Source organism: Haliotis cracherodii, unplaced genomic scaffold, assembly GCF_022045235.1.
Source record: "Haliotis cracherodii isolate W230 unplaced genomic scaffold, xgHalCrac1.p SCAF_10, whole genome shotgun sequence".
Classification (NCBI taxonomy): domain Eukaryota; kingdom Metazoa; phylum Mollusca; class Gastropoda; order Lepetellida; family Haliotidae; genus Haliotis; species Haliotis cracherodii.
The window spans coordinates 29,625,127-29,759,344 of NW_027266265.1; the positions used below are offsets into that span (position 1 = coordinate 29,625,127).

Here is a 134,218-nt window from a genome sequence, read left to right on the forward strand (position 1 = left end):
GGAGAATCAGCGAGTGACAGGAAAAGCAACGATCACACGATCGGTGCAAGTATACCCATAATCAGGCAGATCACACATTGTACCCACCTGATCCTCATAGGTCTGCTCTTAAAACAATGGGTAACGGAGGCCTATAGTCTACCCAGGAATCACGAAGGGCTTACAGACATTTCTGAACGAAAAATACTGTCCAGGAACCAGGAACACGGGTATGATGCTGATAAACCTAGAAACATAACCAGGGCGAACCGGGATTCGAACCCACGATTATATGTTCTTGGAGTACCCAAGGGACGCAACTCGGCACAGCGAATTGTGACGACTTAGACGGCGCCCTCAATGCATCAACGAGTGGATATTTTGCATTATAATGACCCTTGAAGTTACTCCACTTGGGGCCCAGTAAAAACTAAGTATACCCACTCCTCTGTTGCTATGGGCATAAAGATATAAATATCAAGTGGATCCTGTCGTGTCAGCATTTTATGTGGCAGAATCTGGTCGATTATGAAATACTACTTTCTAGTCCCAACTGTGTCACGACTACAGTCAAGGGAAATATGACAAGCCTATAAGAAGTGGGGGATGCATGCAGGCACACGCACCACAGCAGTAGCCCATTAACCTTGGAAGGCCGGTGTGTTACACACTAATTGTGCATATATACGGCGAGTTCTGGATTACCTTCTTTACAATTCAGATACGCCTCCACGTGTACAAGTAGTGTATGCTTCTAGCATACATATAGCTCATGATCTACCTATTTCACATGATGTCCCCTGCCAACACACAGCTTCTGGTCTACAAATAGCCATCTGGCATACACGCAGCTCCTGGTCAACACATTGCCATCTGGCCTACACGCATCTCCTGGTCAACACATTGCCATCTGTCCTACACGCATCTCCTGATCTACACATTGCTATATGGCCAGCTAACTATGTTAACTCTACTTTGAAGTGATGACATATGACAACAACGAGAAGCCATAATTGATTCCCCTACATTGGTACACAGATGTTTATTTAGAGAGAAATGGTATATATGTATCTCATCACCTCCTGACCAACTTGGCATTCACATCCCTAGCTCTTCTTATCAACATAGAGCACACGTCCCAAATGGAGCTTCTAACCAACGTGGAGCTCAGATCCACAAGGAGATCCTAACAAACGTTTAGCTCATATCCCACATGGAGATCCTAACCAACGTGGAGCTCATATCCACATGGAGCTCCTAACGTGGAGCTCATATCCACATGGAGCTCCTAACCAACATTGAGCTCATATCCCCATGAAGCTCCTAACCAACGTAGAGCTCATATCCACATGGAGCTCCTAACCAGCATTGAGCTCATATCTACATGGAGCTCCTAACCAACGTACAGCTTATATCCCACATGAAGCTCCTAACAACGAAGAGCTCATATCCACATGGAGCTCCTAACCAACATTGAGCTCATATCCACATGGAGCTCCTAACCAACGTGGAGCTCATATCCAGAAAAGAGCTCCTAACCAACGTTGAGCTCATATCCACATGGAGTTCCTAACCAACGTTCAGCTCATATCCACATGGAGCTCTTAACTAACGTAGAGCTCATATCCATATGGAGCTCCTAATCAACGTGGAGCTCATATCCACATGGAGCTCCTAACCAACGAAGAGCTCATATCCACAGGGAACTCCTAGCCAAAGAAGAGCTCATATCCACATGGAGCTCCTAACCAAAGAAGAGCTCATATCCACATGGAGCTCCTAACCTACGAAGAGCTCATATCCACATGGAACTCCTAACCAACGTGGAGCTCATATCCACATGGAGCTCCTAACTAACGTAGAGCTCATATGTACATGAAGCTCCTAACCAACGAAGAGCTCATATCCACATGGAGTTCCTAACCAACGAAGAGCTCATATCCACATGGAGCTCCTAACCAACGAAGAGCTCATATCCACATGGAGCTCCGAACCTACGTGAAGCTCATATCCACATGGATATCCTAACCAACGAAGAGCTCATATCCACATGGGGCTCCTAACCAACGAAGAGCTCATATCCCACATGGAGCTCCTAACCAACAAAGAGCTCATATCCAACATTGAGCTCCTAACCAATGAAGGGCTCATATCCACATGGAGCTCCTAACCAATGAAGAGCTCATATCCACATGGAACTCCTAACCAAAGAAGAGCTCATATCCAAATAGAGGTCCTAACCAACGTAGAGCTCATATCCCACATGGAGCTCCTAACCAACGAAGAGCTCATATCCACATAGAGCTCCTAACCAACAAAGAGCTCATATCCACATAGAGCTCCTAACCAACGAAGAGCTCATATCTACATGGAGTTCCGAACCAATGAAGAGCTCATATCCACATGGAGTTCCTAACCAACGAAGAGCTCATATCCACATAGAGCTCCTAACCAACGAAGAGCTCATATCAACATGGAGCTCCTAACCAACGAAGAGCTCATATCCACATAGAGCTCCTAACCCACGAAGAGCTCATATCCACATGGAGTTCCTAACCAACGTAGAGCTCATATCCACATAGAGATCCTCAACAACGTAGAGCTCATATCCACATAGAGATCCTAACCAACGAAGAGCTCATATCAACATGGAGCTCCTAACCAACGTGGAGCTCATATCCACATGGATATCCTAACCAACGAAGTGCTCATATCCACATGGAACTCCTAACCAACGTAGAGCTCATATCCACATTGAACTCCTAACTTATTTCACACACGTAACTCCTTATAATCACACAGCTCCCATCTAACAAGGAATACATCAATAAAACGGAGTTCATATCCGCCATTGGGCTCATTACCTAAACGGAGATTCTACATTGTGAGATTGTATGAAAAGGGACAGAAATGTTTTAATTCAAGGAATTCGGATATGTTCATCGTCTCAGTGGATATAGGCACACAGCTGCAGCCGGGACACAAGTAGAAGTCAGTAGTTGTTTCAGGGGTTGGATATATACTGTGGAGAAATGGAGGCCCGCCGTTTTAGTCTCATAGTAGCTTGTGAAGATAGTTGCAGACAGTGAATCCTTATACCCTGTCAATGTCACAAGAGGAGCATAGGGAAGGATTATATACGGATATGAACCTTAACCATTAACACTAACATGCACAAATGCTCTTGAGGTAACTGTTTAGCAGTCATCGGAAGTGCCAACTCTGGGCTTACATCGATGACGTCACTATTTCATGATGTCACATAATGGTCTGATTTTATTTCTTTTGATAGTCCTATATTTTGCTGTAAAAGTTATTGACTATGCCTTGTACACGGCAACACGTTGTAATACAATTTTTTATTCACTGAGACTATGAAGTATGGTAGTATGCTTCTTTGGCACCATTCGGTATATTTTCGACTTTTGGTTACAGCAGTACAGATAGGTGAATGTGTGTCTGGGTTTTTATTCTCTTTTTTATTCTATTAGTTTCTGTGTTTGTTGTTTAACGCCGCAATATTCAAGCTGTACCACGGCGGATTGTACACAATTGGGTCTGGATCAGACAATCCAAAGACTGATATCATGAGCATCGAACTGGGATGCATGCATCAACCTAGTCAGCGAGTCTGACCACCAGATCCCGTTAGTCGCTTCCTACGACAAGCATAGTCGTCTTTTAAAGCAAAGCATGGGTTGCTGAAGACCTATTCTACCCCGGATCTTCACGGGTTGAAAGGAGCTAATGGGCAGAACTTCTGCATATTAAACATACAACTTAATATATATTTCGATACTACGGGAATCCTCCCGCCTATTATCATTGTACATATATACAGAACGAAGGAGTAGATATACGTTACTGGTGGCATTGATCGAAAGCTACTCAGCTCGGCATTCATTGACAAAAGTGATGTACAGATACGATGCTTGAGCAAACTTCCAGTTAAAATATTTGAAGCAGACATAAAATCACGTCCCGTCGGCTTATTTTCTGTAAACAATCGTATGGTGCTTCGACTTGTTGCAGTCAGCAATATACCAGCTGAATCACAATGACATTGCAAGAATTAGGCCAGGAATCTTACAAAATTGTCAATAAAACTTCACCTAAGTATATTCAAAATTTGTATAATGCTGCCGACCTACTCGCTCGGGCAGGACCTTAAGTTGAGATTCCCAGGGTAACAACATCTGAGTTCGAGGTGAATTCATTTGCTGAAGAGGTCACCCAGATCTGGTATTCCCTGCCGAATGATTTTCGAAAAGCCGATTCATGAGATTTCTGCCGGCTTCGGAACTGGTCAGTCCTCATAAGCAAAAGCTCTGTATGAAAATATGATATATGATTCTCCACCGTGATGTCCTTTTATTATCCTTCTAACTATTTTACTGTAAATATGTTTTAACTTCCCATCATTTCAGATTTTATATGTTTTGTCTCTTGACCTCATTCGTCGGAATAATAGCTTTAAAGTGCTAATGTTATAATGTTGCCTGTTTAACCGCCGTTAAATATAATAACGTAAACAAGAGCCGAATGAGGAACGCCGTCAGGTAGGATACTATGTAAATAGTAATGTGTCTGAAACCCTAACCTAATTTAGTGACGTACCATTACATATTCTGTATTTGTGTGACAATGAAGATTTTCTCTATCACTAACTCAAGAGACAAACACTTTTTGTCTCTGAAAGGAGCCAAGGTCTTTTAATGGAACCAAAAATAACTACACGTCTAGTGAATTTATTTCCTTAGAATTTCATATTAATATCCCCACGTTTTCCTTAGGACATTATTGTGATTATTTCGTCGGGCCGCTTTTCTCACGCGTCCAGTTCGAGGTGTGGTTTCAATGGATCCTCGCTGTTGATGACATCGAATATATGTGTAGACAGTGCATCTATGACTCTTGAATAAATGCGGCCTCTTAAAGATTTCTAAAAGTATCTTTTTGAAGATTTGGCCAATGTATCTGATTTTCTGTTCGTCCGGAAATGGTCTCAAACATGAAGCAGACGATAAATTACTTCACGTGACAATCACGTGACATCTACACCGCCACGTTACTAAATATGGTGCAAATAAACGACCATTTTTGTAACTATTTTATTGATAGAATAGGAGAGGGATGTGTAGGAATCACAGAAACGTCCGACTTCAAGCCACTGGTCGAAAGCATAAGCTTCTTGAAATAGCACTACAATGATGAAGCGACATGCCATAGGCTCTGTGAATTCGTGTCACTTGCTAACGTGATACACAAGGCTGAGTGTTTTATGATATCTGGTCTGACTGTTGGCATACATTATACAATAATCTGCTGCAGGTACTTGTTGTGAGATTAGCGAGTGTAGGTGAGAAAAATACCCAACCATTGTTAATTATCACTAATTTTTATTGCTTACAAAGATCAATCGATGTCTGTCTTTATAACGGCACGGATTGGGGCTGTGTGTGGATTCCCCGCTCCTAAAATTGAAACGGAAAATATCTTACGATGTTAAAATTATATAATTCACTTTAAATCAAGGTTACTTGACACGCCCCCACTAGACATAATGTAATCTCTACCAGTATTGAGAATGATATATACAACAGAGGCCTCCCAGCAACTAATAAAACGATCGCGTATATATTTTCTGTACCCGGCTGGTAGAACATGTAACGGTGTCCGCAGTCGGAATATAATGCCACACAATCAGCTGGACAATATACATGTATTTGAATCCATCGACTCCAACTCAATACTTGTGGGCGTGACAGCAAACACTGAGCGACGACGAGAACATTTACTCCTAATCAGCCACACAACAGCTGGGTTTTCCGAAGTGGCAACCATGTTTTACATACATCATCAGAATCCATTAAAAGCATCAGCTCTCAGTATGGTGGTCCCTTGGAGACGCGACATGGGGTAATGGATACTTCATTCTACCATTCACCACGGGACATACCAGCGGCTTCTTGAGAACCTTATGTAATACATGTTCCCAAATGAATATTCATCTCATTAAGTTCATCAAATGATTATTATCACTTCACGTAAAGGGGGGGGGGGGGGGGGGGGGGGGGGGCAATTTTCCTGTTTCTCACTTCACGTAAAGAGCGGCCAATTTTCTTGTTTCGCGTTCCAGCATAACCCAAATTTGACCAAAAAATCTTGTTCGTTTGAAAATATGCTTTACGTCCGATCATATGTTGTCCCTGTTTTGCAAACTTTCTATTTTTTATTTGGTATTGCTTAAAACAAGAAATTAAATACTATCAAGGGACCATTCCGCGAATCTATCTATCGTACAATTTCTGTCTTAACGGAAACGAGGAAAATTCCTGATCAACAACGTAAAGTCAATAGAATGTGTATGATAAAATGTTTATGATCCACACTTTATTTTATAAACTGAAGTGAACAACTGCTGTCTTTCACACTGATACAATACATACAAACACAGTCGCTATTCCTGAGTGCGGAGTTAAACAACAAACAAACAACCACAGTCCCACGAAAAGTAAATGCAACAACAATTATCTTTATTTCGTCAAAAGTAGTATTTGCATAATGTAAATGTAGCAGGACTGGGTCCGATGCCCACAGACCACAGACACTACGGTGTTCTTCAATGGCCAATATTTATTTGCAGAAATGTGAATGTGATTTTAAAGAAAAACCACCCTGAAACAATCAGGTATACAATAGAGCACATATAAAACAATACACATATCATAAACACAGATATATACATATAATTCATATGCATACTAGTATTATTGGTGAGATGCAGTACATAGTATTGTTGTTAATGCACTGGGTAAAATATATTTATGTACATGTTAATTAGAAACGAATTCTGTCTTGATATATGATCAAATACTTACTCTAGATAATGACCTGTAAACGATATGTAAACGACAACATGTAAACGACATGTAAACCTACCAGGTGTGTGGGCCTGGGTTGATATCACACCTGGGGACGATGCCGCGCTATGTTTCTGCACAGTAGTGCAAAACTTGTCTGCAGAGGAAATAATAATATATACAGTACATGCAGACGTGCCAATAAGAACAAATACTTTCTATCACACTATACATGTAGCTAAACATGAAAGAGTAATATTATAAAATGACTCATGCATTCATTCATTTATGCTTACTTTCATTCATTCATATATGTTTACCTACATTCATACCATGCATGCTTGCTTAGCCTTACCTCTTATATCACAAGTAACCTCTATCATTTCTAAAACTACTAATCTTACTTTTTAGTTTAATGCTTGTACATGTTTTAATGATTGTAGGATCCTTATTTGGTTGTTAAACTGAAATGATAATCTACATTCCGTGTATTCCTGTCTAAACACACATATATCCAAATACAAACAATATCTACAATATTGCAAATACAATTCAATGAATAAAATCCTCAATTCAATAATACAATATACTAACCTTGGAATTTGATCTAAGGTTCCCCAAAAACGATCCTTGTGAAAAAACACGTGAATATATATATATATATTTATCCGTGGAGAGGCATATGTGGAGTGACCACAGTCCTTAGGTGTCCAGCATACAGCATGGCTGAGTACCCAAGCTGGCCATATAGACAAAAGGCTTGAGTAGGGAGAAGGCTGGGGCTATTGTATTAGTTCACAGGGTGTGACATTCACAAACAAACCATGCAGTAAGCATGCTTGGTAAGAGTGATGTGACTGATGGTTAAGTGTTTAAAGTAGGCTGAGCAATAATAAAAGAATGACTACAACTGCATTTAATTATGTACATGAATTATACTTAAAAGGTAAAATACAAGAAATAGTCAAAATATGTAACTGCCACATAAACAATACAGTAGAGCGGGGAAATATATTTATTAACTCTCTTATCTTGAACCAAATGGCTATTATTTGAATGCTCACATATTGTTTGCTTATATAACCTGCATGTACGTTTACATATGGATATCTGTCGCCAAGGCACGGAACTCATAAAAATTTCATTCATACAGATACTCCGAAAATTTCGAGTTGCGAGTATTTCTTTTTATCATCCAAAACTGGCTCCCACCTGAGATATCGCTTGGGTGAGATCAAGCGATATTTACAATGTAGATATCGCTGCAATGAAATTGCATCACAATGCTTTGCAGACCATTGTGACGTCCTTTTCATATCAAATATATTAACACTAAAACTGCTTTTAACTTTTATCGACGAGTTGTGCCATATTTTATGTAAAAAGACACGTGGGTGAAATTCTACTTATAATCCAAAATCATTCTTCCAACTTTTTTCAGTTTGTAAACAGTAATAAGCAGTGTCTTCAGTGTGAAGAGTACAGCCATCCAGCTTCAGTGGCAGAGAGATTAGTGATGTCATTTGACTGTGACGTCATGGTCACCGATGACGTTACAACAATCCAGTGATTAATATCATGAGCATCGATCCACGCAATTGGGATCGATGACAAGAATCAACCAGGTCAGCGAGCCTGACCACCAAATCCCGTTAGTCGCCTTTTACGAAAAGGTGACTATGCTTGTCGCAAGAGGCGACTAACGGGATCGGGTGGTCAGGCTCGCTGACCTGGTTGATTCTTGTCATCGATCCCAATTGCGTGGATCGATGCTCATGATATTAATCACTGGATTGTCTGGTCCAGACTCAATTATTTACAGACCGCCGTCATATAGCTGGAATATTGTTGAGTGCGGCGTTAAACAACAAACCAACCAAACCAACCAACTAAGAATTGTCATTCAATTTCATTATAGATGCGGAAACTTGTTTTGGGTGATACAGTCATGTGCATATATTTATTACTCATCGCGGTTCATAAAAATCATATGTGCCCTAGGGTCATACCACTAGAAACGACGACAAAGCTAAAGATTGTTGACGTCATCGTTCCGCTGCTGTTGCGACGTGCTGACCTTATAGGTCAACACTAAAATTCGTCTCTGTATGCAGACATTTTCTTCAGTAATAAATAGAACATTATATTACAATTATATGTTCATGTCATACTATGTTAACGACTCTCGTATTTCACTCGCTCGGGAAATACCGGAATTTAGACACTCGTGTGGTAAACACAGTATGACATGAACACTCATATAATATCCTCTATACACTATTTCTATTTCCTCTGTAGCATTTCTCACAGTGAAGAGTCTAGAAAATAAATTAAATCACAGAAATGATCTAAAATCGTTTTATATACAACAATAAACACTAGGTTTACTAAATATACTTATAACTGACAGTTAATTTATCCATATGATTGTCTAAGGGTGAATTCGAATCAACTTGACATCAGTTATGAATGTAATATAACCTTCGGTGGTTTAGATATAAGTCTAAATACATATCCAATACAATGATGATAACATTCTATTTGGGTGTGATTCAATATCGATCAATAGTTCAATCACGTAAGTAGAAAATGATTCACACCCAATGATAATCCCAAATATTATATCCCCAGCGATAGGGTTGTCGGGTCGTCGGCTCCACTGTGATCGTTTAATCAATAAGTAAAATTGTGACACGCGCTTTTATGAAAGTTTGCTAAAAAAACTCAATAGATTTTGTGTATCGCCGGTCCCCTTCCGTCTACCAGCCACAAGCTGTTTATTCACTGAGTCGTCGATGCGTGTAACCCCGCTAGCCGCAAGTCTATCGCTCGCTGGATATAACAGTAGATCTGTCGGTCAACTCGCTTAGCGTTCATAGCAACCAATCACAGCCAAGCCCTAGGTGAGCGCGTTAGTTCCTATGATTGTTCGGCGATATGAGCAACATGGCCGAATAGTGACTTGACACACAAAACGACAGTCGTTATTTGATGCTGTTGATGGATGCGACGTCGTTGATGTAGTGACAGTCAGATGAGGTAGGTGTCATCACAGTTTAAGCGTTGAGAGGTATTGAAGGTCAAAGTACCACACCAGCCCGGGGCTTTGTTAACAGCGGTTGTTTATTACCATCGAACCCCTGAGCAATTAGTAAATTCCCTGAGAAACTCTCTAGACAGTTTGTCTAAGACACTGCTTGTATGGGTTGCAACGTATATTCGTTTTGCTCGATTTGTACACTGAGGACATGTTGTGATTTAAATACTTGTATATTTTTAAGCCATTTGTAAACTTAATTTAATAAAATACCTTTATAAGATATGGGATACAAGTCGAGTTGTCATATATTGTGAGAAATTGTTATTATATATATGATCAGCAATACATCTTAGGAGGGACCGTTTGCATGGATGAATGAGCTGTTATGATAATTATTTTAACTTTTGATTTGTTATATCATGACAGTTCAAATTTAATGTATTTCTTGCAACGTGACAGTACTAGTCAATATTTGATTTCTCATAAATGTCTGAGAAGTTATTGATGATAATATTCTATATATCATACTGATTATATATGTTATGATTATTGAATCAAATGAATCTTTAGGTACGTTTGTTATCAGATACACAAGTGATAAAATTTCAATGAGTATAATTCATTGAAGAGACACAAATTAGGGCTGGGGACTCGGGTCAGGTGGGTACTGAGTATGACCCGGGTACCCACAGGACTACCCGGACCCGTGGTAAGTCACATGATATATTGTTTAAAGACAAAAATTATCCTGAACTCTATGTTTAAACTACAAGTCACTAATGTTCGCAGTTCTTTCTGACTACTACGCCCATTCCTTCAGACTTTTATATGTTTCAATAAAAATAAAACTTCAGTCAACTTCAGTGTATACACCAGATCGTTTTATTTGTGTATCTAAACACATTTTGCCAGGGCCATGGTCAAACTTTTCTCAATTGGACAGTCCGTACCTACCTCTTGAGACCTACAGCGGGTATCCGGGTAGGGTGGGGTAGTAGGGGGTGGGTACCCGGGTAGTAATTTTGGACTCGTCCCAGCCCAAACACAAATAGTGACATTTTTTAAAACATTAATGCAATAGTGTAGTGAAAAAAATAGCATAAATGGATAAATGACAATATTCACTTGATAAAGGGGAAAGAAGTAATGTCATAACAAAGCATATAAGAAGTTGTTATCCATAAAAAGTGTCATGTATTCACGTTCTTTCAACATCTAACTGCCAATCAAAGACCTATGTTTGTAGCATTGAAATAGTATGGTAAAGATTTCATTTGCTATGATCCATTTTGCACCACTCTGAAATTGATAACACACAGCCATTTTATTGATGTAACTAAGATTTCATAAAGGAAAATATTATGTTTGTGTCATTTATATTTATTCATTTCTCAATGAATTGCCTTGTAATCAACAATATTGATGTGAATATGATTATGAATATGGTGCTGATGTAGTACCAACACTCAACATAACAGACCTCACACTAGGGAACTATCACTGATACAGTGGAAATCAATACAAGTAATCATATTGATCTCCCAATAATCAAGATCATAAACTCACACTGATTGAAGAAACCGGTTTGCTATTGGGATTCATTGATTTTATCAAATACAATGTGTACAATGTGGGATTCTGAAAAAATAATTATGCTTTAGATTATTTATAAAAAAAGAAAAATTGTCTGCCATAGAAGAATTAATTGTTTTAAGATGCTTTGGTAAAGTATTTGGGCTCATAGTTTTAGTTTAAAAAGTATCTAGTTTTGCAGCCGTAGCTGAACAAATATCCAGTCCCGATAAAAAACTCCCTGCGTTTGTCAGGGGTAGAGGGAATCTGGAGTAAGGGATGGGGTGTGGGGTGTGTGTGTGTATGGGGGGGGTATGTCTATGAGGGACTCGGGGGGAGGGGGTATTTGGGTCTCAGGGTGGGGCGGGGGTATTTGGGTCTGAGGGAATTTGAGTGGAAGGAATGAGGGATTTAGGGGTGAGATGGGGGGCAGGGGGGTACATTGGCCATGGACAGATGGAATGAAGGAGTTAGGGCTGAGGGGGTGGGGGTGAGGGGGTCGGGGATGGGATCATGGGCCATGAACAGATGGAATTAGGTAGTTGGGGGTGAGGTAGTTTGAGGGTGGAGGGAATTCGGGGTGGAATGGGGGTACGTAGGCCATTGCCGGTTGGAATCAAGGTATCAACTTCATGCTTTGCTGAGAGAATGGATCTTGAAAAAGTGGGCAGTTATCAATTATACTGTAACAAATGTTATATTTGGCATAACACTTTCTGAGTAAAGTACAGATTCTCGTACTTTTTGGGGGGTTGAGTCCCGTTCAGGATTCGAACCCACACTGCCAGGGTGAGGCACCTAACCGCCAGCACACAAAGTTAGCAATATAATCCACTCAGCCAACGAGGCTTCCATAAAAATGAAAATCCGACATCTGGTAGTCTAGATCATGTACTTTGTGTACCCCTCTGACAAGTATAAATTGGCACGGCTCCCATGGCCGAAAGCTATGAACATACAATGCCATTTAGAAAGTGGTCAAGTGTAACAAATGTTGGCACTCTGGAAGTGTGGGTTCGAATCCCAGAATACTGGGAAACAGCCACGTGGAGGATAATAAAACCATTTGGAGAGACAGCCAAGACATTACAATCGGGTGGTATAAAACACACGTGAATAAATAATTCCACCCATATACATGATGGCTGGTCAAATAAGCAACTATGCTGGGTTTTAGCATTATCATCCTAATCCATGAACTGAAATGTCAAATATTTGCGCTTCATGACATCTTTTGACGCCGTGTCAGAATCAGGAATGCTATAAAGCCATCAAATATTGACTTAATCAAATGTCATACCGACACAACAAATTCTGTTTGTTAAGCAGTGAAATTGGAAGTAAACAGAGTAGGCACAATGGAAAATAATCAATGGACCATTTTGTAATTTGAATCAGAAAATAGACAGACTTAGTATTGTATTTTGATTAACTTGTATGTTGGATAATATATAGCCCCTTCAGTCTCAATTAGACAGACAATTAGTTTCTTTTATGTCTTAATTATATGCATAATTTATTAGAATAATACTTTCAGGTAGATCTGCTATCTGGATTCCAGATAGGAATAGAGGCCCCCAGTATCATATCCTTTTTGCAACAGGCAACTAACCGGATCGGGTGGTCAGGCTCGCTGACTTGGTTGATTGCATGTCTTTGTATCCCAATTGCGTGCATCAATGCTCATGATGTCAATCATTGGATTGTATGATCCAGATTTGATATTTACATACTGCCGTCACATTGCTTGTATATTGCTAAGTGCTGCAATCTCATTAAAATCAGATCTTAGTTCTCACTACCGCTAAACAAAGATCCGAGGACATCCCATAACAGGTCACGTCAGACCGACCTTGCGCAAACTTTGACTGACCAATGGAATGACCAGTCAGAAGGCAGCTTTCTCCTGCTTTACGGCACTAATTTCAAATTGGCGACTACGCATTGAAATATATTTTACAAATTCTCGATTACAAATTTGAAACCTGAACAAAAGAACATTCTGGAATGGCTAATAGATGGTCTAGATTGTATGGATTCAGTTGTTAAACCCGTAACTATTGTTCAGAATACCCCATGTTAAAATGTTTGAGGCTGCATGATTAGAAATCACATTCTGACTTTCACTTTCATAATCTGGTGAGCAACGCTCCGATTGGTCAGATGAAAGGTCGTTCTTATGTGACCCCTAATGGGATGTCTTCAGATCTTTGCTTAGCGATAGCAAGAACTAAGGTCTGATTTGAATGAGATTGCTGAGTGCTGTGTCAAACAACAAACAAACAACAAACATACAACTAATGTAGCAAAGTAAGCCATAATTTGGTCGAAAAAGGCTCAGCAATGGCAAGAAAATGTTAATTTGAATGCACTTATTTGCATAAGTTGCTGGGGACGTATGTTTTGACCCGAAATCGGCACAAGAGAGAAAGGGAGACAGGATCAAACAAAGTGATTTTCTTTGTCAGTAAGTGATGGGGACAAAAAAATGATGTGATGCAGGATGTTTAGTTGTGATGCAGATAGGGCATCTTCCAGAGAAAGGTGATTATCTGATTTTAAAAGTCCAGTTTCCACACTTGGCAAACTAGGCTGGAATTATGGAGTTATATTTTGGCTGGACTAACGGGTCTGTTCATTGTGCAATCAAAATTCCATAATGAAATCTACATCCAGTTCATAAACAACATGGCAACTGATGTGATAAATTTGTTCAAATGCAGGATTTGCAGAGCATGTGTAACATCAACTAGGGGGTGACAGATATTTTCCAAATCTTTTCACGTTTTTAATTAAGGGGCTCAAATGATTTGATGTACTTTACCAGGTAAAACCTTTTTCCAATAAAGATCTTTATTATCAATGAGATCTTCTTAACTGGTCGCGAACCCAGGTCTTCGGCGTGATGAGCGATCATTTTAATCACTTGGCTACCCTGCTGCCTCGTTTGGTCTTAAAGAAAAGTGTCAGTGTTCATTGTAATAACCCCAATGTTAATAATTAAAGATTGGGGGTCTCTCTATAAAATACTCAAGCAGACATCCTCCAGGACACAGGGATTTCCCTTAAACTTCAAGCACAGTAGGATCAGGAAAAGCATTCAGTGATGTGGGAGAAGTGATCTCTGCGGTATGGGTATGATGACACACAAGGACAGCCAGATGAGAGCAGAAAGTAGCTCTGTTTGAATACTGCAATGTAATGTAGTGCTGTGAGCATGCATCAGTGTAATGATTCGGTGCATTACAGCTGTTTATCATCATCATCATCATCATCATCATCATCATCATCACTAGCCCAATGTGCAAAGTACTGCCACTCCTTATCAACTTGTTGACAATTTTGTTCATCTCAAAACTGAACCAATTTTGTGAAGATAGTTATCAGGTATGTGCATCATCCCTGTTTAATGCACTAGCCTTCTGGTTGATGGGGTACAGCTTGACCAGCATTTATTAGGTGGGACAGTGTCAAACATCAGGACACATTATTTCATGGGAGTTTGCCCGAAATGACTTATTTGCAATGAAATAATCAAGTCTATAAATCACAGGTGTGTCACTGGGCCCAGTGTTAATTCCACCTGCCCAGTCTCAAGTGCTTCAGATCTGCTGTTTGCTTAAGTGGTTTATATCTAGTATTATCTACTAAACGTTCATGTCTAACCTGAACTTACTCCTCAGAAATTACGCAGCAGTCGTGTGCTGTAATGTACTGCTGTGTAGTGCAGACTCTGAAAGGTGGAGTTTTTTACCCAGGATAAATAGGTTGAGATTATGTTTGTTCTTTAGAGTTTCGGTTGATTGATGAAGTAGTTGTGTCTGTAGAGATTTATTGTGCTTTTAGCAATTTACTTGGGGAGGGGAAAAGAGGAGGGGTCATTAGAAACAATGAATTAAGAGGGGAGACACAGACAAACGGGGAAGGGAGACTAGGATTATGGGGGAGACAAAGACTAAGGAGGGGAGACACGGACAAACGGGGAAGGGAGACTAGGATTATGGGGGGAGGCAAAGACTAAGAAGGGGAGACACAGATTGGGGAGGGGAGATCTATCCATGTTATGTGGATAAGTTAGTGTTCTGTGAAGATCAGTTACAACAGTCTTCATATTATACAACAACGCTGTCAAAAAGCACTTAGTAAACATTATGCAAGAAATATACACACAAATACTATGAATATGTCAAAGATCTGACACCTACTTATGTACCAACAATATCTCACCGCATAAGAACAATCAACAAACTGGACAATATTTCAGACCACGAATGGGTGTTTACATAATGTTTTACTACATGACTGACATTTTACGTTCACACTGGCTCATTAAGCATTGCTTGGAGGGAGGTTCCACTGGTACTTGACAAACAATGCCAGGTTTTAGTGCTTATTCTATTGTCAGGCCAAACTGACTGTGTCTTGGCTCATGCTGGAAGGGATTACTGAAAGCTCCTTCACAATAGAGATATTAACATCATACATGAGTTTGCAGGTGGTCAGGGCTGGTGCACAGGCAGATATAGCTTGCCCTTGTATGTACCCAGGTCCCCGTGGGGACTCGGAATAGAGTGGGTCCCCAGACCCCACTGATTATAACTACAACCTGTAGGGATTCCGGGTTAGAATAGGACCCTGCTGGTCGTAAGAGGTGACTTATTGAATTTGGTGGTCAAGCTCGGTGACTTGGTTCATTGTATGTCAACTACGACTACATGGGTTGTTTGTTGCTTATAATGTCAATCACAGGTTCATCAGGGCCCACTTGCACAAAGCGATCTTAGCGCTAAGATGATTGTAACTCCCATACTTTAACATAGGCTTACAATAGTCATAGCGCTAAGATTGCTTTGTGCAAGTGGGCCCTGGTCTAGTTTTGATTGTTTACAGGCTGACGTCATATACCTGAAATATTGCCGAACTAGTGGGTTATTACGAGTTATGTCCCTTCTTTGTCCCTTCAACTGACCAATCAGATTCCACCTCTCATATCACTTGCATTTGCTTTAAACAAAATGGAGGCGCCCAGTCAAGACAGTCTGATAGATAATGTAGATCTATTTTGTAATAAAACTGCACTAACGTGGGTATCTCGATTAAAAACCTGAACATTTTCTGAAAATATCTATTGACGAAAAGTTGACGGAACACATGCTTTGTAAATCCTGCAATCGACACTGCATGGCAGTTTACGAAACGGATGTCAATTTCATGATGCAGTTTTGATTGGACTTGGACTTATTATTCCAGCCAAAAAAGAACTCCATAATGCCAGTCTTGTTCGGCAAGGGTGGAAACTGGACTTTATAGTCAGGTAACTCCCTTGCCTCATGAAGATGTCCTGCTGAATGCTCAACATTTGGTTCCTGTATGCGGCATTATTCAGTGTCAGCACACCAAATCTCGTACTACACTGGGCAAAACTATCATCATATCCTATATCAAGACATAACAGAAATGTCCCTGTCAAATGTTGAGTGGTATATTATCAGCAATAATATTTTTAAGGCCACTTGCTGAATAGGAATTTTGATATTGTGCGTCTATTCATTTACTTTAATTGACTTCCCTGGATTGTATGCATGAATAGATTGTCAGATATACCTGTAGCAATACAAATAAATGTGGTGTTTTGATTCACAGATAAATCAATAATTATCCATTAGTCAAAACAATGTGGTTTCATTCACCTAACTGACTGTAGGCTGACCCTATGATTTGATAAATAGAACTATCCCTATAAGTTCTTTGTGAGGGTAAAAGATAAGTTTATATTAAAATTTACAAAATAGAATAAGCCTTTACTGAGAATCCTATTGTTTTCATCAAAATCATGTACGGTAACTTAAAACAAGTACTGGGTAATAAATGCTTAGTACCACCCCAAAAATTAAAATTTAGAAAACTGAAAAAGGGATTTTTATTACAAAACCATAATGTTTTCTTAACTGTTCTTGGGACCAATGACTCTGTTGTTGTTTCAGATAGATGGTATCGAAGGGTCTGTGAATCTTCATCACTATGAACGAGTATGACGAGAAGGGATGGGCACACATCCACCAGGCTGCGTACCGGGGCTACGTCAAGTCCATCGAACGCTTCGTGGAGGCCAACCCAGACCAGCTGGAGCTGGAGACAAATGACGACCTTCACTCCACCCCCTTCCTCCTGGCTGTCAGTAGTGGCAACGTTGACACAGTGAATAGCTTGTTGTCTTTAAATGCCAAGATAAATGTCATCAACACACAGAACCACGGGGCCATAGAGCTTTGCTGTATGAAACAGTTTGTTTCTCTGCTGGAGTACTTCATCAAACGAAATGATGAAAAGCTACCGGTGTGGAAGCATCTTCTTAAGATGGTGGGGTCGGATAACGAAGAGGAGGCAGAAAATTCGGGAAAATGTTTGAGGACGTTGACAGATCGTAGTGAAGCTGAAGGTATCAATGCTAACTGGGAACATGTTTATAATAATGGCGGAATTCCAGTGATTGTCAAAGTGGTCAAGAGTACACTCAATGATGATGCAAAGATTCCAGCTCTTCAAGCCCTGCTCAATGTCCTTGAGAAGTCAGAGGTCCAAGAACAGATGGTAAGCTCAGGCGGAATTCCTGCATATATAAAAATATTAAAATCCCAGAACCACTTCGCTGTTAAGCTGGCAGCGGAGACATTACAAGAATTGGCAAAGAATAAGGAATATGCTGATATACAAATGCAGAACCAGGTTGCCCAGGCTCTCCTAAAGGTGGCTCAGTCAGTGTCGGATTACGAGGTACTGATACCTGTTGTCCATTGCTTTAGAGTGTTGTCCGAAGTCAGCAGCACCCATCGATCAGCAATAGGAGGTGTAACTGGTGTGATTTCCACTCTAGTTGGCCTTTATGAAAAATACAGTGAACAGCAGTTATTGCTTGCCTTGACATTGGCTGTGGGTCTGATTGCGGAGGACACAAGGGCCAATCAGAACATGTTTGTGGATGAAGGTGTGACTCCTCACTTGAGGGATGTCATCATGGGGCAGATGAAGCACCGAGAGCTTCAGTTGACAGCTGTTGAAGCGGTTCACCTCCTAGCACAGGATAACCCTCACACTCAGAAGGAAATCCTTTCCAAAGGAATTGATAGAATCCTGTTCAAACTCTTGTCCAAAAGCAGGGCGGATGTGCTACTGGAGAAAACTGCGATGGCACTGTGGGCTTTGGCGGGGACAAACTTGGATGAACAGCGTGAGATGGCGACAGGGATGGGTGTGCAAATGTTGATAGAGTTCCTTAATTCTCTGTCTGAGAAACTTCACCTTATAGCTTCAGAAGGTTTGGGTGTTCTGGCACAGGGCCCCCTGAACATGCAGACTGAGATAGCTAATAAAAATGGTATTCATCCTTTAGTGAGACTGTTGAAGTCGGATAAGGATTACATTGGTCTGAGTGTGATCCGGACACTTAGGTATCTGTCTGTAGGCGTGGGGAATGTGCCACACAATCGGAACCAGAAGACAATATCCCAGTCTCAGGGCATCAGATACCTGGTGGCTCTCATGGTTCATTCGGCCAGTGAGATTCTGCGAGTGGAATCAGCTGTTACCCTGGGATATGTGGCCATAGGTGAGTACTGTGTTTGAATCTGAGTTGAGTTGAGTTACAGGGATTGTTGCTCATACTGTCAACCACTTGTTCAAGTGAATTAATGTTTTGAGTTTCACGCTTCTTTGAAACGTTATTCAGTTAAATTACAGCGTGTCAGCATTATGTGGGTGGAAAGCCCTATTAATACATCCGTACATGTTATCCACTTTGATGAAACCCTTGACCATGTGTACAATCTCATTAAAATCAGATCTTAGTTCTCGCTATCGCTAAACAAAGATCTGAGGACATCCCATTACGGGTCACCTCAGAATGACCTTTCATCCAACCAATCAAAGCATCGCTTACCAGATCATGAAAGTGACAGTCGGAATGTGTTTTCTGATCATGCAACCTCGAAAACACGGGGTAATCCGAACAACAATTACGGCCCGTGCGACTGATTCCGTCAAAATTATCGTCTATCTCTCGCTTCCGAGGGATAAACATTTGAACGGAGTAGGCTTGTTTATTTTAGATTTTGTTTTAATCAAAACACAATGATGGTTATAAACATATTTTCCACCTGCTTGCCCATAGTAACCATGAAGAGTTGTGTATTCAGAATAACAATGATGTGGCACGTTTGAAGGTATGAAAACTGTGTTCTATCTAAAGAGCTTAGACCAGGATTACTAAAATGCTTTTAGCTAACCTGCATTGTTGTTAAATGGTATTTCCATACCATAATCTGATTTGAAAGCCATTCTGCCCCCTGAGACTTAAGCCTTCAGCTTAAAATGAACAGTGCCTTATTAATATTATTAAACATAATGATGTGTAATAGTTTATCAGTTGGGGGTACCTGTAGCTCAGATTTGCTTCTATAATAATAATTAATAATATCATGGAAAATGATAAATATAAAATTCTTTGGAATAGGCCTGTTTACATAACTTTGTTCTCGATATCGCTAAACAAAAAACACACTCACTCACTCACTCACTCACTCACACTCACCCACCTACCCACCCACCCACCCACTCACTCACTCACTCACTCACTCACTCACTCACTCACTCACACTCACCCACCCACCCAACCACCCACCCACTCACTCACTCACTCACTCACTCACTCACTCACTCACTCCTATGTGTCTCATTCTGTAAAGGTTGCTTGAATGCTTTAATATGTTATGTCATGTTTTCTTTGTACATACTTCACATATTGACGACAGCGGCACAGTGCCAAATCTTAAAATCAATTATGTAAGGAACCACAGCTAAGCAATTCATTTGTATGGATGAAGAATTATGATTACATGATCCAGGTTCAGCTTACACTGCACACATAATACAGCACACGCAGACCTGCGGCTTATTAACGTCATCATTGAGTATCTATCATACAATCTCCAAACACTGTGTTCGCTTCTTGTTCAATAATTGAGATTATGAACCTGATAAATGTCCCGGGTAGTAATCCCAGGTAGGTTACATGGAAGATATAGCATTGAAGTCCAGAAGGATTAGATGTAAGGTGTGCTTATTGCTGTCTGTGTACATACCGATGGAGATATGGTGCCTAGTATCGGTAACATTGACAGGATAGTGTCATTATACGTAAGGAATCCATTTGTCACTGGTTTTCTATGGGCCTGGGATCTTTGATGATACATGTATGCACTTCTGAGGGATATATTTGGACTGACATCACATAATATGGTACATGTCGGTTCATAGAAGGTTCACTCATTCGGTTTACATATGTGTTTTATTTGATCTGTTTGTTTTATTTGTTGTTTAATGCCACACTCAGCAATATTCCAGCTATATGATGGCGGTCTGTAAATAATCGAGTCTCGACCAGACAATCTAGTAATTGATATCATAGCATTGATCTAGGCAATATGGATATGTTGACATGCATCAACCAAGTCAGTGAGCCTGACCACTTGATCCCGTTAGTCGCTTCTTACAACAAGCATGGGTTGCTGAAGAGCAATTTGGACACAGGTACTGAGTTGATAGGTTTATAAATTACATGCTTCATGTTAAACTGGTGCTGTACAGAATACTGGTACCTGATTGGTTGTATGGATTGTGGGAAGTTCTTAGTGTCAGTGGGACCACTTATACGAGTGAGTGAGTTGGGTTTAATGCCACTTTTAACAGTAACAAGAGCTCCAGAAAAGCTGCGTATCTGCGTAAAATATGCATCAGAAATACAGAAATACGCAGTAAAATAAAATCCAAGCCTATCAAATACACAATGAACATTACAGATACGCTACAAAAATAAATCTTGTGCGTATCATCAAAATATTGTGAAGTAACCCTGCATATTCGATTAGCAAATCAGCAACTTATTTTGAAATTATAAACGGGCATTCTGTCAACCTTGCCAAACTCCACGATGACAGTTACATCATGATCATTTGCCATCACACTTTCTTGTGGTATTTTTGAGTCCTATAAAGCTCTCGAACCTACACAACACCAGTTTGCAGGTACTAGATGAATAGTGTTTTTAAATATTTAAATTAAATACCCACATGTGTAAAAACTAGTGGGTAATAGAAATTTGAATATCCAGATAGAATTACTGATACCCAATGATTTTAAAATGCATGGGTAAAATACCCACAACAACAAAAGCTTATCTGGAGCTCTGAGTAATCCAGTTATGTCACATCGAAATCAGCATGATGTGGGAGGAAAGCCCAAAGTGATGGAGGTCTCAGACGTTTACCACTTTGGTGAAACCCACAAGCTTGGGTATGGTGCTGACAAACCTAGAAACAACTAGGGCGAACCGGGATTCGAACCCACAAAATTATTGGTTTCTGGCGTGCAACTCTGCACAGCGAATGGTGGCACCTCAGACAACTGGGGAAACCAGCAGACTGAAGCAATCTTCATTTATTTATCTCAGTCATTTGGAGGTTAATTTGTGTGAGAAATATTGCTATTCTTTTGTTTCTTTTTAATTGCTCAGGGGAGAAAACAAACTTAGTGAAAATGTCAGTGTAACTGTAAATAGCAAATCACTGTAATAAAGTGAGTGAGTGAGTATGGTTTTATGCCGCTTTTAGCAATATTCCAGCAATATCACGGCGGGGGACACCAGAAATGGGCTTCACACATTGTACCCATGTCAGGAATCGAACCGGGTCTTCGACATGACGAGCAAACGCTTAAACCACTAGGCTACCCGACCGCCCACTTTAATAAAGTAAAAAATAGCTAAAAAGTAACAGATCTGTAAAGCCAATATTGAAATTAGTCTGCTTCAGACACTGCTACCAGGCAACAAAAGAGTGATTATTTGTCATTCCAAATTGCTGCCTCAGGGATTTATCTAGACCTGCCACAAATGACTGTAAGAATCCCCAATTTGAATAAAAAAATATACAAATTCCTCAGAATTTACAAAAATAAGAACATAAAAAAAATACAGTTTTGAACAATATTGCTAGTTTTTCCCAGTTTGCCTGCAAGGGCACTTAGTTTGGAATCCCGGATAAATCTCTGCACCTCTTCATCATAAAACATAAAATTGTACTTAACTTTCCGAACACTAATAGATATTTGTGGCCAGACGTGGCCAGACATGGCCAGACCAAGTTATTTTCAGGTTTTACAGATTGTCTGCGTGGATTCAAATACAAACTTTCTTACCCAAGAGGCAGGACATCAAATTAGGGTTTTACATTACGCAGAAATGTGCATCCAGTATGTACATATGAATAGAAAGGATGCAGGAAAAAAAAGATATTGCTTTTCGAGGAACATGTACAGTACAGTACACATACTACACCATTTCATTACCTTACGTAACCCTCATTTTTCCTGTAAGGACCCATCTTCCCGGGATATTTTAGGGATAATAAAGTTTGGCAAGGGTGGAAACTGGACTTTTATAGTCAGTTAACTCCTTTCCTTTGGAAGATGGTAAGGACCCTTGAAATTAACTATCCGGAGTCCCGAGGATCCTTAGTTTTGGAAGTCAAGGTAACACTATGCAAACAATAACAGAACAATGGGTTGATTAAAGTTGACCTGTCTGTCACAGTGAACTAGTTTTAAAACCATAATGAATCACATACATGTATTATCATTTTGAAAGTGTCTGTTGGACATAAAGACTTTTGTCTATAGACCTAAATTTTTTGAATTAAACTTCATGTTAAACATACCAATACTAATATGTAAAGCTTTCAAATAAACATCAGCATATTTTTTTCTTACCCTTTCCAAAATGTCGGATACAAAAAAAGCTTAGTTTCAACATGTGTAATGTGATTTTTCCAATAACTTGTATAATTAAATTGTTTTCATTTTGTATGTCCAATAGAAAAAAACATACATTTTTCCTGAATGATCTCTGCTGTTTTTAAGACTTCATTATGTTTTTGTATGACAAAAAAACGGAAGATATCTACAGTTATTTGTTTATATACTTCCTTGTTGTAGTAATGTGTTTTATACGATAATCTGTAAATAAAACTGTATTCATATTGTGTGTCCAATAGGAAAAAATACGTTTCTTATGAATGATCTCAGCTGATCCAGGAGACTTTGATCTATTTTTTATGAGCCAAAATGGAATATGTATACAATTGTTTATATACTTTGTATCTAGTCAAGCTGTAAATTGACCAGTGCTATAGAGATTGAGGTTAATAAACCCTTTATGCTTCAGGAATCATGGCAATGCAATAATGTTTTCACATTTTTATTAACAGCTAAGCCTAAGTGTATCCTCATAAACGGCTGTTAGTAATATAATCACGGGAGAACAAGAATTCCATATACCTATACATATCAACATGCTTTAGTTTCATGGCTGGCTGGCCCCAGTGCTTGAGGATCATTGGAAGTAATTACTCCTCATGAATAAGCAAGCAAGAGAGCTGAGCAGAAACTCCACAGTGGGAATACAATGCATTGTGGCGAGATCGCAATCTTTCCAGATCTGAAAGATTTAATGAAGGCTTGCCGTTCGAAACGACTATCTCATTCATTTAGATGGCGCAAGCTGATTTAAAGGAAATTGTATCATTGGGAAGCATATGAATTATATATAAAAATGTTGAGATACTAGCCATTGCTAAATAAGACAGGCTGAATTATGTATGGGTAGTGAAGGTAGGTGAATTGATACAGGAAGTTTATTTTAGGTTGTTTATTACAACGCTGCTATGTTTACACAAGTCACATGTGTCTTTCTCAATCAACACTTGTTGCAAATAAAAAAATGCTATTCCACTTTATGTTATCCACAGTTTTGTGGTTCATTTGATCTATTCTAAAAGATAATAAACAATATTAAACACTTGTGGGGTATTCCTTTTCCCAAACTAGAAGTAGTTTTAATATTATTTTTATATTGTTATTTATATTTATTTCTGAATTTTACTTTATTTTTTCTGAATTTCTATGTTATAGTTTTTAAAACTTTGTTGTTAAAACAATTCTACAAAATAAACAGCATATTTAAAGGGTAATTTCTCATAAAAGGTAAAAAAATTAGGCATAGACAATCAAGTCTAACTGTTTCTTCACACTCAAACAGTGAATTAAATCAGTGGAAGCCATACCATTCCGATTCAGCAAATAGGGACCGATCATTTGATATTCTGGGACGGAGGGACTGGGGGCTGGAATTTTATTGCAAAAAATATATTGTCCCTGCAAATTTTTGAAAAACATAATTATGCTTCAGACTGATGAAAAAAACAAAATATTGTCTGCCACTAAAATGCCATTGTTGCGAGGTGTAAAATTGAGGCTCATAGGTTTAGATAAAAGAATTATATATCTGGTTTTGTAGCTGTAGCTGAAAAAATATACATGTACATCTAATCTCGATACACAATCAAAGCTCCCTTTTCCTCCCCCCCCCCACACTGAATATCAAATTCCCTTAGGCTTCAAGCCATATTAGAGGTACCAGTACTGTCCAACACCAGGGTATAAAAAGTCTCCAAACTTTCAGTCAGACGACCTGACTGGCAATATTGCAAAGTTACCAGACCAGATAAAATGTTGCCGGTCAGAATTGTATGGGGTAACGAACAAAAGTAACAAAAGGGTAAACCTAAGAAAAGTACTGTTTAATGGTAGTTCTCAGAAAATAACAATAGACCGGTAGACAGTCAACTTAGTAACTTTAACCCCTGACCATCGGGTGTGCAACTTTTCAAAACTGACGGTCTGTCAGTAAAGTAGACTGTATTTTAGACAGCGCCAACGTGATAAATACTACTCAAAAGAAGTTAAAGTGAGTGAGTGAGTTTTGGTTTTACGCCGCTTTTAGCAATATTCCAGCAATATCACGGCGGGGGACACCAGGAATGGGCTTCACACATTGTACCCATGTCGGGAATCGAACCCGGGTCTTCGGCATGACGAGCGGACGCTTTAACCACTTGGCTACCCGACCGCCCCAAAGAAGTTAAAGAAAAGCTGTTAACTAGGTTAATCTGCCATGGCATGATAGACTGACTATAGTAATATGAAAGAATTGGGTGATCTTTAACAAATTATGAGTAGTATATAATCATGATAATTAATTACTTTCTCACAAATTTGTCAAGATTAAAATAGGTGGATTTCTGAACAGAAAATGGATAAAAATACACAGTAAAGATGTTAAAAAAGCAGGCATTAAAAACAAATACAGCATCAGTAACTTATTATTTTAATATTTGTTAAATTTAAGGGCAGGCTCATCTCTTAAAAAAATAATAAAGAAAAATAGTTTGTTTGGCCATATTAAAAAACAAATGTAAAACTCTCATAAATACTAACATTACAGATACCATCTTGATCAAGTCAAATGAGGCATGATATACATCAATAATGCACAGGTTTCCACGCTGCCTCCTCGTACCATGTATCAAGTGTGACATCACGATACAGACACATCGGAAGTGATGACCTGGCCTCAATAATGACACTCCTGGATTTGGTGTCAGCTCATGCTCCTGTTGGTCGATGGTCTCCTCATGCATGGTCTCCTAATGCCAAGCATACCTGGCGTTCTGCTGATCAATACTGTTACACTTCTACATGACAACCGCTTGTTAATTCCAAACCCCTGGGACTAGATCAATGCTTACAAGACGACAACAAAACACCATGCTAAAATGCAGTCAGGCAATGCCATTGTGAACAACTCACTGAAACCCAGGGCTGAGATTTTCAGTCAGAACAGCGGTGTTTTTGTAGCGATGCTTATCGCAACTTGTTGTGAGGAGGTTTTTTTCAGTTCAGTAGATATCATTTATGAGTACGCGAAGGCTACAGCTGTCTGCCTGATGGTATAGTTAGGGCATACGGGGGATTAGGTTTCTGCATGGCTATTGATTATTGATTATTGATTGCTATTTATTGTTTCATGACCTGTCAGTGCATTTATATAGGTTATTTATGTAGAGTCATATATTTATTAATTATAAGTAATACATGTAGGGTTTTATTTGCTTAGAGACTAACCACTGTCTTTTTATTTTGGGATACGCTGAAAAGATATAATGTCAATCAATGGATCATTAATATATTTCTTTTATCAGCAGTAAAAACTTGTCCAGAGAAATAAATGGCACTGCCTTTAGGTAAACTTAACAAATTCTCAGTATGTTATGTTTTTCAGTAAATCAATAAAAAGAATAAAAATAGTTGCATGTGTTAAAAAAAATATTGACAAATTTGAAATGAAATCCAAATTATCATTGACCCAAATCTCAGGCTGCTGTACTTGACCAAATTTGAAAGTGCTTAAATTATGGCTTTCATATTTTGTTTTATTTAAACATATTTGATTAAAACATTTAGATTGGTAGGCAAGAATAAGAATTATATATTTCAAAATTCTGTTTTTAACAAACTGAACATTTTATAAAGGCAGATGTTTGTTCGACAAGTTATAAAGAAAATTACTATTTAAAAATTAATTAGTTAGAATGATGCTTTCTTCATTGTTATAAATAGAATGTTTTCCATTTTTCTCATTTTTCTTGTTTTAATGATGACAAGTTGACATATAGCTGATAAAAAAGGGTGGTTTCATATGAAGAATAGCAGATATTTACATGGTCAAACTTTAAGCACTCTTTAACATGTTCATGTTTCTTTCAAGGACTCACTCTATCTACTGACTTTATTATTATTGTATAGCAAACAAATAATGCTTAAAATTATTATGAACCATGCACTGACAGATATTTCACAGTGACAGTTAAGCATGAAACAAACAATTTACACATGAATGTACTCTCTTCTTTTGTTTCAATGGATTTCAAATGTACCACTTCATGCCTTATAACTTCAACACTTTTGAAAGTTACATATGTCACATGATGGGTGTATGGGATTTACAAGTAGTCGTTTAATATCGAGAGATCGTCCGTGGCTGACATTTTTGATGATTTTGATCTGTGCCAAACTATTCATTGTGATTGGTTGATTCAGACTTTTGAGTGTGAGAAATCCTGTGCTGTTTGTGATAAGAGAGATGAAGATTGTGACATCACTTATAAAATAATGACAGTCGCGGGTGACCTCGCCTAGGTGAACACTTCCAAGCTGATTGTCGTTCATTTCCTGATGAACGTCAGTATATCATGTGATTACGTTGTCAATCGAGCGGAGACATACAGAAATACTTTATGGGAATTCCTCAATGTCTAAAAATAACATTAAAAATCATAAGGGAAAACTGAGAATAACTTCGATTCGGGCTATGAATTGTGCAGGCTTTGAAGTCAGACTGATCATGTATATGTCGGGTCACCAAAGCTATAACATAGAATGTTCGACTAACGAAAAGAAATCACTGAGCTCCACACTGTCATGCCTCGGAAATCCAATTGAGCCGCCTAAAGCAGTAATCCCCGTCATCAGCAGCCACGGCATGACTCAAACACATACGCAAAGTTCACAGAACGTTAATATCAATCCATTTTTCAGCTTCAGTCGGTTCTGGATTTCCTTCCAGCGCTAACTTTACTGGGTGCAACTTTTGTTTCAAGTGAATGACATTGCCGTAGCTGCCATTTTCTGCCATTCGTAAAACCAAAGGATGTCACTCCAAGTGGAATGTTTGGGATGGATGACGTCACAACTCTCCGCGTTCACTTTTAACAATTAAAGTTTAATGTTTAATGGATTGTTTTGTTATGATTTATGTATCTGTCAATATAAGGATTGAAGTTGTATTTGTTGACGTTTATCAGCTGATGAAGACAGTGCCTCACGTGAGCAAATTTACCATATAGCTATAGCAGAAAATTAGTGCAAAGTATAAAGCTGACAGAATAAGATATGATACACTGAAATCAAAACCAACAAACACGAAAACCAGCAGATTGTGGGCACCAGATGACATCATGTCCTGTTTCATCTGCAGGAAACCAAGCCATCTTGGATGAGATCCACCGCTACCCTGACTTCAGCTTTGTGCGTATCCTACGGATGATGTACTCCACGGAGCATCGGGTACGTCTCCTGGCTGGGGAGGCGCTGGCAGCCTTCGCCTACAACAACATCAGCCAGCAGCAGGATATCCTGGAACAGGGCGGGGTCAGGTTTGCTGCGTTCCTGCCTTTCTTGAAATCTCATGAAGAGTTCTACAGATGTAATGCTGCCTATCAGGTATGGTCATCTTAGTCAGGTCTATTTTTACAAATTCCGCCAAATGCCATCTTCCCGAGGCAAGGGAGTTAACTGACTATAAAAGTCCAGTTTCCACCTAGTCTAGAATTTCCAGGTCCGAATGCAGTGCCACCAGTGGCTGTAAGTTATGTCCATTCTGTGTCCCTCCTATTGACCAATCAGATTCCATCTCTCATATCACTTGCATTTGCTTAAAACAAGATGGCATCACCCAGTCAAGATGATCTAATCAATAATCATGGTCTATATTGTAATAAGATAGGTCTTACCCCTTGAAGTGCATCAAATTTCTTGAGTACCTTGCAAAATATCTGCCTAGTTGACGGTACACGTGTTTTACAAATCCTGCAACTGACCAAAATTTGCACATTGAAATCCATGTTGTTTACAAACCGGATGCCTAGTTCAATACGCAATTTTGATTGGACGATGCATAGACTTGGTTAGTGCAGCCAAAATGTGTTCGTGGAATTCCAGCCTAGTTCGGCAAGGGTGGAAACTGGACTTTTATAGTCCATTAACTCTCTTGCCTCGGGAAGATGCCAAATGCAAACTTATGCTGTTTTAACATAGGAATAACAAGACATGGTGCACTAAATCAACACTGATCAAAGACAACATATTGAGATTACATTACGGAGAAGCAAATGTAAAATCTGAAATGTCTTTCTTAGAGACCTGTAATTTATTGCTCAGGTGAGTGTGGGTCAGAGGTTTTCTGTACACAAATGCAGGGCTCCAGATAATTTTTCAGCATCGGGAGTTATAATTTTAATATACAAGTACTGGCAAAACTATAGAGTACCCTTAGAGTACTGACTGGAATCTTATTCATAAGGGGCGGTCGGGTAGCCTAGTGGTTAAAGCGTTGCTCGTCCTGCCGAAGACCCGGGTTCGATTCCCGCCATGGGTACAATGTGTGAAACCCATTTCTGGAGCCCCACACCATGATATTGCTGGAATATTGCTAAAAGCGGCGTAAAACCATACTCACTCATTGATAAATGTTATATCTCATTTTAGCAGAGACCATGGTCTCTGTCTCGTGTATACTGGTCAATAAACAATGAATAATACTTTTTTCGTTGTACATATATGGCTAACGTGCACCCCTCTAGGGTATTCAGCCTAGATATACTATGAATCCTTTTTGTAACCACACAGTGTTGATATGGTATTTCCGGTGTTACATGTTCACAGTAATATCTTTGCGTTGGGGAAAAAAACATAAAAATTCTTTATAGTGTGTATAATGCGTACCCCCTTCATACAGCTGTGTTTTAGGAAAATAAAGTGTGCACTATACAAGAGAAAATATAATCAGAGTATATAATATTATTCTATAAATGAATGTTAGACCATACATGTATGCTGTGATAAGTATCTGATACATTTATAAAATCATCCCCCTACGTATTGTGCATAGATTCGTCTGTACATACGCCAATACTGCCTTCATCTGGAGCCCTGCAATGTACTGACAATAATGACCCTCCTCATATGCTTGTCATATTTTTGGATGACCCTCCTCAGAAAGACAAGATTCAAAAGCACTTTGAAATATATATTTTATCATGAAATGTCAATACTGTTCATGACCCTCCCCAAATATGTGTAAGACTCTTATACCTTTTGTGACCCTACCCTGACTCCCACACCCACCCCTGTATTAAATAACTGGTCCCTTATTTGATTATTCATCCACCTACCTCCGGGACATTTTAACATAAATAATCTGTAAACCAAGAAATCTGTCTATCAATTTAAGAAAGTGATTAGAAACAAGAATGTTTTTTAAAATGGACTTTGCTTATAATATCAATGAATGGTTTGTGTGGTCCAGACTTGATTATTCACAGGCTGCCGTCATACAGCTGGAATATAAGTCTAGCTAGGGAATTTTAGACAACAAACAAGCATATTGAGTTCTAAATGTCTGTATGTCAGATCGTGATCCTGGCTCGCATCATCCCAGATGAGGAGCAGGCCAAGTCCTCAGCACTGGGCATCAAGCTGATCGTCGACCTCCTCCAGGATTCCAAGGACAACAGCATCCTGGCGCTGGCCAGTGACTGTGTCGCTAGACTGGCACACACACGAGCAGGTACATCTGTCACCATCATCAACACTGGTTTGTGAATATTCATTTCTCCGTCACCTGTAAATACATGTGTACTGTGGTGTAGGTACTGTTATAACCGACAAGTCACATGAAGGTAAGGTTAGGTGGAATAGGATTTAACATCACGTCCAAGATTATTGCACTTACAAAGCAACGTGCATGCATGTGCGTGTGCGTGTGTGTGTGTGCTTGTACTTGTCCGGACTGATGCTGATTTAGTACTAGCTCACAGACATACTTTGCCGCAGTTTAACATGATTTCTCAACTCAGACACAGTATACTGAATCCGAGCCCACCAGTCCTTGTTTTAGCCCCTAAATGCCGAGCGCCAGACAGGGTAACAACAAGTACCACCTTTTAACGTCTTTTGGTATGACTCGTAGATGTACATACATCCCCAAACCTTTGCTTGTTGTGAGAGGCAATTAAATGGATTTAATCTTCAGAATTGGTTACGTGTTCATATGTCTAACAGCGTACTGAAAGCGTGGGATGTTGCTCATGATATCAATCACTGGACAGTCTACTTGATTATTTACAGGTTGCCATAATACAGTTGGAATATTGCCTTGTGCAGGGTTAACAAACAAACATATGATAAAAGGTTCAGTACATCAACGACTTTCTTGTTCTATTCTATAAGACAGAGCTGTTTGGGGTGTACTTTTTCAATAATATTTGTATGTACTTCCTGGCCGAGCAATAGGTCTTCTAAAGACAAGAAAGAATATTTTGCATCTGGTAAGACTCTGTATCTTCTGTTCCTGTAGGTGTTCCTTCAGCCATCGTCGCTATAGAAGCTGTGCATTACATGTGCAGCCTCCTGTCATCCCCTGCTGAGCAGGTGCGTGGGTGTGCAGCCATTGCACTCGGCTATCTCACCTTCAACCACGAGGGAGGCAGGGAACTCCTTCACAGGTCAGATACACCAAACAGTACATGGAGTGGGATTCCCTAGTTCAAACAGAAACATCTTCCGAAAGCAGTAAGGGAGTTGACTGACTATAAAAGTCCAGTTTCCACCCTAGCTGGAATTATGGAGTTATATCATGGCTGGACTATGCATAGTCCAATCAAAATCTCATAACGAAATCAACATCCGGTTTGTAAACTGCCGTGCAGATTTCGGTCGATTGCAGGATTTGCAAAGCAATTAGCATGTGTACTGACAACCTAGCGTCAACAGATATTTTCCAAATCTTTTCATGTTTTTAATCAAGGTGCTCACATGATTTGACGCATTTCGTGAAGTAATATCATTATGATATATATCTGGATTATCATTTAGATCGCCTTCACTTGGCGTTTGGAAACTGCCGTGTAGATGTTTATCAATTGCAGGATTTGCACAACAAGTGTACCGTCATCTTGGCGTCAACAGATATTTTCCAAATCTTTTCATGTTTTTAATTAAGGTGCTCACATGATTGGATGCATTTTACGAAGCAAGACCCGTATCATTACGATATATATCTTGATTATCGTTTAGATTGTCTTCACTTGGTGCAACCATTTTATTTGAAGCAAATGCAAGTGGTAAGAGAGCTGGAATCTGATTGGTCAATAGGAGGTACATAAAAGGGACATAACTCATAATAGCACCTGATGGCACTACGATCGACTCATGAAATTCAAGCCTAGTTCGGGGGCACGGGGGGCCCAGTTGTCGAAGGCGCCGTGATTCGCTGTGCAGAGTCGCATCCCTTGGGCATGCCAGAAACCTATGATTGTGGGTTCCAATCCCGGTTTGTCCCGATTATGTTTCTAGGTTTGTCAGCACCATACCCCTGCTCGTGGGTTTCATCCAAGTGGTAAACGTCTGACACCTGCGTCACTTCGGGCTTTCCTCCCACATTAAGCTGACACGCTGTGATATAACTGGAATACTGTTAAATCGGCATTCAGCCCAATTCACTCACTCACACTCAAGCCTAGTTTGGCAGTCAGTTAACTCCCTTGCTTCGGGAAGATGAGAGAGAATTTATGTATAAAATTATGTTCTTAAAGATGATTTAATAACCTCTGTTGCAGACACATACATGTATGACGATATCAGTGGGTAAAATACTGTAAATGTTAAGATTACTAGCATTCATGCTACACTGAACAGGCTGAATATCACTAAATATCAGTCGTAGGTTTGTTTAGTCCAGCCTTGATTATTTACAAGCTGGTCTCATCTAATGGGACTATTATTGATTGCAACGTTAAACAACAAAAATAAATGATTACTTGACAACCTTTTGGCAGTGTGTAAGCGGTCACCAGCCCATAGGAATAAATTGTTTGATAGGCATCACTAAGAAGTTGACAGATTACAAGGTAGACACAATTTTATGGATAACAACTTCTTTAATACTGTAAAAAGCGACGTTTCGGTATAGATCCTTATACCATTGTCAAGCAAGACATTGTAGCCCATAGGACTAGTTGGTAATTTTGAGATATCTATGTGTCTGTCATGTTCCTCCAGATGCCGCAAGAACCCCTACCTGATGCAGGTACTCAAGTACTACACGAAGCGGACACGTCTGTCTCCTGACTTTGTGCAGGGTTGGAAACACTGCAGGAGAGTTGGCCTGCCAGCTATACCGTACGTACTTACTTACTTAAATCGGGAATTTAACGTGCGCTTTCCGACATATGTGTATTTCGCGCATGGGCCCTCCAGGCCATTTAGTGTTTGGTCGAAAAGGGTATGTCCGAAAAGGTGATGGAACTAAGGTGGGGCTTTTAGGGTTGTTTACCATACAAAGTGGTGTTTGCTTGTATTATTAAACATCGCATTTATATCAACTGTCAGACATTTTGGATAGCAGAAATACCAACTTAGACATACACTAAAAACAAACAACTATGTATTTCACTGTTTATTGAGAAGCACTTGTAACAAGTATATAAACAATGTCATTCAAACACATCCTGTGACTTGTCACTGCTGGGGTCAAGGCAAGAGTTCTACTCACTTATGTCATCACTCATCACACCTGCAAGTCCAGACAGATGCCATCCACGCAACACAGTGTCTTTGTTCTTTGCGACACGAGCCAGCGAGCATGTATTGTTTTAGCGGAAGTACTCTACTCAGTGCTAATAAGCGGTGCTATTTGGAGTGTGATTGGATTAATGTAAGGTTGGATAAGGGAGAGGATTCTCCTGTAAACCTGACAGAGGACATTTTCTTAAGATACAAATCTACTGATACTTGAGAGGAGAGGGGTGTCGCATTCATATTTTGGCTAGAAGCCAGCGGTCGCATTCTTTTAGAGATGCATTAATTTCACGATTTACAGTACTGAGAGGAGTTTGCATCTGAGCCTGCAAACATTTTACAGACATTCACACTGTCAATCATTGGATTATCTGGTTCAGGCAACATGACATATTACAGCCTGCAGTTATATATACGATTATATTTATAACTAAAAAAAATGTTAGAATATAGCCACTCACTCCTAAGATGAAAACTTCTTATTAAGCTAATAAAAGTTATCATAATTCAAATCATCTAATTGCATTACATTGTAGTTGCAGAGTGTAAATTTACTTTAATTTCATTTTGATTTTTGTTGAATCCACAGAGAGGGGAAAACTAGTCTGATACAGTTTCGACCACACGAGGATGAGATTCGCCCAGTGACAAACCTGAGTTTTGATGGAACAGGTAATAGCTCCAACATCCGGAGCTCCACGTCCAACTTGGTAGCAGAGGAGGGCAATGTGACAGGCAGGTCCTCACGGTCCTCCAGAACACACAGGACGGGATCAGTCCACAACAGTCACATGTCCCTGGACAGTCAGAGGACGCAGAACTCTCTCATGGTCGGAGGGGAGGAGAGATGATGGGGAAGTGGGGCATGGGGCAATTGAAGATGAAGTGGGACATTGGAAGATGAAGTGGGACATGGGAAGATGAAGTGGGACATGGGAAGATGAAGTGGGGCTGGGAAGATGAAGTGGGACATGGGAAGATGAAGTGGACATGGGAAGATAAAGTGGGGCAATGGAAGATGAAGTGGGACATGGAAAGATGAAGTTGGGCATGGGAAGATGAAGTGGGACATGGGAAGATGAAGTTGGGCATGGGAAGATGAAGTGTGACATGGGAAGATGAAGTGGGGCATGGGAAGATGAAGTGGGGTAAGAGAAAGTGAGAAGTAGGACAAGGGAGATGGGTTGGGGCAAGGGTGGGATGGGACAAAGATATAGCTGCTGACATGGTATACCTGATTCTTATGACTGACTGACTGAATGACGTCGCTATGTAAAACAAAAGTTGACAACATATTTATTCAACATAACATACTTGGATATTTTGTTATATCCACAACTATATATGGTGTGCCTATTTATTGTGCTGTGAAGTGTGCTGGACATAGATTCAAACAGAAACAGCTTCGTCACGAACCAGATGTATTTGATATATTGAAAGATTTCTCTCCATCACTACCATTGCATTTCATTTAATACTTACCATTTAAATGTAAGGAGAATGAAACTTACAAGATGAATCAACATCACTCAAATAGTCATCTTCCTGAGGCAAGGGAATTACTGACTATAAAAGTCCAGTTTTTTCCACCCTTGCCGAACTAGGCTGGAATTCCTGGGCTCGATCGTAGCGCCACCAGTGGTTATTATGAGTTATATCCCTTACAAGCCCCTCCTATGGACCAATCAGATTGCATCCCTCGTATCACTTGCATTTGTTTCAAACAAAATGGCGTGCCCAGTCAAGAAGTGCATCAAATCATGTGAGCACCTGTATATAAAATGTGAAAAGACTGGAAAATATCTGTTCATGACGAGTTGGCGGTGCACATGCTTTGCAAATCACGCAATCGACCGTAATCTGCAACACAACTCACTATCCGTATTTCGATTTTGTTGCCAAAATGTAACTCAATAATACCAGCCTAGTTTGCCAAGGGTGGAAACTGGACTTTTATAGACAGTTAACTCCCTTGCCTCAGGAAGATGTCAAATAGTCAACAAGGATCATTAAGTTGCTACTTCCACCCTCATCCTATTTATTACCTCATAATGTATTGTTAGTCATATGAATCATTTAATCACATTATTCACATAAACTAGGATTGACCATTCAACAACCAAATAATGTATGACTTGAATGTTTAGCATAAAACTAATGATAATCAAGATCTATAGTCAAAGGTTCTATATATAAACTGCCAATATTTATTTAATAGTAGTTAAACATCAATATATGTCAAGAAACTACATCCTAATGCATTTCCATATATGATTTTATGTCATCATGATAATTCAAATATTATTTTAGATCAAACAAGAACGTCAGTATTTATCAACTACCTCTGTGTGTTACCTAATCCTGTGGAAGCTCTCTGTGAACACAGTTGAGACATGAGCTGATCCGTTATTGTATCACAATTTGCAGCGTTACGGCTGTCGTAGGTCTATGTTAAGGTTATGTTATGGGAGTTATGATTGCCTTAGCGCTAAGATCACTTTGTACAACGGCACCAAGAGCTTCATACCAATCTCATTCCCAGTTGCCTAGATTGATGCTCATGATATCAATCACTGGACTGTCTGGTCAAGACTTGACAACTTAAATTGGTTCAACATGAGTAAGTTATCCTTCTGTTGTCGTTACTTACTCATGTTATCCCACTCATGTATGCAATTGTTGTTACTGTTAATCCTTTACTGTTAATCCTCCACCTACTATATATATTCTGTACAATGTCCCTCATTCAGTCTTGCTTGACACCCGTATAAGGATCTATACCAAAACGTCGTTTTTACAGTATTAAAGAAGTTGTTATCCATAAAATTGTGTCTACCTTGTAATCCATCAACTTCTAAGTAATGCCTATCAAACAATATATGTATCTCCTATCAAAAAATATTACTGTGTATTATAATGATACTCATGATTATAATATATACATAGATGAAAGCATCTTCAACGTAGATTGTGTGCAGTTTCATCTAAGCCGATGAAAGTATCATAGTTGTGGATATAAATTTAGTCTATGTAAATGTTACCATCATCTATGTAGATATTATGTTTTAGAATGTGTCACTAATGCCTTTCCATAAAAAAAACCCATCTCCACACAATATTTTCAAAAGACATTGTCTGGGAACTTTAGATTTTGATTTTTTTATCTGTATTGTTTTTTGTATCCTTGCATTATGAATCTGTCCATCCTTCATTTAAGTGCATATGACGATGATGCTTCAGTGCTGTGCTTGGTTAATGTATTGTATGTAATCTAACTGAGGATAATGGATAGATACTTGATAATCAAAACATTTGTGATATTTGTATATAACAAACTGCTGGAGTGACACTGTTATGTATATCTGCTACATTACTTGTGTATATTTGTGTGAATATATAACCAATTTTGACATGTTGAGAAATAAACTGTTACACTAAACACATAGTTATTGGTTTTGAGACACCGGAGCCCACAGGAAAAAATCTTCTTAATGCCAATCAAAGTCCTTTCGTAGGATGTACCAATATATTCTGAGGTGTCTCAATAGTTTGGATATGATAGATGTATGTACCTGTACTATTCTAGGTGTCGAACAATACACCCACTGTTGACATATGTATATGATGTACACATACACCCACTGTTGGCATATGTACGATGTACCAATATGTTTGAGGCTCATGGGCCACAACTCCCACTGTTGGCATATGTACGATGTACCCATATGTTTGAGGCTCATGGGCCACAACTCCCACTGTTGGCATATGTACGATGTACCCTTATGTTCTAGGTTAGAATAGGTCTTCAGGAACCCATGCTTGCTGTAAAAGGCAAATATGCTTGTCGTAAGACTGACTGACTGAGTATGGTTTTACGCCGCTTTTAGCAATATTCCAGCAATATCACGGCGGGGGACACCAGAAATGGGCTTCACACATTGTACCCATGTCGGGAATCGAACCCGGGTCTTCGGCGTGACGAGCGAACGCTTTAACCACTAGGCTACCCGACCGCCCCGCTTGTCGTAAGAAACAACTGACATGATTGGGTGGTCAGACTCACTGACTTGGTTGATGCATGTCATAGTATCCCAATTGCGTGGATCGATGCTCATGATGTCAATTACTGGAGAGTTATTGCTTGAATATTGCAACATAAAACCACACTCACTCGCGCAAATAGAATTTGCTAACTTTCCCACTTGGGACACAAACAAAAAAACTTGTTTCAGGTAAATATTTACTCGGCTGGCTGAGGATGAGATATACACATACCGGTACTTTCTGGTGGCAGAGCATTAACATCAGGGTGGAACTGATTTTAATTTGACTTTAATTGAAAAAATATTATGTATATCTACAATTTTACCTTATTGAAAATATTTCATAGCTCATAGAAAAATAATGAATTTCATATTTCTTAAAAAATGATCCACTCTGCATGTCAGCATTAAGATATTTGAAGAAGAGAAGCATAACTCTGACATTTTACTTCTTTAAACCACTTCACACATTGCATTTCCAATGTAGTACCATAGAAAAACAAGTTGAAACCAGTTTTGCACATGTATTCAATATTTAATATAACAACAGACAATAAAGTAATATGGATGGCCCTATCTGGAATACCAGCGGGGGTCATGACACATGTATGTACTGGTATTAACTTTGAAGTAGAGTCCAGAGTGAGTGAGTCAGTATGGTTTGACGCCGCTTTTAACAGTATTCCAGTTATATCACGGCGTGTCAGCTTAATGTGGGAGGAAAGCCCGAAGTGATGCATGTCTCAGACGTTTACCACTTGGGGTGAAACCCACGAGCACAGGTATGGTGCTGACAAACCTAGAAACATAATCGGGGCGAAATGGGATTTAAACCCACAATCATAGGTTTCTGGCTTGTGCCCAAGGGACGCAACTCTGCACAGCAAATCGCGGCACCTTAGACGTCTGGGACACCTGTGCCCCCAGGAGAGTCCAGAATTGAACTGGGGTTCAACAAATGAATCACTGATACAATCCTCCAAGTTTTATTGGTAAATTACATATAACATGTTTACTATGTACAAGACAGTCATTTTATATCAATTATATACTGTACATATCTTTCTTTTTCTCCATGATGAGGGACATATTTATAACAAAATAATATCATTTGTAATAATGTCAGATTTCATTCATGACATCAAAAACATTTTTATGACCAGCCTGGACTTTCTTCAAATTGCATTCTGCCTCTCGGTATATTGGCTTTGAAAATCTGTGAAAACATTAAATTGTTCTAGCTGAGTCATCTTCCCGAGGCAAGGGAGTTAACTGACTGTAAAAGTCCAGTTTTCACCCTTGCTGAACCAGGCTGGATCTTCTGGGCTTGATCGAAGCGCCACCAGTGGCTGTTACGAGTTATGTGCCTTTTATGTCCCTGCTACTGACCAATCAGATTTCACTTCTCATACCAATTGCACATGCTTCAAACAAAATGGTGGCGCCTACTGAAGACGATCTACTCAATAATCAAGATCTATATTGTAATAACATGGGTCTTACCCTGCAAAGTACATCAAAATCATGAAAAGATTTGGAAAATAACTGTTGATGCCAAGTTGACGGTACACATGCTTTGTAAATCCTGCAATCGACAGAAATCTATACTGCAGTTCACGAACTGGATGTCGATTTCATTACACAATTTCTATTGGACTGTACATACTCAGTAGTCCAGCCAAAGTATGACCCCATAATTCCAGCCTAGTTTGGCAAGGGTGGAAACTGGATTTTAATAGTCAGTTAACTCTGGAAAATGGGTCAAAGCAAACATTTACAAAATTAGCTCAAACCATAAACATGTCCAAATGATCATATTAATTTCCCTAGCAATGAGAAGCATGTCATAGTTACGGTGAGAAACTAACTTATTTGCACAGAAAACGCTGAGATTTCCATCCTGATATTCTCTCTCAATCTCATCATAATCAGATGCCTTACTCCGTAACAATACCTTTCTGCATGATGATCTGACAAAAACAACAAACACTACAACGATGTGAAAAAATTCCACAGAACATAGAAATGTCCTTGTTTTGGGTGTAGATGTCATATTGTGTCAAATACCCACAATACATTAATGCCACCTTCATTAGTTTGCATTAAGAACTACCCATTTATGTTCATTTTTTGAGATACAGAAATCAGGTTTGCAGCTTTGAAGGCTCCTCTACTGACTGGCTGCTTAGAAAGTGGATAGTTTGGCATGATGCAAGAGATATGGTATTGGAGCAAGATAACAACAAGACAGTTCCTGTCCGTGCCTATCTCCGTGTCGCCAGACACTGGTTGACCACCTCCAGCAAGTGAGAGTTCTCCAGGGCTGCTGCAACTCTCTCCTTGTCAGCCAGCTGCTTGTTCACTGAAATAAACAAAGTCCTTCAGCCACACTGATCAAAATCTGTCAGTAGTCCCAAGAACCAGCAGAAATAGATTGCTACTGGTCCTGTTGGGTATCTAGTGGTCCTGACCAAAAGATGGTAAGCTTATCTAGAGCTCTGTGTACAATGAAGCGAGAATCCCCAAACTTGCCAAGAAACAAGTTTCCAGTGTTTGAATTAGCTACCTGCTTGTCGAGTGTAGCTAAATGATGGACAGCTGAGTAATAATAAACTATTCAGTAAAATGAAATTGTGGATGCCATCCAATTCCTAACTGAACAATACAGGTGGATCCAGGACTTTGAAAGACTGCTCTCTAAGGGGAAAAAACCATGATAGGTTTGAAGAAAACAGGAAGGGCAACCCCCGCACCCAAATTCCTTATCCACCATCCATCCCAGTGTAGAGACCTGGTGGCAACCTGGGTGAACATACCTGCCTCCTCTGATGCATGTGTTCCCGGTGTAATGCTCACGTCAACCTGCCAATCAAGAAAAGGACAAGGTAGGATAAGGGTCCTTGTAGGCATTCTTGTTTTGACAATTTTTTTAAGTTGGGAAAACTGTGAAATATAGGTAAGACATTTATCAAACATGTTCAAATAGATGTCAGTTTGCCTTCTTCTTTCTTTAATACACTTGCAAGTTTTGGACTTCTGACATGGTCAACTGCTAACGCCCCACATTTTTTCGTTTCATGGACCCAGCATCTTGCCGGTCTTAGAAAGAAATTAAACATAAAAATATTCCTGCTAGTAATATAGACCCTCTTATACAAAATAAAATGTTATAATTTTACATAACTTCCATGTCAACTTTCAGTAATTCAAGAGCCCATTCAGTTTTAACCCCATGGCAGAATAATTGACATTTATTTTCACTTTGACCAACCTTGTGTGGAAAAGCTGGAATAAATCAGCAAAACACAAAAGTAAAAATGTGTGTCCTAAGCAAGACCATAAAAAGTGATAAAGGCCAGTTTTTTATTTCTAATTATGTGCAGGTGACTGACCCAAAATGATTTCTGTTTTCATCCACACCTCAGAGAATCAGCTTGGGTCAAAAACTTGCTCATCCACAGATAATGGAAAAACACCTCATGCAAACCTCAAGCCTTGTTGTTACATTTTACCCTTATGTATTCATTTAGTGGTGTTACATAAGTCCCAGCCATGCATTTGTTGAAATCAACAAAATCTAATTCTCATTCATATGAGGACCACCTCCGTGTCCAGAGAGCGGAAGGTTGGATGTCAATCCCCGGCTGCGTCCCACCAAAAGACATTAAAAGATGGTACTTGTTGTTACCCTGCCTGGCACTCGACATTAAGGGGCTAAAACAAAGACCAGTCGGGTCAGAGTCTGTATACTGGGTCTGAGTGGGGTATTCATGTTAAACTATGGTATCTCTGTGGGCTAGCATTATAAAATCAGCATTTGTCCGGATGAGTAAAAGTAGCCACACATACACATGCATGCACGTCGCTATATAAGTGCAATAATCTTGAACGTGACGTTAAACCCCATTTTCACCTCACATGGACCAAAAAGAGTCCCTATCATCGCAATTTAGTGGTCCCTTAAAAGAAAAAAAATACCACAACTAGTACGTAATGTATTTTGGCAAGTGTACAGTCTTGTACTGATATTGAGTATCATATCATCACATGAAAACTCAAATGCACCGGTGTACCAATGTATCATTTCAATCCTTTATGGTATCACTATCATGTTAAAATCAAATGACTGAAGTCTCTGTGACCCACCTTAAACCTTGCTGGCAGTGACCTGATGAGCTTGACCCGGATGGACAGCCCGATGAGTGTAGCCATGCTGCAGTGGGGGATGGTCGGGGTGAACTCAATCTTCACCGAGTTGTCCCGGTCACTCACCTTAGGGTCAACATGATCATTTCATAATTGTTATATGTGGTAAGTTGCATGTGATGCATGGAGCTGGTATTGGTGTAAGAAGCTAGAGTAGTCACATGACCTAACATGGCTATGTCCATGGATTCGTTGCGAGATATCATTCATTTGTTGTATGTGCGCCTGGCATTATGCTCCAATTGGCACCCGTTCCGATTGATCAATGTACACAAGACTTATTTATTCGTGAAAATATATGTCACATATAAACATTTCAAGCTGTCAGCATAAACCACGAAATTTATAATCTTTCAACTCTGTTGTTTTTCACCAAAATATTATTCTTATAAGAGCCCCCTATTTCTAATTTTGAGTGAGTGAGTGAGTATGGTTTTACGCCGCTTTTAGCAATATTCCAGCAATATCACAGCGGGGGACACCTGAAATTGGCTTCACACATTGTACCCAAGTCGGGAATCGAACCCGGGTCTTCGGCGTGAAGAGCGAACGCTTTAACCACTAGGCTACCTGACCGCCCCTCTAATTTTGAGAGCACCCTTGGCACTTATTATGTCGAATACGGTAGTAGAAATTTGCCATGTTTAAGGGCTTTGCTATATGTTTTCATTATAAGGACTAGCAGACGAAATGGAAGTTTCTACTGCTGATTTGTTGAAAACAGGTGGTTCATTAGAAGGTACCATGTTTAGGGTATATTTCCTGTCCAGACGTTTTATGAGCGAGTATTTAGACTGTCATAATTCACATTTACATATAATAGTAAACAAATCTTAATAAATGTTGTTTTGACAGTATATAAATGAGAGAAAACACTTCTCATCAGTTTTGATGAGGCGTGTTTTCTCCAATACATCTGTACTCATGATGATATTGATGATGAGTTTCACTTGGTTTTGTTCCGATTAATAGAATTTTACTTTTCAAAATTAATGGTCAAATGGTAAATTAACATCTCACTCCCTCCCAAGTCCATATTTCTATGGACCTTTATTTTAAACATGAAGAAGTCAAAATCAAGTGTTCATGGCTATATCATAACTCAACAATAGCCCACAAGATGTACATAAATTATCAAAACTTTAGAATTTGTCATAATAGTAATCAGATATCTTATTAAGAATGAGAACTGGACTTAGTTTCAACACTTGTATGCTTGGGACTTTTAGCAATACTACATAAATGTAGAGATAGCATGTGTTGAAAAGGCTAGTTTTGGAGGTCTATGGAAGTTTTTTATTCATATTTGACCAAGTCTTGGACCCTAGTGAATTTTCTTAGGAGATGCCATTAAAGACAGTGTATAAAATATGGTACAAAATTCATCTTGGGTAATGGACATGCTCATTGTTACATTTCTTCTTGAAATTTTAAAATCAGCCTTGTTTGCTTGGTTTAGCCATTCTTGTTTTCTTGAAGATGTTGAAAAAGCCAGTCAAAGAAGTATAAGAAAGAAACAAGGCTTATATAATGTCAAACCACTTGAAAATGTCTGATACCTTTTACACATCAGCACAAAGTTTTTGTAAATTTAAAACTAGACACTTCCAGCATGTCAAGATCTATGTTTGCAATCCATAATTGTCCAGACCTAAATTATGCCTTGATTACCGCATAATGGCTTACTTGAACTCTTGACTCCTCCACGACCTTCAGCTCTTCCAGGGACAGGGGATGTTCAGGGTCATTAATAATGCGGATGAGATGTGGTCCAGTTAAGGAAGTAAGGCAGTATCTCAGATTGTTCAGGGGCATTGCATACAATATGAATAAAAAAACTGTACTAAATTCTTATTCCTATAAGCATTACTACACTTAAAGGGGCACTGATCTAACGCCATTCCCCGGACTGGTTGTTGCCTTTGTTATTGTTTTTTCCCCCGTGAGTACCCGGATGATACGCAACGCAACTGAGCGTGACCAGAGACTGGGCTACCGTCTGCAAGGACAGCTAAATAAACTAGGAGGCTGGAGGCAATATTTGTTTTACGCATTTTTGCATAAACACTGATTGGTTAACTGTGATCTATAAAGATTCGACAAAGGGCGCATGTCAATTAATTTCTTCAGCCTAAACAAACAGACAAAAAGAACGGCGGAGCTCATCGGAAGTCGTCATTTGGAAATACCCCAGATGGGTTATAGTTTAATACTAAAAAAAGTATCCATGCAGTGAAAGCATTTTCTGATTACAGATTGCGTCGATAATACGATTACTACTCCCTTGTTGTCATCCACGTTTTCTCGTATAACCCTACACTTGTGTATTTGTCGTCATTCACTTGATGCTCAGTTAATGAATTATTACAGGTACAATTAGTGGTAGCACCACTTAGATTACCTGACAAAGGTTCTCATTTGGCATTTATTGTGTCTGGGGTAATTATTCAATCTAAATCCAGGTTTGAAGTGAGGTGAAATGTGCGTTATGTAATATGCACGTGGCAGCCCAGCAAGAGATGAATGATCAGTTGATTTACTTTTTTTGGTAAATCAACGGATCGTTCCTAGTCATCAAAGGATTAACAGAAAATACGTCGATTGATTAATCACTGTTATCTTGCACAGTTGATATGTCAAAAGTGAGTGTTTACATGTCTAGGTTTACTAAAACAAAGGGAATACACTCATATCATGGCGTGAAGTGCCGATGTAAAAACAACATACTTTGTTCAAAGGGTTAACTGATAATACGTTGATTGGTTGCTCATTGTTATCAAACTCAATGGATTTTTTAGGAACCGTGGACGTAATGAAACTAGTTGTCACGTGGCCTTTCTCAACCGACCCTTGAGACTTGACACCTATGTGAAACACCTGAAACAATCCAAGTGATCAGTTGAGAAACGAACACTGGTTATAATATCCCGAAACGATATATATCTTTTAGAATATTTGATAGTTACAGAGACACGTGACATCGAATAAGTTATTTTGTATAGCTGCAGACGAGTGGGATATTATTCCTTTGTGTGGATATTCACGGATACATTCCTCGAATTAGGAAGCTGCCTATTTATACACATAAATTTGGTAAGTTGTAATTATGGTATTTGCATTTTGTTTTCCTTCATTTGAACCGATTCGTTCTTGTTTCTCTACGTCTTGGTTGGGAAATTCTTCAATGCGCGATAGACCTTGTTTTCACAGGTCATTTCCTTTGTAAGCGTGTATAGATTACCGTCAATTTGTAAAATGTGATTCTCTCAGGCAATTTATAAAATGTGTAAATATTTCAGTCGTTTTGACTAAAAAATCTGTCCAGATTGATTAAGACGATAAAAAGGGCCTACAAACATCACAACAGATTATTATGTAGGATTAGAAGCCAAACAACATAGAAATGTACTTTTCAACGTAACATTTTCAGTCTCTTGGTGATGACATAAAACATCAAAATGTTTGGAATTCGATATCATAATAATACAGATGGAAATGTGTTTCAGTCACTTTGTAAAATAACTGAATATTTAGACGTTTAATAAATATGTTACACATTTAGACAGTAAAAAAATATACACACTATAAAAAAAGCAATGCTCAGGTGAAATATTTACTTTGTGTTGCAAGTCAAAATAGTGTAAACGAAAATCGCAAAATTACCAAGCAAGTGACTTATCAAAACTTCGTCACCATTACCGATGCTACCCACAAAGATACCTACATTTCCTTAATATCTCGAAAACTGTATTTCATTTTGTTGATCAATATTACCATACGCTCTTATTACTACCGGTATCCATAAAAGTGACTAATGCGCTTACGAATGGCGCAACAGAGGTCGCGAGCTAGTCTAGATTTCTGCTCTACATCCGGGTACTCACTGGGAAAAAAACAATAACAAAGGCAACAACCAGTCCCAGGGAATTGCGTTAGATCAGTGCCCCTTTAAATAAGCTGGTGCCAAATTGGTAACCAGTAAGTTGAAAATGATGATGATGCTACTGGCCCAGTTATTTGATTAGTTCCAGCCTTGGATCATACAAGAAAGAACGAATAAATATAGCTTTACGCCGCATCAGCCATTTTCCAGCTATTCGACATTCGTTAAGTTTTGTGTTTAACGCCGCACTCATGGGATACGATGACATGCAATGATGCATCAACCATGTCAGTGAACCTGACCACCCGATCCCGTTAGACCAGCTATTCGAAGATTTACAAGAAGACACATGTATCGTTGATGAATCGTAATAACAGATCCTACTAAACTTTATATTTATATAAATATTTATATAAATATTTATATATTTAGGTGCTGTCATTAATGTAGATCTACGATATGAGTGCCTCATTGATTCGTTGATTACATATCCTTTTATGTTGATCGAAAACCGAACAATTACTGTATTGGAGTCAATTATCTTCATCAGTACCATACAACAGAACATGTTTAAAGGATATCAAACACCTCTCTGGTGTCTATTTCATCTACTACATTCTCGTCTTCATTTTCGGGCAGAATATCTCTGTCCTTGGCTCTTTGATAAACGACGGGGTTCGCATTGTCAAGGTCCCCGGCCATTTTGAAATACAAAAATTAGAAATAGTAAATGAAATAGGATTGTTTTGCGTTTTGTAGAAAAGATCAATGATCTCATAATGATTGCCTTAACAGTAGACGAAGTCTTCATAAAGTGATTTGTGTACACAGGGATAATTGTATGGCTTCTAAAGAAAAGAATTTATTTCGAGTTGGAAAACAAATTAATAGTCAGACTTTCAGAGCTATTTCGTTGAAGATTTTGTCAGCAAAGGGGTGTAGTAAAAAAAACGGCCTAAAAACTCAAGTCAAGACGGCCACAAAATAGACAAAATGACCGCAAAGACATAGTCAAAACGGCCACAAAAATGTCATACCAGTCACAACTAAAAAGTCACAACGACCACAGGTATAAAGTCAGAATAGCCCTTGTGGCCCTTTAGACTGTGGGTTGTAGCCGTTTTGACATTACCGCTTGAAGCCATTCTGACATGAGGCCGTTTTGACCTGCTCCCCTCCACTAGTCTCATCTAATTTCAAGATCTCCCTACTTTACAGTATCGGAAAGGTGGCAGCGCCGAGGCGCTTTATTCCAATGTACCTTAGGATTCTCCCTAATATTGTATGGCAAGTCCCAATTCTTGTGCATAGTTGAATAGAGAAATTAATTCCCAAGCTGTCTGATATATTTAGATGGATGGTGATGGTCAGGCTCGCTGACTTGGTTGATGCATGTCATCGTATCCCGATTGCGTGGATCGATGCTCATGATGTCAATCAATGGTTTGTCTGGTCCAGACTCGATTATTTCCAGACTGCTGTCAAATAGCTTGAATATTTCTGAGTGCGGCATTAAACAATGAAGACACAAACAACAAAAAGGGGTTTTCCAAATGGGCAAAAATGTCATCAGATGGAAATCTAATGTAATGATCTGGGAAAGTCACTTTAAAATAGTCAGGCACTAATTTTTCACCCCACTGCTGTAAGGATTTCTGGTTATAATAATAATCACTGGAATCAATGGTCCAGATTTGATCATTTACAGACCATGTTACACAACAAACAAATTAGCCAACGGCTTCAGGAGTATTAATGAAGTGAACAACACTGGCAACAGTGGCCCTGTCGTGTAAGGCTCCCAAATTCGTCCTGCAGAGTTGCGTCCCTTTGGCTTTCCCCAAACCCCGGATCTGGGGTTTGAATCCCGATTGCTCCAATTATGTTTCTAGGTTTGTCAGCACTGTACCCATGTTTGTGGATTTTACCAAAGTGGTAAACATCTGAGACCTGCATCACTTTGTGCTTTCCTCCCACAATAAGCTGACATGCCTTGATCCAACAGGAATATTGTTAAAAGCGTCATTAAAGGAAACTCATTCATCAGATTGTATAACGTTTTTATTGTATACTAGATATTGATTCACCTATAGCATGTGGAGTATAATTAAACAGAATTTATTTTCCAGAAACTAGACAGTGACAGATGAAAATTATGTCTCAGAAAGTGAAGAAAAAGCACTACTACAGGCAGGGAGATGTCGTTGCCATTGAAGAAGATGCAACACATGAATTTAAAGGTCACCGCAACCTGGCAGTTGAAGAGCTACCGCCTTGGACGAAAGAGACCAAAACATCAAGAGCATCAAGAAAGGCTGTGTCAAGGTATTCTCATAGTGCCTACCTCGTTTCATAACTACATGCGGACAGAGGTTTGTCCTTTAGGCATGCTAGTATAAATGAGTGAGTACGGTTATGTATATAGTGGCTTTTTCACTTGAATACCATAAACTATGGTTATAACATACTCAAAGGGACCACTAATTATAGTTTGTTATAACAGTGGTTCGTTATAATCATTTTGACTAAAATACACAGCAAATGGTTGGGACCTAAATTGTATTTGTATCCAGGCCTTCCAATGAAAACTGACAAGACTGCAACAAGAAATTGTTTTAAGTCTACAATACACAAGGAATTGGCAACATAAAACAATAAGAACGTAACCCAAACCTAAGAAACAGCAAAATAGATCTGAGAGCATGGAAACGGCAGCACTAAAACACAAAGACCGCAGCCTTCTAAACTAGGCATGCACAGAACAAGAAGGAAGTTGACTGTTATACCATGAGGATCAACAAACAGCAAGTACATTTACATCTTACAGTGTCAATACAACAATACATATCTAAAATATTCTATATTGGCGCTGTAAGATGTAAATGTACTTGCTGTTTGTTAATCCTCGTAAACATGACAGTCAACTTCCTTCTTTTGCCTCTCTGGGCGGTCGGGTAGCCTAGTGGTTAAAGCGTTCGCTCCTCACGCTGAAGACTCTGGTTTGATTCCTGACATGGGTACAATGTGTGAAGCCCATTTCTGGTGTCCCCTGCCGTGATATTGCTGGAATATTGCTATAAGCGGCGTAAAACCATACTCACTCACTCACTTTTGCCTCTCAGTTAATATTGGTTTCACAGAAAAGGCACAAAATTGTTCAGTTTTGTCTTTAACTTTCTACCTTGTGATGCTATCATCCACTGTGTTTTATTTGAATAGATGAATCTAAATTCTATTATATTAATATACTCTTTGTTGTTTGATCTTTTCCAAAATACTCTAACAGTAGCCTGAATTGATATCAGATGATTATGTAATTCCTGGCGATGTTAATGTTCATAAAATTTTGTTGAAAATTCTCACATCAATAACCATCTTAAATACATTATGCTTGTTATATTTTAGGAATATCTTTTGGGTGAAAAGTTGATTGCATAAATAAAAAAATACTTTCTATACATGCATTGATGCCTGTAACGTGTTAATTTTCAATTACATTCAGGCTTGTTAACTAAAAAGATTTATATAATCATGCAAAATTAATTAAATACTTTTCACAATACTTGATCACGATATGTTTAAGAGCCTGTTTACATTGGTAAGAGCCTGTTGCATCTGTGTAAGAGCCTGTTTACATCTGTAAGAGCCTGTTTCATCTGTGTAAGAGCCTGTTTACATCTGTAAGAGCCTGTTTCATCCGTGTAAGAGCCTGTTTACATCTGGAAGAGCCTGTTTCGTCTGTGTAAGAGCCTGTTTCCTCTGTGTAAGAGCCTGTTTCGTCTGTGTAAGAGCCTGTTTCATCTGTAAGAGCCTGTTTACATCCTTTGCAAGAGCCTGTTTCATCTGTGAGAGCCTGTTGTCAGTCTGCAGTGTACTAAAGATGTGTAGAGATCTATCTGTTTTTTCTTTATGTGTCTTATGTATATTAACATGCCTCATGGAATCTTGAACATGATTAACTGCAAGGCTGTCTCCACAGGGCTCTAAATGCCTTCCTCAATACAGGCACAGGTGGGACTGTCTATCTTGGAGTGATTGATGATGGCACCGTCCTGGGTCTGAAGCTTACACTCTATCAGGTTAGCTTTATGTGTGTGTGAATAATCAAGGGAAAGACATTCACTGGGCAAGTTTTAATTTTCAATGGTGTACACAGGTGGTCCAAGGTGTCAAGATTTTCTCTTTTGAGTTGCTTCCCCTTGAAGTGAAAGGATCTACTGATTGTGAGTTTGAATTAGGGGTGATTCAATACATCAGTGAATCAATGTATCGTAAGTTTTCATGTGACGATGCCATACACAATACTTCTTTTTCTGTATGGAATCAGGGCAATACACTTTATTATTTTATTTATTAATTTATTACTTACTACTCGTTTAGTGACCCCCACCCTCACCCTAGGTGTTGTAACTAGCTTTTCAAGTTCATTACTAAAACTAGCTGCTACGAACATGTGTCTGCAGTTAGCTTTTCCTTTGGAACCTGCCCTGAAATATTTATAGTCAAGAAGTTTCCACGTGATTGATGTAAATAATTGATTGTGGCATGTACCGTATCATGACCTATGTATCATGTAACAGATCATATCGCGACCTTGCTGTATCGTTTCACCCCAAGTTTGAATGTCAGTTTTGTGCTGTGTATGATCCTATTCAGTGCCAAACTTTAGCCTGATGGATACAACAAAGTTGTATGTGTCTTACACAGTTGGTAATTATATAGAGAAACAGTCAGGGGCCAGTAGGCTAGCCTAGGGTTTAAAGTGTTGCTCGTCAAGCCGAAGGCTCGGTTCGAATTCCCAAATGTGTACAATTTGTGAAGGCCATTTCTGGTCTCCTCCGCCGTGATATTGTCGGAATATTGCTAAGAGCGGCGTAAAACTCGTTCACTCACTCAAAGTTACACTGTTTGCAACCTGATTCAGGTCATCCTAACAACACTTCAAATACGTTCATCCAATATTCATGATTTATGATCACCAGTAGGATGTTTCCTCAATGTTTATCAGTGTACATTGTCCTTTTTTTGTTTGTTAGAAGATATCATTTTGTGATAGTAACTGTTATTTTTTGTTCTCAGAAAGACCATGTAGTGTCCAGTTTGCAGGACCTGTTCTCTCGCTACCATCCCCCTGTCCCCACACACAGGTACATGGTGAAGTTTGTCCCGGTGTTGGGGGAGAGCAGCACAGAGGAACAGGTGCTCAGGCTTATCTCCAAGTCAGACAGGTGAGAGTTTATCTCCAAGTCAGACAGGGGAGAGTATATCTCCAAGTCAGACAGGTGAGAACTTATCTCCAAGTCAGACAGGTGAGAGTTTATCTCCAAGTCAGACAGGGGAGAGTATATCTCCAAGTCAGACAGGTGAGAACTTATCTCCAAGTCAGACAGGTGAGAGTTTATCTCCAAGTCAGACAACTGAGAGTTTATCTCCCAAGTCAGACAACTGAGAGTTTATCTCCAAGTCAGACATGTGAGAGTATATCTTCAAGTCAGACAGGTGAGAGTATATCTCCAAATCAGACAACTGAGAGCTTATCTCCAAGTCAGAAAGGTGAGAGTGTATCACCAAGTCAGAGAGGTCAGAGTTTATGTCCAAGTCAGAGAGGTCAGAGTTTATCTCCAAGTCAGACAGGTGAGAGCATATCTCCAATCAGACAACTGAGAGTTTATCTCCAAGTCAGACAAGTTAATAGTTCATCTTAAAGTAGATCTTCAAGAGTTCATCTTCAAATCAGCCAGCTCCTGTGATCTTAGCACTACAACTATCATACCTCTAGAGCATGGGACTTATGATAGTTGAAGCAATAAGATCACCTTGTGGACCGTTGCCTTGGTAAGTGTTTGTTAAGCAGGGATGGAAGCAAAAACTTTGTATGTGCACAACAGCTGCACTAACCATCGTACACATCCTCTTGTTTCAGTGACTATTCCGACACCTCCCAGAGACATCGAGCCCACGTGTTCCGTTCCCATCACTACTGCTGGTGTGATAAGGATGCAGTGGCACAGATCAACATGGTAGGAAGTAGAATTGAACTGTTGGGAAAAGTGACTGTTTTCATTTTGCCTTTTTTCAAGTAGCACTATCCCATCATTATCTGGACCTGCTCGGGCTGCTAGTTGACACCAAGTCTGGAGCAAATGTCCGTAAAAATTCCCAAATTGGAATTAAACATTTCCTAATTCATGTAATTATAGTTATAACTAAACTTGTTCCTTTGGAGAGGCCAATAATGATGAGAGGCTTTAATGCTTACTTTTACATTATTGCAATGTTATACCTCAGAATTTAGGAAAATAACTTTTAATAATTCCAAGTTTGAATAAAAATAATGATACTTTTCCCTAATTTCCCTGATATGGGCACTTGGTTTGGCATCCAAGTTTCATAAGGTACAGAGTAGTGTTAAAATAACCCATTAACAGTTGGTAGCAGAATTTTGCTGACACTCTATTTTCAGAGTATTAGGCCATCTCATTAAAATCAGATCTTTTACTCCCATCCACTATCTCTGTGCCTGAAGATCTGAGGACACTACATCTTGTCCATAGGTCACATCTTGTAAACTTTCAAATCAGCCAATCAGCATAGAGGCTTGTATATCTACACCCACAAGGGTGCACTGTCGAGGGTATATTTTTGTTCGGTGGTGTTTCTCTTTTACTTTGATACAAATTTTTGTAACCAGGAGGTAAAGACATGAATCAGAATTGTAATGAACATGCACCGCCATATCCATGAGAACATAATTGTGTTCATGACTTCACATACTAAGTGACACACAATGAAGTTCGATGCTAACGCTTATAATGGTTATTATAAGCACTGCACTGACTGTTGGCATTATAAAATGGATTCACCTCTCCTGAAATAAACTGCACATTATCTTGTCTAGGATCTAAATTCTACCATGTCTACTAGTGTTGAATCATCTTCCTGAGGCAAGGGAGTTAACTGACTATGAAAGTCCAGTTTCCACCCTTGCTGAACTAGGCTGCAAATTCTGGGTTCGCTTGTAGTGCCACTAGTGACTATAAGTTATATCCATCTATGTCCCACCAATTGTCTTATCAGATTCCACTTCTCATATCACTTTATCGCTTCAAGCAGAATGGCGTCACCCACTGAAGACGATCTGATCGAAAAAAATGATCTGTAGGGTGACAAAACAGGTCTTACTTTGCGAAGTGCATCAAATCACGTGAGCACCTTGTTTAAAAACATGAAAACATTTGGTAAAAAATGTTGCCAAGTTGACAGTACACATGCTGTGCAAATCCTGCAATCGACCAAAATCTGCACGGCAGTTTATGCACTGGATGTTGATTTCGTGACGCTATTTTGATTGGATCACCTTCTGGAACAATCTAATGTAATTGCTTTCAGTTGAGCTGTCAGAGTTGACAAGTAGAAAACTACAATTAACACTGACAGCAAATTGTGGTTTATAACTTGTCCTGATAACTTGATTAGAAACTACATCTTGATACTTTTTATTTTAAAGAAAGGGGGGATTCTGACAAATTATGAAGTAATGAGATCCTTTACACGTATGTCTGATCTTGCCATTTGAATTAAAAAATTATAGCTGAAGCATCCCCTCCTCTAAGTGTATGTCTTCTAAAATGCAAATACAGAGCTAAGTCTTCCTTGATTGCTGACACCAGGGGGTGCTGTCTCCGGACTAAGTGATAGAGCTAAGTCTTCCTTGATTGCTGACACCAGGGGGTGCTGTCTCCAGACTAAGTGATAGAGCTAAGTCTTCCTTGATTGCTGACACCAGGGGGTGCTGTCTCCGGACTAAGTGATAGAGCTAGGTCTTCCTTGATTGCTGACACCAGGGGGTGTTGTCTCCTGACTAGGTGACAGAGCTAAGTCTTCCTTGTTCCATGACATCAGGGGGTGCTGTCTCCGGACTATGTGATAGAGATTACAGTCAAGCCGTGGGACCCTGCTGACGCCCGCAGCACTGACGGGGTGGGGTCCGTGGTGAACCTGCATCCCATACATGAAGATGAGGAGGGCAATGTCTACATGAGGAGACAGGCCAGTGTTGTCAAGGTAACAGCATTTGTATAATATCTCATTTCTGCAGACTTTTATATTTTATTTTCTCATGTAATTACAAGCAGGAAAATCATTAGAGATAATCTTGTAGATACATGACCAGGGGTTGTTTATTTCTTTGTTAGCAGGTCCACCGTGCTTAAAATTTTGAATATGTTATCTTTGCTGATTTCCAACATTTCCATTTGAATGGACATGAAATCATAGAAGTGACCTTATTCTGAACATCTTTTATATACTCAAACTCAAAGCCTATAGAAACATGGAGAAGTATGCATGTTAAGAAGAGATGTTTCCAATGTGTACCAATTAATGACAAAACTAACAATCAGTCAAGTGTAAGTCTTTTTTCTTATCACGATATGCACGTGATTTCCAAATTTTACACGCTAACCAAAGGTGCACCTGGAGTCATGTATCTATGACTTACATGTGATGCATTCAAGAGCATCAGTTCACAAAACATACCAGTATGTTAGTTTGTGCATCTAACCAATTTAATATCTCTTGGATATGAGCATTTCTTCATATATTAACCAACATGCTTGGTATTCTCGTTTCTTTTGTTAGTCAAGATATAAATATCTGTAAATATGGCATATGAGAAAAATTGTACCACAACATAATTAGTTCTGCTCGCCTCAAAGAGTCAAGTGAGCTTTTGGTTGTGGCATATTGTCACCACTCATCCAGTTGTCACTCAGTCTATTGTTAACGTCTCTGAAACTACAGGTCCCATGTACATGTAACTTTGTGTGAATTATTCCAGCTATGTCTCTCAACCTTGCTCACAGAATTCTGGTCAAATTTAAACATGGCTGAAATGGACGCTTTTTGAAAAGACTATTTTTGACCGTTACTCGGCCTTTTCTGCATGTTTCATAATAAAATTTGGTATGCAACAAGGATATAGTATGCATCCTCTTTTTTTTTTTGCATATTTGACCCTAACATACCTAAGCCAGCGCTGTTGCAGCCTTATTTAAGTACCCATAAAGTACCCAAGTGTGGCCTAAGATATATCTTAAGTTTTTGCCACTTTATGAATTTTGACCTTGACCTTGGGCAATCTAAATATCCAAGTAGGTGCAAAACTGAAAAAGTATTTCTTTGACCCCAATGCACAATTGTCTATCTGCCACCATTTTTCACTGAATTATCTGCATACATATGGTGAAAAGTAGACTTTCACATTTGGTTTCCAAATAGAGATGTTTTTGTACATTGCAATATCAATGGACATATGTCAGTAAATCTTTAATGTTGATGTTGTATGGGTACAAATTTATCGGACACCATGACACACAATCAACCAAGTCATCAATTCCAATTATTGTGGCAAATAATTAATGTTTTTGCTGATAATAGTGCCAATAATAAGGAAGGTGACTTCATGCTTAGCTATTCATAACTGATTAATTATGTTTGATTGTTTGTTTGTTTATTTAACGCAACACTCAGCAATATTACTGCTATATGACGGCGGTCTGTAAATAATCAAGTCTGGACCAGACAATCCAGTGATTGGCATCATGAGCATCCATCCATGCAATTGGGATATGATGACATGCATCCTGTCTCATGCATCACAGATAAGAGCTCATGCAAATATCATGATACGTCTTGGATTGTGAGCAAGGTATCGTGATACATATCGGATCGGACAGTTGGTGTATTGTCCCAGCCCTAGTAACCATCATGACATTTTGATAATATATTTGAATACTTTATCTAGTTGCAAGTCACCGTCAAGAATTCATATTTAACAGAGTCATCCCCTTTGTTTTTAGTCATAATGAAAGTTGTTCAATTTTGGCACTCTGTACCATGCTCAGATGGTAAAACGGTTTCTGAAATAATGACCATTTTATGTATAACTGAAAACATATTTGGAAATTTTAAACTGTTTACTACACATTCAGGTGAGCTACAGTGCCAGACACTATATCAAATCAAAACAACCTGCCATGATATTGCTGGAATATTGCTAAAAGCAGGGTAAGACAATACTCACTCATTCACTCAATTCAGAACATGAGTGAGTGGTAGTTTTTACTTCCCTTTTAAAAAAAAAACAAAAATCCTTAAATATTACAAGTCAAATACTATATTCCAGTAATTTACTCATCAAGGAATACATTTATGTAGTGGGGCCCTTTCCCAGGTTGATTGTACACACCTGTTTATTGTTTACACAACTGTTTATTTGGTGACATACTAGTTTGAACAACTGATGATGAAAAAAAGCCTACCCTCAATATATTTTCAAAAGCCATTGCCCAAGAACCAATTCTTTTATTTTTTTAATCCTTACCTTGTTTACAGAAAATGTTTTCATTGCTCCCATGTTTCTCTTTCGCATTAATATAGTGTTTCAAGTAAGTTGAATTTCCTTTTCTTCCACACAGTATTCGTTGAATGAAATTGCCCAGTTGACGCGGCAACAGGTGAAGGAAGAGTGTGAGGCAGAGATTAGAAGGTATGTTGGGTCGGTCATGTCGGGCAGTTGTTCAGTGCCTCACTACTGAGCAACCGGGGTAGAATAGGTCTTCAGCAACCCATGCTTGCCGTAAAAGGTGACGATGCTTGTCGTAAAAGGCGACTAACGGGATCGGGTGGTCTGGCTCGCTGACTTGGTTGATGCATTGCGTGGATCAATGCTCATGATATTAATCACTGGATTGTCTGGTACAGACTCGATTATTTACAGACCGCAGTCATATAGCTGGAATATTGCTGAGTGCGACGTAAAACAACAAACAAACAAACCAACCAACCACTACTGAGCAAGCCTTGGGAAATATTATTAGACGTGTTTCCTGAAGATGGTCATGGAAGAATGTAGCTGTAACCATGGTAACTGTTTTATCATCTCAAATTGTGTTTCCAACATATTCTAACTTGCGAAGATCTGGGTTAGAATAGGTCTTCAGTTACCCATGCTTGCTGAAAGAGGTGACTATGCTTGTTGTAAGAAGCAACTGACGGGATCAGGTGGTCAGGCTTGCCGACTTGGTTGATGGGTCCCAGATGCTTGGGTAGATCGATGCTGATGCTTGTTCATACATTGCTGCATTGAAAGCAGTGTTAAAATACCTATGAACTTTAGAATATAGGAACTTCCCACTTTAAAACAAAATAATGTTTTTTTCATATGCCTGCCAAGGGAAATTAATTTGGAATTTTATATAGTCCCCTGCAGATGATTGATAACAAGGTTCAGACAAACTTCAAAACACTTTTGTGATCCTTGACTTTTAATGGTCCTATTATGAGATTACTTGCATTGAAAAGGCCTGTAATTCATAGAAATTAGTCTGAAAATGATGACTAGTATTCATATCTGCAACAGTGTCATTCTCCCTCTTGTAGGTTAAAGAAAGAAATATCTAGCTTGTCTTGCCCAACTGATGCTGAAGATCAGAACACCAGCCAAAGGCCCTGATATCTGGACAGCTGTGTTTGATGTGACCAGATGACAAGAACTTGAAACCAACATGCTGTGCAGTCTCACATGATGAATAGTGTGTCACATGATGTGATGATCAGTGTGTCATGTGATCTAATGGTCAGTGTGTCACAGGATCTGATGTCAGTATGTCACAGGATCTGATGGTCAGTGTGTCACATGATGTGATGATCAGTGTGTCGTGATCTGATGGACAGTGTGTCACAGGATCTGATGGTCAGTGTGTCACATGATGTGATGATCAGTGTGTCGTGATCTGATGGTCAGTGTGTCACAGGATCTGATGTCAGTATGTCATATGATCTGATGGTCAGTGGCACATGATGTGATGATCAGAGTGTTGTGATCTGATGGTCAGTGGCACATGATGTGATGATCAGAGTGTTGTGATCTGATGGTCAGTGTGTCGTCAGTGATGATGTTATGATGTGATCATCAGTGTGCCCCTTGATGTGACAAATAATCTGATACAATGAATAATTGGATATAACCAATTCAGTTATAATCCCTATGTATTTGGGAAACAAGAACTTATATTTTTATTAAAAAGACTGTATCCAGAAATTAGTACTTTTGTTCTTTACTTGTATCAGCAGCTGAGACAATCATACACCAGCCTAAAGATGAAACAAGATTGGAACTAAATCAGGTTCATATGATTTGGTAATAGTGAATCTGGACAAGACAATCCAGTGATTGATATTATGAGTGTATGTTGGCTAGCCATCGGATCTACGAAGTCAACACTTATGACTAGTACAGTGTTCAAGGGACCAATTGTAACCCGGGTCCCAAATGGTTCCCAAATTAGCTGCCTCTTGGGAGTAGCGTTGTGGTGATGGGGACACAAAGCCTTTTCAAAGCCAACATGAAATGAAACAAGGACATCAACCCCCATTCGTAGTTATAATATGCCGGACATAAAATTTAATAACTTCCAAAGGACACTTACCAAAGATATCAAAAGAATATCACTAATGACAAATTATGCTCAACTAGAATAGCAATGTATAGGTGGTAACTCTACTTTGTAATCTAATTTCGTAGATGAAACATATTCAATGTTTCACTAGTACATGAAACTAATTTTCTGTTTTTACTGATTCAGTGTCACAAAACGATTTCATTGTCTTGGATAGTGTTATTATCAATTAGCTTTGACATTTGCATGATTCAATTTCCTGGGAAACTAAAAATTACTTTTCACATGGAAATAAAAGTCACAAAACCATTTCCATATGCATAAAACAAATCTCTGCTAAACGTGCACTGCGACACAGATTGTTGGTTTACGTCGAATACCTGTAACAGATTACGAGCTCATGTTACCTCAACGTTATTGACTTAGATGTTACGTCCTCGCGTTGCACATTTCTGAAAGCACCGGGCGCCTTCTATCAGCATGACCGTATTCGCCCCCACACAATTTGGTACGGATTTCCTAAGAGCTCAGCACATACAATATTGCTGTTGCCACAGTGGAGCATCTGTGGGATGAGCAAACAGGCGTTTCCGTCAACGTCAATCAGGGCCACATAATCAGCAACTGATATTCCGAGCTACGACGAGGACACGCCGCCGGGGTACATTACACGACGAGGACACGCCGTAGGGGTACATTGCACGACGAGAACACGCCGTCGGGGTACATTACACGACGAGGACACGCCGTCGGGGTACATTGCACGACGAGGACACCCCGTCGGGGTACATTGCACGACGAGGACACGCCGTCGGGGTACATTGCACGACGAGGACACGCCGTAGGGGTACATTACACGACGAGGACACGCCGTCGGGGTACATTACACGACGAGGACACGCCGTCGGGGTACATTGCACGACGAGGACACGCCGTCGGGGTACATTGCACGACGAGGACACGCCGTCGGGGTACATTGCACGACGAGGACACGCCGTCGGGGTACATTACACGACGAGGACACGCCGTCGGGGTACATTGCACGACGAGAACACGCCGTCGGGGTACATTGCACGACGAGGACACGCCGCCGGGGTACATTACACGACGAGGACACGCCGTCGGGGTACATTGCACGACGAGGACACGCCGTCGGGGTACATTACACGACGAGGACACGCCGTCGGGGTACATTACACGACGAGGACACGCCGTCGGGGTACATTACACGACGAGGACACGCCGTCGGGGTACATTACACGCAAACAACCAAGCCACCGGTCCTGACCATGACTGAGTGAATCACATGGTCCAAAAAGAGAGTGGGTCACGTGATCCAGCATGCAGTGTGTCGCACGATCTGTTGGCCAATGTGTCAAATAATCCGTAACTCACATTATCCGTTTTAAACAACAGTCAGATGTTAAATTGAAATAAACACTAAAACAATCACAACCTTTCTAGTGTATTTTATTTACGAGAAAATACAAAGTCAATGAGTACCGAAAACAAGATGCCGCTATAAAACATATCATTGATACTGATATGAATATATATAAGTCAATACACATAATTAGACAATGTGTATAGTGACTAAATATGTCAGTCAATATGTATATTGAGTGATTCATTCAGTTAATATACATAGTGACTGACATTTTCAGTCAATGTACATACTGCTTAAATAAAATTGGATTGGAAGACTGGATTTTAGACAGAATGACTGAAATGAATTAAACTCCTTAATTTAATCTTATTTTAATTTGGATCTATTTTGATCTTACGAAGAGATTGCCACGAGATCCAAAGTCCTTGGACAGGATGGGTTCAACACCTTCACCCTTAGTTGTGATTCGTTTATTCTGTTTCTGACAAAGTGATTCGTACTGTTCTCCTACCTGACGAGTGACATTAGCATATTTTGTCAATGCCAAACATTTTGTCACACCCACCACAGATTTAACACGTGAATATAAATATATGGCTTTCGCTGTTGTGAGGGTATGTTTAGGAGTGCAAAATACATTTTCCATTCCATTTTACGTGGCCTTGACATTGATCACGTATGGTGCCTGAATGTACACATAATGACAGCTCTGTCTCGTACACATTAAGATACACACTGCCACTCTTGTACACTAGGCATAGGTGCTTCCTCTGTGGAGAAGTAAATTCAACCGTCAGTCATATAACGTTTTAAATATAACAAATAATCGGATGTAATAATCCCCAAGCAACCATAATTTACAAGTACACTATAATTTATGCTTAACTATTTCAGATACCAAATTGCTTTTGACTTCAGGAAGAAATGTTCAATTTTAATATTCCTATTTAACAATGCCTACTGGTCTGAATCTAAACAAGCACAAAATAAGAAATGATTCTGGTGTATACATATATTGCTTTTCGGTCATTTTGAATAGTGAAATATAAAACACGGAACATGTATTACACTTTCCTTCGCCTGCTCCGAAATAACATATTCCACTTCAAACATGTAAAAAAGTGGGTTCTCATTGTTTTATCAGTTGACATAAAGGCATCGTCATCCATTTGGACTAGGTGTTTGGGACATTATAAGGTCCCGGTGAACAGGAACTAATGCTTACTCTGTTATTTTGTTTTGTGGTTAATTAGAAAAGTCAGTTTTGTCTGGCCTAGTTGTAACAGTGATTGCGTACAATGAAAGTTGAAATATTAAAAGTTTGTGTATCAGACAAAAACAAGAATAAAAATTCGAGTTATGTTTTATGTCTTACAAAACAGGACTAGGGACTAGCGAGGTGTCATGATCCCTTTGATAATTTATTCAGTAGCAGACTACGAGGTTATTTTTTGTTGTAGGGTTTAATGCCGTCCAGTGGGTATTCTAGTAGGGATAGCTAAGAAGCAGACCACCCAGAAAGCTCCAAGACTCAATGAATAAGGCCAGAATTAGTTACCGTTTCTACTCCTGCTCTCGGAAAACTCGCACTAAGCACAGCCCATGCGCCAGTAACGAGGATAAACTACAGAGTCAGACTATGCATTTGAAATAATGAGAGATGAATGGTTGAGTATTACGACACTAATACCACTCCCAAAGGTCTTGCTTCGAAAGAGAGGGTTACCTACATCCTATAGCTATTCGAATGAAACTTGGAAACATCATAACCATATAAGGCTGAATGATGTTTAAATGTTATTTTGAAACAACTAATACTTATTCAAAATAAGTTTAGCATCGTTCCAGAGTTTTACAATGAAGTGTGTGCAAACTGTAACACTGGCACCTCAACAAGTGTATGTTACGATAATGTTATTGGTTGGCAAGAAGCGGAGGTCCTGCAAAGATCAGATCAGTAGAAAAGGTTGAGGTCCTCAAATCTCGAGTCCCACTGAGAAGAGTTACAGTATTCCTTCCTGAGCTTGGTGCTCGACACTCCTTCTGTGTAGGGCAGGAACTTGATGGTCATCAGCTTCTCACACAGCTCACGGGCAGGGAAGTTCTGCATGTCGTCACCGCGGACGTAGAGGGCACTCTCGGTTTTGTTGTCGAAGATTGCGCGGATGTAAGGGGTGGGATCCGTGCCAGCAACACAGAATACCTGTGTTGAAGAGCAAAGGGTTAAACTTTACTGAGAGACTTCTAGAATCTGACGTATAATGCTCAGAGTATGCCTCTTCCCACCTTGGTCCATACATCGTGCCATGAATAAAACAGCGATAATAAGGAGGTTGTTGTTAACTTGTAGGATGCCACAATAATTTGAGTAAGCAGAAAACAGTAGTGATTACAGTTTCGAATTCCAACCGTATTAACTGGCTGTGGCTACTAAGCCACTAAGGATGATTTCCCCGTTGAGATTCCGGGTTAGAATAGGTCCCCAGTAACCTGTCAGTAAGAGGAAAGCGCGTAGTAAGAGCAAAGCATCCGGATCGGGAGGTCAGGCTCAATGTTTCTTTCCTTCTTTCTTTGCTGCATCGCACTCAGCAATATTCCAGCTACGTGGCGGCGGTCTGTATAATACGATGACATCAACCAAGTCAGCGAGCCTGACCACCCGATCCCGTTAGTCGTCTCTTACGACAAGCACGGGTTGCCGAAGGCCAATTCTGACCCGGATCTTTAAGGGACGTTAGGCTCAGTGACCTGGTTGAGTGTGTGTCATCGTACCCCGATGCTCCAAATATCACTCACTAGTGTGTCTGATACAGCTCGATACAGGCTAAATTATTGCGGGTGTTATATGGCTGGATGCTGCTGGGGGCGTTAATCAACAAACGAAATACTAATTACTGGGACCATGTTCTTACCACGTCAGCATATTGTTTGACATTCATCATCCTCGTGTGAGTGCTGTCAATAGGAACCCTCTTCTTCAGCGTACATATACTTCGACTGTCGTGGACCCCGACAACAACCTGTTGACAGACGAGTATATTGTGTCTTCTTCATTGACAAGAACGAGGTGTTAGTTTGATTGTCAAAACCAACTGTTTCCCGCTCAAGTGAAACCCACAATCCCAGTACGGTGCTGACGAACTAAGAATCATTATCAGAATGAATTTCGATTTCGTATCCACGATCACTATCTTAGGAACTATACACAGTGACTGAAATGTGGCCAGTCATGCTCCACATACCCCAATACATTGATCTGGTAGCCAAGTGAATTAGCAGGGAAAATACATGACACAGACTTCAAGCTTCTCTACAAATGCAAACCATTCAAACATTATCTTGAACCATCTGCTATGTGCGATCATGCAGTTACTGGTTACTCTTATATTGGAAACCCGAAACAGATGTTCGGTCACATCCTGAAATATTTCCTTGCTGCATATGAAGCTTACATAACTTCATCATTGCTCCAAACTTGTATCCTTTCCTTACAACATGTTCAAGCATTTACTAAACACATACGTTGTTGTCGGTTTTGGGACACGCAAGTCATTGGAGCCATATATATTACATACATTCAGATTACATGTACGAGTAACAATGCTACCAATGCAATAGGTAATGAATAGACTTTTTGCAAAGTGTTTGCTACAAGGCAAAACATATACATACTAATTATTTCACTGCATCTTTCGATATTCACCGGGGTATTATCATGGTAACAGTCATCAACAAACACTAAAGCATTGATTGTTCACAAACACCTTTGAAAGCTAAAGAATAAAATACATGAGTGACTTTTCTTAAATGTATCTATCATAGCATAGTCCTGATATTTGGCATTCAGTAATTATTTCTTTTATAAATACCAAATATTAAAAAGTGACTTACTTTTTTATGCGAATTGTGACTGGCGGGTGCTACCAATGCTTACAACAAAATACCTGGTGTCATCACTGATTTTCCGTGATCTATTTATATAACTGTCACTACGATTGTGCCTTTCAGCGGATTATTTCTTGTGATTATCAGTGGCAGCAAATGCTTGGAGCGCGAGTAAAATGCCGAGTGCTGTCGTTGGCCAGATGTTATCAGCAGCGAGGCCTTTTATGACTTGACTTGCGTCTTATGTGCATGAAATAGATTCCATTGGGACAAAAACAGTTATAAAAATATATATGAATCGAAAAGCGTCAGCGTGTACTGATCTAACGTAGTACCCGCCATAAAGAAACCCTTGCCATGATTTTGTTATTTTCCCATTAAAGTGTTCACTAATCACAATCCGCTGTCTTTTCTGCTTTCTGCTTTCTGAATGGTAGCATTGTGGTTAAATCGTTCGCTCGTCCGGGTTCGATTCCTCACATAGATACAGTGTTTGAAGGACATCTCTGTTGTTCTCCTCCGAGATATTGCTGGAATATTTGCTAAAAGCGTCGTAAAACCAGACTCACTCAGATTGATAAGGTTGAGTTTAATCTTGAGGTCAGGGACAAAGATAATTCATTGTAAATGTTTTTTTCCCGAGGCAGTTGATTGGATCAATAAACAAATGCAGTTTTGCTAATTAAATGCGGGTAGCAAGTATTTTTTGTTCTTTGAAGAGAGTGTGATAGGTAATACTTCTCTTTGAAATTGTTAAGTTTAACGAAAATGTTTACTGCGTTCAAACTTGAAGGGGAAGAGTTGCAGTATTTGTCAGTGGCAGGAAATGATTGAAGCGCTGGTAAAATATCGAGAGCTATCATGGCCAGATTTTAACAGCAAACATCGGCAGCCAGCTTAATTCGAGTACAAGGCACGCTTGGCCGTTCGGGGAGTGTCGGGGTGAGACAGTGTCTAGAAGGATGTCTATAACCATCTAAGTGAGACACGATGGCGACTCGAAGCCTATTTCAACCTGACTTCCGTCTCATTTTTCTTGCCAAGTGCGGTGGGCTACCTATCTAGACTTCCTGTCAGCTTCCAACACTGTTCTGGATTCAGGATTTCTTGGTTAACCTTAGCGGTTCACTGACGCTGTTATAATATCGTAATCAACTGAAGTGCAATAGTGGACATCCCTACCAAACAACGTCCCTCACCTGTTTCCCAAGTTTCCTCATCCTTTGCATCAGTTTCACATGGCCGTGATGGAAGAGGTCAAAGCAGCCGACAGTGTACACCCTCTCTACCCTTGCGTCCAAGTGAGTTAGGGGCAGGGAGTCCTGCAAGATCGTCCTCTTCTCGTACAGCTCACTGCAAGGAAAATAATGCAGTTCTTAGATTTGTTCCTCCTTGCTTCAGGTACGTAAAACACTTATACCGAGGCATTATTTGTCATAAAAGGTACATACAGAGCCATGTAAGAAGAAATGTCCTGGTATAAACATTTGACATAAATACAGAATATGTACAAGTGACAATGAATATTGTTTTACCAAAAGTCAGCTTTGTTGCAGCTATATCATGGCAGCCCGTCCTGCCCAGATTGAGGGAGTGAGTTTCAGTTTAAGGTCACTTTGAACAGTCTTTCAGTTATGATATGACGTATACACGAAGTGATGCAGGTCGCTGACGTTTTATCACTTAAGTGACACCATCGAGCACGGATTTGGCAATGCTGAACATTAGCAGGGCAAATGTGGGATTCGGTCTTGACCTTTGACTGAATGCATGGGAGTCGACCAACGACGCTCGGACATACCATCAGCCAAGTCACTGAACCTGAACACCCAATATTCTTAAGTCGCCTCTTTCGACAAGCATGGGATAGTCGGAACTGTCTTCCTAGGAATCTGTGGGGGCACGGGTGGCCCAGTCGTGTAAGGCGCCGCGATTCGCTGTGCAGAGTTGCGTCCCTTGGGCAAGCCAGAAACCTATGATTGTGGGTTCGAATCCCGGTTCGCCCCAATTATGTTTCCGGGTTTGTCAGCACCATACCTTTGCTCGTGGGTTTTACCGAAGTGGTAAACGTCTGAGACCTGCATCACTTCGGGCTTTCCTCCCATATTAAGCTGACACGCCGTGATATAACTGGAATACTGTTAAAAGCGGCGTAAAACCCAACTCAGTCACTCACACTCACTCACTCCTAGGAATCTGTACGGGGAAGTGTGCACAGTTACGTTGGTCTACATGATAAATCAAGGTTATTGTTTCGATAGGAAGAAGGAACGAATTGTTATTATTATTCTGTCAAAGTATGGTGGTTTATTGTTCGTTCATCACCTGCAAAGCATTTGAAACATTTGAGATAAACACAGTTGGTTGACAGCCTCTATTTGACAACAAAAACCAAACAACATGGATTCATCGCAACATAAACATGACAATGTTAACAAAAGCTATATAAATTTGTCCGTCAATACCATTTTCTTTGACTTCCTTTGATATGATTCACGCGACTCAAGTCTGAAATTGAAAATGCAGTTAAAAATACATACATAATATAAACGATGCTTACGAATAAATGTTTATAATGTTTGACAGATCTGGTGCGTGATTGACAGTGCTCAGTACAAACAAGGGGATCAGAAGGCCTACGGGATACATGGCAAAACACTGGACAAGAAAGGCATGGGCAAGTTTGGAAATATATGCGTACATGAATATAGTTTAGTTTCATTTCATTTCTCAAGCCACTGATGACGCTAACGACTCACTGTGCATCTCCATGGAAGAGGTTACAGCAGAGGGATATCATTTTGTGCATATTGGCCTACATTTGGACAACAAGTTCCGTTACTTCAAAAGAACATAAAAATATACAATGCTAATTCATTTTGAAACATTGTAAACAGAAATACGCTTTTACTATGTGCACCTAACTTTGTTCGGACAATATAGTAACCTAACAAATTAAAACAATATGTCAAACATGTAAGAACAATCCACGAATGTGCTGTTTAAAAGTACCATGATGTTACAGGTATGGTAAATTTGAGAAACCTTCATGGCAACTGTGCTCCCTAGACAATGGATTTCAAATGAAGTGTCCACAACTGTTTCAGAAGGAAGCAAATTGATCGTAATCTTGATAATACGAACCATACAGTTTTGAAATAAAAGGGACAAAACCATTTCCATGTTGTTATTAATCATAAGACATTTCTGGTAAAAGCATAGTCCTTTCTACAATTTTGACTGAATCATAATCACGTGTTTATGAATCAGTATGAATTAGTGATGATGCCAGGTGAGACTAATCACTATCACAGCTGGGTATACAACATACCAACTGTAAATTTAGTCCTGGCTCCCTGAGATCGTGTTTAGTGTTCAGAGAGTAAAAAGTGTTAACCTCCATATATACCTATATAGTTCTAAACATCAGTAGGGGCACGGGTGGCCCAGTCGTTCAAGACGCCGCGATTCGCTGTGAAGAGTTGCGTCCCTTGGACACGCCAGAAACCTATGATTGTGGGTTCGAATCCCGGTTCGCCTCGATTATGTTTCTAAATTTGTCAGGACCATACCCGTGCTCGTGGGTTTCACCGAAGTGGAAATCGTCTAATACCTTCACCACTTCGGGCTTTCCTCCCACATTAAGCTGACACGCCGCGATATAACTGGAATACTGTTAAAAGCGGCGTTAAACCCAACTCACTCACTGAATACCAGTAAGGGGAATACCCAGAAACGTATAATGAAACAACGATAGTACCAGGCGCAGTACTATTTTGGAACTTTAAATTTGAAAACGTCGTTGAAGAAAACATGATGAGACAAGGTGTCCGTTAGAATAAACGCTAAAACATAACAACGTTTTTTTTGTTGGAAATGGTTTGTACCAAATATCTTCTGAATCATCTGAGATGATCCAATATATTTTTCTACATTTTTAGAATATTCGTGATGTTTTAAGAGCATGTCCATTTAAGACATATCTAGCAGTTTTATACACTCAAGCGGCAGTGGGGAATACACAAGGTAGAAGCTTAGGTTCATGGACACTTTCTGGCATGATGTCTTACAAATAGTATCGTACGTGATACTTATTTGCAAATATGTGTTTTTTCAAATAGTTTATTCACTGACGAGGAACTTCGCAACTTACTTATTTACAATATTGCTGTTATCCAACTTTTCATCCTCGTCATCCATTGGTTGAACTTGAGTTCCAGTTGACCTTCGACCCTGAATAACATTTCGAAAGAATCAGTTTGCGATAAATCAATTGATTAATCATGTCGTATTGCTCCTTATATGTAAGAGAAGGAGTTGTGTTTTACGCCGCTCTGAACAGTTATATCACGTGTGCCATCTTAATTTCAGAGGAATGTGACGTCACAGGTCGTGGACGTTACCGCTTTGGTAAAACCCACGAGAACGGGTAAAGTGTAACCTGAGAATCACAGACACGAGTCGCAACTGTGAACATCATCGGTCTGTGGTACATGCACGTATTACAAGCTTGAATTATGATTACATTTTCTGGCACTGGTTTACATATTTTAAATCCCATATCGTATTTTAGGAAAACATAAAAGCGACAAAACCATTTCCATATTTATCAGAAATCTCTGCTAAAAGCAGAATCGATTGTACAGTTGCGACTATATCATGAACATGTGTTTATGAATCTCTATCAAATAATGATGACACCAGGTGTTCGCTAGAAGGTGAGCGTCTCCTGTCCTACCCGTGGCAACCAGAAGCACTTCAGAAGGTATGCCAATTGTTCCCCTGTAGAACATGGGGACACATAGTACAGGTCAAAATAGAGAAATCCATTGGTCATTACTTTGGTCACTGATGCGTCAAATTTGAAAATGTCATCCACCTGTTTACCATGAAACCTTTTGAAAGCTTTACGGATGCCTTGAATGTTGTAACCTTGATCAAACAACTTTGGAGCAAGAGTCTGACGCTCTTGAAATCTTGGAAGAAAGAGCATGCTCGAGTGTACCTCAAAAGTAGACACCGGCTTGATCTGCAGGAACATTGCTCGAAATAACGGGAAAAGTGACTATGAGAAGGATGAAGTTATCCCTCTTGTTATACAGTCTCGTGGAGAGTGTTTTGTCACTCTGAAGTGAATGAAAGGCGGCGAGGTCGCCTAGTGGTTAAAGCGTTCGTTCGTCACGCTGAAGACCCGGGTTCGATTCCTCACATGGATACATTATTGTGTTCTGGTGTCCATCACTGTTATATATTCGGAAAATTGCAAAAAACTCACTCACTCACTCACTGAATTGAAAGGTCCACCTTCACACAGAAACTGAATTAACTTTTATTCAGTCACATAAAATGCCAGCACATTTTCGTGATGAATATTCTGTCAAATATCACGATATCCGCCAAGTATAATGAACGACCACCTGTCAGACACCACGAAGACCTATCCAGCAAACATAATGAACGACCACCTCTCAGACACCATATAGACCTGTCCAGCAAACATAATGAACGACCACCTGCCAGACACCATGAAGACCTGTTCAGCAAACACAATGAACGACCACCTGTCAGACACCATTATGGTTTGTCCAGCAAACATAATGAACGACATCCTGTCAGACACCACGAAGACCTAACCAGCAAACATAATGAACGACCACCTTTAAGACACCATGAAAACCTGTCTAGCAAACACAATGAACGACCACCTGTCAGACACCATGAAGTCCTGTCCAGCAAACATAATGAACGACCACCTGTCAGACACCATGAAGTCCTGTCCAGCAAACATATTGAACGGCCGCATGTCAGACACCATGAAGGCCTGTCCAACAAACATATTGAACGGCCACCTGTCAGACACAACGAAGACCTGTTCAGCAAACATAATAAACGACCACCTGTCAGACACCATGAAGACCTGTCCTGCAAACATATTGAACGACCAACTGTCAGACACCATGAAGACCTGTTCATCAAATACAATGAACGACCACCTGTCAGACACCACGAAGACCTATCCAGCAAACATAATGAACGACCACCTGTCAGACACCATGAAGACCTGTTCATCAAATACAATGAACGACCACCTCTCAGACACCATGAAGACCTGTCCAGCAAACATAATGAACGACCACCTGCCAGACACCATGAAGACCTGTTCAGCAAACACAATGAACGACCACCTGTCAGACACCATTATGGTTTGTCCAGCAAACATAATGAACGACCACCTTTAAGACACCATGAAAACCTGTCTAGCAAACACAATGAACGACCACCTGTCAGACACTGTTAAGGCCTGTCCAGCAAACATAATGAAGGCCCATCCGTGAATGCCATGAAGGCGTTTACATCATGAAGGACCATATTTTAACATCATAAGGGCCAATATTGAAATATCAGGAAGGACCATAGTTTAACATCATGAAGGACCATTTTTGAACATCACGAGGGACCATATTTTAATGTCCTGAAAGACCATATTTTAACATCATGAAGGACCATATTTTAACATCATGAAGGATCATATTTTAACATCAAGAACCAGCTGTAAAATACCATCGATCAAATATCATCAACGGCTGTCAAAATCTCTAAAAACTAACAGAAGAACATCTAATCAAATAACATAAATTTCAATCATTTGTCACAATGAAGAGCAATTTGTCAGACATTATGAAAGGCAATTTGTCAGACATTATGAAGTGCAATGTGTCAGACATAATGAAGTGCAATGTGTCAGACATTATGAAGGGCAATGTGTCAGACATTATGAAGTGCAATGTGTCAGACATTATGAAGTGCAAGTTGTCAAACAATATGAAGGGCAATGTGTCAGACATTATGAAGTGCAATGTGTCAGACATTATGAAGTGCAATGTGTCAGACATTATGACTGTGTCAAAATCATGACCGACTATCCAACGTACACCATAAAGGACCATCTGTGAAAGAATAAATACCATCATTCAAATATCCCGGGTATGCTTTTACGCCGCTTTTAGCACTCTTCTACCAATATCACGGCGGGGGACATCACAATTAAGCTTCACAAGGTTTACCCATGTCGGGGTTACGCTTTAACCATTTAGAGTGTACGCGGGTCATAAGGTTTGATCCCGCTCTGGGCCCCGTTCCACAAAGCGATCGTAAGTCGACGTTAAAGTATCTAAGTTACAATCACCATAGCGCTACGATCGCTTTGTGGAACAGAATTTTGGTCACACAGTCGAACTCCGTACTTCTAGGGACCAGAGAAATAGTTCAACAAATCGGGGTGATCGACCTTATTAAGGTGTTGCCTAACCATCAGAAAGAAAACGTACTACATCCTTCACATTTTGAAACTAATAATGAATATTTTGAAAACATGATGAGAAGAAATAAAAACAGAAGAATTCTTTATTCTGCATCAATATGAGAGATGTGTATACTTCTCGGGGTACTGATAAGGTAAATGCATGTACATTGAAATCGATCCTTTCACCTTGGTATTAATGAGTATGTCGCACGGGCGTAAATCTGTTCAGTCGCAAATCAATATCATTATCGATAATAAACATGTTCAGATGCACCTGCATAAAGCGTCTGTCAATGTCACCTGGCAACACCTGGCAAACGAGTTCGGAATCTGCCATACGCATCTGTTACACAAGCTTTGCGCTTATACATCAGTCAGACTGCAATACATGAAAATGACTATCGATATTATAACGGTTAACAAAGCAGTATATACTATCGTCTATTGTGAGAAGATTTTTACATGTGGCATGAGCTGATATTATTTTACCATTTGTGTCTGATATTCATATTCAGCAAAATAGATGTTTACTAAACCGTATCCATAACATTGTCATAACATTATTCCATTATTTTCTTTAATAAAATATGGACCGCATTTTTAAAAAAATTGTATTTATTGCAGTGTACAGTTTCCATATGAGAGGGGGCGGTCGGGTAGCCTAGTGGTTAAAGCGTTCGCTCGTCACGCCGAAGACCTGGGTTCGATTCCCGACATGGGTACAATGTGTGAAGCCCATTTCTGGTGTCCCCCGCCGTGATATTGCTGGAATATTGCTAAAAGTGGCGTAAAACCATAATCACTCACTCACTCATTCCATTATGAGAGACGTATGTGCATATACCTGTTGACATGGTGCTGTGTAAAAGGGCGTTAAATCATTGTTCCAGTTTGTAGCTTAAAGAAAAGGGAACATTTATGGCGAAGTATTATTTCTGGCGACTAAAAACATCACGAGAACAAACTATTATCTGACGGATGTAATACTTTAACAGTAGCCAAAAATAAATTAGACAACCTTCGTTTAAGACTTCAGTGCCAAATAAAATTTAAATATTTAAATATACAACCATTAATTTATTTCAATCTACTGCCAGTCGAATATCGTAAATACTTAAAAAGTGCTGCCATTGCTCAGTCCTGTAAAATGCGAAAGAAAATTAGACATTGTCATAATATGGAGGCAGATTTGGGAAATTATGTAAACTTCACACCCTGTTGACGTTACAGTGACGTCATATTTCTTTAACCTCCTCTGTGGCGGAGTAGTGGATGGCGCGTCTATCCGGAGAAATAAAGTGATTTGATTAACTGGTCTGGGCATACCAAAAGATAGATGGTACATGTTGTTACCGTGCCTGGCGCTCGGACTAAAGGGACTAAAGCAAGGACTGGTCGGCATGGAGTCAGTATGAGGTGTCTGAGTGAGCTAGCACTATGAAACCGGCACACGTCCGGGCTGGTACAAGCAGTCATATACACGTGCATGCACATCGCTATTTGAGCGAAATAATCAATCTGCGTTTCACCGTCGGTTATCCAGGTTGTCTGAATCCTCTTATGCTAAATATCCTGGCACCATTCGTTACCAAACTCCATCGCTCCTATATCTAACAAAGTTTCCGGTTAATTGGACTGGATTTTTTCAGCTTCCTTTCGCACGAATCAGACTCAAAGCGAACTTATAGTTACGATTTCTTTTCTTTGTTTGCTTGTTTGTTTGTTGTTTAACGCCGTACTCAGCAATATTCCAACTATATGACAGCAATCTGTAAGTAGTCGAGGGTGGACCTGACAATCTGGTGATTGACATCATAGGCATCGATCTACGCAACTTGGATACGATGACGTCAACCAAACTTAATCAGATTCCGTTCATAAGAATGAGCATATTTGGATTCTCAAACAGCCATGCTGAATTAATTTTTCCTTGAGTGATTGTAAACTGTATTAAATAGACAAACTGGATCACTTTATATTCAGAAGACTGCATTCACCGAGGGCCATATTTTAACATCAAGAAGGACCATATTTTAACATCAAGAAGGACCATATTTTAACATCAAGAAGGACCATATTTTAACATCATGAAGGACCATATTTTGATATCTTGAATGATCATATTTTGCATCAGGAAGAAGCATATTTTAACATCAGGAACTACCATGTTTTAACATCATGAATTAAAAATGCTAACGCATTTAGCACGGTCTGGTCTTGTGATACAGATTCGGACCTGCTTTCATTTCAAAATAGCCAAACTCCCAGGCGATGCGCTCGGTAGTATTCAACCGCTATAAGGCAACCTGTACATAATCGAGTCTGGACCAGGCAATCACGTGATTGGTATCATGACAAACGATGACACGCAATCAACCAAGTCACCGAGCATGAACCTCGATTCATTCAGCCTCTGTCTCCACGGGGATGGATCGTGTGAAGTGAGTAGGTCAAACGCCCTTCTGTCCTTGAACGAGTTCAATGTCACATCGTCAAGTGAATCAGTGCAAGATGCTATCGTTTTAGAGAATGTGGGCTACAAATACATATCTGTCTGGGTGATGTGATACACGTTATCTTCTATCATAGTTAGGTGATATAAATGTTATCTCCTAGTTTGATGTGGTATGGTTATATCGGTATGATAACAAAGGGACACACATATGATACATTACGAAGCAAGACAGAAAATTTCGTGCACAAGAAATATGCTGAGTAGAGCGCGTATTCTTCTATTTTCTCAATATTTTTGTAGTCAGAAGCCGCATTAATCCAACTTTCATACTGTGTCGTAAATGTGAATTGAGCGGTTAAAATGTCTGCTGAGTTTTGTTAATATTTAGCGTAAAACGTTGGCGTACAACGTTGGCTTACAACGTTGGCATAGTAATGCGTGAATGGGTGACTGGATAATCTTTTACGCTGACTCAATATTCACCTCTATCACGGCGGCACTTAAATTGTCAAATATGGGCGAGGGAAACCGATGGTTGATAGCATGAGCAGTGATCAACAACATTGGGGAACGATTACACGCCATCAATCCGGTCACACCCTTGATGCTGCCCTCCCTTGATGCAATCGTTAGGTTGACTCTGGTGTAAAATAGGTGTAGGAAAAGTAAGTGAGTTTGGCTACAGGTATTTAGTCAACCAGGACTTTGCTTGCTTTGGAAACGTGAATGCATCATTTCTGAAGAAATTTCAACACAGAACCCCGAATTTCAAAATCTACATGTTTCAACAAAGTGGAGTCCATTTTTATAGTATACATTAAAATATTTTATTCATGATGTCGACATGTAATTTACATTCTCTTTTTAATTGCCATGAGAGGAGCATGTTAGAATAATACAAATCAGATTCCTTCAAATCATTGTTTTAAAAATAGTTTCAGAATTTGTTTCTTCTTCTCGACGAAATATGCACCCAAGACTGACACATTTACTGTCCTAGGAAAGATTACCCATATCCCGTCGTTGTCACTAGTTAAAGCTTTCAAAACTCTTCGCCGAGATTATGATTTTGTCACCGTCTTGGGGAGGCTGGGGCAGTATTTCAACAAAGTAGCAATTCTGAAACTGTTATCCTATGATTTGTAGAGTTTCGCGGCTTTTGAAAATAAATTCCTTGTGTGTAGTGACCCGAACGCTCTTAAACTTGAAAATCCGTGACTATTTCAAACTGCTGCTGCTCCGTGACCTGCCAATCTTTACTTACAGGGGCGGTCGGGTAGCCTAGTGGTTAAAGTGATGCGCTCATCACGCCGAAGACCCGGGTTCGATTCCCGACATGGGTACAATGTTTGAAGCCCATTTCTGGTGTCCCCCGCCGTGATATTGCTGGAATATTGCTAAAAGCGGCGTAAAACCATACACACTCACTCACTAACTCTATACTTTCACTCTTAACAAGAATGATCCGACGTATGCTGGGCAGCAGGAAACACACTATGCTGATTAGATTGTGAAAATATCCGATTGCCATTTGTCTTGTAAGAGAGATAGACATTATCATGTAAGACAATCGTGACACATCCACTCTCACATGCGTGTATATCCCAGGGTCAGAGTGACAGAGTGACACACGGAATCGTGTGACCACGCGACCTTCACATCACCTGCCTGCCATGGGGAACTTTCAGCTATCAGTGCCATTGAGATACAAAGTTCACTCGGTTCACACTATTCCCATCTTTGACATGGGATCTTATTGAAAATTATAAGTTGTCCATGAACATTCTTGAAAAAAAAAGAATTATGTTTCAGACCTTGGAAATAAAAGAAATTTGCCGGCCACAAGAACGACTCATGGTTTAAAAAGAAAATATCTAATCTCAATACAATAGCGGATTCTACCATTCGTGATGTTACATAATCCAAGCTATGAAGTTGGATTTAAGTCCTGGTGTCTTTCCTCACTTTTAAAATATCCACAATTGTAGTGTGTTTTTTTAAAAGAATTTGCAGTTTCAAGTTTATGTTCATTACCTCTATTAGAAATATTACGCATGTTTTTTCGAATATATCCGAGGCATGAATACACCTATGATATGGTTTGAATTCATCAACAAAATTATTGTATAATCTAATGATGGTAAAACACATGTTATATATGACTGAACACGTCGATGATGTAATTGAAGATATATGACTCAGCTATGATACAATTTCGATCATACATTGTTGAATACACACATGAACGATTGATCAAATCGAATGCATGACAAACACCTCAGGTATGATCGAATTCTCATACGTTATGGTTGAATACACCTCAGGCATGATCGAATTCTCATACGGTAAGGTTGTATACATCTCAGGCATGATCGAATTCTCATACGTTAAGGTTGTATACATCTCAGGCATGATCGAATTCTCATACGTTAAGGTTGTATACATCTCAGGCATGATCGAATTCTCATACGTTATGATTGTATATACCTCAGGCATGATAGAATTCTCATACGTTAAGGTTGTATACATCTCAGGCATGATCGAATTCTCATACGTTATGGGTGTATATACCTCAGGCATGATAGAATTCTTATACGTTAAGGTTGTATACACCTCAGGCATGATCGAATTATCATACGTTAAGGTTGTATACATCTCAGGCATGATCGAATTCTCATACGTTATGATTGTATATACCTCAGGCATGATAGAATTCTCATACGTTAAGGTTGTATACATCTCAGGCATGATCGAATTCTCATACGTTATGGTTGTATATACCTCAGGCATGATCGAATTCTTATACGTTAAGGTTGTATACACCTCAGGCATGATGTAATTATCATACGTTAAGGTTGTATACATCTCAGGCATGATCGAATTCTCATACGTTAAGGTTGTATACACCTCAGGCATGATGTAATTATCATACGTTAAGGTTGTATACATCTCAGGCATGATCGAATTCTCATACGTTATGGTTGTATATACCTCAGGCATGATCGAATTCTCATACGTTAAGGTTGTATACACCTCAGGCATGATGTAATTATCATACGTTAAGGTTGTATACATCTCAGGCATGATCGAATTCTCATACGTTAAGGTTGTCTACACCTCAGGCATGATGTAATTATCATACGTTAAGGTTGTATACACCTCAGGCATGATCGAATTCTCATACGTTAAGGTTGTATACACCTCAGGCATGATGTAATTATCATACGTTAAGGTTGTATACACCTCAGGCATGATCGAATTATCATACGTTAAGGTTGTATACACCTCAGGCATGATCGAATTATCATACGTTAAGGTTGTATACACCTCAGGCATGATGTAATTATCATACGTTAGGGTTGTACGTGGGGCATAGTTTAATCCAGCAAAGGCAAATACTTGGAGCCATGTCATAGCACGAATCGCGTACTGGTATCTTATTATACTCGGGAAAATCACATATTATATATTCCCTATAGATGGAGAAAACAAAACAAGATTCAGAGCACTACTAGGACAGTGTATTTGATGGAAGACATAATAAGCAAATATATTTAGCTGGTTCCTGACATTACAAAATATGGAATGGCAAAACGATGATTTTGCAATGCAATGACAAGAGAATGATAGTGCAAGGATTAAGGGAGGTCTAGAGCTTTACGTTTTCCTTATCTTGTCCCTTCTCTTTCTCAAGCTCGTCTTCTTCTTCCTTCATCGGCACATCTGATCGTGGTGAGTCTGGCTGCCGCGCCTTCAACTTCGACGCTAGACTGGCATGTGCTAGTCGGATGGAAAGGGTCAGACACACTAAGCCCGTGATCCCAGCTGGAAGTAGAAGTTTGTATATAGTAAACTACGGTTATAACGAACTCAAAGTGACCACTTATTTCAGTTCGTTATAACCGTAGTTCGTTATAAGTATATATACATCATGTGTGCAACAAATGGCCGGGACTAAAAAATGAGTTCGTTATATCGGTCAGTTCGTTATAAGCGTGTTCGTTATAACCGTAGTTTACTGTACGAAGATGTAATTTTTTATATTTTTTTAATTTGTAGTTTACACGATATACGGCGTTTCCATTGGACGAGAGGTCGATCACCCGACCGCGAAATTGACGTTCATAAGTGTTTGAACGACACAATTTGACGTCATACGTTTTTTCAAGAGACCGTGTTCTTGAAATGACGTAAACATTGACGGACTACTTCCACATTCCTGGGGAAAGCCCTGGGAATTCTCTTCGCAAGCAAATATGTTTCTAAAACGACTCGAGGCCCAGTCTGTTCATAAACCCCATGGGATGCCTGTGTGAAGGGGACTGATCGTTTTAATGACATGCACACGGTGCATACGACTAGGTACCTATTCTGCCTGAAGGTGCACACAGTGTTCTCATTTGATAGTTACACTAGTACTTACATATGGTGCAGACCCCCGAGGCAGCAGACTGGGCCAGACACAGAAAGGCGATACCCATTGACTCCAACTTCTCTTTCAGCTTCCCTTCCATAATTGCGGCTGTGGTGGAACTTGGGATGTCATCGCTCTTCTTGAACTCCCTGTTGGAGGATGTACAGGAAAAGAGGTTTTAGTTGACGAGAGATCATCATTCGGACTGAATGTATAAGAAGTTTGCATCCTTGAAGTTTGTCAATCGTTCAACGCCCCTTTTAGCAGTACTTTGATTGTGTTTTGATTTAATAGTCAGTAATATTTCAGCCAAATCAGGGCGAACTTAAAATAACCATGAGTCAAACATGCCTGCCTGATCCTCATTAGTAGATATCGAATCACAACGCCAGAGGATAACCAGTCTCGATTATCCATTGAAACAGATTCTATTCGGCGTAAAATGCAAATAGGATGAAATTTATATGATATTGGATCACTGAAAACCAGTGATGACGCTAGGTGGTCGTGAAAAAGGAAGGCATAACTCTCTCTCTCTCTCTCTCTCTCTCTCTCTCTCTCTCTCTGTCTGTCTGTCTGTCTGTCTGTCTCTCTGTCTCTCTCTCTCTCATGACACTGTTTGTGTGTAGGGTGGTGGTGGTGGTGGTGGGTGGGTGTGGATGTGGGGTGGGGGTGGGATGAAAGGCGGAGAGGGAGCAGGGTATAATTCTCATATTACACCCAACGTTTAGCATTAGGTGCAAGCGCTTTAGCCGCAAAAAACTATTAATGACGGCGTGGGACGGTCATCATGCTACCAATCCCTGACGCGAATGTTTACAAGCCGCTGTGGCATACCTGGATTATTGCCGTATGCGGCGTAAAACAACAACAGGAGGTTACCTGAGATAGTATGCCCGGAAGTAGTCTTGCACGCGCACCACGCCCAGGGTGAACTCATACGCCATGATGATCACACACGGCGCGAGATACAGCACCACCTGCACCCACGTCATTCCAGTGAAGTCTGTTACCATAGTGATGGACCACAGTGCCAGGAAATTTACAATCTGCGGGTGAAACATGTAAATAAGTACATTAATCTTTAAGTATATTAAAAATGAGTGAGCGAGGGAGCCGAAAATGAGTTTACGTCACCGTCAACAAACTTTCAGCTCAATGACGGTAGTCTGCTCGGGGATCACCTTGAGAAGGTATGGCCTCGTTTTGAACTGTGTATTTTGGTAGCAGCTATAATGTGTTCTTGGGTGACAGAACGGGATATGGGTACAGCCTCTCTTTGACGCTCACGCATTGTCTCATTTGTAAGTTATAACTTTGCCACCAGACACAATATAACGGATTTAGAAATTCAGTTCTGGGCTTCCTACAAACAATGCAAAATGAGTGAGTGAGTTGGGTTTTACGCCGATTTTAACAGTATTCCAGTTATATCACGGCGTGTCAGCTTAATGTGGGAGGAAAGCTAGAAGTGATGCAGGTCTCAGACGTTTACCACTTCGGTGAAACCCACGAGCACGGGTATGGTGCTGACAAACCTAGAAACATAATCGGGGCGGACCGGGATTCGAACCCACAATCATAGGTCTCTGGCGTGCCCAAGGGACGCAACTCTGCACAGCGAATCGCGGCGCCTTAGACGACTGAGCCACCAGTGCCCCCCCCCCCACTCCCCCCCCCCCCCCCCCCCCCCCCCCCATGCACAACAATTGTAAAAGAGATTACCCTGTATGTAATATATGATATTATCTTTGACAAAAAAATAATATGCATTGTGAAAACTAAAACGTATTCTATTTGTCAGCCGTGATATACGTAAATAATGTACTCACGTGTACTTGACACTTCAAACGGCCTCTTTTGTTACAAGTGGCTTTAACCGATAAAGTTTATCAGATCTCGAGAGGGGTATCAGTTTTTCATTTCTAACAACAATGCACTTGTATTTGACATTATAATGCTCATTGCACGTATTTTGTACATAGATGAAGAGATACTGACATTGTGACAAGGTAGACACAAGGCGACGTTTCGATAAAGATCCTTATACCGTTGTCAAGCAGGACTGAACGAGGGACATAGTACAGAATATATATAGCCATCCGTCAACTTCCAAGTAATGCCTATCAAACAATTTTTTGACATTGTGATATCGGGTGATGTGAGGTGAAATTGGGTTTAACGTCGCGTCCAAGATTATTGCACTTATATAGCGACGTGCATGTACGTGTGTGTGTTTGTGTGGCTGCTTGTACTAGTCCGGACTGATGCCGATTTATAGTGCTAGCTCACTGAGATAGCATGCCGCAGTTTAACATGTATACCCCACTCAGACAGTGTACTGACTCCGAGCCGACCAGTCCTTGTTTTAGCCCCTTAATGCCGAGCGCCAGACACGGTAACAACAAGTACCATCTTTTAACGTCTTTTGGTATGACGCGGGCGGGGATCGAACCCCGGACCTTCCGCTCTCCTGGCGTACGCTCTACCACTAGACCACGGAGGCGGTCTGTGATATCGGGAATATCATTTGTTGTAAGCAAATGGGAGAACAGTAATTCAGTTGTACCGAGTGTCTATTGTCCATATAAAAAATCATACTTTAAATATAATAATTTGTTACCTTATTTGAAAGTCCATAATTATATTCATATCATATCCATGTCTCCCTCAATTCCTGACTCTTGGGGACATTTCATTCATAACGTCATACAATGCTATCAAGTCAGACAACGCAATTGAAATGCCTTGACGTCAGCACACTATTTCGACTTTGGGACGATCTTTAACATGTTGTAAACTTAATTCCCTGTTTGATAGATACTGAACGCTGTATCTGTGACGGTTTGGCTTTTAGTCTTTGAGTCTCTTCGTATCGACAATATATTTGATATAGAATAAAGCACAAGCGGTTTACGACAAGAAGAGTTGCGTAGTGAACGCAAAACCATAACCGCAGACACATCCTTTATGCGGAGAAATGTCCGATGAGACACGTTCACCTCTCTTGTGAGAGACAGTGCTGTAAGACTGCAGACGCGGACCACGAACAGCCTTTAACCACGAACAGGCTAATAATTACCAGACGCAACTCTGTACAGCGAATTGTGATACTTTAGCCCCGTAAGCCACCCGTGCCACCTCAGCATTTGAAGATGGGTGTCTGCTATTGCCACAATCGTTAATGATCTGCTCAGATGCACTGATACAGCGGTGTTCCCGACTTAGTTATCTGAATCAGTCTCAGTTAGCTCACCTTATCACAGAAGGCGTCCATGAAGCCCCCCAGGAGAGGGTCATCCACCTGTCCCAGTGTCCGTCTCTGGACTTTGGCCACAATGCCGTCCAAATGGTCCAGAAAGTCGTGCAGCAGGACTAGCAGAAACGCCGTCCAGCAGTAGTCATACCTGAACGTTAAACATACTTTAGACATGTGTCACTCTCAATGATCCAGTGATTTAAACATATGTCCACCCTGTGATGACCATCTGGTTTGTTGTGTTGCCTTAACTTCGTTTGAAAAGTGTCTTCACCCTCCCCACGTCTCTCACCACAAAGATCCGCAATAATGTCTTTCGCAATTTGTGTAATCTGGTAAGGAGGGTGTTTTCAGTGTTAGGTCATTCGAATCGGCCAAAGTTTGTTTGCCTATTTGTTGAACGCTGCAACATTCCAGCTATATGGCAGGGGTCTGTAAATAATCGAGTCTTGCATAGACAATCCAGTGATTGGCAACATGAGCATTGATCCACGGAACTGGGACACGATAACATGCATCAACCAAGTCAGTCAGCCTGACCAACCGATCTTTTTATGACAGTTTTAACACTGATCGTCACGGGGATTTTCCCGGGTCACATACCAACGTGACCATTCAATAATGACGCTTAGTATAATACAAAATGTATTTCAAATATGGTTTAAGGGGAAGCTTACACGCCTGCCAATAATCCTGATACTCACTTGAGACAGGCGGCGATAGGGATGACCAGAAATGTTCTTGCCCATGACACGATGTTGGCGGAGAAGACAGTGTAATCCTGACCTTTGACCTGTACAGACCTTGGCACACGTTCCACTGCTGGTGACAGCGCCGTCTGGAGGGGAGTGTACACGTATGTGTCGTACCTGTCCACCTACATGGAAGCAATACTTATTTCACTGAACGTGTTGGTTAGCCCATCATCATTCATATATACCATTCCATAGGCTTTAATTACTTTTCATTTTTATTATGAGTATGTGAATCGTTGACGCTGCAGTCTTCCAGCCAGCAAAGTCACGGTGGTCTGTGTATCATAATATAGTAGTAGTAGTAGTAGTAGTAGTAGTAGTAGTAGTAGTAGTAGTAGTAGTGTAGTAGTGCAGGTAGTACCAGTAGAGGTAATAGTTGAGATAGTAGCAGTAGTAGTAGTAACAACAACAAAAATGATGATGATGATGATGATGATGATGATGATAATAATAATAAGTAGTAGTTGTTTTGTTTGTTTGTTGTTTAACGCGGCACTCAGCAATATTCCAGCCGATCCCGTTGGTCGCCTTTTACGACAAGCATTGTCGCCTTTTACGGCAAGCATGGGTTGCTGAAGACCTATTCTACCCCGGATCTTAACGGGTCACTTAAATACTGTTCAAAGCGGGGTTAAACAAAGCACCCTCACTCACTCACTCACGTGAACGTACATGTAGATTCTAAACCCAGGGTCGTATTAAAGGACAGCTCGTATTTGATGGAATGTAATTATAGTTCCCTATGACGATCAACGCCACCATGTGGTAATCACACGCGATCAGCTACATTGCACATGACAGAACCTCGCAGCGGGCTCGTCCAAGCATGTACTGTGTTCGATATTTATGAATTATTTTATAAAATCAACTGAAATGCAATAAAAAATATATTGTTTTTTTTACATTCTGTACAGTTGTGCGTGAAGGCCATTTGGAAATTACACGGCAGTAGGTTTTCGATCATGATACATGATACATAACGCGTCCAGTCATTAATTTGCTAAGAGACACTAACATCAGTACACATATGGGATGCAAATTGTACCTTATAACAACTTGAATATGAAATACGTATGTCATTGTTTGCTGCCCTTCAAACATCTAAATAGTGTTGAAGCTAAACGATTTTAAAGTTTCATATCATTATAACCGCAAAGGAAACGTCACCCCAAGTAATATTGCATGAAAAGTTGTCATTTAAATATCTGGGTAATTTTTGTCAAAGTTTCTAAAATTTAACATACCTTGTCCGGAAAAACGAAATTTGATGATACAAAAAACAAAGCGGTTGACAATAAAACCGATCGCCCAAACGCATCACCCGATGCACGTGAGTTCCGTGCAAATTTAAATGCTCATGCGTTCCCGCATTTCTTGCCCTATAAAAATCCACCCAGATCGGATAACATTCATTCGTTATTGAATTGCTACCACATGCCACGATTGACAAGAAATCAGCGACACCAAGCCCTTGGGCGATTGCAAGCTGGACAAACCGCCCGGCAAGTAGCCAATGCATTTCAAGTCCACGTAACGACCATATACCGACTTCAGCAACGGTACCAGACTACCAACATTACAGATGACCGACCACGTAGAGGAAGACCAAGGGTCACCACCCGACGTCAGAATCGTCAGACTGTGCGACAACATCTTCGAGATCGCTTTGTTACTGCTGCGGAAACTGCTCGACAGACCATGGGGACACACCAGCCACACATCAGTGCGGACCCCGTGCGTCGACGTTTGACGAGCAGACAAATCCACAATCACAGGCCACACCGAGGGCCCATTCTTACACCACGTCATCGCCGGTGCAGTCTTCAGTGGGCAACACAGCACCAGCATTGGTGCAACCAGCAGTGAAGAAGAGTCCTCTCCTCAGACGAGAGTCGTTACTGTATCTCAACAGCAGATGGCAGAGAGAGAGAGAGTCTGGCGACGCCGTGGGGAACGTTATTCGGATGCTTGTTTTGTTGAGAGAGACTCGTGGGGTCGTCCGAGCATCATGGTGTGGGGTGGAAATGGTCTTGCACAGAGGGTCGGCCCTGTGGTCTTCAAGAACATCGGTCCAGGTAGAGGCAATGGTGTCATAACAGCTCGGTACATTGATCAAGTCTTGAGACCACACGCCATACGTCATTTGGCAGGTCGCCGCAACCACGAGTTTCAGCATGATAACGTCCGTGCCCACACTGCGAGAGAAACAAGAGACTTCCTCCAGCAAAATGACATCAGAACCATGCAGTGGCCTGCCCTCAGTCCCGATTTAAATCCCATTGAGCACCTGTGGGACGAGATTCAAAGACGGCTGAATGACGTCCGACTAAGGCCGACAACTGCAGCTGAACTGCGTCAGGCGTTCCTCAGAGTGTGGGCTCAAGTGCCTATGGCCTTCATCAACCGCCTCATCCATTCCATGTATCGACGTTGCACTGTAGTCATCAATGCACATGGCGAAAACAAGAGATACTGACTTGTGATACCATTTTCTCAGAGACTAGTGCTGTGTTTCACTTTAAGAACATTTGACACTTTAATTTCAACCTTCATGATCAGTTTTGCCAAGTTTCATCTTTTTAAGTGTGTTTACAGTGTTTGGATAAATAAGGTTTCTCATATATTTATCTATCCATGGTGACGTTTCTTTTGCGGTTTAGTATATAAACTTATCTTCATCATTGAAATGATCAAATTACGGATTCTGTACAAATGCGGCTTTAACAAGATTAAACACAGTGTATGTCTATTCATATCACGGCGTGTCATCAAATATGTCAGGTGAAGGGTAACGTATAGAGAAACAGTAGCATCTGTACAGTCATACCTACCAAGACAAAGAGAAAACTCTCAATGAAGCGTGTGACGACGTCCAGCGGTGACAGTATTGCTCTGGATATCCCCATTATTGCTGCAACCTGAAATAAAGTATATATTATTAAGCGGCACTTCAAGTTCCATCATTAGTGTCACTGCAACAGTAGTTAAAATAAATTGTATCCCAGCTTGCATTGTTGATTGGAGTTATAAAAGCTGTCGATGCTACCCATACTGCTGCAGCAACTACCTCTTCTTCGTCAGCTACAAACGGAGCTGCAACATATTATTGCTACTGCCACAACAGATACACACTTAAACCTATTGTTTTCTTGATGAGTGAGTGAGTTGGGTTTAACGCCGCTTTTAACATCATTCCAGTTATATCGCGGCGTGTCAGCTAAACCTTGGAGAAAAGCCCGAAGTGATGCAGGTCTCAGACGATTATCACTTCGGTGAAACCCACGAGCACGGTGCTGACAAACCTAGAAACATAATCGGGGCGAACCGGGATTCGAACCCACAATCATAGGTTTCTGGTGCACCCAAGGGACGCAACTCTGTACAGCGAATCATTTCGAAAGATGCCACAGCCATCTGAACTCCAAAATGAACTCTGTTCATACAACTGTAATAGATGAACTACACCTCACGTAAATGAAAATGTTCAAAACATTCAACACTTCCATGTTTATCAAAACACTATGAGCAAACTTACTAACAAACCTGGTCGCTCCGTGCATGTCCCGTGCTGTGCGGATAGTGTTGTCCGTGTCACGTGCAATGCATCAACAATGTGCTATGACTGCCGGTCTACAACAATACCTTCACGGACAATGAACAACAACATATGCTGTTGTGTGTACGCCACTATGAACCAAAACATGTGCCAGTCTGCCTTATCTATATTCGGTCTGCACAGATACAACACAGACTGGACTCGCTTCAGTGTATGGAAACAACTGTCCCTATACTATCAGGAAGACATTCCTTATCATGTTGACACTCATATTTCGGAAAGGATATGGTTTCATTAACTTGAAGGGATTTTGCTTTCGAATATACATTGAGATATCCGTATTTCGCACCTGCACCTGCACCCACACTCCCACCCACACCCGCACCCACACCCACACCCACGCCCACACCCACACCCACACCCACACCCACACCCACACCCAAAATACATAATGGTGAGTTTCATCGACTTAAGCCGGAATCACACCCGTCCGTGTTTTCGCTCCCATATCCATATCCATATCCGCATCCATATATCCGTTTACACTTGTCCGTAATTATTTCCACACGTAGCCCAGGGCGGTCAGGTAGTCTAGTTGTTAAAGCGTTCGCTCGTCACGCCGAATACCCGGGTTCGATTCCCGACATGGATACAAAGTGTGAAGCCTATTTCTGGTGTCCCTCGCCGTGATATTGCTGGAACATTGCTAAAAGCGGCGTAAAACCATACTCATTCACCCCATACGTGACCCATTTTGCCTACGTGCACTGTCAAGTCGACTTACAGTAATCGTGACACAGTGAAACAAGAAACATCCAAATCTAACATGAAGTCCTTTTAAGACCATGTAAGTTTAAACATAGGTCCCATGTCGGGAATCGAACCCGGGTCTTCAGCGTGACGAGCGAACGCTTTAACCACTAGGCTACCGGACTGCCCCCAATCCCTTTGTAATCGAATGTCACGACACATACTGGGTAATGGGGCCACGCAGTACCCTCGATTCATTCAATGTCCTTATCGCTCCAAATTGGTGTCGCAAAGGATGTCATAATACTGATAGTTATCAATGATAAATATGTGAAAATAGTTTAGACTTTTACAACAACAAAGTACTTGTATCTGACACTGACAATATGACGTGCACTCAATGTATCGTAAATGGATAACACAAGTGCAAACATAAGTGCAAATATAAGTGCAAACACTACTTCAAAGGCGCCATCCAATCTCATTAAAATCAGCGGGTCACGTCAGAACGACCTTTCGCGAACTGTAACCGACGACCGAAACGAATTTTAGTAAAAGGTCAGCCAATTAGAAAGCAGTTTTCTCGAGCTTTACGGCACTCGTTTCAACCTGGGATAGAATAGGTCTTCAGCAACCCATGCTTGCCGGGTGGTCAGACTTGGTTGATGCATGTCATCGTATCTGAATTGCGTGGATCGATGTTCATGATGTCAATCACTGGATTGTCTGGTCCAGACTCGATTATTTACAGACCGCAGTCATATAGCTGGAATATTGCTGAGTGCGGCGTTAAACAACAAACAAACAAGTTGCTGTTTTACGAAACCTGATCTATCAATTGCATTAACTAGTTATATGCATGCGTTCTACTACTTAACAAAAATAAAATGAAGTTGCATACAGTGGCCCCATTAGACACTTGGATCTACATAATCACGTTCGATTCCCAAAATGGGTACAATGTGTGAAGCGCATTTCTGGTGCCCTCCGCCGTCATATTTCTGGATGTTGCTTAAAGTGGTGTACAACCATTCTCACCGACTTTACTACGAGTTGTAAGGTTAACATCGATGAGGTGGTAGCGATTATCCTTTTACATTGGATGCCAATAAGATATTTATCAACTTTGATTAGTTTACACATTTGTGTTATTGGAATGGTTCATGCCCAGATAGTGTGGTGTAATATGCTAACTGCAAGGAAACTGCACTACAAACTGCCTACATTATAGGCGAACAACATTGATGGAATGGTTCATGCCCAGGTATTGTGGTGTGATATGCTAACTACAAGGAAACTGCACTACAAACTGCCTACATTATAGGCGAACAACATTGATGGAATGGTTCATGCCCAGGTATTGTGGTGTGATATGCTAACTGCAAGGAAACTGCACTACACACGGACAATATTATAGGCGAACAACATTGATGGAATGGTTCATGCCCAGGTATTGTGGTGTGATATGCTAACTGAAAGGAAACTGCACTACACACGGACAATATTATAGGCGAACAACATTGATGGAAATGGTTCATGCCCAGATAGTGTGGTGTAATATGCTAACTACAAGGAAACTGCACTACAAACTGCCTACATTATAGGCGAACAACATTGATGGAATGGTTCATGCCCAGGTATTGTGGTGTGATATGCTAACTGAAAGGAAACTGCACTACACACGGACAATATTATAGGCGAACAACATTGATGGAAATGGTTCATGCCCCGATATTGTGGTGTGATATGCTTACAGACCGAAGTCAAATATAGTGTGGCATTACACAACAAGCAAACCAACAGTAGAGGTCCACGGTGTCATCTCAATACAGCCATATCATGCAGGGCTGCAAGTTATGTACACGTGTTCGCTGTTGATATCGTCGTGTAATTACCCTTTGTTGCACGACTGCGTGTGTTGGGTGTCGATGTCATCGTGTGATAGCCCCATGTGAGGCAAGATCGAAAGTACAGAGCTCTGAGAGTGTTTGCTGTTGATATTATCACGTAGCGGTCACGTGAGGCAACATTCCAAGTAATTCATACAACAATGTTGTTCGCTGATATATATAATGATGATGATTATGATGATGATGTTAAATGACCCCAGAAGGTTTACAGTCATATTACCATCACATCCAAGCTAGTTTTCTTTCACTGATGTGTCAACAGAGGCATATTTCGAACAAAGTCGCCTGTCTGAGAAGACACCACGGTAACATGTGTTTCAGTGTGGGGCAGAGCCGAACACAGACACCCATCCAACTACTCTCCGCCACAAACGTTGTTTTGTGACATGTGCCATGTACCGGGTGCCACCAACCGATCTATGCTTCTGCTTTAATCAAACCACCCAATACTATGCACAGCACCTTAAAGTGTTTCTACCATATCCCTACATTGGTTTAAAACCATTCTATTACAGCCATTTCAATAGCATATAGAGGATTCGTCAACTATTATCTGTGATTAAAACTTTTATACTGCTTACCTGTCAGAGGAAATGAAGCCGAGGAGAAGGGATGGGTAAAGCCTGTTGCTGCGGGGAAGACAAATTAAATGAGTGAGTCTACATATATAGTGGATACTTGGCCTCCTATAGTCACGTGTGATGCAGGGCGTCAACATGCGCGCGCCGTACTATGGCAATACATTGTATTCGGGAATAGTTTAACTTAATGCTTGACATCGTGAAGTGTTGTGACAGTGTGGAAATCTGACTGATAATATACAGATAATAGATAGCATGGTCTTAAGTGATACATGGTACAAATTCAGTCAACGTTAAGGCCTGTGCTATATATCTGTAAATACGACCTTTGGTTTTCAAAAGTTAAAGAGATTATACTTCATGTAATATGCAATTTGATATTGTGTTTGTACTTTAGACAGCGTTGTATTAGGACGAGGTAATAACACGATGTTTTATTTTATGTTGGATTTTACGGAAGCCTGTTAGGGCCACTTGTATTTTTCTTGAAATTTCAAGATACTATGTTGAAATTTCAAGATACAAAGTTGAAATTTCTAAATGTAAAGGTGAAATCTCAAGATGAATACTTAAGATTTCAAGTTAAGATCTTAAAATTTCAACTTATCTTGAAATTTATATATATACACACATCGATATCGACAGATTTCTTATGATTATGGTAAGGGTTTTGTACGGAAGACTTTTTTCTTTTTTCTTTTTTTCTTGAACTTTCAAGATAGTAAGTTAAACTCTCAAGATATCTACGCTGAAATTTCAAGTTAAAATCTCAATATTTCAACTTATTATCTTGAAATTTCAACTTTGTATATATCTTGATATTCCAACTTAGTATAAATTTCAAATTTACATCATGAAATTTCAACTTAGTATCTTGACATTATAAGATAATAAGTTAAAATTGCACGTTATCATCTTAAAATTTAAACATTGCGTTTGGAAATTTCAGCATAGTAACTTGAAATTTCAAGAAGAAAAACAACAAAAACAAATGACCCTAAAAGGCTTCCGTAGTTTTGTTGGTATTCACACGGCAAGATGCAGAGCATGTGATCACTGGCTGCTTGTGTGTTAATTGAATTAAAGGCATTTAGAGTAAAGCCCGTTTCTCTGGACGGATGAGTAAGTGGGTGAATCTTTTTTGACACAACACTGAGAAAAAAGTCTTGTGAAAATCTACTTACTTAAGTAGTCACAGCGGCTAAAAGGTTAGTAAACAGTTAATTTACTTTGCTGCCTGATAGATTGCACGAAGATTCTAAAGATTAGTAAATATCACTTACGAAATTAGCATAACTCATGGTGACAAGGACAATTGTCACTTTTGATGTCAACGGTCGACGCAGCACAGGTGGTAGCGTGACGGACTACAAAGAAGGTGCAGGTTCGAATCCCATCGAGATATATATTATTTGTGTTCATAAATATGTTGCTAAATAGTATTTCTCTCATACAGGAAGCTGACAATGAAGTATATCTGATTACTACTTAACCTCTTTAGTGTTGTGACGATAGGCCACCTGATTAAAAAATACTAACTGACTAGTATAAAGAGTACAAGTCTTCGAACATGTTAGCGGAGTGGACAGTGAAATTCACTAATTAATTTGGCCAACTTTACAGTGACAGTGAACAGTCAGCACTATTCCAGCTACAAGAAGGAAGCCTGCAAATAATCTAATCTCGATAACGCAAACTAGTGACTGAAAGCAAGCTACGCCATCGGGGTACGACGCTACGCAATCGACCGGTCACAGAGCCTGACCAACCTATCCCAATTGTCTCCGCCTCATACCGCAAGAAATGGGCTGCAGGGGCCCGTTTTACAAAGAGAGCTTAACGCTAAGACGATCGTAAGTCTATGTTAAAGTATGGGAGTTACGGTAGTCTTGTGAAACGGGCGTCTGGGGAACAATTCTACCCCGGTGTAGCAGTCTCAAATCAATTCCGTCAAAATTCACTCTTGGGTGGTTTGAGCCAAGGTTCAAATCACTCTTGACTGCTTTTAGCCGAGGCCTAGGTCACTCCCCTCTACTAGGCCAAAAGACACTCACTCAAGGCTCGGATCACTCTCCGTTGGGCTCAAATCAATCCCCTACATTTTTACAGTATTCTACATCCCTGTTCACTTCACAAGCATACGGTTTTAAAAGTTTCAGATGTTCACGTGTAGCTGCGTGTGCAGACAGAAGCCGAGGTGTGTGCGTCTTCGGGTAACTTAAGTACCAATGCAATTTAGCTGCCTCCGAGGTAGTATTTCAATGAACAGACGAATTGTGGGCACGACAGCGGGGGACGCCAATATCCCAAGTTGGCAGAATGTTTGACAAATCAGAAACTGTAATTTCTCGACTGTGAGACATGTACAAGTACCGTCAAACGGGTGGGGTTGTAATGAGACCTTGGCGTGACTGGCCTAAAAAACGACACCTAGACAAGATCATTTCATTATATTATTTGCACGTCAAATCTGCTCCTGTTATCAATAGAGGATTCCGTAAAATAACAGGAAGGCGAATTTCAACATCTACCGTAAAAAAAACTGGCTCTAAGTATCCGCCTGAAACCAAGGCGTCCTGTGAATGGCGTGACCCTCACAGCTTACCACAGGCAGCACAGATTGGGTTGGGCAAGGTAACACCAGAGACTGGCTGTGCGCCAATGACGCTACACCATGTTTACAGGCGATTCGAGGTTTTTGCCTCCGATTCACATATGGCAGATAACGCTTTTGGCGACGTAGCGGCGAGCGGTATCTCAGGGCAACAATTCTTGTCCATGATCGGTAATATCATTGTGTTGGGCGGTATCACACATGACAGATGAACTGATTTTGTCATTGTGAATGGACATTTGACTGGCCAGAAAAATATGTTGACGAAGTTTGCGTCCTAGTTGTTGTTCCATTCGCTTTGATTATTGGCAGACATTTTGACGTGCAAGATGACAACGTCAGACCACATAGTGCCCAGGCCGTCATAGATTTTCTCCGAAGAGAAGGCATACAGACATTGGACTGGCCCGCTAGGTCCCCTGACATGTCCCTAATAGAGAATCTGTGGAATGTTCTAGGGCGGAAAGTGTACGCCAGAGACCCAACACCCGCCAACGTGGCCCAGCCTGGGGTAGCTCCTCGGGGGGAATGGCGGGCAATACTGTGGAATGTTCTAGGGCGGAAAGTGTACGCCAGGGACCCAACGCCCGCCAACGTGGCCCAGCCTGGGGTAACTCCTCAGGAAGAATGACGGGCAATACTGTGGAATGTTCTAGGGCGGAAAGTGTACGACAGAGACCCAACACCCGCCAACGTGGCCCAGCCTGGGGTAGCTCCTCAGGAGGAATGGCGGGCAATACTGTGGAATGTTCTAGGACGGAAAGTGTACGCCAGGGACCCAACACCCGCCAACGTAGCCCAGCCTGGGGTAGCTCCTCAGGAGGAATGGCGGGCAATATTAGGGCAATCATAAGCAAGTTAATCAACAGGATGCTCTCAATGTGTCGTGCATGTATCGCCTAACATGGTAGATACACCATATATTGACTACATCCCCGAAATTGATGTTTTGACATGACTCGTCATTATACCATCGCTACCATTTCATCAGTTGTTTTTTTGCCGGTAGTATATATTCATAAATGTTTTGAAACATGTTTATAATATTCTGCTCCTGTATTATTCTAACAACTGATGATTTAAAAACTAATAAAAATATTCTTTCTGTTTTCTAAACACATGTCACGCAACAGTTCTGTTTATATGTGCCCTAGTTTAAGATACGTCACATTATTCATACAGTACAGTGTATGCAGCTTGAGCCTTACCGGATGTTTGTTTCAACAGGAGCGACTATTCAGTGTCTGATACGGTATTTCCTCGCGAGACTATATTATTGGATAGATGTTGATATTACACATAAAGTAAAGTGCCGTATTCAAATACAATTGCAATGTTAACAATAATAATTTGAGTGACAATTTATTCTCATTTATGCGTAAATCGGATTCTTCTGTTAGTTACGCATGTGTGACACTTTGGCCTAGGGCGTGGTGCAGTTGCCTGCGGTTAAATCGTGGGGATAAATCCCAGTTTCGCCCTGATTGTGTTTTCTAGTATTGTCAGCATCATACCCGTGCTCGTAGGTTTCACCTCAGCGGCAATCGTCCAAACCGACATCACTGTGGCTTTTCTCCCATATCAAACTGTCACACCTTTACATAACTGAAATACGGTTTATTTGTTTGTTGTTTAACGCCGCACTCAACAATATTCCAGCTATATGACGGCGGTTTGTGTAAATAATCGAGTCTGGACCAGACAATCCAGTGATTGATATCATGAGCATCAATACACTCAATTGGGATCGATGACATGCATCAGCCAAGTCAGCGAGCCTGACCACCCGATCCGGTTAGTCGCCTTACGACGAGCATGATCGGCTTTTACGGCAAGCATGGGTCTTCACGGGTCACTGAAATACTGTTCAAAGCGGGGTTAGACCAAGCACCCTCACTCACTCACGTGCGCGTACATGTAGATTCTACACCCAGGGTCGTATTAAAGGACAGCTCGTATTTGATGGAATGTAATTATTTCTCCCAATAACGATCAACGCCATCAGGTGGTGATGACACGCGATCAGCTACATTGCACATGACAGAACCTTGCCTGGAGCTCGCCCAAGCATGTACTGTGCTCGATATTTATTAATTATTTTATAAAATCAACTGAAATGCAATCAAAAATATATTGTTTGTTTTTTTCACATCATGTATGGTTGTGCTTGGAAACTATGTGGAAATTACACGGCAGTAGGTTTTCGATCAAATTAAAAATTGTTTATATCTTAAACCTACTCATCTGCATAAACACTGCCTTATCTTGTATATATACTTGTATATAGACATTTGTCTTACAGTTTTAGAACCTACACCGAAACGTAGCTCCTAATTGTTATAAAGTTAATTTTGTTCATCCATATATCTTATCCTTACTTACAAATTAAAAAAGACAAAACTGACCCCACCAGTTACCATTAGTCGAATTGTACTCTGCATTGAAACATATACACCAGATATAAGGACGACGTTAGGGTGGAGATGATCGGAGCGACGTCATTACTTACGCTGTAAAATTCAAAATGGCCGCTAATGACGTTATATTAAAACCACCACTGTGCACATTTACATAAATGACAAAATATCAAAAAGGTGCGCATCGAGAGAGCAGTTAACATGTAAAGTGTCTGAAAAGGTGGAAAAAAACATCGGTCCCTGTCAACCTTTGCTGGTCGTAAGATCTAGAGGCAGCCACATGGATTTGACAAAAAATCTGTACATGACCCTTGTGTTAAATAATCAGGATTTTACTACCACTTCATTTGTGGCAGCTGTGTAAAATAGCCTTTTTAATTTGAACTTAACATTAATTGAAGACAACAGGGAATTTCTGTCATCTTCTATCATAGACCTTTATGTAGTGAGTGGTTTAACGCCTCAGGTGTAAGACAGTTTCGTGTGAAAGGAAAGCCCAATACGGCGCAGACCGTGGACATTTACTGAGATAGTGAAACGTGCGCCGTCGTTTGTAGTACTCGCTGGGGAATAATCAAAAAATATTTGGTATTTGACTCTAAGGTGAGGACGAAATACGGACGATACGCGAGTTCAGATGGCTTAATTAGTATGGGACCTCTGGGACACTGTTATTTCATGGTGCAATCAACAATACACCACCTGTATATCACTGGTCATCCAGCTTGAACCAACTCACAAAACGAGTTTGAGACGAGTAGGTGGTGTCTGCACATGGGGCTTTTGGGCTGGTTTGTTTCAGGTCGAGGGTGTCGCATGCTGTGACCGTGCTGAGCATGGCGATGAAATTGACTACGCGCCCGTGGACACGTGTTGCTTATAAGACCATTAAGAGGTCGGTGAAGTGAGGTGAAATTGGGTCTAACGTCGCGTCCAGATTATTGCACTTATATAGCGACGTGCATGCACAAGTGTGTGTGTGTGGCTGTTTGTACTAAAGTACTCATGGAAATGAAAAAAAAACCTGTTTTGCTGGATTTAATAATCGACACAAAGCATTACGTAGATGTAAATACGAAATAACAAAACAACTGGAAAAGTACTAGTCTGGATTTGTTGGTTTTATCTCAGTGCTCAATACAAAATGTACTTTACAGGAGGTAATTTGTAGGCACTTCAACATTCAAAAATAAAACTAAGTCCAAATTGACATGGCAGAAACAGGCTATAGGCATTTTGCAAATTAGCCTGGAAAAAAGTTATCAAAACAACAATAAAAATAACAGCTATGTTTATGTACATAATAATAATAATGACATGTAAGTTGTTGTTTGAGAAGGGAATATGTTACTTTTACGTTCTGATATTTTGACGATGATTCACTATCCCACAATGCCACTCACAAATCACTAACCACTGACAAGTCACATGCACGTGGGTTTCAAGCACCTGTTTTCACCTGTCGTCAAGGTGTCATAGGTCATGGACATTCACCTTGATCTAGTAACACCTGGTTATGCTCAGTTTCACAATAGTCTGTTTTGTTCATATTTTTACACACTTTTACGTGTAAAAAGACATAAAAACCTTTGATACGCTGTATTTGTGCCAAGGCCAAATTAGTACTAATTGAGTTGTTTGAATATTTATATATTTTGTGTATTAACTGCATTTATTTAAACTCTGAGATCGAAAAGAAAAAGTGTTTTTTTTCATTTCCGTGAGTACTTTAGTCCGGACTGATGACGATTTATAGTGCTAGTTCATTGAGATACCATACCGCAGTATCATAACATGAATACCCCGACCAGACCTTGTTTTAGCCCCTTAATGCCGAGCGCCAGACAGGGTATCAACAAGTACCATCTTTTAGCGTCTTTTAGTATGACGCGGCCGGGGATCGGTCTCCGGGCGGACTCTCTACCACTGGACCACGGAGGCGGTTTCAAGAGGTCGGTGTGACAAGTTCATACCAGAATTCTCGTTTGATAGATACACACATTAAGCATGTCCAAGCTAGGAAGGCATTGCCAAATCATACATTCTCAGGTCCAAGAAGTGGTCTATAATGTCATAAATGACATGGAGAAAGAATGTACGAACAAATCTCAAACATTGTCAAACGCTGGCTTTGTTACTGGTCTGTGTGTATCTGCAATGATACGTTTACAGAATGCCGAAACCCCATGAACAATCACATGGGATTAATTAACGCGTTTGTCATTAAGTCAAATGACACTATGTTAAGGTCTCAACCTTCACAAACATACTTATGATGAATGACATGACACTGTACACTATTGCTCTCTTGGGTAAAAAAAATATTTCATTTTTACAACAATTTTTTCCTTTCATTGTCACGATACGCCTCAATTGTTGTTATTTATGCAAACTTGCTGTCACTCTATCACAGTCATCAGCTACCCCACACCAGCACGTACAATTATGTGCTATTGGACTCGCCACGAGAACACGTTAAAAACCATCGTACTGCTTGTCGCGGACCACCCGCTATACCTTTCTTCACAATGGTATGCGCCTGTGGGCGGACCTCATACACAGCCATATGGGATAAGTTGTCAGGTCAATTTATCCTGGCTTACCAGTTGGTTGGTTGTTGGTTGTTTTACGCCGCACTCAGCAATAATCGTTTGAAAAGTGTCTTCACCCTCCCCACGTCTCTCATCACAAAGATCCGCAATAATGTCTTTCGCAATTTGTGTAATCTGGTAAGGAGGGTGTTTTCAGTGTTAGGTCATTCGAATCGGCCAAAGTTTGTTTGCCTATTTGTTGAACGCTGCAACATTCCAGCTATATGACGGCGGTCTGTAAATAATCGAGTCTGGACCAGACAATCCAGTGATTGGCACCATGAGCATCGATCCACACAATTGGAATCGATGACATGCATCAATCAAGTCAGCGAGCCTGACCACCCGATCCCGTTAGTCGCCTCTTACGACAAGCATGGTCTCCTTTCACGGCAAACATGGGTTGCTGAAGACCTACTCTACCCCGGATCTTCACGGGTCGGCTTACCAGTAGTTAGTACATAATGTGTTTAATGTCAATATAATTTTTCATATTTATGTTTTATAATAGCTCTTTTCAATGTATGTACAACTAGTGACACATAAATAAACTATATTCCCACTTGGACAATCAAACTAGGAATATTTGTTAGTAACAAAGATTTTAAATGAAACTTTTACTTCAAAATAAAGCTACTTTAGGTAACTTGAATAAAATGTTTTTAATATGTTCCCTCGTTGCAAATGTTTTAAAGTTAGGTGATTTTTTATATCTCATTTCGTAAAATTAAAAAATATGTTAATACCACAAGTATAATACTTATGTATATAGACATTTGTTTATGTTCATCAGTCTAATAAGGTCCCGCATAAAGTATGCAAATGTTGTTTTACTCTGTGTCTGTGTGTTTTTGGAGTCGTGACACATTAATGAACATTTCGTTCGGGTTTTTTGTTCATTTGTTTGTCCATCCATCCATCCAACCACCCATTCCTTCCTTCAAAACATGACCAACGACCCACACAACCGGGGTACGAAGACACGCCCGGAAATTGAGTGCGGACATCCAATTCCTACAAGACAAATGCTAGCTCACGTTAAAATATTAATAAGAACCTAGCAAGCAGGAATGTATATGCATATATCTTTAAAGTGTGTTTTTTTCACCTAATATCACAGCTGACTAACAGCGAAACTGTTGGACATCTCCATACATGTACAATACCAACTGACCATCAAGATAAACACTGACGGTTTCAACTTAAATACACAAACATTCAATTATTTGTACGATTTAAGATAAGATAACACTTTACCATACGGAAGGAAATATGGTTTACATGAGCACAATGGGTCAGCTTATTGATAAACAAATACAAAAATATATAATATAAAATATAAAATTCGTCGTTAATACCGCCGCTTTGCTGACATTCAAGCACACAAACCGACGAGTAGCCAGTTAAGGGGGAAGAGACTATAACAGCAACGATGCGTGAAACAGACTATAGCAGGCTCAATCGACGATTACCCGGGGTAAGTCTAACAAGTGTACTATTTAATAAGTGTTTCACACGGGTTATATATTCTCGCATTACTGCTCTACGGGCGCCGTCACAGGTTTTAAATAACATGTCAGTGTATGGCAAGTCACTAAGCTAAAGTTGTGGCATTATTCTAAAAAGGCGAAACAGCTGCCGCACTTCCTAGTTTGTGTCGGTGGACATGTTTTGATAGATAACGTTTCAATACCAGGTGGGGTGGACGTTAACTGTTTATTTCATATTTGGTTAACGGAATTTACATAAGATCGTTTTTGAAAGTAAGAAAAGTGAACATTGACATGGAGGATAATGTTTTATTGTGGGATTGCTAAATATATAGACGAGATTAGATACCGGTTTTATGTCCCGGAGGTTTAGGAGATGTGAGTTACCTCCCTTGAACAGGTGTGCCTGTTGATAAGTCTGACCTCATGGTCTCAGGGGGATCCGGGGATCCGGAGGGGAGGGGGAGAGAAGGGGGGGGGGGGGGGGGGATGAGTGCTTTTGAAAGCCAAATATGATATGTTGTAGGCCCTTGATCATCACGGACGTTTTAGAATGCAGTTATTAGATGTTAGTAGCTTATACTCACATGGACAATTGTAGTTCTCTATTGATTATTTGCGATATATACCTTCTTCTCCATTTAAACTGTCTCACCGCGCAAACAGTTCATTTTACCCCTTTCATCGTAAAGTAGGTGAAAAATTAGACGTTAATTCTTTCTTCCTCAAATCACCCAATGTTTGAATGATGATACAGCGATAGTTAACTAATAAAGTCATTGATACATACATGCATTAGTTTATATATATGTTATCACAGCTTAGGGATATACGCGAATCTGATTGACCAAATAGGGGTTTCAAATCACATTAATAATAGTTCTGTTTCACTACTGAAGGAATATTTTGAAACTAAAAAAAAATATCATTCCACTGGAACATTATTTAGAATGAATGTTCTGGGACACGAGAGAGCTTTAATATCCTTACATCAAAAATGTCAACACGTTCGATCCCGTCTGTTACACATTGTGAGTGAGTGAGTTGCGTTTAACGTCGCTTTTAACAATATATCGGCGTGTCGGATTAATGTGAGAGGAAAGCTCGAAGAGATGCAGGTCTCAGACGTTTACCACTTCGCTGAAACCCACGAGCACGGGTATTGTGCTGACAAGCCTAGAAACATAATCGGGGGCGAACCGGGATTCGAGCCCACGATCATAGGTTTTTGGCATGCCAAGGGGACGTTACTCTGCACAGCGAATCGCGGCGCCTTAGCCACCCGTGCCCCTACACATTGTGAGGGTCTACAGGGTTGTCTTGATTGCCCTTCCATGCGAGTGCAGTAACTTGAGGAAGTCATGTTGACTATATACAACAACATGCTTAAATGCGATTATTGATTATCCCGTTACTCATTCACATCAGCTAAACATCTAACTCAACGCCACATCAATCATTGCCTCCGACAACACAGAATTAGCAACTAGTTTTACTGCGGTCGAATTGCGAATAAATCACCTGTTTTGAAGGTTAATGCACTTAACTGTTAATTGAAACCTTAAAATTTGAAACGCGTTCGGTTTCAAATTAGCTTGATTAAGACGTGTGTTAGGTGGTCAAAAGGTGTTTCTATAGAAACAAGTCCCCAATTCACCTCATGAAGCCAACAAGGGTGTGTGAGTGAGTGAGTGAAAAGTCACATCGGCAGTATTTCATCCATATCGTGACTAAAAATCTATACATCAATAATAAATAGATTTAGACTAGAAAACCTGTCAACAAAGACCAGTACAATAACTAGACAGTCGCATATTTGTATTTAAAACTAGTATATGGCCATAAAAGATATTACTATATATAACAACTCATTATAAAAGCGGGGGCGGTCGCGTAGCCTGATGGTTTAAGCGTTCGCTCGTCACGCCGAAGACCCGGGTTCGATTTCCGACATGGGAACAATGTGTGAAGCCCATTTCTGGTGTCCCCCGTCGGATATTTCTGGAATATTGCTAAGAGCGGCGTAAAACCATACTCACTTATTATAAAAACGAATTTCAGATTACCAGCAAACAAAGTTAAGCCACCACACTAGGGGCCATGGGGACTTACGGTAGGATTTACACCATTCCTTTAGTCACTGGCGATAGGTAGGAAGTTTGGTCATAATTAAAATTACATATATACTGTGCTTAAAATACTGGCATGCATTAAAATACTTTGAATGACATGGAACTTACATACGCTCCCATCGAGGGTGAGCCCACAAGTTGAGGGGTTGAGACTTGTAGAATATTGGAGATCCTGTAGCATTGGATGGCCGTAATACAGCCATGTTGGAATCCGGCCACAATGTTGAAACTGGCGTGACAAAAATGATCACAAAGTGGAATACAGCCATGCGACTCAATATTTGCCAAGTATTCCAAATCACCAGAAGGCTTCAACATAGACTTGTTCTTATATGTACTAGTGATTCGATATGCACGGGATATACCATGTATGTTGGTTATGTAAGGTTATGTAATAATATACTCACTCCCTAAAGAAACACACACCCTAAAATATGAAATATATTAGGAAACGAAAAGGATATCAATCACTTGTTTGTCTAGTCATGACTGGATTATTTACAGACCACTGTGATGTTCGTGAATATTGCTCAATGTGGCGTGGAACTGTTGTATTCGTTCACTCACTCGACCCGTGAAGATCCGGGTCTTCAGCAACCTATGCTTGTCTTAAGGCGACTTTGCTTGTCGTAAGAGTCAATTTTTGGGATCGGATGGTCAGAATCGCTGACTTGATTGATTGACATTATTGATGCATGTCTACGTGTCCCAATTGCGCGGGCTGATGCTCATGATATCAACCACTGGATTGTCTGGTCTAGACTCGATTATTTACAGACCACATTTACAGTGCAGCGTAAAACAACAAACAAACAAACAAACAAACAGTACAAGCTTGAAACTCGGGTGATGTGAGGTACCCTAGTGGTTAAAGAGATCGCTTGTCATGCCGAATGGGAACAATGCGTGACGCCTTTTTCTGGTGTACCCCGCTTTGATATTGCTGGAATATTGCTAAAACTGGCTTGGATTACCACCATTAAGTGCGGCGTTAAACAACAAACAAAACAAACAAACCCTCTAACTCCTTAATGTTTCGTTTCAGCTTCGTGATGGCTATATACTTGAAGATCCATCAGGTGCAGTCATGCTATGGTGAGATCACAACCTCAAGAAGACATTGAACTTTCTTAAATCGCACATGGCTACACAGAACACCTGTGATACAAACGCATTGTAACCAAATTGCCTGAAGTCATAACGTGACTTATTTATCATGAGTACAACAGAGCAGTACAACATTTCAGAAGAAAGGTCTCGAGGTGAAAGGTTTCTTTTAAGAGCCAAATCCTCACTGCCCATACTCAAACGATCCTGGAAGTCCTTGAACAAACACATTACCAACGGAGATAGAGCCTCGGTGGAGAAATGGTTCTTCAAAAGACCTTATGCAACCTCAAAGATAAAGAATATTCCCCGAACTGTGGTCAGCCCAATCTGTGTAGCAGCGGAGAGTGGTGACAGGGGCATATTTAACCTACTCCTTGAGAAAGGATTCTCCCCTTTCGAAGAAGACCGAAGGAAGGACAAGATTGATACGACGCCTCATCGTCAACCATTTCATCTGGCTGCTTATAGGGGTCACCTTGACCTTGTCAGGGAGCTGCTGGAAGTTCACAAAGTGGAGGTCAACTCCTATGGAAGCGGAAATACTGGTCTTCATTGGGCAATTCTTGGTAGACATGAAGATGTAGTGAAGTATCTGCTCTCCAAGCGGGCTGATCCCAACATTGCGGACCAGATGGAGAAGGACATATTGTCAGTCATGAAAGGATCCCCGAATTACCATTACTGGTACGAGGAGTGCTACCCACTGGGCAAGGCCTTCAACAGGGGACTTAAGGACATGGCTCGGACATTGATCGACGCAGGAGCTGATATCAATAAAGTTCGGATATCTGGAGAAACGATGATATCTAATTTTGTGTCAGATGTTGGTGTCCGTGATATCGTCCAGATGGTGTTTGAGAAGGGTGCATACGCTCCAGTGAGGGACCTGTATGAATATGTGTGTCGAGCAACATTTGAAAAACAGGAAGATCTGATTTTACCAGTATGGCAGTTTCTACTGGATATGAACATATCGGTCCGCCATTTGACCAATGTCCCCACGGATTACACGGCTCCTTATAAATATGATCCCACAAGACCGAACATTCTGGAGCTGATGTCGAGCGATGCCCTGTTCACTGAGAACGTTACACTAGCTGAAATAGTGGTCAGGTTCAGTTCTGATAGTGACAAGGATTGGTCATTTAAGGGGTTCAAATGGTTGTATAAGATATGTGAAGACTTTTCCAAGAAACCCTATAGTGGGATTTCTTCCTTGAAATATCTGTGCTGTCTAAGTGTACGTACTTATATGGGCATTGTCTCAGTCGGGAGAGTGGATGTTCTTCCCGTAGATGTGACTTTGAAACGTTTGATTCGCATGAGTCCCGTCAGCGTATCAGTTAGAGCATAAACGTTCTTCGTGTTCAGATTGATTTGCGGATGTTACTGAGTATATGAGCATGAAAATTTTGTTTGGATTCAACGGGCTTTTTGAAACTGGGAATTGAGAAATATAGGATACCCGATCATGAAATCCTTATCAAGAAAAGTATTCAATACGTTGTGAAAAAGGATTATATCAACTTCCCCAAAATGATGACCCCCAAAAAATAAAGTCGTTCCATAGAAATCTCACCTTCTGGACAGTTAATGTCGGGAACGTTTGTAGAAATGCCACAAGACGTTAACCGATGGTAATGGATGTTACCCTGCCTTAAGTGATAAAATACGTACTGACCTTCCGGTTTCAGTATAATGTGCCGAAGTGGGGTATCCTTGCATGTTAAATATGTGCATGCATGTCGCTGTATGACTGAAATAGTCTAGAACGCAACATTAAACCCCATTTCACCTTACCTTGTTAAACAGGGCAATTCCATTGGCACCGCAACTATTTTGTTTCATTTTATTATAAAAGTTGTTTTAATAAATATTATTCTCATATTGACCACAGTGAAAATATTTTCTTGACCAATATTTGTTAGTGAAGTTTTAGCCGTGCGATCAAGTTTTATATAGTATTTACACTTGTTATGTACATACATCTTTTACAGAATAGACAGTACTTTCCGGAATTGTTGTTTGTGATTTTGTTGTTGGTAGATTTCAGTTTTAGGAAACAAAAACACAATGATGCTTGTGTGCAACATTTTCAGTGCAAATATTGACACATTTATCCCATTACACCTGCAATAAAATCATGTATCATATATCTATACCAACTAATGATATGAGGCATTTTGCATGTGCGATAGAGCCAACATGGAGACGGTCATATACGAGGGGTGTAAGAACACCCACTGCTAGGCTGATATGGCTTGTCAATGCATTTTGAATGGGCGATCAATATCAGCACGGATGGTAAGAAATTAGAGTTACGTCCCTTAGTGTGTCGTCTGCTCGGGTAGCTTTCCCGTGACCGTGTCTTTCAAACAGGGTTAATATATATTGCATTCACTTGCAAATATAATTATGGAGCCGGATGGTATCTTGGACAAAACTGAGGACAGATTTAAAAGCCTAAAGGGTACGGAAGAATTTGTGAACAAAATGAAATACAGGAACACGGTACGTAAAACCGACCGCCATATGAAGCTACTCAGAAACAATTTTGTCGCAGTCGGCGAGATGCAAGACCGGCGGTGGTGGCACCCATCAATCGATGTTTTAAGAATGGATACATTTTAAAATTTGACGTTATGGTATATAATAAAAAAATAGAATATAATAACCTCTTATTATTACCGCAGGGGTAAATCATATCGATGTGTGTGTGTATGTGTGTGTGTGACTCACTCATATCGGTGCACACATTTTCTTAATAATAGGGAGTGAGAGAGCGCCTTCAACTGGCAGAAAACAACCACTGCTCCACTTTATGGAAATGATTGCTCGGTAAATAATAATATTGATTACCGTTTGTGTGATATTATTCTAGTACATTCTTAGAATATGTCAACATCTACCATAGGTTGTTGGCATTACCTATTGTATTCATGTTTTGTATACCATAACCGTTAGACTGGCATAGAGAATATTCAAAATAGGCGGTTGAAAAACTGAACGAAAAAACTTGCATTAGCCGGTGACCGATAACATTCTTCCAAATAAGGTCCAGTTTCATTCTTTATGTGGATTTTTTTTAAGCAACTCTTTTCTTACGTCTTGTCATGTGTATGAATATTTAATTAGAAATGCATTAATCCGAGTGTGCCGAGATGTTGTACAGTTTGACAGATTTACTGCCATTGCATTATTCATGTGTACTTTAATGAATGGCGTATTTCCATAGCAATGTGTGTCCTGGGTTCTTATCTGTTCGTATCTGGTGTGTGTCGTGTTTTGGTGTTGTTTTTGATGTTTTGTTTTGTTTTGTTTTGTTTTGTGTTTCTGTGTGTGTGTGGGGGGGGGGGGGGGGGGGGCGTCTGAAAAATAAAGTGTTTTGATTAATAACATAGCTTGGCAGGGATATCCAGGGCCGTGTTAGTAAAATAGCCGACATACCCTGTCTCTAACATTACCAGCACTCTGCAACACACACACAAAAGATGGGCCCCCTTACTTGAAGGTAAAAGTGCTTGAAGTCGCTCCATCGTTCGTTGACATCATGTTAGTTGTGTTAAACATATTATTTATGATTCAAATGCACATGTACAGATGATCCTATGTTCTGACAGAAACAAATCGCTGTCTTGTCACAACAATACTCGGGTCAGAAAATGTCCGAGGGCTTATACTGACCATTAGAATAGGCCGCTGCGTCAGCGAATGCCCTACCCCGCGCGAGCAGAGGACCTGGCTTTTATGACATTTAGTTATGAGTTTAGTTAAGGTAGTTCAGGACGTGCTAACCCTTTTCGCGAACACCTGGTGCCAACACTGACTTTTATTGATCCATTATAATTTTCACCGCTATTTTGTATTTTACGCCCGATGGAATCTAATTCGGCGGATAATCGAGACTGGTTATTCTCTGGCGTTGACGCTTTTTTAAATTATCACAATTTTAATCATGTAAGGAACTGCTCATCAAAAGTTAAATGAAAAGATAAAGTCCTTAACTATTATCTTACTCAACATAGATTGAGTGGGTTGCGTTTGACGCCGTTTTGAACAGCATTTTAGTCAATCCACGGCGCACCAGCTTAGTGTTGGGGAAAATACCAAAGTCATGTAGGCATAAGCCTCAGATGTACAAAACATTTCGAGCTGACCATTTTGGTGAAACGCGTCAGTATGGTTACGATGTTCATAAGCCATAATCAGTGTGAATCTGAGTTCTGCTTGGAATCATGCATTCGATTCTGCTTTTAGCTGAGATTTCTATGATTATGGACACACGTTTGTCGCTTTTATCACCAATAGCCTTCGATTTACATGTTTATTGTTCCTCTCACTTCAGCTGCCAATTTGTGAATATGTTTACAGAGCGTTAGGTACTGGTTTAATAACGTTTTGACATATCCTAACTTATAATGAAAAATGAAACAGTCTTTAACAATTAATTAATATTATAGTGTTATGCGGCAGTCGGCACTGTTGTGGATTCACTTGTAGTAGTTGTGAGTAGGCGAGTGGAATTGTCAGTTACCGCCCTTTTCTACAGGAACATGGCAGGCTTGATCATTGGAGAAGTTTCAGTATGGTACAGGCTGGCTGTATCTGTATAAGATCGAAAGGCGGGCGATTCTAGACATTTTCGACCTGACTTAGTGTGGATTGGATATCTAGTTGGAAACACCGAATTCCAGCCAAATCGCACACCGTGACAACATTTTGGTCGTTCGTGAGATGATTAATTATGTTTAAGTTCCTGATTGCTGCTGTCACTTATTTGACCCATTGTAGTGCCTTGTCTTTTTTACCCCAAAACGTGTGTGTTTCAATATTATTTAAATATTCCTTTATTTGTGTGTGGTCCTTTACAGTATATGATACGTCGCTTGTCAAAAAACGATGCGCTATGATATCCCATACTTAGACATGAACATGGAATTTTCACACCTCTTTATTAAATGGCACTTACTTTTCAATGAAAAGTGCGTGAATGGCGGGTGCAACCAGTAGAACATGACATGTTTGACCTTTTCGCGAGCACCTGATGTCATCACTGATTTCCAGTGATCAATTCATATAATTTTCACCGCTATTTTGCCTTTTACGCCCTATTTAATATGTTTCGGTGGATATTAAAGTCTGAATATTTTGGGGCGTTACTGTTTTGAGTTTACGTAACTGCGTTAATCTTTGTGTTGGAGAAGATCCGGGGTAGAATAGATCTTCAGCAACCCATGCTTGCCATTAAGGGCGGCTGTGCTTGTCGTAAGAGGCGACTAACGGGATCGGGTTGTCAGGCTCGTTGACTTGGTTGATGTACAGTCAAGTCCCGTTAATCCGACATCGATGGTTGCATATGATCATGTCGGATTGACGAGTATGTCGGATCAACGAAATTTAGTAGTATCAACGTTCGTGATTAAAAATCGGACAACTATATGTATACAACTGTATGTCATCGATCCCAATTGCGTGGATCAATGCTTATGATGTCAATCACTGGATTGTCTGGTCCTGACTCGATTATTTACAGACCGCCGTCATATAGCTGGAATATTGCTGAGTGCGGCGTTAAACAACAAATAATCAATCAATCTTTGTGTTGGAGGAAAGTCTGAAGTGATGCAGGTCTAAGACGTTTACTACCTAGGTGACGCCCACGAACTCGGGTATAGTTCTTGGAATACCTAAAAGCTTATCGTAACCAGGCCGGGTCGGGATTCGAACCTGAGTTTCTTGATCGACTTAGGGACTCAACTCAGGAGATATGTTAATTCTAGATTTGACGACGCTGACAAATGCGATCCAAATCTTTAGCTTCTCTGTTTTGCGTTATATACAGTGCCGGGCAAAAGTATACACCCCATGTTTGATGGTGTTCAGTGTTTTCAGTGTTTCGGCAAGTATTTTCAGCCTAGTAAGGTTTTGAGAACATTTGATTTTTTTGGTCAAATCAATTTTTAGTGTAAATTTTGTTTTAAAGTCTTGCTTGACAACGGTATAAGAATCTATACCGAAACGTCGTTTTTTACAGTATTAAAGAAGTTATCCATAAAATTGTGTCTACCTTGAAATTTTGTATTTCTCTGCAGGAAAATATAACCACACAATGTCGGGATAAAAAGCAAATGCCTTTCGACTTTTAATAATATTTCGTACTTGTGTAGATTACATTATTGTGAAACCTCGTTAGTCCGAACCTCCTTTTTCCGAAAACCGCACCTACTGGACGATATTGTTGGTAAAGACATTCGATAATCCAGACGATTTCACTGGAGACAAAGTCCCAGCAACATCACATCAACATCCGTTTACGTGACAGGAAACAAAAAGGAATTGATTTGTTTCAACTGTGTAACGTGTAAGATTCTTTTCAAAGATGTTGCACAAAGAGACACGCCTTTGTGCAGTTCCATTCATTTCCTGTCAAATATTTTTAAAAGTGGAGAATAAATGCCGAACGACGTAACATAATGTGCTTTTCTTTAAAAATATACTTCATACAAAGTGTATTTGTGCCTTTTTCATTAAGTATAGAATATTCGACGTTGGACTACAACTATGACAATTAATCGGCCGAATGAGAAAGATTTCTACAGAACAATGGAACATCTTTGAAGCCTGGGAAAGATTGCTATATACGCGCAAGACGCACTATGATCAGAATCACAATTCAGACATTTGCTTTCAAAGGCCCTTAGGCGATTTAGGTAAACAATTATTAAATCATTTATGGTATTTCAAAATGTAGATGAAGTGTTTTCACACGAGTTTGATTGACAATCTCACCCTGTCTTTGATTGCTTCCTCAGCGTTTGGTTTACGATCACGTGTGCCCAACACGAATCCATGCCACAACAGAGTGACTGAATTTTATGCATGGTCATTCTATGAACGCGTTTTTCTGGAAAGAACTTTTGTCGTCTGTTTTTCTAGAAGGAACCTTTGTCGCCTGTCGTTTCATTAGTATCAGTTTATTCCACATGTTTCATGTCATATATTTTGAGGGAAACATAGAAAAAATCATATTGGGAAATATTTGACATATTCAGTTTGATGATTTATCGATGATGATAAATTAGAATTTGTAGGAGGCATAAACAAAATAGTTTTTGGAACAGCTAATTCTCTTCAAATGGACCATACCACTTCGGTGAAACCCACGAGCACGGGTATGGTGCTGACAAAACCTAGAAACATAATTTTCTGGCGTGCCCAAGGGACGCAACCCTGCACAGCGAATCGCGGCGCCTTAGACGACTGGGCCACCCGTGCCGACGGACCAAACGTATAGGGTGAGGTGGTGAGGTGAAATGGAGTTTAACGTCGCGTCCAAGATTTTTGCACTTATAAAGCGACGTGCATGCACGTGTGTGTGTGTGTGTGTGTGTGTGTGTGTGGCTGCTTGTACTAGTCCGGACTGATGTCGATTTATAGTGCTAGCTCACTGAGATACCATGCCGCAGTTTAACATGAATACCCAACTCAGACACAGTATGCTGACTCCGAGCCGACCAGTCCTTGTTATAGCCCCTTAATGCCGAGCGCCAGACACGGTAACAACAAGTACCATCTTTTACGCGGTCGGGGATCGAACCCCGGACCTTCCGCTCTCCGGGCGGACGCTCTACCACTTGACCACGGAGACGGTCCAACGTATAGGAAGGATATGGGGGATATGGAATGTAGAAATACGATGTAATAAGAACAAACCTCCAACAAGGTATCCTAAAAAAGAACGAGATTTTTACACTCATTAATGGTATGTAGAAATAACAAATAAAAGGTTTTAATTACGATCACACATTGAATGCTTCTACATTTTCCTTTGTCTAAACAGATCTAGATTGTTGCGTAAATCAGTTTAATGACATAAAATGTCAAATCTGCATACACTCATTTATGGTATGTCAAAATGAATTCAAAGATGAAGTGCTTTCAAAAGAGATGGCATAATAACAATCTCACTCCACCGTTGAAACATCTTTCCACACCTGGTTTAAGATCATGATTGTCCCTATCCTAATCAATGCCTCGGCAAGCCCAGGCCTGACATCGATAGCAGACAAACAGAATGTGTTTTCTGAAAAGATTCAATATCAATTGTATAAAAGTAGTTTTTTGTTACCTTTGATGCTGTTACCTTTGATAAAGCTTTCAAACAATAACCAAGTCTTTATATGTGGATGTGAATCAATGCTTGGAAGTGCTGCAATGATGTATGTGGATGCAGTAATATGATAAAAAAACAATACTCTATCGACAGTTCCGAAAGATAAAAATGACAATAATACGAATAATGATTTACTTTTCATTTATGCCCAAATGACGACATCTTTAAAGAATATCTACCATACAAAATTAACATTTTACTTTTTATATGAGAGCTCTAAAAACAGTATGATCCGAAATTATTTGATCTCTCTTACATTTTACGTTAAACAATAAATACGAAAGCAAAGTTTAGTATTCGTGTTGTTGTCCCAAATGATACCTCAACATTACATGGCTTTGATTTTTCACTCAAAAGCATGAAATTATCGATCTGTTGATAGCCTACGCAACGATGCATGTTGCACTGAGTCTGGCTGTCGATAACCTATAAGGGTTCGTTATCAGAACGGGGAGGTGGGCTAGCCTAGTGGTTAAAGCGTTGGCTCGTCACGCCGAAGACGGGTTCGATTTCCCAAATGGGTACAATGTGGGAAGCTCATTTTCCGGTGTCACCCGCCGTACACTTGCTAGAATATGGCTAAAAGCGTCATAAAACCATACACTCACTCGTTATCAGAACGAAAGCTCATTAAACATACAACCCCAAACGGCGGTATTCATCAATACTTCAGGTTAGTTCCAGTGTGCGAGTACCCTCATGCTTGTCCAAAACCCTTGTAAGGTGTTTATGAATCATTAGCAAATAGCGATGATACAAGGTGTTAGCGATGTGGTGATGTGTGCATGTGGGTGTGGACGTGTAGAGCAGTTGATCAAGATCTATAACTCGTTCAATGTGGATTTGGATGTGGATGTACAGCTGAATGTGGATATATGGATGTGGTGATGTGGGTGTGGACGTATAGAGCAGTTGATCATGATCTATAACTCGTTCAATGTGGATTTGGATGTGGATGTACAGCTGAATTTGGATATATGGATGTGGTGATGTGTGCATGTTGGTGTGGACGTATAGAGCAGTTGATCATGATCTATAACTCGTTCAATGTGGATTTGGATGTAGATGTACAGCTGAATGTGGATATATGGATGTGGTGATGTGTGCATGTTGGTGTGGACGTGTAGAGCAGTTGATCATGATCTATAACTCGTTCAATGTGGATGTACAGCTGAATGTGGATATAGGGAGGTGGTGATGTTTGCATTTTGGTGTGGACGTGTAGAGCAGTTGATCATGATCTATAACTCGTTCAATGTGGATTTGGATGTGGATGTACAGCTAAATGTGGATATAGGGATGTAATGATGTGTGCATGTTGGTGTGGACGTGGGGATTTGTATGTGAGGTAAGATGAGATTAGCTAAAATTGGGCTTAACGTTAAGGGCAAGATTGCTTTGTTTATGTGTGTTTGGCTGCTTGTACGACTTCAGACACTAGTTCAGCATGCTACGGTTTAACATGGATACCCAACTCAGATCCTACCGACTTCGAGACGACCGATCATTGTTTTGTCCACTTAATGTCAGTTCAAAACAATCTTTTAACGTCTTTTTGGTATGGCGCGACCAGGGAATCGAGCCACCGACCCTCTGCTCTCAGTGCACACGCCCTATCACAACACGGAGGAGGTGATGTGGATGTGAAACCGTTAATGTGGATGTGAAGTTCTTGATACAGATGTAGATGTGGAGATGTGAAAACAGTGAGGGGATGTATGTGAATGTGAAGTTGGTGGAGTTTATGTGGATGTGGATATGAAGCAGTGGATGTGGGCGTGGACGGGAACATGGACGTGTAAGTTGTTATGGACGTGGACGTGTTAGTTGTTATGGACGTGGGCGTGTAAGTTGTTATTGACGTGGACGTGTACGTTTTTATGGATGTGGACTAGAGCATATGAATATGGGGATGTCAATATGGAACTGTGATTGTGGATGTTAATGATATGGAAATTGGATCTGGAGTACGGACGTCTTTGCTGTGATGTGGATGTGAGGATATTGATTTGGAGTTGTGAGTTTTGATGTGAATTCGTAGATATGGAGCCATATGTTGAAGTGGATGTGTGTCTAGTTATTTATGGCACAGTCAGCGACCCAGGTGGTGGCAGACCTGGAGATATTGCTGAAGTAATATGTGTTCAACGTCATTCTGTTTACGTCACTGTTCTTTCTTGTTTCAACTTTCAACGTTTGAGGATATTCTCTCAATCGTCATTCATGCCGTTTCCATTTGCCAGGTATTGGAGATTATATTTTCTTATTTCTGACTTTCTCACTCACTTCGTTTTCTACGACACTCAGACTTTCGTGGCGGCGGATAACAACGTGTATCCCATTTATTCAAAAACCATCGTTAATCTAAACAGCCTGATCAGTTGTTAGTCCAGATATCTGAACATGACTCGATATATTGAAAATAGGGTGATCAGTCAGTTCTTCCATCATGCGTAATGTGAAATGACAAGAATGTTATGTGAAGTATGTTTTGTACCACAAAGTCTTTGCATATAATGAACAATAGATACTCAACACGCATCCTTTCAACAAAAGTACAAAAATACATTAATTTCTGCCTCCTTCACGCCTGATGGAAGATGCGATAAACGATAGGGTTGAAAAACAAGTCTTTTGTTAGAACTAGAATATTGTTTTGGTAACTGTTTCAAGCATTGTATAAATTTTCTTTCTTACAAACCTTTTAGGACACGTGCGGGGCGAACAATTGTGACTAATTAATCCCGAGGCAATATTTCTTTTCAATATTTTGGGGAATAATTTATATATTATTTTGATCATATTACCCATGGTGATATATTCCTAGTATATTAAAGTTGAATATAACACTATATTTAAAACTTGCACATTTTATCATCATCCTTAAAGAGACTACATAATGTTGGTATATCATACAAGAAATATACGACTCTTAAAACAATGCAGGTAGAAAAAAACAAAAAACAAACCCCTACTCACCGTTAATTTCTTAAATAAATACACGACAAACTAACTTTCGGCGACAGTAACAAGGAAGGATAAATTGAACGTATACACTACAAACTAGTCAGAAACTAAAACAGTCGGTTTGTGGCAAAAGGCAAAATAAGTTTTAAAAACATAATACAATGAACCAAATGAAAATTAAACTGTTATTTGACCAGGAGGTGACAAGTCATCATATCATTATATAAATATTTTGATGTAATATGTTTTTTCATCAGTGGTCAGTTCTACAGACATTGAAAAAGGCTCTGTTAAAATATCACGTATTCAATATATAAAATAGGATAACAAGATGAAACAAAAATGTCAACATGTAGTCACAATATGCAATTCACGCATCAATGATCTAGTCTTTATTGTATCAATCGCGTCAACAATATGGCTTAATACTGTGCCCTGCTTTATCGCCATTGCTCATCCTATACCACAATGACCCCTGTCTCCATGTTGAGTATTCTCGAAACAAAGTTCAAGAGAGGTCAATTGGAAGCCCCACTGTAGTCGTCGGTATTATTAGCAAACACAAGGCACCGAGAACAATAGGGAGTCGGACAACTTGTTATTTTGGATGCATGCGTGACATTTCGAAAGAGAGGTTCGCATATTTGCCATGCCTTTCCTGAATCTTGTCAATCACATTGGCGTCAAAAGGGACAGAAAAATTAAAGATATCAATGATTTCACTGGATTGAAAAAAAGGACAAGATCCGGTTTGTTGGGATGGATATGTCCAAGGCTGTAAACAGGCCTATTCTAAAGAATTTTGAATAAATTCACAAAATAAGCATTGACATGAAGAGCCTCCACGTTAATCAAATGCGCTTTGAGCATGATATTCAGTATCGAAAAGTGAAAATTATTGTATTATTATTATGGACAGATTAAAATAAAAAATGCAGGAAAGAGGGTTTGGGTGATCCTGGTACAGTCAGGCTGGTTATAGGCTCATCATCAGCTCAAGGCCCTTGTCCCCTCTACACGCGGCCCAGACAGCGAATGGGACTTCTCACAGGACTTCTCACCCTTATTGTCAGAAGGGCAGTATTCCTTGAAGCAGACCCGGGTACTCTCCCAATGTCAGTCAACAGATTGGGAGGTACCAAACCTAAGGCACCAAGAACAATGGGGAGTCGGACAACTTGGTACTTGGGATGCAAGCGTGACATGTCGATAGCAAGGTCTGCATATTTGCCATGTTTTTCCTGAATCTTGTTAATCACATTAGTTTGTTTGTTTGTTTGTTTGTTGTTTAACGCCGTTTAAGGTTTGTTGTTGGACCTCTGTGTCAAAACCACAATCATTGCAAAGACGGTAATAAAATGATCGAGCTACACCATCATGTCGCTTAAGATACTGTGTTTGTGCCCAAGCTGGGCATCCACTGACAATTAAATCCATTGCATAACCTACACTTCATATTTACATTTTAATGCAAAATCACACATTGACGGAGATTGGTGGGAAGTGACTGAGCAGCAAACAGAAAGCCTTCTGTTCCGCTTGCAGGCCAGCCGACTTCATCCAAGCGAAGGAATATACAGGGTTGCTGTACCTCCTAACACACTTCACATAAACTCGATGCAATGGTCCCCCCCTCCCCTTCCATATATGTCAAAGTGGATAATCCAATACGTAGAAGTATAACTTAGAGACCTATGTCACTGTTTGCAGCTATATTAAGTTTCTTGTGTCTTTGATTGCCTGCTACTGGTTGATGACAGAAAATACATTACTGCTCCGCTGGGCGAAAGTGTATATTGTGTGGTTGCTGTCTGAAGGGTAAAGATGGGTTCATTGCAAAGTTGGTTCCTGTTTTGTATTGTCCATACAACTATGGTAAAAAACGGTGAGTATTATACATAGCATATTATGTTTTATGTAAAATTTATGTGGAAAACTACAATGTATGTATTTAACGAAAGCACGAGGTAGGGTAAGGGCAACTGTTGGCTCACCAGAAATGCCATTGCTTGTATGAACAGAACAGAACACTTTGGTATGACAATTACCAGATACGATCACATGGTTGACAACCAACCTTTTTTCATACACTATCAAGTTTTGTTATTCTGGCATGTTCAAGTACACATGAATGACACAAATGGGCGCACCATTTATTTTTCAGCTTAAAAAAGCCCTATGTGTGAGCAATTCTGTGACATAAGATGTCATTCATTGAATGTCTGATGTCTTCTACATCTCGTAATTAGAAACGCATCTGTGGTCTAGTGGTAGAGTGTCCGCCTCCAGAGTGGAAAGTCCGGGGTTCGATCCCCGGCTGCGTCATACCAAAAGACGTCAAAAGATGGAACTTGTTGTTACCCTGTCTGGCTCTCGACATTAAGGGGCTAAAACAAGAACTGGTCGGCTCGGAGAGAGTACACTGTGTCTTAGTGGGGTACTCGTGTTAAACTGCGACATGGTATCTCAGTGTGCTAACACTGTAAATCGGCATCATATATAAGACTCAGTGTAATAATCTTGGACGCGATGTTAAACCCCATTTCACCTCACCTCACATCTAGTAGGATAGTCAGCTTGGTCCAAAGACTTGCTCATAGGTCCTGTGGTCAAAACGGGTCCTTACTTGTCCCTTCATATGGTGTTCCGTTTATACCTTGATGTAGGAATCTTCGAATAACTGGAGTGTAATACCTGCATTCTAATACGATAAATACCAAGGACCATTAGCTTCCATGGATTCGTTTTAAGCCCGAATCAAACAGCGTTAAATTAGCCCTCCTGTCAAATCACACACAGGAAGGGAACATCTGTGTTAAGTAGGTGGTAATGAGACGGTGCCGTCACTTCAGAAAACAGCACTGGTGAATGGGTTCCAGGTATTTATCATATCAGAATTGAGATGTCACACGATAACTTATGTTTTGCTGATATCCAAAGCCTTTGTCACGAACAGAAACACAAATTTAGATTTACTTTACGTTAAATATTTGGATGATGTTGCCATGTCCTTTGTTCTAATGTTTTTTTAGCAGATGTCAAGTAAAATAATGCGATGAGATTCAATAAGGTATTTGTGGGGAGAGACATAGAACTAGATACTGAAAAAGCACATTTAACACCGCTTTGGACAAGTTAATATCATATGTCAGCTTGTGGGAGGAAAGTAATGCAGATCTCAGACGTACGAGCAGGGGTATGATGCTAACCAACCTTGGAACATAATCGGTGCGATCATGGTTTCTGGCACGCCTAAAGAAGGCAACTGTGAACAGCGAATTGCGGCGCCTTAAACGAAATTGTCCCCGTGTCCCTGGCCATACCAGAACTCAACAGCAGTAGTGTTTTGTCCCTCAGCATCAAGCTGACACACGGTGAGATGACGGATATACTGTATAAAGAGACATAAAACAAACAGTTTCTGAGAGATGAGTCAGACATTTGTTTTGTTTTTTGTTTGTTTATTTGTAGTTTAATGCCGCACGCTGCAATATTACAGCTATATGACATCTTCCCGAGGCAAGAGAGTTAACTGACTTTAACAGTCCAGTTTCCACCCTTGACGCACTAGGCTAGTATTACTGGGCTCGATCGTAGCGCCACCAGTGGCTATTACCAGTCATGTCCCTTCTAAGCCTCTCCTATGGACCAATCAGATTCCACCACTCGTATCACTTGCGTTTGCTTCACACAAAATGGTGGTGCCCGGTCAGTTAGATCTGATCGACAATCACGATCTATATTCTGATAAAACGGGTCTTACATCGCGAAATGCATCAAATCACGTGAGCACCTTGATTAGAAACATGAAAACATTTGGAAAATAACTGCTGACAACGAGTTGGCGGTGAACATACTTTGCAAATCCTGCCATCGACCGAAATCTGTACGACAGTGTACGAACCGGATTTCGATTTCGGTGCGCCATTTTGATTTGACTATGCATAGACTCGTTAGTCCACGCAAAATGTAACTCCATAATACTAGCCTGGTTCGGCAAGGGTGGAAACTGGACTTTTATAGTCAGTTAACTCTCTTGCCTCAGGAAGATGGCTATATGACGGCGGTCTGTAAATGATCGAGCCTGGACCAGACAATCCAGTGATTGACATCATGAGCATTGATCCACGCAATTGGAATACGATGAAACGCTTTAACCAAGCCAGCGAGCCAAACCACCCGTTCCCGTTAGTCGCCTCTAACGACAAGTATAGTCACCTTTTATACCAAGCTTGGGTTTCTGAAGGCCTATTCTATCCCGGATCTTCACATTTGTTTTGAGAGATAGAAACCAACATGATTCAAATTGTCGGTACCTAAGTCACTCTATTGTACCTTTACTTGGAAAACCAGGACGAAAGAGCTGTAGTTTTCAATATTTAATCAATGTCCTCATGTGTCGATCGGTTTTCGTCCTTAGATTAGCATTAGGTCAGCATTTATTTTCACAACATATGTGGGAGCGTTACTCCCAGTTGTCGATCTCCGTTTGATTAAATCTCGGATGTCTGCAATCGAAGATCAAGTTAACTAATAGGTAGATAATAGAATGAAGTGCTAACCTTCAAATATTCATTTTATTTCTTCACAATCAATGATGACCCGACTGTTGACCCTCTGACATTGAGAACAATTAACCCGTGAAGATTCGGGTTAAAACAGGTCTTCAGGTTCTACTACACCAAATCAGAACCAGTTTGGACAGTGCGGTTTTCGTAGCAAGCCTTCATTGCAGATCGAGAGATATCTGCAGGCTGTGATTGGAGGATATTCTGTAATATTTTTATGTCTTTCAAATGAACATCCATTCAGTTATTAAAACTTATCATGTTTTTCTATATTTAGTACTGTCTTTTTCAAAATGATGACTTATGCTGAATGTGACCACAGCTATTTTCAAGTAGGTGACATTTGGTGCGAAACTAGGGGTGGTGTGTTTAGCTTCCTGTACTCGGAAAAGGAGCTAGCTAAGCTAGTCATTTTTTATTTTTTTATTGCTGCTCTAAGGCCAAACTGTGCACACACGTACAGGTAATAGCTGTTGAATGCTTAGTTATTTAAAAAAAACATATAACGTTACTCTAGAGGTCTATGGGAAAACATTTTTTTTTGGTTGTGTGTAACCTTTAGTAACCCAGCATGCTATTCGTAAGAGGCGACTTACGGGATCGGTTTGCCAGGCACGCTGACTTGGTGGATACATGTCATCAAATAAGAGGTATCTTCTCTCAAGTGGGACTACATTAAATTTACAAAAAAGATTAGGTTTATCTACTAAACATACGTGATGTCCATCTTTGTCTTTTTTATTTCACAAAACCATAAGTCCCAAACGAAACATGATGAATAAATTAGTTTGTTTGTTGTTTATGTCCGCACTTGGCAATCTTCAAGCCACAGTGGCATGTTAACAAACCAATGACTGATATTATGAGCAATATCCCAACCCGCTAGGTGCGATAACACGTAATCTGCCAATCTTGGAAAAATGTTCCATCATCAAAAGTAGAAACCATCTTCCCGAAGCACGGAAGTTAAATATTTTAAAAGTTCAGTTCCCACCCTTGCCGAACTCAGTTGGAATTATGGAGTTATATTTGGCTGGACTATCGAGTAAATACATTGTATAATCAAAATCCCGTAACGATATCGACATCCGGTTCAAGTACCATCAACTGGGCGTCGACAGATATTTTTCATATCTTTCCCTCTTTTTAATCAAGATGCTCAAGTGCACTTCGCGAGGTAAATTCCGTTTTATGACAATACAGATCTTCATTATCGATGAGATCGTCTTGTCTGGGCGCCGCCATTTTGCTTGGTCTGTGGTCTGAGGCCTATCGACATGACAGGTGAAACTGATTAGTCAGAAGGGAGGACAGCGTAAACAATGTCATGCACATGCAGTTCGATAATCCTTTGAAAAGTTTCTCATATTTGCATTGGAATTTATTTGTGCCTAATTCCTATGTAAAACACGCAGTCTGTTGTTAAACATGCCAGGAGTGGAGAATATGGAGCCTCACACATATTTCAAACACACGAGACTGTGAGTATCAACAGAAATCATTATCTTCGACCAAGCAAAACATTTATGTATTGTTTGCACATACAATACATGAGAAAATCCATGTTCTGGTACCAGTTTGAAGGCACACATTAACATTGATCTCCCATATAAATTTATATAAATAATCATATAAATAAAGTTTTCAAATTGACAAGCCGCAGCGAATAGATAGCCATGCATAGTAGGCTCTGCAACTGATGTTTTACTGACAATAAAAGAAACTGCCGGGCAAAAGAAAAAGTACATGGTGGCTAAAAATGAAACAAACAAGAAATTGTTATTCCATAGTGATGTGTTTGATACGGTTATCATAGTTGAGTTTTGGACCTTACGTTTGCATTGTTTCGGCGACTGTTTTCAGTCCAGTAACGTTTGATAATCTTTTGGTAAGATCACATTTTCAATTGAATACATTCCTTTGCCCGGAAGTGTAAGATTTAGCGTTATTGATAAACTGACCATCACGGAATTCAACATAGATGAAGTTTTAGGAAATTAAATACATAATAAGTAAGGATAAGATATATGGATGAACAACTTCCTTATTTCAATTAATTAGGAGCGACGTTTCGGTGTAGGTTCTGACACCTTTATCCAGCAAGTGAGTCAACTATGATTGACAAACTTATACAGGTATGAGGCGGTATTTATACAGTTGAGTAGATGGGTGATATAAGGTAAACCTTCACAACAGGTGAAGCCATTAGTATATGCAAAAGGATTATGACCGATTGGAGTCTTTGATGAGTTGATGGTACACAGGGGTATGAAACAGTCTTCATCGCGGTTGGCTGATGGTGGGAGTCTTTGATGAGTTTACGGTATGGAGGGGGAATGTAACAGCCTTCATCGCGGTTGGCTGATGGTGGGAGTCTTTGATGAGTTTACGGTATGGAGCGGGTATGTAACAGCCTTCATCACGGTTGGCTGATGGTTGGAGTTTTTGATGAGTTTACGGTATGGAGGGGGTATGTAACAGCCTTCATTGCGGCTTGCTGATGGTTTGAGTCTTTGATGAGTTTACAGTATGGAGGGGGAATGTTACAGCCTTCATCGCGGTTGGCTGATGGTTGGAGTCTTTGATGAGTTGATGGTATTGAGGGGGAATGTAACAGCCTTCATCGCGGTTGGCTAATGGTTTGAATCTTTGATGAGTTTACGGTATGGAAGGGGAATGTAACAGCCTTCATCGCGGTTGGCTGATGGTTGGAGTCTTTGATGAGTTTACAGTATGGAGGGGGTATGTAACAGCCTTCATCGCGGTTGGCTGATGGTTGGAGTCTTTGATGAGTTTACGGTATGGAGGGGGTATGTAACAGCCTTCATCGCTGTTGGCTGATGGTGGGAGTCTTTGATGAGTTTACGGTATGGAGGGGGTATGTAACAGCCTTCATCGCGGTTGGCTGATGGTTGGAGTCTTTGATGAGTTTACAGTATGGAGGGGGTATGTAACAGCCTTCATCGCTGTTGGCTGATGGTTGGAGTCTTTGATGAGTTTACGGTATGGAGGGGGTATGTAACAGCCTTCATCGCGGTTGGCTGATGGTTGGAGTCTTTGATGAGTTGATGGTATAGAGGGGGTATGTAACAGCCTTCATCGCGGTTGGCTGATGATTTGAGTCTTTGATGAGTTGATTGTTCGCAGAGGGAATGTAACAGCCTTCATTGCGGTTGGCTGATGGTTGGAGTCATGTTGATACCTGCTTGGAGTTTGTTCAATTTTGAAGTCGTTCAGGTGGGTTGTAAGGGCTTTGAGGCCGTGGGTTTGCTGATATATGCCATCTCTCCAAGTGAAGTATGTGGAACTGATACTCTAAGTTGACTCCAAGTCATCTCCATCATCTCATTACGGGTCACGTCAGGACGACCTTTCATTCGACCAATCAGAGCGTCGCTTACCACATCGGGAAGGACATTGAGCTCATCGTCAGAACTTCACTGGGTTGTATGCAATAGTACCTCAATTAACAGTGAATACATCATAACGAAATACGGTGAACCTGGGGGACGTGGAAATGAAATGAAGGTGGGTTTTCCTCTTGTTCGGATCAGGTCGTGGCTTGATTCGTTGGTTAAAATAATGACTACACCCCAAAGCAGCCGTATGTTTTCACGGGTGATTCTGGAATGTAGTACACAACACCGTGAAGTATTGTCGATGTTTTCAACTTTACAGGCGGCCTATTGGACCATTTAGCTTTGTCGTGGGTTTGAATCCGGGATTTGGCTTGTGAGTGCACCCTTTATTTCACAGTAAACATAATCAGGCTTGGCCACTTTAAGCTTTCCTTCCACCCGAACCATGTTCGAGTGACCGAGTGAGTATGGTTTTACGCCCCTTTTACAATATTCCAGCAATATAACGGCGGGAGACACACAAAAAAAGCCTCACACATTGTGCCCATGTCGGGAATTGAACCCTGGTCTTGGGCGTGACGAACGGTTTAACCACTAGGCTACCCCGGCTTTACACTAATCTTAAATGGCCTTGACGGTTACCTATTCTAACATTGGTCGTGTCTGTTCTCAGTCTACACCTTCTCGAACGTGGCGCTCCACAAGCCAGCCAGTCAGGACTCCTACCGAGAGATCTACCCACCATCTCACGCTGTGGATGGAAACAAAACTACATTTCTTCACTCAGACACAGTGGTGGCAGTCCCCTATCATTGGTGGGAAGTGGATCTCCTTAACTCCTACACCATACCCAGTGTCACCATCACCAGCAGAAATTGTTGCAGTAAGTAGTCAGGCATAATTTTCTATAATAAACTGCTGTTATCGGTATCTGGAAATAATAAAAGAGACAATCTTATTGGAATCTTTTACTCTTTGAGCGATGATCTGACAACCTATTATAGGAGATCGCATGTAATCACTAAATCTGTGTCGAAGTTTCTAAATGTTTGGTACGAATGAGCGAAGCATTCTGACCAGTCTATGTGATTTCGGCATCTCGAAAACGAACTTAAACGGCCAGTTCCAAATGCAAATGATATATACTAACATACTTTCGTTGTTACTTTATACAATCTGTCGTTGATACTTTTTACGTTTCTTGGGAGATGGTATAGCCTTGTGGTTAATGCGTTCTCTCATCCCCACATGGGTACAATGTGTGAAACGTATTTACGGTGTTCCTTGCCGTGAAATTGATGGAATATTGCAGAAAGCGGTGTTAAACCATACTGACTGCCGGCTTCCACACTCAAAAGTGACTACCATCAATGGAATATTTGTGTTTTGTGTCTTGTTTTGTTGAAATTGAAAAAGCCTAATCCAGAAATTGAAAACTGGAAAAAATAATCAGGGCGAATCTGAGAATTGAAGTCATTTTTTTTTATTACTTAAAGAAGCATTGGCAGTAAAGGTTTGAACCAAAATATAGTACCTATACATTCTTTTGAAACATGTGGGTATTTTATCTGTTGTGCGTTGTTTCCTTGATCAATACCTCTTCTCGAGAAAATCGGTTCAGCAACTTCACTACTGTTCACTGATACAGCTGAAACATTGCATCAGCGTAAAAGAAGAAACAATCAAAGAGGATACTTCAATTTTGCTTGTGTTAATCATTATTTCTTCTCCAGATAGCCGATTCCGAAACTTTACAATTGACCTCACATCTGATCACCTGCCCTCAGCACAAGTCACGCGACTTTGTCACTACTACCCGGGGAGTTTCACCCAATTCGCCACCCATACCATAGCATGTAATGAGACATTTACAGCACGAAAGGTCAAGGTCACTATGGATTCATCTGACGAGCGACCTCTTGATGTAAGCGAGGTCAAGGTTAAAGGTCTTCACGTGTGTGGAAGTAAGTAATGATTTATCTATAATATGTGGGCGCTGGTGGCACGTGGTCCCATGTACAGCGAACAAGTCGCAAATCAGGCGAAGTTCAGTGACGATGTACAGATGTACAGATTAAAATAAAAAATGCAGCAAAGAGGGTTTGGGGGATCCTGGCACAGTCAGGCTGGTTAGGCTCATCGTCAGCTCAATACCCTTGACCCCTCTACGCGGGGCCAACATAGCGAATGTGACGAATTCTCCGAAGGAAGCGCTTCCTTGTCAAACCAATTGAGAACTGTTCGGAGAATGTGAAGACTCCCCAACACTGCATCTGTATTACCCTGATTGTCAGAATTGCTGTATTCCTGGCAACAAACCCGAGTCACACTTTGACTGGTCCTGAGCAGCAAACAGGAAGCCTTCTGTTTCACTCTTAGGGCCATCCGACTTCATCCAAGTGAAGGGGGGCACCGGTGGCCCAGTCGTCTAAGGTGTCGCGATTCGCTGTGCAGAGTTGCGTCCCTTGGGCACGCCAGAAACCTATGATTGTGGGTTCGAATCCCGATTCGCCCGATTATGTTTCTAGGTTTGTCAGCACCATACACGCGCTCATGGGTTTCACCGAAGTGGTAAACGTCTGAGACCTGCATCTCTTCGGGCTTTCCTCCCACATTAAGCTGACAGTGAAGTACGGTGATGTAACTGGAATACTGTTAAAAGCGGCTTTAAACCCAACTCACTCACTCACACTCATCCAAGCGAAGGACTGGGCCCATTTGATACGACGTTTCGCTTGGTTGACACTCATTTCTCTACCGCCCAGCAGTACAGAACCATCAACAAACATAACACTGACATTGAGATGATGCTTCTCATACTTGGCTCGTTAAAGAAAACTGTGGAATGCCCTGTTTTCATCATGAGTCTTGACATGCTTCTCAAGAGGATCATCAGATAAATAAATGTGTGCAAACGAGCGAGGGTGGTTGGATCTGTTGTCTGACATGATTCTTCATGTGAGGGTGCCCTGAATTTCTTGTTTCGTCCAATCAACAACACCAAGCGAGCATTAAACTCTGAAAGTGGGATACGATGATCATGACATGCTTTTTACGGCAAGCATGGGTTGCTGAAGACCTATTCTACCCCGGATCTTCACGGGTCGCTGTAGGATGTAGAAACCCTCACGGCCTCTATACACCACGTTCCTCCATCATCCGTGAGTTCACACGGCCGCTTTGCAATGTAGCCGCTAGTTTTAACCACCGAATCAAGCCTCGGCCTGTTTCCGGACTGTTTCCGGCGAGAGGGATACCAGGGTTGAAACAATGTAGTTAATGGTTATAAGTATCTCGGCATAATGTTTAATTCAACACTAAATATGAACAAATGTGTATCTGACTTATCACTGCGAGGGAAACGAGCTTTACTTTATATAATGTCTGTTTCACATAAACTTGGAGTTATTACTCCAAAAGTATTTTTCAAATTATTTGATACTCAAATACAGCCAATTTTAGTGTATGGATCTGAAGTGTGGGGTTACCGAAGATATGAATGTTTAGAAAGAATTCACCTACTGGCATGTAAAAAGTTTCTTCGCGTTGGAATAGCAACACCAAATAATATGATATATGGAGAATGTGGAAGATACCCACTTTACATTAATTCACAAATAAAGTGTTTAAAATATTGGTTTAATATCATCCGTATGCCAGAACATAGGCTTCTGAAAAAAGCTTATAACATGCTCTTTCATTTAGATAGTATCGGTAAGGTTACATGGGTATCGCATATCAGTACACTATTATTCTCACAAGGATATGGGTATATATGGCTTAACCAATCTGTTGGTGATCAACATTTATTTCTAAATGATTTTCGTAAAATAACAATAAATATGTTTTATCAAGGGTGGCAATGCAACTTGGAAAACAGTTCACGTTATGATTTGTACAGAACATTTAAGACTCTATTAGAGCCAGAAAAAATATCTATCAGTTTTAACAAATAGTCACCTAAGAAATGGATATATTAAATACAGACTTGGCTTGTCAAAACTTATGATTAACTATGGACGGAATATATCACTTGAAAGAATACAAAGAATTTGTCCATTCTGTAACTCTGCAATAGAAGACGAAATACAATGTCCTTATTATGCAGAATTACGTACTAAATAATATATACCAGAATGTTTCTTATCTAAGTCGAGTAGAATAGCGTTTGTTTCTATTTTGTCATCGAATGATGCCGATGTAATGTTTAAACTGTCTTTATTTGTAAAACATGGGATGGAACTACGAAATAACATGTTGAGTGGAAATTCATAATTTTAATTACCTCACCCAAGAAAGTCCTCATGATTATCACCGATTGTTAAATGAATGTTATATTTATATATTTGTTGTTGTATCTCCCAATCTGTAAATTCTCACCCACTGTATTTATCTGAACTTGTATATGGGCCGATAGCCTTTGATACAATAAACGTCTTTGACTTTGACCTTTGACCACTGACCAATGAGCACTCACGTTACATTGGCATTTCTCGTGCATGTGACATAGTTTTGCTGCTATCTCCACACATTGTGTCAGTATCATGATCAGGCAGCGGTGGGTTTTGCTCAAGGCTCATGTACGAGTAGTGGCGGTCGGGTAGCCTAGTGGTTAAAGCGTTCGCTCGTCACGCCGAAGACCCGGGTTCGATTCCCGACATGGGTACAATGTGTGGAGCCCATTTCTGGTGTCCCCCGCCGTGATATTGCTGGAATATTGCTTAAAGCGGCGTAAAACCATACTCACTCACACATGTACAAGTAGGATTCTTTTAACTTCCGTGAATTACACACGCCCTCATTTCACTGCCTGACAATACACGCGTCATTATGACACCGCGGCCATGTGCATTCACGGGTGAATTATTCGCCCGTGAAGTATTTATGATGTATTATTTAGGAAAACAGATAAACAACAAATTCAAACTACAAACTATATTTTGTGATAAAATTTCAAACTTTTACACCGTCTCTAGATTACTGGCTGCAATTTACATTGAATGCTGGACTGAAACGCTCCGAGGTGCCGCTTGACCTGCCCGTCGTCGAATCTACACGAGCATGTGCCCAGCGGTGCCGGGAAGACATAGATTGTGACGCTTTTCAGACGATGACGTCAGCTAGTAGTGTGACGTGTCAACTTTTTATTGGTAGATCTGGTGATACTATCAGTGACACTAACTGGAAGTATTACAGTTTTTCAGGATGAAAGATAAATGTTGAGAGGTCATTCGTTATGTTGCTGAGTTATGACATTGGGAAATATCTGTAGAATGTCAAGACAATGGGTCAATATGCTACCACGCACTTGCACCAGGTATTTTCTTCCGTTGTTAAGAGATGGCGCTCTGTGACACGTTGAACACCCTGGCTACTGCCCACTGTGATTCACCGCCACTGTGTCTAGCGTCAGAGCGTCAGCCCGGAGAACGAAAGGTTCTGGGTAAGATCCCCGGCTGCGTCATACCAAAAGACGTTAAAAGATGGTACTTGTTTTTACCCTGTCTGGCGCTCGGCATTAAGGGACTAAAACAAGGACTGGTCGGCTCGGAGTCAGTATACTGTATGAGTGGGGTATTCGTGTTAAACTGCGGCATGGTATCTCAGTGTGCTAGCACTATAAATCGTCATCAGTCCGGACTAGTACAAGCAGCCACACACACACACGCTATATAAGTGCAATAATCTTGGACTCGACGTTAAACCCCATTTCACATCACCTCACCAACTGTGATTTTCGTCCTGTAACTTTCCGTTGTGCTTCTGACTCAGTTAGTCGTGGCATGACTCCGTAGTTGTGAACAATTGGCAACAGACACTGTTTGGCAACCGCGAACCCCCATTTCGTAAGGCTATTAATGGCATTTAACGATGTCATTCATTTATCGAGTATTTCAAAAGCACCTGCTCGATTTGTTGTTGTTGTTGTTGGTGGTGGTGGTGGTGGTAATGTCAAGTATAATGTTTAAAGCGGCAATAAAATATGAAGATCTTCTCGTCACTTACTGATGTCATACCTTCACTGTAACAAGAACAGTGTACAATATATCCCCTGGCACCGAATAAAAGTGACAAACGCTGTGAATTCTACGATACCAAATATGTTGTAGTTTATCCTGGGGGCTAGTTGGTCACAATGTCGTATTTGCGAGGATGCTTTTCATGAAGTATAGTTTAGGCCACTGTACAGTATCACAACGTGTATGATACAAATATTAAAAATGAAGTAATTGTTTTTTTGGTTTAGCTCATGAGGCCTTTCCATCCAATTGGGCGTATGAAATGAATTGTTGGAAATCTTTATGTCATCTGTCCGTCCTCCGTCAGTCAATAGAATCTTCTCTCACTGCTGAATGAACTGATTTACAACAGTGCCTAATGTTTCAACACATCACAAAGTTTTTAATACAAAATGACTGGTGAGTGATAGTTTTGCAGAAATATATGTTCTAAGCCCATTCGTGAGCAAATGGCAATGGATACAAATTGAGACATTAATCAGATCCATTCATCTCATTCAGAGCTTTCCAATGAAAAGAGGGGGGCACGGGTGGCCCAGTCGTCTAAAGCGCCGCGATTCGCTGTGCTGAGTTGTGTCCCTTGGGCACACCAGAAACCTATGATTGTGGGTTCGAAACCCGGGGTCGCCCAAATTATGTTTCTAGGTTTGTCAGCATCATACCCGTGCTCGTGGGTTTTCACCGAAGTGGTAAACGTCTGAGACCTGCATCACTTCGGGCTCTCCTCCCACATTAAGTTGACACACTGTGATATTACTATAATACTGTTAAAAGCGGCGTTAAACCAAACTCACCCAATGATATGACGTTTGTTCATGTACATACAACTCGATCCCTTCTGGTCAAGGTCGGACTGCTGACCATTCCTAAGCTTCCCGTTTTAAGTTGTTGAAAGGTACAAATCAAAATGATTCGTGAGTGAATGCCTCGATTTGACATTTCCGAGGATGATAACGCTCTAATTACACACACGGGTGGCCCAGTCTGAACCTCCGCAAATCGCGAGTTTCGCTTCTTATGCGTGCAGAGACCTTTGATCGCTCTGGTTATGTTTCTAGATTTGTCAGCACCATACTGGTTCTCGTGGTTTTAACCAACGTGATGAACGTATACCGAATCTAGCTGAAATGCTGGACACATCTCGTGTTTTGTATATTATTTTGTTCTATTCATATTGAAAGCAAGGACTTTTTTCCCTTCTATAGTAATGTACTGGCAGACCTGAAATCATAATCTCGGCGAATCTGGAATTCTATATTATAATTTTTAATATGTGTAGTATTCGTGAGGATTCCTCAAAAGGTGTTATATTGTTGGGTTTTCTTTATTTAACTATAAAGCGCTGTCAACAATGTAGCTTGTTACCTCAGTAATTTACGTTCAAATCGGTAAATGTATTGCTTCTTGAAATGTCTTTAAGATGGGATATGTATGTTGTTTGTGATTATGGCATTAAAGTAAAACAAACACATTTGCATGAGTCAGGTTATATATATTCCTTTGTTTGTTTGTTTGTTTGTTATTTTACGCCGCACTCAGCCATATTCCAGCTATACGACGGTCTGTAAATAATCGAGTCGGGACCAGACAATCCAGTGATTGATATCATGGGCATCGATCCATGTAGTTGGTCACGATGACATGCATCAATCAAATCAGCGAGACTGATCATCTGATCCCGTTAGTTGCCTCTTACGACAAACACAGTCGCCTCTTACGGCATGCATGGGTTGCTGAAGACCTATTCTACCCCGGATCGCTACGAATCTTATTCCTTTACATATATTGATGCACACAGAAGTATTTTCAGAAAATTGTTAATTACATTGACTGTGTCTGTTCTGCGCATATGGAACATAAAATATTTAATGTCATCCAATCCGTTTCCATGAGCGAAATCGGTCATATATTCCGTTACTACTCGCTCATCAGTGTTGATCGGGATTGCTGTTAAGAAAACAGAGATGGAGCCTGTAATCTTATGGTTTCTCCATGCGATCATCTGTACAACCAATGTGATACACGGTGAGTAGGACACAGAGTAATAACGCTTTGGTAATTTGGACGGGGTTGGATAAGAGTCCTTCTGTGCCACTTGAAATATCAACTGTTAAAGTCACGGACATGTTTGACATATTGATATGAAAATTATTTGACATGTTCAAATGGTTGACAACCAGCCTGTTTTCGTTCTCACATTTGCACATTTTGGACTTTTGACATAAAAACACATAAGTTTGGTTAAAATGAATAGAAGGACCTATTTTTGAAAATTCATAAGAAAATCTAAGTATGAGCGCCTCAGTGACCCAATACGTTTTCTACTACGTGCTTGAACGGTTTTTATCTAAATATCAGATATCTATTAACACTTGCTAAGATGTATGTTCAAATATTAAAAGAAGACAAAATGCTTCCTGAAACTATTAGAACTTAAAAATTGACGCATTTTTGCTTTGAGTGAACTTAGTCATTTAGTGTTGTCACAAAACCCGTGAAGATTCGGGTTAGACTATAGAGGCGGTTATGCTTGTCGTAAGAGGCAGCTAACGGGATCGGGTAATCAGGCTCGCTGACCAGTCAATCCAGTGACTGACGTCATGAGCATCGATCCACGCAATTGGGATACGATGACATGCATCAACCAAGTCAGTGAGCCTGAAAACCTGATTGGGTCGTTTGGTGAGTCACGTGTTTATGCTTCGCCTTTCGGATGTTAGACATCGTGTTTACTCAGCAATATTCCAGCTATATGACGGATGTCTGTAAATAATCGAGTCAGGACAAGACAATCCAGTGATTAATATCATGAGCATCGATCGACGCATTTGGGATCGATTACATGCATCAACCAAGTCAGCGAGCCTGACCACCCGATCCCTTTTGTCGCCTTTTACGACAAGCATAGCCGCCTCTTACGACAAGCGTGGTCATCTGGTTGTGTGACGTGTCGACTGTTTGTTGATAGATCTGGTGATACTGTCAGTGATGCAAAGTGGAAGTATTACAGTTTTTTCAAGATAAAAACACTTGGTGAACCCTCTTGATTATTGTAAATGGGGTATACATGTTGGTATAAAACATCATTGACTGACCTTGGGTCATTTAAATAATTCTTTTTGAATTATGAGGTAGAATCGAGCATTCTCTTTTTACGAAGATTTCCAAATTTGACAAAAGTTATGTCCAATGTAATTCACTATTTTGACTTATACCATATGTTCCCTTTGTATTTTCAGGTGACTGAGTGCGTTAAAATTTAAAGCCACATCGGCAGTATTTCAGCCATATCGTGACTTTCAAAGGTTATACATAATTAATACATGTAAACTATATGAAAAAAGCCTGTAAACAAACCTATACATAACAATTCATTAAAAGAACGGGCTATAGATCGCCAGCAGGTGAAGGTAGATCACCATACTAGGGACTATGGGGACAGTCGACCAATTGTCATGCCTTTGCATGTGTTTGTGACGGCGCCAACGGTGGGGCGAACACATGGTATCATCACTATTTAATAGTGATTCATAACCACATGCCCATGATATGGTCAGAATCATACTATCGATATGTTAGATATGGATGTTTTTTTGTCGCTTTATTAATACACGTGTTGAAACCAAACATAGCGCAAAACAGTATCTTGATACAATAGGTAACGGCACTTCTCACAACTCATGGGAGAACATGATGGCAATTTGAATGGCTTATCGGGACGACGCTGTCATGTTCTGCGTTTGATTTGGTTTGGTTTGGTTTGTTATTTAACGCCCCACTCAGCAGTGTTCCATCTATTATGACAGCGGTCTGTAAATGATATTTTGAATCGATGACATGCATCAACCAAGTCAGCGAGCCTGACCACCCGATCTCTTTAGTCGCCTCTTACGAAAGCATAGTCGCCTTTAACGGCAAGCATGGGTTGTTGAAGACGTATTCTACCCCGGATCTTCACGGGTCTCTGCCGTTTGATCACATGCAGGGACGTGACGTCACGTTGCAGTAGGATATTGCCCGCCCACATGTTGTACGTGTAGTAACAGACTTTCTGAGGCAGCACGACTTTGCTGTTTCCCCATATCTCTCTCCCCACAGATTACGTCTGAGGTGAGAAGGAACGACGCCTCCGACGGGACCACAGCAAGCCGGTAACGCCCTCTCAGTTGAGCCAATCTATGGTTGACATTTAGCACGACATCCCCCAGGCTGGTTTTAATCATCTGGTGTCTTCAATGCACCGCCGCTACCACGCCTGTATCAACGCAAATGGTGGTCATACCCGATATCTATATTTTTAGGGCGCCTCGCTCTGGCTCCAATTACCAGATATGGCTTTTGTCAATGCATTTGTTGTGATGACACATCAGACAAATGGCCACATATTATGTTGTTAGCTGAGCTTATGTTAGTCGTCCGCCCGTCAGCAATTTGTTCAAACGACTTCTTCTTCTAAACCACTGAATGGAAATTACGGAAATGTGACTGGAAGCACCCCTTGGTGGTGAGGATTAACACAATTGTACAACTGGCGGGACTGACTCCCCAAGGGGCTGAGGGGGCGGGGCCAAATGGGGTCAATTTGGCAATATTGATCTTGTTAAATGACTTCTTTTCTGGAACTTAGAGATAGATATCAACCATATTTGGATGGAAGCATCCCTAGGTGGTGGGGATTCAGAATTATACAAATGATGGGGCTGACTAAACCAGGGTCTGACGGGCGGTGCTAAAAAGGTTATTGCTTTAAAAAACTTTTTTTCCTTGAACTAGGAGATGGACATCAACCATATTTGGTTGGAAGTATTCTCAGATGGTGGGAATCCACAAGTGTACAAATGCAGCGGCTGAGGTGCGGGGCAAAATAGGGTTTATAACTTGGACACAGTTAAGATCCCCACCGTATAACCATATGTACAGTTGCTGAATACCGTTTAATGAGAGGAATGCATATATGTTACCAGGACTGGCCCTTCTGTTCATCTGTCTGGCACTCCCAAAGGAGTTAGAACCTTGACCATAACATGTAAACCGATATTATCCCCACTCTATAATAAAGAGATACATTGTAAATACATTTGTTTGTTATGAGAGAATAATACATTTATGCCAATATAATTCGTCTGGGGTCCAGCCTTGCCTCTGGACACTTAGATCCTGGATCGTAACATGGAAACGGTTCCGATCTTTATGCTAAATTTGTATCTGGAGAAGTACATGTTCATGCTGTCAGATTTGCTATCCACCTATTTTAAATGCTGACATGATTACGAAATATGTGCAGTATTATACACATGTACAATGTAAATGTATATTTTGTCATGATTGCGTAAATATCTAGGTGAACGATGTTTTAAATAACTTAACAATTACACCCCTTTATATATGAAACACAGTTACTTTTCCGCTAGGATATATTAACCCGCATTGTCCTATATTTACCTCAAAAGCTATGTTATCTCATATTGGTCTATTACGCCAGAATTCAGTGTATGGAGTTGCGTCCCTTTGCAATTGCAGCGATCCACTAACCCCATAATCGCTCCGATTAAAATATTTTGATCTGCCAGCATCCCGTGGTGTTCATAAAACCCGGATTCCTGGTAATATCCTAGCATCCAGATTGCGTGGATTGATGCTCATGATGACATTCACTGGATTGTCTGGTCCATACGCGATTATTTACAGTGTGACGTCATATAGCTGGAGTGCCGCGTTAAACAACAAACAATATGTCATAGTATGAAAGCCCAATTTACTCACTTACTTGATTTATGTTTTCAGTCAACTCCTTCTCGAACGTGGCTTTACACAAGCCAGCAAGTCAGGACTCCTTCCGTGAACCTTTTCCACCATCTGCAGCTGTGGATGGAGATGATACTACTTTCATTCACTCGGACATGGTGGTTGCAGTTACCTATCACTGGTGGGAAGTGGATCTCCTCAACTCCTACACTATACCCAGTGTCACCATCACCAGTAGATATTGCTGTGGTAAGTATGCAGAATATTTTGCCTTGAATAGACTGATGCTGTTGGTATCACGAAATAGTGATAATTTCATCTGAACAGACGGATGTTGTAGGCATCAAGAAATAGTAAATAGTGATAGTTTCACCTGAACAGACGGATATTGTAGGCATCATGAAATAGTGATAGTTTCATCTGAACAGGCGGATGTTGTAGGCATCAAGAAATAGTAAATAGTGATAGTTTCATCTGAACAGACGGATCCTGTAGGCATCAAGAAATAGTAAATAGTGATAGTTTCACCTGAACAGACGGATATTGTAGGCATCATGAAATAGTGATAGTTTCACCTGAACAGACGGATCCTGTAGGCATCAAGAAATAGTAAATAGTGATAGTTTCACCTGAACAGACGGATATTGTAGGCATCCTGAAATAGTAAATAGTGATTGTTTCACCTGAACAGACGGATGTTGAAGGCTTTGTAAAGGTTTGAACCAAAATATAGTATCTATGTACATTCTTTTGTAACATGTGGGTATTTCATCAGTTGTGCGTTGTTTCCTCGATCAATACCTCTTCTCGAGATAATCGGTTCAGCAACTTCACTACTGTTCAGTGATACAGCTGAAACATAGGTGCAAAAGAAGAAAAAATCAAAGAGGATACTTCAATTTTGCTTGTGTTAACCATTAAGCATTATACACTCTATGATGCATCAGCTTTCAGACAAAAACAAAACAAAAGCTACTATTAAAGGTTTCCCATTATATTTTTCTTTTATGAAAGTAGGCAGTGACGGAAAGAAAGAAAAAGGAATATCTTCAAACATCAAAAATCCATATCGCTATATGGCTGAAATAATGCCGATGCGACGTTAACTCACTCAATAATCCATAGTTATAATTTTCAACGTTGATGTAAAGGACCAATCATTTTATATTCTTAATGGTGCCGGAAGTTTGCCTTATAAAAAATCTGTACAGGATAATGCTTGAAAAAGTATTTGACCTTATATCAATGGATATGCTGGATATCCTGGAAGAAATAATGAGATATGGTAAAAAAATGTTGGACTCCTTTCAGAAAGAGGAGTGCGTATCTTGAGGTAATGGGTGTTCTTAAAAACTGAAATCCCAGCAACCCAACTTTTTATCGAGAGACTTTCATGCTTTAATGCATGTTTGTTTACCTTTCTTTTTGTTACATCGTCTCTAGATCACTGGCTGCAATTTACATTGACTGCTGACACAAAACGCCCGGAAGCCCCACTACACCAGGTCCAACGCCCAACGCTGCCGGGAAGATATAGGTTGTGACGCCTTTCAGACACTGGCGTCATCTAGTAATGTGACCTGTCAACTGTTTGTTGGTAGATCTGGTGATACTGTCAGTGATGCTAATTGGAAGTATTACAGTTTTTCAGGATAAAAACACTTAGTGAACCCTCTTAATTATTATCTCCCGCCACGTAGTGGGAAGGGGATATAGGAATGGGTACTGTCCGACCGTCTTCCATCCATCTGTTTCGTTTCCGGAGCAGAACTTAAAAAAAACATTGAGAGATATCTTTACCAAACTTGGCACATAGATAGGTCTAGTGGTGAACTGGTGCCTTTTTTTACCAAACTTGGCACATAGATAGGTCTAGTGGTGAACTGGTGCCTTTTGATAGTTTTGGATTTAGGCTGAAAACAGCGGTAGTGTTTCGTTTCTTGAAAACCGTACAATATTCTTGCCTTGCAACACTACCAGACATGTCATATTGGCGGGGGATATGAATATTTCATGCTTGTTGATTATGGGGTTACACATTTTAGTAAATAACATCACTAACTGACCTTAGCTTTTTTAAGTAATTTCTTTTTGAATTTCGAGGTAGAATTCTGTTTCTACGAAGATTTCAAATACCGTCATGCGACTGCTAAAGATGTTTTACCAGGGTTACAACATTCAAACCTCAGTAAAGCTTTCAAACAGTTTTGTGGTAGATATGTGGAGACATTTACAAATTTGATGCATTAGTGAATGCAATTCAGTAATATGTTCCCGTGTTATTTCAGGTGAAAAATTGACTTGTCTTTCTATGTATGTGTTTGTGACGGGAGCCACCGGATGATCATCATTTCTTGAACACCTG

General features: G+C 40.3%; 6 protein-coding genes across 8 annotated transcripts; 4 read left to right on the forward strand and 2 right to left on the reverse strand.

The window, feature by feature from the left end:
* Positions 1–17,475: 17,475 nt before the first annotated feature.
* LOC139448694 (ankyrin and armadillo repeat-containing protein-like) lies at positions 17,476–34,723 on the forward strand. The gene is made up of 6 exons (XM_071230249.1): positions 17,476–19,060; positions 28,439–28,683; positions 30,652–30,808; positions 31,598–31,745; positions 33,301–33,420; positions 34,409–34,723. Exons 1-6 carry the CDS (start codon positions 17,476–17,478, stop codon positions 34,668–34,670), a joined length of 2,517 nt encoding a protein of 838 aa, XP_071086350.1. The 3' UTR covers positions 34,671–34,723.
* A 3,336-nt stretch (positions 34,724–38,059) lies between these two features.
* Positions 38,060–46,653, reverse strand: LOC139448705 (cytosolic iron-sulfur assembly component 2B-like). Its single transcript, XM_071230256.1, has 5 exons — positions 46,531–46,653; positions 43,755–43,832; positions 42,009–42,134; positions 40,679–40,724; positions 38,060–40,224 (listed from the first exon to the last, which is right to left on the reverse strand). The coding sequence occupies exons 1-5, from the start codon at positions 46,651–46,653 to the stop codon at positions 40,127–40,129; spliced, it is 471 nt and encodes a 156-aa protein (XP_071086357.1). The 3' UTR covers positions 38,060–40,126.
* A 498-nt stretch (positions 46,654–47,151) lies between these two features.
* On the forward strand, positions 47,152–57,558 carry LOC139448716 (schlafen-like protein 2). Its single transcript, XM_071230265.1, has 8 exons — positions 47,152–47,238; positions 48,081–48,276; positions 49,931–50,030; positions 51,031–51,179; positions 51,875–51,971; positions 53,854–54,015; positions 56,430–56,500; positions 57,394–57,558. Exons 2-8 carry the CDS (start codon positions 48,098–48,100, stop codon positions 57,464–57,466), a joined length of 831 nt encoding a protein of 276 aa, XP_071086366.1. The 5' UTR covers positions 47,152–47,238; positions 48,081–48,097; the 3' UTR covers positions 57,467–57,558.
* Positions 57,559–59,875: 2,317 nt separating this feature from the next.
* Positions 59,876–88,716, reverse strand: LOC139448726 (uncharacterized). Of its 3 annotated transcripts, none has more exons than XM_071230277.1 (11): positions 88,668–88,716; positions 84,702–84,788; positions 81,820–81,992; positions 81,113–81,263; positions 78,739–78,905; positions 77,866–78,005; positions 77,104–77,267; positions 67,838–67,917; positions 64,884–65,037; positions 62,712–62,819; positions 59,876–62,002 (listed from the first exon to the last, which is right to left on the reverse strand). In XM_071230277.1, exons 2-11 carry the CDS (start codon positions 84,774–84,776, stop codon positions 61,754–61,756), a joined length of 1,461 nt encoding a protein of 486 aa, XP_071086378.1. In that variant the 5' UTR covers positions 84,777–84,788; positions 88,668–88,716; the 3' UTR covers positions 59,876–61,753. The 3 variants fall into 3 exon arrangements, with proteins under 3 accessions (XP_071086378.1, XP_071086381.1, XP_071086372.1); XM_071230280.1 differs by lacking the exon at positions 88,668–88,716 and adding an exon at positions 85,414–85,541; XM_071230271.1 differs by lacking the exon at positions 88,668–88,716 and adding an exon at positions 85,406–85,541.
* A 9,003-nt stretch (positions 88,717–97,719) lies between these two features.
* Positions 97,720–102,912, forward strand: LOC139448749 (uncharacterized). Its single transcript, XM_071230289.1, has 2 exons — positions 97,720–97,766; positions 100,957–102,912. Exon 2 carries the CDS (start codon positions 101,128–101,130, stop codon positions 102,373–102,375), a length of 1,248 nt encoding a protein of 415 aa, XP_071086390.1. The 5' UTR covers positions 97,720–97,766; positions 100,957–101,127; the 3' UTR covers positions 102,376–102,912.
* An 11,073-nt stretch (positions 102,913–113,985) lies between these two features.
* On the forward strand, positions 113,986–125,297 carry LOC139448759 (fucolectin-like). Its single transcript, XM_071230299.1, has 4 exons — positions 113,986–114,046; positions 120,762–120,971; positions 121,822–122,052; positions 125,065–125,297. Exons 1-4 carry the CDS (start codon positions 113,986–113,988, stop codon positions 125,295–125,297), a joined length of 735 nt encoding a protein of 244 aa, XP_071086400.1.
* The last annotated feature ends 8,921 nt before the right edge of the window (positions 125,298–134,218 follow it).

Bases quoted from the DNA above. Each gene is read 5' to 3' on its own strand.
- LOC139448759 (XM_071230299.1), top strand. From the start codon at position 113,986: ATGGGTTCATTGCAAAGTTGGTTCCTGTTTTGTATTGTCCATACAACT. The intron at 114,047-120,761 runs GTGAGTATTATA...GTCTGTTCTCAG, and splicing joins TACAACTATGGTAAAAAACG to TCTACACCTTCTCGAACGTG. The intron at 120,972-121,821 runs GTAAGTAGTCAG...TTTCTTCTCCAG, and splicing joins CACCAGCAGAAATTGTTGCA to ATAGCCGATTCCGAAACTTT.
- LOC139448726 (XM_071230277.1), bottom strand. From the start codon at position 84,776: ATGGGGATATCCAGAGCAATACTGTCACCGCTGGACGTCGTCACACGC. The intron at 78,006-78,738 runs GTAACCTCCTGT...ATCCTCCAACAG, and splicing joins TTCCGGGCATACTATCTCAG to GGAGTTCAAGAAGAGCGATG. The intron at 62,820-64,883 runs GTGAGGGACGTT...GTCTGTCAACAG, and splicing joins TGAGGAAACTTGGGAAACAG to GTTGTTGTCGGGGTCCACGA.
- LOC139448749 (XM_071230289.1), top strand. From the start codon at position 101,128: ATGAGTACAACAGAGCAGTACAACATTTCAGAAGAAAGGTCTCGAGGT.
- LOC139448705 (XM_071230256.1), bottom strand. From the start codon at position 46,653: ATGGCCGGGGACCTTGACAATGCGAACCCCGTCGTTTATCAAAGAGCC. The intron at 43,833-46,530 runs ATCCTTTAAACA...ACTGGACCACAT, and splicing joins ACACCAGAGAGGTGTTTGAT to CTCATCCGCATTATTAATGA. The intron at 40,725-42,008 runs GTGGGTCACAGA...CTTGATTGGCAG, and splicing joins CACTGCCAGCAAGGTTTAAG to GTTGACGTGAGCATTACACC.
- LOC139448694 (XM_071230249.1), top strand. From the start codon at position 17,476: ATGAACGAGTATGACGAGAAGGGATGGGCACACATCCACCAGGCTGCG. The intron at 19,061-28,438 runs GTGAGTACTGTG...TTTCATCTGCAG, and splicing joins CCTGGGATATGTGGCCATAG to GAAACCAAGCCATCTTGGAT. The intron at 33,421-34,408 runs GTACGTACTTAC...TTGAATCCACAG, and splicing joins GTTGGCCTGCCAGCTATACC to AGAGGGGAAAACTAGTCTGA.
- LOC139448716 (XM_071230265.1), top strand. From the start codon at position 48,098: ATGAAAATTATGTCTCAGAAAGTGAAGAAAAAGCACTACTACAGGCAG. The intron at 50,031-51,030 runs GTTAGCTTTATG...TTTTGTTCTCAG, and splicing joins TGAAGCTTACACTCTATCAG to AAAGACCATGTAGTGTCCAG. The intron at 54,016-56,429 runs GTAACAGCATTT...TCTTCCACACAG, and splicing joins GACAGGCCAGTGTTGTCAAG to TATTCGTTGAATGAAATTGC.